At 56.7% G+C, this 139,446-nt stretch overlaps 1 protein-coding gene across 1 annotated transcript; it reads left to right on the forward strand.

The window, feature by feature from the left end:
• The first annotated feature begins 21,173 nt into the window (after window positions 1–21,173).
• CACNA1I (calcium voltage-gated channel subunit alpha1 I) lies at window positions 21,174–104,434 on the forward strand. Its single transcript, XM_039236135.1, has 35 exons — window positions 21,174–21,311; window positions 22,979–23,112; window positions 39,451–39,548; window positions 54,124–54,283; window positions 60,956–61,271; window positions 62,852–62,944; window positions 66,141–66,453; window positions 68,921–69,342; window positions 76,497–76,648; window positions 77,326–77,511; window positions 77,777–77,894; window positions 78,616–78,771; window positions 79,242–79,335; window positions 80,331–80,533; window positions 81,471–81,941; window positions 82,287–82,387; window positions 83,123–83,246; window positions 83,536–83,604; window positions 84,170–84,354; window positions 84,821–84,947; window positions 85,868–85,993; window positions 88,370–88,459; window positions 88,942–89,134; window positions 89,683–89,834; window positions 91,517–91,626; window positions 92,259–92,392; window positions 93,235–93,305; window positions 96,413–96,491; window positions 97,089–97,210; window positions 97,705–98,043; window positions 98,314–98,460; window positions 98,821–98,943; window positions 100,553–100,718; window positions 102,475–102,674; window positions 103,567–104,434. The coding sequence occupies exons 1-35, from the start codon at window positions 21,219–21,221 to the stop codon at window positions 104,188–104,190; spliced, it is 6,291 nt and encodes a 2,096-aa protein (XP_039092066.1). The 5' UTR covers window positions 21,174–21,218; the 3' UTR covers window positions 104,191–104,434.
• Window positions 104,435–139,446: the final 35,012 nt, after the last annotated feature.

A 139,446-nucleotide genomic window follows, 5' to 3' on the forward strand; every position in this document is an offset into this window, starting at 1 on the left:
CATTGGGGAGCAGGTCAGAGGGTGGAGGCTGGGTGGGCATTGGGGAGTGGCTTGGGGGTGGTGGCCTTGGCAGCAGCGGTCTCTAGGAGTCCCACAGTGAGGTGTGAGAGGTGGGAGGAGAGAGGATTACTACCGTGTGACAGCCTTAAACAGGACCAAGTGAGGCAAAAAGCAAGTCAGGACAAAGTAGACAGAGCTGAGAGCGGGGGTGGGGTGGGTGTCATGTGTGGTTGCCGAGGCCCCGGCAGCTTTTTGCACCTACGTGCTTGTGGGAAGGGTTTTGGTGGTGGTGAGTAGGGTGGCATTGGGGCCAAAGCGCGGCCAGGCTTTTCTGCCTCTAAAATATGTCTCAGACCCACCCCTTTCTTCCCACCTATGCCAGTATCGCGGGCCAGGCCAGCCCACCCTTCCTGCCTCTTCTTGGCTCGCCCTGCCCCTCCCCTCTCCCTGCAGCCCTCAGAGGGATGGCTTAAAAACACAGACCTGAGCACCCCACTCCCTGCGTAAAACCCTCCCGTGGCTCCCTGTTGCACTTGGAATAAAACGCAAGCTCCTTGCAGGGCTCACAGTGGGCCCTGCCAAACATTCAAGTTCACTACCCTTCCCACCTCGACTGGGCCACACTGGCCTCATTTCTCTTCCTTAAACACACCGAGCGCATCCCAGCCTCCCAGCGTCTGCACATGCTGTTCCTCCTACCTGGACTGCTTGTCCTGTGCCTTCTGGTTCTTGTTTTTATCTTTGGGGTCTCTTCCCTTAGGCAAAGTGCTTTCCCCGCTCCCGCCTTTCTCCCTGGTTTGCTTACCTCCCAGCACATTCTATTCATTTATTCAACAGATATTTATTGAGCACCTAGTATGTTCCAGGCACTGTTCTAGGCACTGGGGCGTGTGTGTGTGTGTGTGTGTGTGTGTGTGTGTGTGTGTGTGGGTACAGCAGTGAACGAAACAGATCACGGTGCCGGGCGCTCTCACAGCCGTCTCTTAGGTTGGGCAGACAGGCACTAAATCATAAAGATATAAATTCATAAATTGTACGGTATGTTTGGTGGCGATAAGGGCTCTGGAACCCAGAGGGAGAGAAATTAATTGACTCGTGTGTCTCTCTCCATTACTGGAGCATCTGTGGCATGGAGGCTGATGCCAAATCTGGCTTACTTACTGGTGGGGCTGCAGTGCCTGTGCAGCGCCTGCACGTAGTAGGTGCTCAGGAAATAGTTATTGGACAGATTCATGAATTGTCAGGGCCTGGGAGGAGATGGAGGAGAGGGTGCCCCAGGGAGAGGGAAGGGTGTGAGTGGAGGCCTGGAGGAGGCAGCCAGTGCTGCAGGATTGAGGTGGGAGATCCGATGTGGCAGAAGCAAGGGGCCAGCAGAGGGGTGGTGGGCGCAGAGGCTGGCACTGTGGTGGGCAGACCTGGAGCCACCCCTAGGGAAGATGTTTTTCGGCCCAGTGGTTGACACGTGGCAGGCCGGGTTGCCGGAAAGCTTATGTAAGGCCCGTGGCTGTTTTTCTGGAACTAAGAGCAGAGCCTGGAGCTTGGGAGAAAACTGCCTCTCTGACCAGCCGGACAAAGTGGCAGGAGGTGCCAACTCCCGCCTGTTGCCCCTGGGAGCCAGAGAAATGTCCAAACGCATCAGCTGTGAGCAGCTCAGCGGCCGCGGCCAGGAGTCCGGTGAGCACCGGGAGCTCAGTTAGGCTCCAGCTCCCCACTGCCCAGCCTGGCACTGTCAGGGTCCTAGGGCCCAGGAGACCCCAGTGCATGAGGATTCGGGGACCGGTAGCCTCGCGGATGAGGTGGCCCGAGGAGTGGCCATTCTTCTTACTTTGCCATTGGCCAAGCAAGGCCACGGTCAGTCATCGCCGCAGCTGGAGCCCAGGTGCTGGGACTCTGGCGTCTAAGTGTGCCCTGCCTCTACACTTGGGTCTGTGTGCAGCCTTGTGTGCCCTTCCTTCTCTGGGTCTCAGTTTCTCCGTCTGCACGGTGGCACGCCTGGGTTGTCATAAGCGTCAGATGAGGCCACGAGGTGGAAGTACCCTGAGCCGAAGTCAGGAGTACTATGCAGTTTGCAGAACTCACTGCAGAATGAAAATGCGGGGACTCCCGATCAAAAATTATTAAGAATTTCAATTTGGTGACAGCAGAGTGTTAAACCAAGAGCCCTTCTGAGCGTGGAGCCTTGGGTGGCTGCACTGGTCACACTCCTGGGAAGCCCGCCCCGCTCCCCTTGGCTGTTACCAGGCTGTGTGCCCATCCTGTCCCTTCTCTGGGCCTCAGTGTCTCCAGCTGGACAGCCGAGAGGTTGGTGTGTGAGGTCTCTGAGTTCTCAGCTTGTGAGGTGGGTGGTGGGGTCCCTGGGCTCTGCTGTGGGTCTCAGCTGAGGTGTCACCGCCTCAGGGAAGCCTGCCCTGATTTCCTCCTGGCTTGCCCAGCTCCCTCGGTGTCTGGCCCCACAGCGTTCCAGCCTCTCCTTAGTTAACGCGCGTCATCTTGGCACTGATGTCTGACTTTACAACAATGTCTTTTTTTTCCTGCAAATTTTCTTTGGTTTCGATGATGCAATAAATATACTACTCTAGTCTCATAAAAACATACACACACACACAGACACACACAACCTAATTAGTATCACAACTACATTCTAGGAAGGTTTTATTCTTCTCACTCTTTGTCTCCCCAAACTGAGGCTGAGTGAAGGGGACCAGACTTGTCTCAGGACCACGTGTTGGGTGTGGCTTCTGGCTGGGGTACATCTGGGCCCTCAGCTCATTCCTGACCCTCTGGCCAGAGTGAGGACAAGGGCCCTATGGACCTGGGGCTGCTCTGTCTGGGCCGCGTCCCCTGTGGGGGAAGGCGGGTTGGGGAGTGGGTGCCAGCCCCTCCCTTACCCCCCGCCATGTGCCACGTCTCTTCCTCCCCCAGGGCTCCCGGCTCAGCACCGACATGGCCGAGCACTCCTCGCCGCCCTCTTCGTCTGCCGCTGCCGCAGCCCCAGCAGCCGAGCCGGGGGTCACGGAGCAGCCGGGGCCCCAGAGCCCCCCTCCCTCCCCTCCAGGCCTGGAGGAGCCCCTGGATGGAGCCGATCCTGAAGTCCCTCACCCGGACCTGGCGCCTGTTGCCTTCTTCTGCCTACGACAGACCACCAGCCCCCGGAACTGGTGCATCAAGATGGTGTGTAACCCATATCCTTTGTGTGACGGGCCGAGCTGTTCCCTGAGGGAGCCCTGCCTGCCGCAGCTGCTTCTGGCTGGGAGGCCGTGGTGGTGGGGAGTGCGCTCAGATGGTGAGTCTGGGGGGAACATCGGGGCATGGCAGGGGCGGACCTGGCATCCTGCGGATGCGAACGTTCTGGAAGTTGTTGTCGACTGCAAGGGTTGGTTCAGTGCCCAGCTGGCTCAGAGAGTCGTCAGGTGTGAGCCCAGGTCTGCGCTGGGACGGGGGACACGGTGTTAAGTCACTCCCCGACTGAGCCATTTGGTTGACGGAGGCCACATGATGTGAGTCTGATGGGGACCCTGTGGGCGTGGACCCAGAGGCAGCAGTAAGCACTTCCGCCTCCACGTGCTGCCCCCCGGTCCGCTCCTGTGGGCCCCTGTTTGAGACCCTTCGCTGTTTCCCACTGTCCGGGAGGAGAGCAAAGTCCTCACCCAGCCCGCCAGGCCCCGCCTGATGCTTCCCCTGCGTTCTTCTAGGCCCCAGGACCTTCCCACATGCTCTTCCTTGTGAAACGCTTTTCCTTTCCTTCTTCACCCAGCAGAATCCTTCATTGCCTCCTTCAGATGGTGGCCTAAGTGCCACCTGCTCAGGCCAGGGTGCCGTGATTGCCCCTTGGCCTCTCCATTTGTTGTCGCTCTCTACTTCCGGTGTTCTCCTCCTGAGAACCGTCAGGTGAGCAGCACGCAGACCGAGCCGTCTTGCTCGCTGCTGGACCTCGGCACCCAGCACGGTGCCTGGCCCACCACGGACACTCTCTCCTTTAGCGCTCGCTGGACGCGAATTGGCGGTGTCCGAGCAGCGTCTCCAGGAATGAGTGGTGTTAGGTGGTGGATGGGGGTTGGGGGGGGTGGGTTGGGGAGGGCGCCTCCTCACAGGGACCTTGTCTGTGTGGGACAGAGGTTGATTCTGGCTCTGCCCTGTGGCTGCTGTGTACCCTTGGGAAAGTTACTTTACCTTTCTGAGCCTCCTATGGCCCAGCAGAGGCCTGGAGAAGAGCGGAACAGGGCTATGTGTTGTGCTTGGAGTGGAGGAGGGAGGGACAGTGCGGAGAGAGAGGAGGCGGAGGGGGGAGGGGAGGCTTGCAGGCGGCTGAGTGAGGAGCTGGGCTGTGTTCTCAGGACAGCGGGGCCAGGCGAAGGTTACAGCAGACTGTGATGTGGGGAGATCGGGGGTTTAGAAGGACAGCTCAGTGCGGTGTGGACATGGATCGTGGGGTGGGCCCGTGAGGAGGAGGCTTTGGGATCCAGACGTGGTGGCCTCTGGGGGTTGGGGCCCACCAAGCAGAACAGTCTCTACCAGTACTTGAGGCCATCCAGGGTAGGGCCCGAGCTCAGCTCTGGTCACCTGGGATCCCCGGGATGCAGGCTGGGGTGACGAAGGGGACCCCAGAAAGGCTGGGGGGGAGGCAGCCATGCTGAGCCCAGAGCTGCTGGCCTCCCTGCTGTGTTGGGGGCTGGGTGATGACCTTGGAAACCAGAGGTGTCTGCTGGAGTGGGTGGAGTGTGGATCTGGGTGGCCCTAGCTGGGTGGAGGACCCAAAGCCTTGATGTTCCTTCCATGCGGCGGCTCAGGAGGTCTCAGGCACGGTTAGAGGGTCTGTGCAGTAACTCTGTTCCCACCCAGTCTCGCTGACACCAGCCCTGGAATCATGGAGGACAGAGAACCATAGCTGCTGTGCCCTGAGGAGCTCCCGGGAGCAGGGGACACAGGCGCCGTCCAGGGGAACAATTTTAGTACAGCACGTCAGGGAAGCTTTAGGCGCCTGTGGCATGGAAGCTGGGGGTGGCCAGGCCAGGAGAAGCGGGACCACAGAAGCTTTGGGCCTTTTGGGGGAGACAAAGCTCACCGGAAGGCCGGAGACAGCGGAATCATGTCACAGGAACCTTGTCTGTGTGGGACAGAGGTTGATTCTGGCTCTGGCCTTCGGCTGCTATGTACCCTTGGGGAAGTTACTTTACCTTTCTTAGCCTCCTATGGCCCAGACAGTCAAGACCTGGGCTGCGCTGGGGGCAGAGGCATGGCTCAGATGACCTTGGCCTGGGAGCGTGCCCCAGCTCACTCTGTGACAGGCTCCGGCAGGTCTAGCAGCACAATGCCGGCCCAAGTGTCACAGAGGCCCCTGGGCAGAGAGCATGTCTGAGTCCTGCCTGCCCTAAACTACATGTGGGACTCTGGGCAGTTCCTTCTCTCTGAGCCTTGGTGCTTCTACCTAAGAAGAAGGGTCTGGATGAGATGGCCTCCTCTAGCCCTGGGAGCCTGGGGTGCCAGCCATAGTGGCCCACACCCTTGACCTCAGGCACTCTGGGCCCTGATCAGCCCACAGAGCAGCCCACAGAGACCCTTCCAGGTTGCCACATTTCTGGCCTCTTGGGCAGACAGGGTCCCCGGGGCCCTCTGGCCCTCGTCCTCACCGTCCCTCTGGGCCCCATGCTCGGTGCACGTGGGAGGCTGGGCTTGGAGGCAGCAGCAGGGCTGCCTTGGGAGGGGAGGGAAGGAGGCCTGCCCTTGTGCAGGGCTGGGCTCGGTCTACCTCTGTCTCAGGGAGAGCCCCGGGTCCCAGTGTGTGGAAGCCGCACCGGGGAGGGGGGACTTCCCAATCCTGGGAGCTGCTCAGAGCACATAGGGCTGCCCAGTCCCCATGACAGGGGCCACTGAGGCTGCGGTGAAGGACGAAAGTGATTTGGGTGTCCGCCTGAACTGGCTGCCTCGCTTCTGGGCACCCGCCTGGACCAAAGATCTGAAGACTCAGGAGCAGAGCAGCTTCATAAGTGTCAGGCTCTGGGACTCTCAGCCTCGAAGCTTCTGTGATGAAGTCTGAAAGTTCGGAGTTCAGATTTAATGCTCAGGGACATTAACATTCTAAGCCTCTGTGATTCAAAGCCTCGGAAGTTCTGTGTTTCAAAGAGGGTGTGCGTCTAAGGTCTGGTGGCTGCCCATCGCATGTGTTTGGAAGTCTGAGGGCCCGAGATCCTAGGCTCTGCAGATACGATGGTTCAGCGCTAAGATTTCACAGCCTGAGTCGGATCGGAGGGAGGGAGGCTGGGGCAGGCTTCTGCGAATGGAGGCCCACGTGACCTTGGTGTCAGCAGGGCGCTGGAGCGGAGACTTGACAGTGGGCGTGCTCAGGCTGGGCTTTCGGGTCTTGGTGTGTATGTGTGTGGGTGTATCTTTGATCAGTGGCTGCAGGCTCTTGGAGCTTTCCCTGGCCGGAAGCCTCCCTTTCCCTCCTCTTCCTTGGGAGAGAGCTCAGGGAGGGGGCAGTGCTTAACCACGTGCTCCTCAATGGGGACACTGTTGGCATTTTGAGTGTAACAGCATTTTGTGGTCCAGGCTGTCTTGTATATTGCAGGACATTTTGGTGGTTTTGTCCCTAAATATTAGTAGGGAGTGGCCCTCACTCATTGTGACAACTATTAGTGATCTTCCAGACTTCCAGACTCTGCACGACTCCGCTTCCCATCAAGAATCCGAAGGAATGATGGACGTGTAGGCCTCAGGGTCAGGCCGGCGGGAGCAGCTATCAGGACCAGCAAGCCGGGGTTGGGGCAAGGCAGGGTGGCCGGGTCTGCCCAGAAAGAGTGTCCTGAGTGCCCCTGATGCGTGAGGGGCCCTGGCTCAGAGCCAGCTGCCCTTTGAAACCCGGTGCTCCCTGACTCAGCCCCTCACCCAGCCCAGAGCTGGGCCCTGAGTCACCACCCGACTCACTGGAGAGCAGGAGGGTGGCTGGGACCCTCCCTGAGCGGGCGGGCTGGGGTGGGAAAGGGCCGCTCAGCCAGATGTCAGCACCATGGCCCTGCCTGGCCTGGGCCTTGAACGTGCATTGCCAGGCAGGGCCGCAGCCGGGAGGTCTCTGCGTCTGAAATGTCAGGGGATTGATTGCACCGCTTGACTCACAGGGAGTTGGCATGTGGTGCGTGGAAAGGGCTGGGGGCCTGAGTCAGACAGACCCAGGGGCTCACACCACCTCTGATTTGCTGTGTGACCCTGGGCCGGTGTTTCCACCTCTCTGAGCCCCGTTTTCCCGCTGTCAGATGAGGGGGGTAGTGTCCCCTTCACCGCAGTGCACGGCCACCTATGTGAAAACGGAGTTCTGCAGGCTACAAAAGCCTCCACACAGGTGGTTATTGCACTTCCTCCCTGTGCTCAAAGGCGAACGCTCTGCTCGCGGTAGATTCAATAAGACGTTAGGCATCGAGCGCTTAGATGGAACATACGCCTCTGGGGGACATTGTTTCCAGAGAAAGTAGATTCGAGCTCTGTCATTTAGGTAAGTTTGTGTCAGTCACGTTGCTGGCAGTCATGCCCTTGTCCAGGCGGACATTGCCAGGCGCCTCTGGCGAAAACCACCGATTTCTACCCCGGGTTAGACTGCGAGAGCCCTTCGGAGCATATCTGGCTGCACGTGGGTAGTACTCGTTCCAGTTTTCCCTCCCCGGGCCTTAGTTTTCACATCTGTATAATGGGTGACTGAAGATGATTAGAGCTGATGGTATTAAGCACCCGGCAGTGTGTCTGGCACAGAGGAGGGCTCGGGGAGGTAATAAGGGCTGGCACTCCCTGTGCCGAACGCTTTGCTGCATTATCACCTTTAGCCGTACCCCCACCCCCCCCCCCGAGGTGCTGTGATAGCCCCATTTTAAATGTTTTATTTTTGTTTTTGAGAGAGAGACAGAACATGAGTGGGGGAGGGGCAGAAAGAGAAGGAGACACAGAATCGGCAACAGGCTCCAGGCTCTGAGCTGCCAGCACAGAGCCCGACGCAGGACTCGAACTCAGAAATGGCGGGATTATGACCTGAGTCGTAGTTGGGCGCCCCACTGGCTGAGCCACCCAGGCGCCCCTGAGATAGCCCCATTTGACACACGCGGAAGGTAAGGCTCAGAGAGGGTGAGGCTCAGAGCCTTGCACGGCAGGGTGGAGTAGAGCTGGGATGAAGAGCTCGGTTCCCTCTGAATCCCCAGCCTCAGCTTTTATTCAGGACGCCGCGGCCACCTGCCGAGTCTGGAGAAGTGCACTGCTCCTCCCAGGGCAGGGAGGTTTGCTTCGCAGCGGGGAGGGTCTCCCTGGGTTTCAGCGTCTACGTTGGGCAGCCGCGTCTGTGGCCTGCCTGGGGCCATCCCCTGGAGGGGTGTGCAGCCCCCTTCCCTCTGGACGCAGTCCGGCCCCGCTGCCTCCCCCGCAGCAGCGCTGAGCCAGCGCGCAGCCAAGCGGCCACGCATGGTGCGAAGCCAGTCGGCTGTGAAGGCGGCCTCTCTGCTGGGGAGGGGGGTTGGGCGCCAGCCTGGGCTGGGAGAACAGGGATGCCAGCTGCCAGTGACCTTGGATACGTCACCCTCCCACCCCCATGCCGCACTGGCCCTCAGTCTCCCTGTCCGCAGGATGGGACAGCTGGGCCGTGAGGTTGGGAAGGGGCTGGGGGGGGAACCCACTTCTGGCCATGCTCAGGAAGCCCCTCAATGGTGTCTACACCCGGGGCCGTGTTCCTTATGAGCGGGTTCCCTCGCTCTGTGCTTGTGGCCATGGTCCTGGCTCTCATCTGTCCCTCCAGCCCCTTTCTGTCTGCTTCTGTTCCCCTGCCTGGCTCCGGCCTTCTGCTTGCTTTTGCTTGGAAGTCCACCTGGCTGAGACCCTGGCCGTGCAGACCCTCTGACCTTGCCTGTCACTGGGAGGAAGAGGTCAGGGCCCACGGTCTCATCAGAGCTGTTCCTTGTGGGGGTTCGACGTGTTTGTTGGAGGTGCACGGGCTCTCGTTCGTGTCTCACCCATTCGTGAGATCATTCGACAAACCCCTACCGAGAGCGTGCCACGCGCAGAGGACAGCGATGGCCATTTTGTGCGGGGGAGGGTGACTCTGGCTCCCTGGGAGAGGCGCCAGTCCGGAGCCCATCCCGTCGCCTTGCTCTGCCTGATCCAGTCATTTGGGCCATCCCCTGTCTCTGAGCATGCTACCTCTCTGTCCTGCTGGACCAGACAGGGCCTCTGGCCACTGGATGATGGCCTCTAGGAACCTTCTGGAGGGCTTAAACTATCAGGAAAGCCTCCCTTAATCTAAGCTCCATCTCTTCTGTCCTGACCCCTTTCCTTATTGGCTGTGCTGTTGGGAACATCTGGGGTTGAGTTTTTCCATCTCCTTCTGTCTAAACAGACGGCTCCTGGGATCTTACCCCTCCTGCCCCCCGACAAGGTGGCCTGCCCTCCCTCCCCTCCCCTGCACAGAGAAGAGAGTCCAAGCCAGGAGTTGTACAACCATGGACAATCACCTCTGCCCTGGACCCAGACCCCCCGCCCCCACCTAAACGTCTCCTCAGGGGTTCCTGGGGCTCCCTTGTGTGGAAGGGGTTTGTCATCCGCGGAGGGCTGCACGCCCAGGAGGGGCTGTTGTCTCCCTCCCTGCCTGCCTCCTTTTATTTGTTTACTCATTCTTTCCTCACTCAGGAACCTTCCATGGCTCCCTATCACCCCCAGACTAGTCTCACTTAGCCTGGATTTGGGTCCTTCCCCGTCCACCTGGACCGCCCTCCAGCTGCCCTTCTGCTGCTTCCCTTCCTGCTTTCTGTTCTGGAGCCCAAACAAGTGCTGATGTTTCCTGATACCCCGCTGCGTCCCTGCCTTTGCTTGTGCTGGGTCTGCCCCCTGAGATGCCCTCTCCGTGCCTCGGTGGCTCCAAATCCCACCAGCCCCTCCAGACCCAGCTTCCTGGCCGCCACCTGCAGGAAGTGTTCCTGGATCTCCAGCATCTTCCTCTCTTGACCTTCCAGCTCTTTTTTTTTTTTTTTTTTAAATTTTTAATGTTTATTTTTGAAAGAGAGACAGAGCGCGGGTGGAGGAGGGGCAGAGAGAGAGGGAGACACAGAATCTGAAGCAGGTTCCAAGCCCGATGAGAGGCTCGAACTCACAAACTGTGAGACGGTTAACCATCCAGACACCCCGACCCTCCAGCTCTCTATCTTCTTGGTCCTACAACTTCCTTTCTGTGGATGCTCTGTGACTTGCTTTGTCTCCTCCATCTTGCCCAGCACGGGCCTGGCACTGATGGGCTTGTGCTTCCCCTTATAGTTCACACAGTACTTTCCCACCCGCCATGGCCTCTCAGATTCTCTTGCCGCTTCCCGGGAGGTGCCAGGGCCAGGAGTTTGCTAACCCCATTCTACAGCTGCGGAGACTGAGGCCCAAGGAAAAAAAAAGGGAACCTGACTTGCCCAAGGGCACACGTTGAGTGATCAGAAAACCCGGGGCAGACTGGAGCCCAGCACTCTAGGCTCCGAGGCCAGTGCTGCACCTGCATGGCCTGCTTATGGCTGGGAAAGGGGTTCTCTACAGGAGGGTATCCCCTCCTCCTCCTGCCCTGGGCTCATGGGAATGCCCCGGCGGGTGGCCAGCGTTGCTGGAAGGAGTCTGGGAAGTCGCCTGTTGCCCTCCATCTGGTGTGGAGAGGGTTTGCTTTCCTCAGAAGTAAAAGTCAGCATCAAGCTGTGCCCCTATAGACGCCTCTGGTGCCAGACTGGATGTGGTCCTCTCTGTTGGCCAGCAGGGTGGGCTGGACTCTGGTTCTGTCACATGGTCGTTTCTGTGCAACCGGAGCTGCAGGTGAAGAAGCTGCCCCTGATCCAACCTGGGGGACGCTGGTGAAGCCTGCCTGGAGGAGGGGGCATTTGGCCTGGGGTCTTGTGGCACGAGTAGGAGTTTTCCCGAAGAACAGTTGAGGGATGGTGTTCCAGGCAGAGAGAAGAGTATAAACAACAGTGAGGGGTTTCATGTGGCAGGAACGGGGTGAGGCAGGTGCTGGAAAGCAGGTGTCGAATGCCAGTCCAGAGCTTGTCCTTGATCTTGTGGGTCCCGGGGAGCCACTGATGGGTGTCCAGCAGGGATGGGCCAGGGGTTAATTCATGTGTTGGAATGGACACTTCTGGAGTGACACGGAGGATGCTTGAGGGAGAGAGAGGCCTGGGGACCAGGCAGAGGCTCGTGAAACATATTGAGGAGACCACGGCCGGTGGGCAAGGCAGAGCCAGACCGAAATCAGACTCCTATGAAGCAAAGTGGGGTAAAGGCGGGGCAGAGGGACCCTCAGGGGGGCCATGGCCGCCGGAGGAGGATGGAGTGGCCGGTCTGGCCTGACGGGGGATGCCGCAGGAACTGTTTGGCGAAGAAGGAGGCCCCCGAGCCAGGGCAGGAGAGTCTTTGAGGGGTGAGAGGTGGCGGCAGCGGGGATGGCATCCCAGCCGAGGAAGGTGCCTCGTCAAGTGCCTGAGCTGAGCTGGCACTTCATCTTCCCCGGCAGCTCGGGTGGCTCTAGAGAGGCCCATTTGTCGGCCGGGGCCCAGAGAGGTGGAGCGCTTGTCTGGGGCGGCGGAGGCCCCGTGGGGCTTGGGCGGGAGGCCAGGGCAAGAGCGGCGCTGTGAGACCTGACTGCAAGGCTAGTCGTAATTGATAGCGAGCGGGAGAGTTAGCAAGAGGGCTGGTTGGCTAATGAAGCGTCAGCCCCCTCCTGGGGCATTTGAAACATGATTGGGTTTTTATTCGTCCATCTTGCCTGGGCGTCTGTGTCGGGAGCCAGCTTTGACCTGCTACCTCCCTCAGACTGCCCTGTTGGGAGATAAACGGCCCCGTTTGTTTCTCTCCGAGAGAAATCGATCCGTCTTTTTAATCAGCCAGAATGTCTCCTTGCTAATCTCTCTCCGGCTCTCCCGTGGGGTTGCCTTCTACCTTTCTGGCCCCGTCTGCCCTGGGGAGCTGTGCTCTGGTCTTCCTCTTCTCTCCCCAAGTTCAGATCCTAACACTGGTGGTTCCTGCTGTGTGACGCTGAGCAAACAGCTCGACTTCTCTGGGTGACGGTTTCTCTCTATATCAGAAAGCAGGAGAAGGAGGTGCTGTCTAGGAAAGTGAGGGCTTGGAGTGCTGGGTGGGTGGGCAGGGTGGAGGTGGGGAGAGCTGGGTGTTCAGGGTCTGCACCTGGCTTCCCCCAGAGAGTTGGGGGTGGGGAGAGGCTCTCAGCTGCACCCCTATGTCAAGTGAGGAGATGACTGAGGATTGACTGTCCCCCAAGGTCCAGTCTGGGGTCTGGTAAGTGCAGGCTCCGTGACAGGCAGGTCACTCCCCCTGTGGGGGTCTCAGTTTCCTTGTCTGTCAAACAGTGGTTCTGGGGGAGGTTAGGCTGTATCGGTGACTGTCAGTCAGGGATGATTTTGTCCCCAGAGGACATCTGGCAATGTCTGGAGCCATTTTGGTTGTCACAGCTTGGGGAGGGTGTGCTCCTGGTTTCTAGTGGGTGGAGGCCAAATATCCTACGATGCACAGGACAGCCGCCCACGACAAAGAACGATCAGGCCCTACATGTCAATAGTGCCGAGGCTGAGAAACCCTGGCCTGGGGATCCCTGGGGTCTCGGGAAGCTCTGAAAGTGGGGGCACAGCGTGGAAGGGGGTGGAGACTGAGAGAGGGCATCTCTGAAGGAGGAAGAGCGGACAGTGTTGAGTCCCAGCCTGAAGGGTTTCCTGTGGTCACATAAACCTGGGGTCGAACTCTGGAGCTGCCATTTATTGGAACGTCCCATTTCCAACTGGCTTCCCGTACACCCACCTGTTCATGTCCCCACTCATCGTTCTTTACTCCATCCATCCATCCATCCATGCATGCATGCATCCATCCATCCATCCATCCATCCATCCATCCATCCATCTTTCCATCTCTTCATCCATTCATCTGCCCATTGACCCATCCATCTACCCTAACCTTTACATTCATGCATACACTGCCTTCCCCCACCCTGCCACCTTCGCAACCATCTACCCATTCAATCATCCATTGACCCAAAGAGCTACCCCACCATCCTGTCTATCCATCTATCAGCCCATTTACTCATTGATCTATTCACTTCTTTGGCAGATACGTGTCGATCAACACACTTCCCCCAATCTCCCATCCACCTGTTACCTGCTCAATGCCTAGTCAAGCCTTCTTCTTGTACTGCATATAAGGCCCTTTGTATCTGACTTATTCTCCTCACCTACTGCTAGACTGTGAGTAACTTGAGGACAGGCTCCATGATCCATTAATACGTGTCTCTTTTATAGGCCTTGGTTGTCAGCCCTGCACATAGTAGCTGTGCAACAACGCTTTCAATGAAGTGCATCCTAGCAAGCAAGGTTGGAGGCGGAGGTTGTGTGGGCAGAGAGGAGGCTGGCCAAGAGCATTTACACAAAGGGCCTTGAATGCCAAGCCAAGGAGTTTGGAAACTCTCTGGAAGGGCATTGGGGAGCCATGGAAGGCTGGAGGAAGCCACTGGCTGCGTGTGGAGGATTTGCAGAAGAGGCAAGGCTGAAGGAGGAGACTGTTCAGAGTCGGGAGTAGGGAGTGAAGCCTGCCTGGGGCAGTAGGGGTATAGATTTGTGGGTGGAGGAGAGAGATTTAGGTGAGATGGACAGGTCTCTAGAGGGACAATGGGATGAGGGGGAGGGAGCCTCTGGAGGTTCCTCACCTGCACAACTTCCAGCACTGGCGGTGGTTGGGGGACATCATTCATTGGGGATGGGAAGTGCAGAGAACTTGGCGGTCCGGGGAGAATATGACCTAGCCTTACTCCCTTATGATGGACTTGAGGTTCCCAGAGACATCCCAGGGCACGTCTGGGAGGTCTGTTGCTCAGCAGTGAGTGAGCCTGGGACAGATTCCGGACCTGGTCAGCTGGCTCACCATCAGAGTTGAGGCCTTGGGAGTGGGTGTGGGGTCAAGGAGAGGAGAGGGGAGACCAGAGGGTGGGGGGCCTGAGAAAAGCTAACATTTGAGGGTCAGAGCCCATGAAGTCGGAGAAGACCCAGGTGTGCCCAGGGCCCAAGGGGGAGAGAGTTTCTAGAACAAGGATTTTAGCCGGGCGTTCTTTTCTTTTCTTTTTTCATTTTAGAAAAGAGGGGGGGCGGGGCACCTGGGTGGGCTTAGTCGGTTAAGCGTCTGACTTTCGGTTAGGTCATGATCTCGCGGTTCGTGGGTTCGAGCCCCGCGTCGGGCTCTGTGCTGACTGCCAGCTCAGAGCCTGGAGCCTGTTTCAGAGTCTGTGACTCCCTCTCTCTCTGACCCTCCCCTGCTCACGCTGTCTCTCTCTCTCTCTCTCCTAGAAATAAATAAAACATTAAAAAAAAAAAAGAAAAAAAGAAAAGAGGGGGGCATGAATTGGGGAGAGGGGCAGAAGGAGAGAGGGAGAAAATCTTAAGCAGACTCCACACTTAGCATGGAGCCTGTCTGAAGGCTCGATCCCACGACTTTGGGATCATGACCTGAGCCGAAATCAAGAGTCAGATGCTCACCAACGGAGACACCCAGGCGCCTCTGGGGTTTTTGAACTCGATGGGGACAAGTTGTGCATTTGTTTTCACTGATGTCTGACTGAAAGGGCGCCTTTCTTTCTATTATGAGCGGAGGTAGCAAAGCCCCGGGTGATTGCTGGCAGTTGCTGTGACTCGCTACTAGCAATCGCTGATGTCTCCCTGTCACATTGTGGTGCTTGTGGACTTCATCACTGCCTTACAGTCACACAGTATCGGACCTGCCACTGGCCCGTTGTGTTGATAATGAATCTCGTGTGGTTCTCCATCCGAGTTTGTTTTTTTTTTTTAAAACAATGTTTTGACAACTCTTTTAACATAACTGGCTTCCTTCCTTTCTCAGTCTAGGCATTAAAAAACGTATGCATCAAAGACATTTTTCTGAGAAGGGGCTCATGAACTTCCCCAGGGGGTACGGAGAAGCGGAGCGCTGTGTTTGCAAGAGAGCGCGTCGGCCGTGCCCAGGGCTGCCGGCCAGATGGGGGAGGAGGAGGGTGTGCACGCGTGTTAGTGTGTGCGGGTGCCGCAAGGGCTGTGGGGTCCGGGCGAGTGCACACACGAACGTGTGCGCGTGTGTGGTCACTGGCAGGCAGGAGAGACGTGTGGTGGAGGACTCTTCCCCGGGAGGCCGAGGGAGAGTGTCCAGCCCTCTGTCCAGCCCTCAGCCTCTGTCTGTGTCTCCACCGAGTGTCTGCTTGTGGTTCCTAAGGGGGCACAGACGGCATCTTCTTCATTTGGGGTTCCCAGAGCCACTGTGGGCCGACGGAGGGGGTCTCAGTGAGGGGGGCGGCGAATAACAGAATAGTGGGTGATGGACGTTAAAAAGGAGAAGAGGGGGTGGTTCAGGGTGGGAAGGGAGGCTACAAAATCCTCCAGCACAGACATGCCTCTTTAGCCTCCTTGATGCCTCTGAGTGATGGGGACCTCACTCCTTTCTGCGGCTGCAGATGCTCTGAGCAGTGTTCTGGGTCGGGTTCCGGGCACAGAGAGGGATGGATGCCCTCTGCCTTTTAGAGAGCACAGCCTGGTTGGCGGTGAGAAGCCAGAACTGACCACACTCAGTTCGATAGCTGATATAAGTGGGGGACATTCAGGACGTTGTGAGGGCTTGGGGGAGGCATCTGGACCGCCTCTCTAGGACTCCAGAAGGCTTCTCCACAGGCACCTCCTCTGTGGGGACAGTGGGACCCTGGGCCTGCTCTGCCCTCCCCTTTTCTTCGGCAGTGGCTGGAGCCTCCTTGGCTGGCCTTTCTATCCCATGGACCATCCGCCCTGGGGTTTTCTTCCAGGCTGGCAGCCCCCGTTCCCTCACGTATTCTCCTGGTGATGCACACTTGGGTTGTTCCCAGGTTGGGGCCATCGTGAATAACACGGCTCTGAGCATGCTGGATTTTGTGGACCTCTGTCAGAATGTCTCTGGTGTGTGCACCCAGGCGTGGCACTGCTGGGCCCTAACACGGGCCTCCGTTGTGCTTTAATAGATGCCAAGCAGCTTTCCAGAGTGGTTTTTGCTCAAAAAGACACGTCAGATGAATAAACTGATAAAGTAGTGAAGGGATATCCTCTTTGAAGCCCAAGGGTCTAGAGCATAGTTGACATTCAAAATGGTAGCCACACATCACAGCCGCTTCCAGCGCAGGGACACGGCCTGGGTACTTCCGGGGCAGGGGTTAGCCTCGTTCATTTCAGGGCACTGCTGCCCAGGCCGGGTATACAACAGGTGCTCTGTGGATGCATGTGGACCCGGCCTTGTAGAAGCTGGCCTGAGAACCGGGATCTGCAACCTTGGGCCCCAGCCTTTGGAGAGCAGAGTCCTGAGCCTTTATCCTGGGACTCGCTGAGGACAGGGGAAGGACCCCCCACATAGAGGCTGGTCCATCTTTGCTGCTTCTCTGGCCCAGGAGGAGGCAGTTTCCAGCTTCTGCCTCCACTTGATTTATTTAGACAACGGAGGTGCACCCTGGGAAATGGATCCGATTTCAGATTTGACAAAAATAAAAACAAATTTGGCTGGTTCGGCCAAACCCAGCACTCCTGCCCCCAGCCACTCTCCCAGAAGCCCTCCGGATTACAAAACCTAAGACTGTCATCTGGGCCTACTGGATGGAGGGTGGTGGTCACCATGGTAACCGTGCTGGCCTCTGGCTCCGGCTCCCAGAGAGGAGGCTGCCCTGAGGGGCCTGCTGGGGGCGTCAGGCACTGCCCCTCCATCCGGTTCCTCTTCTCTCTGGGAAGTGGCAGGTTTGAGGAGGCCCCCGGGCCTGGTGGCTTCCCAGTTACACTGTCCCTCCAGCTTTCAAGACAGCAGTTGGGACTTGTGGTGGAGTTACAACTCTGGTCTAGCTTGATTTCTTACTGACGGGAGGCTTTTGAGACCGCCAGCCTCCCCTTGCCAGCTCCTCGTCCACCCCCTGCCCCCCCTCCAATAGTTTCTCTTACTAGGATGGTCCTTCCCAGCCATGTAAGGGCGGAATATCATCCTTCCTGACTCGATGACCCAGGCCCAGACTGGAGGAGCCGATGTAGGCAAGAAGGAAAAAGCACATAATTCCGCTAAGCACCTGCCAGTCAAGGGTCTCTCACATTGCACGCTCTGTACCTGGGAGCAGAGGAACACGTGGCTGAGAACATGGTGGAGGGGGCAGGTAGGAGTCAGTGGGGATGCGGGGGGCAGATTCAAATCCTGCCGTAACAGCTGCAGGACGCTCGATGGCTGTGGCTGGGGCCCTTGGAGCCAGCGCTCTGTGCTTCTGTTTCCTTATCTCTAAAATGGGCATGACAGCAGTACCTGCCAGTTTCCGGGACTTGGTCCCAAGTCCACAGTGACACAGGCTGTGTTCTGCAGCATCTGGGCTCCCTGCCTCAGGTGCTTGCTGTAGGGTTTAAATGAGATAGTACATGCTGCTGGTACACAAATGCTCAAGAGCACTTGAGAAATGTTGGCCATTTTTACTGTCGTCGCCACTGTTAACCTGGGGCCTGGCACACAGCAGACGCTCAGTATGTGCTCATCAATTCACTGCTGGGCTGTTGAGGCCTGGTTCTGAGGACCCTGGGAGGTACTGTCAGCAGAGCAGGGGGGACGGGATGGGGGCCAGGCCACAGAGTGGGCAGTGGCCAGAGGTGGGGGTGGGGGTGGCCTCAACAGCTCCCAAGGTCCTTTTGTTTTCTTCTCCCAGAGCTAGGTGGGTGTTTGGGAAGGTTTCGTCTGCCAGGAAACTTGGCTGGGTCCCCCATCCCTGTTCCTCAAAGGTGCCCCTGGCTGCCGGGATCGAATCAGGTGGCTGTGCTGAGCAGGTGCTACGCGTGCAGAACCTGGCCGTTTGGGGAAACTCGGGGTTTTGGCGTTTGTTTGAATTTCAGCCATGGCTCAGGGACCCCGGTGGGTGGGGGGTCTTCTGTCTAAGGGTCCCTTCTGCTCTTGGCTTGCTGGGTTGCTAGGATGGCTCTCTGTCCCTCTGTTTCCTGCCTGCACAATGGCGGCTTGGGTTCATTGCTTTTTGAGGGCCTCGGTGGAGTTGTTCTGTGACAGAGGTTACCCTGATAGGAGTGAGGGTGTGGGCGATGAAGCTGGCAAGGTGACAGGGTCCCCACTGCACAATCTCAGGTGCCAGGCAGGTGGCTTTGAGTTGGCTGTGAGGGGCCATGGGAGCCATTGAAGATTCCTTTGTGGAGCCAGCACTCAAGTCCTGGCCTGCCCTATTACCTAGAAATCCTCACCACCCTCTTGGGGCCTCTGTCCTGCCTGGAATTGTCCCTGAACCCCAGAGTCATGTGCCCTCAGAGCTCCTCACTGCTTGTGACTAATGGTGGAAACATTAGGCATCGGGCCAGGTAGCCTGGAGACCTTGACTCCCTCTGACAGTCTCCTTCCCCACGCTGCGTGGTCTGGTTCAGCTTCAAGGAGGGCTGGTGCCTTTGATCCCTGAGCCAGTGGGGAGCATGTCAGCAACCATGAGCAGCAGTGCCAGCTCTGGCCTGACTTCTGAGCCTCACGGGCTCTTGGAAAGGACCCAGACTCTGCCATCTGGGATTTCCCCGAGTGCCTTGGGGGCAGGGCTGAGACTGTCCACCTCTGAATGTCTGAAGCTGAGCAATGTAGAGGTGAAAGCCACTCCATCTGCCTCACCGAGGCGCTCAGTACAGTGGGTAACAACAGAAGCACCCCCACGCGGGGGCTCTGGGTGCCACTGAGTCAGGGCGCTTGGGCTACTTACTGGCTGTGTGACCTTGGACAAGTCACTCCAGCTCTCCAGGCCTGTTTTCCCATCTGACACCCCCCCCCCCCCCCCCCCCCGCTTTCCCCGACCGTGAGCTGTGTTGAGAGCCAGGGCCATGTCCCTTGGGACTTGACATGTAGTAGTCATGGTTACTGCCAAGTTCATACCTGTGGTGCAAGCTAGACCAGGTGGACAGGGAGCATTTCCGGAGAGGAGGCTGAGCCACCACCTTGTGAATGGGGAAAGGTGCTTCAAAGGAAGTTTTAAGAAGAAGGGACAGACGAACTGGGCTGTGAAGGATGAGCAGGAGTTTGGCCTGGTGGAGACAGTAGGAGGTGCGTGCAAAGGGTATGCCTGGGGACAGCAAGAAGTTCAGTGGATGCCAAGGCTAATAGGAGATAAAGCCAGAATTCACAGGGTCCACTGTGTAGGCAGCCTTGGGTGTGAGGCTAAGGAGGATGACAGAGCTGTGAAGGGTTTTGAATAGGGGAAAGGCATCATCGGAGCCGTGTTTCAGGCAGATGAACCTGGCAGTGGCAAAATGGCTTGGAGGCAAAGCACAGCTCGCTCTGGTTTTGTATCTCAGCTCTTCTTCCAGCTGGTGACCTTGGGCAAATCACGTTCTCCTCTGTGTCTCAGCTTCCTCGTCTGTCAATGGAACGTTCAAATAGCACTCGGAGAATTAAATGAGGTAAGGCTCAAAGTGCTTAGATGGCACACAGAGCTTGCCGATGACCGTGTGGGGCAGACTGGAGGGGCAGAGCCCGGCACTGGAGGCTAACAGGGAGGCTGTGTAAGGGCCCAGGTGAGAGACAGTGGGCGTGGTCTGAGGCCTCAGGGGAGGGAGGAGGAAGTGACGGGCAGAGATAGGCCATGAGTCCCAGAGGAGAACAGTGCCCTTGGCATCCGGCAGGCTTGGTGTGAACCTCAGCTCTGGTACCTCCCAGCGGCGTGACCTGGGCGAGACCCCTCGTTTCTCCGAGCCTCATTTTCCTCATCTGGAAAATGGGCCTGCTGACCTCTGTCGCTCAGGGCTCTGGTGAGGAAGTGGTGGGGGTTCCAGGCTCCCGGGAGATACCTGTTAAGTGCACTTTAAACTTGAAGCAGGCAGGGAGGGCAGAGGGAACAGAGGAGGCAGCTGGAAGGAAAGAAAGCATGGCAGGAAAGGGGGAAAAAACAAGGAGGGGGTGAGGGATGTTCACTGGTAATTAGAACGCTTGAACTTCAAAAAAGTTAATTAATGATGAAGCTGGTGCCCGAGCAGTGCTCAGGCTAGAAGGGGGCCCTAGCAGTGACTGCAATTAATTACAGGCTGTGGCGGGAGAGTGGCAGCGCGCTGGGGGAGGGGCGGGAGGAGGAGGAGGAAGGAGCGAGGCTGGGCGAGGAGGGTCTGAAGGAGAGGTGGGAAGGCAAGCAGCATCCCAAGGTGAGTGGGGATGAGAGGGAGGCCGTTGCCAGGGAAACCAGGTCAGTCTCCCATCAGGCAAGAGGTGTTCACCCCCCGCTGGGTGAGGCCTGGCCAGTGTGGCTACATCCCAGCTTAGAGCAAGGGGCCAGGGTTTTGTTTGAAGACACTCAAGAATCACTGGATGTCAGAGCGGGCAAGGCCCATAGAGATTTACTTATTCGTGCAACGGAGCTCCTACTGGATGCCTGTCACTGTTAGAGGTATGAATGCAAAGCCCCTGTCCCTCGGAATGGAGGTTCCCGCTGTGAATGAAGACAGCAAGCACGCCCACAAGACAACTTCGGAGGCCCTGCCCGAAGCTGCTGGCTGCAGATCTCCTGCCTCAGCAGGCCTGTGAAGGCTGAGCTCCACCCTCCTTGATGCAGAGGCTGGGGAGGGCCTAGGCTCAGATATTGCAGAATCTGGTGATGAGTTCTAACCCCGCCCATGGAAGAGGAGAGAAGGACGGAGTGTCCAGCCCATCTCAGCCACACTGGACAGGCCCTTTGGTTCCTCCAGCTCCAGGCCTGGGGCAGGCATGGAGGAGGCCTAGGTCAGGGGAGGGGAGAGGCGGTCAGAGAAGGGAGTCCATGACAGTCAGAGGAAGGTGGTTAGAGGTGGAGAGGCAGGGATAACCCAGAGATGGCCTGCCAGCTGGGTCGTTGGGGACTTCTCCTTTCCTGGTCCCGAGGGGGACTCTCAGGCTGGGGCAAGGAGGTCGGGGAGGGGTCCTCTCAAGCAGTAGGGTTGGTGGGGTTTGGGTTCTTTGATGGGTTTGACACTGGCAGCCAAGTCTGTTGTGAGATGGACAGGCTGGTCTTCGGTCTCCAAGGTCTTTCAAAACTTGGGCATTGGTCCACTCAGAGGAGGCATCTGGAGGGGAACGGGGTGTACGCCTGTGTTCGTGGTCGATGGGGGGGTATTTATATTCCAGGGTGCATTCAGCCTTCCCATGGCTACCGTCTTCCCGACTGTTTGTTCCTTGACTCGGTGTGTACATGGTTTGAATGTGTCAGCATGCTGGTGATCCTGCTGAACTGTGTGACACTTGGCATGTACCAGCCCTGCGACGACATGGACTGCCTGTCCGATCGCTGCAAGATCCTGCAGGTGAGGCCCGCCAGCCCTGCCTGGCTTGCTCTGCCCCGCCCCGCCTCCGCGGCCCCGCCCCCAGGAGCAATGCCCCGCCCTCTGCCGTGCCCCGCCCACCCAGCATGCCCCCGCCCACCGGCCATACTTCCCCCCTTGCCTGCCATACTCATGGCTTTCCCTCGCTCAGCTGGCTGTCTTCTCCATGACTCCCAAATGGTCTTACCGGTGCCCCTTCTTGATCCTCTCTCCCCTCCGTCCCTTCCTCTACATTTTGGAGCCTCTGCCCTAGTCTAGGCTCCCATCTTCCCCCATCTAAGTGCCTCCCCAAGCCTTCTCCTGCTCTCCCCAACCCCAGACTGACCATACTGCCCCGTGCCAGTAGGGCACAAGTGACCCTGACACTCCTCTGCGCACAGCCTGCCCTTAGCTCCCTGGTGCTCTTGCAATAAAGGCCAAGTTTCATAACTGTCTCTCAGTGCCCATCAGGAGCCGGCCTCCAGTATCTGTCCTGTTTTCATCTCCGAGGCCCCAGGTGGGGGGCCTCATCTTTGGTCCCTGCCATGACCCCATGCAGAACTTGTCTATCTGAAGTGCAGGATGTTAGGGTCGTACCCTTTTGACAGATGGGTATAAACATCTGTAATCATTTGTAATCCTCATCTCATGTCCTCTCCCTGGGAAAGCCAGATTCCTCCTGGGAGGAATTCCTCCTGTGTTTCCACAGGGCTCAGCATTTCTGGAGCAGCCCAGGGTTTCAGAATGCCTTGGGGGCACTTGTTAAGAATCCAGACCTGGCCCATCCCAAATCTGTAGAGTCAGTCTCTGGGGTGGATCTTGGGTCTGGGTGGTTGACAAGCTCCTCATACAGCCTCGGGCCCCTGGGTGGAGTTAGAACTGATGAACCTCAGTGGGTACTAGGCTGGCTTCCTAGCCAGGGCTGGGTTCACCAAAGACTCCTTTCTACGTCGGCGACCCCTAGCCTCCGCCCCAGCACACAGCAAGTGGGCTCATTTATTGAACTGAATTGACGACAGCCCTCACTGATCCTGGAAAGAGGAATTCTACCCAGACCCTGTCCTCAGGAAATACATACTCACTCACCTGAGCCCATGCTTAGGGACACATTCGGGGCCTCCTTTCTGAACAGAGGAAGCAGCGCTGAAAGCTTCCTGGAGGGGTGTCCAGTCGGTTTTGAGAAAGTTCCTTCCACGTGGCCTTTGGAGTCAAATAGATCTGAATGTCAGTGCTGGTTCTACCACTTAACCTTCCACGTGACACGGGGCAAGTCGCTTCACCGCCCTGAGTCTGTTTCCTCATTATCCGTCGGGTTGCTGTGAGAATTAGAAAAGAGAATGAAAGTCGGACGTCTAGCCCAGGGCTTGTCAGTTATTATTAGGGGAGCCCTTTGCCCCGCCCTCCTCTGGTTTCTTTTCAGTATGCCTGACTTGAGGGAAAAAGAGTGGTTGTGTGACCTTGGGCAAGTTTATTCCGCTCTCTGGGCCTTTGTCTCCTCATTGTGAAATGACTCCACTGGGCCAGGATCTCTGAGGTTCTCTTCCTGCCCGAGAGGAGACGTGTCCAGGTCTCTTCCAGGCCACTCGTGTCCGTGCCTGTGTCCCTACCTCATACTGTGTCCCCAACCCTCATACTGTCCCTTGCTTCTTGCCTTCCTCCTGCCCTTGCAGGTCTTTGATGACTTCATCTTCGTCTTCTTTGCCATGGAGATGGTGCTGAAGATGGTGGCCCTGGGCATTTTTGGCAAGAAGTGCTACCTTGGGGACACATGGAACCGACTGGATTTCTTCATTGTCATGGCAGGGTAGGTTGTGTGCATCAGACAGGTCTTAGCCTCTGGTGCACACCAGGCAGAACTGAAATGCTCTGTGGGGCTTCTTGGTGAGAATAATGACGCTGCATTGCGTAGGGCCCTCCTGGACCCCTGGGGTGGGAGGGATGATGGCCCTTCGCTGAACGCCTGGACAGACAGACGCTCCTTCCTCCCCTCTCTGGTAAGTCATGTGTCCTCCTGCGCTGTCAGCTCATACTGGGTCTGTTTTAACACTAACTGTATGAACCCGAGAAAGCGACTTAACCTCTCTAAGCCTCAGTTTCCTCATCTGTAAAATGGAGGTAACAATTATAGCTACATCAAAATGAGCACCCGCTCAACGTTAGCTAGAATTTTTATTACCTTAGATCACTCAGTAGGTTGGAGATAGAGCACAGACCCGGGAAATATGTGACTCCAAACCGCGGTTGCTTCTGACACAAGCCACGGTCGTGGAGAAGCCGGGTTGCAACTTAGCCCATTTGGAGCATCTTGGAGCCTGCTTTGTGCCTTGTTCCTTCTTTCTTGGGTCAAATGGGGCTGGTGGCTATTTGTGCACTCACCCAGCAGCCACAGGTTGGTTGAGCTCCTACTAAGTGTCAGCACTGTCCTAGGAACGGGGTATGAAGGACAGCTAATGCAGAATAGGCCTGGTCCTTCCCAGCTACTGACTGGGGAGAGGCACCCAACAGCTATGGTGGTGAACGTGTCACACCCGCGGGGGATATGGGCTCTGGGAAGAGCACTGTGTTTTCTGAGAGCATCTCTGAGCCAGGCTGGGAGCTTGGGGACTTCAGGACTTCCCTGAGCAGGCGACACACAAGAGCTAAAGGGTGAGCAGGTGTTAACCATGCCCAGTAATGGGTCGTAGAGCCCAAGTGAGAAGGAGGAGAGACAGAGGAGGAGAGGAAAAGGCTGGAGGCCCGTGCGCGTGTGTCAGTGTACGCGACAGTGCATGTATTCATCTATGTGTGTGTGTGTGTGTGTGTGTGTCAGTGTGCGTGCATGCGCCTGTGTGAGATGCCATTGAGACGGGGCCGGGGAGGGGCGGGGCACATGGCCGAGATGGAAAGTCAGTGCCACCAAGAAATGCTGAACTCCACAGGGATGCTCTGAAATGAAATGATTTGTCCACTAATGTTTTAAAAAATGTTATATGTCGTCTCAGCACCCTTCCCTGAGAACAGAATTCAATGTCACAGCCGTTCTGTCACTTGTTTAGACCTCGCTGGAAGTTATATGGGCTTCATAATGGTTTCTTGTGAGCCATGCCATCCTTCTGTCAAGAACTTCATTCTCCTCACTTTGGTCTGGCTGGAGGACATACTTAAGAAGGTGTTTTTGAAAGACAAGGTGTTTGGATAGCATCATTTTTTCAGTCTTGCCTGTCCAAACATATGTCCCTTTGATCTTTCTGTGTGTGTCCTTCCTGTGTGAAGGACGGTTTTTGTCTGCTCTGGAGTCCTAATTTGTCTCCCCAGAGCCCTGCATGTGGTCCCATTCAAATCCACAAACTCGTATTGCAGGGAGTCTCATTCAAGTCTATTTCTTTTTCCTGGCTCTTCCCTGCCAGAAACTGATAGGGTTTCTCCTTACCTTCAGAATTCAGAGAGTTCACTAGGGCAAGTCTAGGTGCAGAACTGCTCCCTGTGGGGCCTTCTAGAACTGACATTTTCCTTTCAGTCAGAAAACATTTCTTTTTTTTTTTTTTTTTTTTTAAATGTTTTATTTATTTCTAGGAGAGAGAGACAGCGTGAGCAGGGGAGGGTCAGAGAGAGAGGGAGTCACAGACTGAAACAGGCTCCAGGCTCTGAGCTGGCAGCCAGCACAAAGCCCGACGCGGGGCTCGAACCCACGAACCGCGAGATCATGACCTAAGCGAAAGTCGGACGCTTAACCGACTAAGCCACCCAGGTGCCCCCGAAAACATTTCTTTTATGGGCACTTGGGTGGCTCAGTCAGCTGAGTGTCTGACTTCGGCCGAGGTCATGATCTCATGGTTCGTGAGTTAGAGCCCCACATTGGGCTCTGTGCTGACAGCTCAGAGCCTGGAGCCTGCTTTGGATTCTGTGTCTCCCGCTCTCTCTGTCCCTCCCCTGCTTTCACTCTGTCTCTCTCTCTCTCAAAGTAAATAAACGTTAAAAAAAATAAAAAAAAAAAAGAAAAAATTCCTTTTATTGCTTCTTCTTTGGTTATTGCCCATTCTTCTCTGCAGCCTCCTGGAATTCCCAGTAAGTGGATATTTCCCCACTCTATCTGTTCTCTGCATTCTCCCTCCTTTCTCTCGAAAATTCCCTCTGCACTGGAAGAGAATTCCTTGACTTGTCTTCTGAATCACTAACGGTGGTCCTTTCCTCCAGTTACTGCCCCTTCTGGAATCGTTCCTCTCCTCTTTGTCTTGTTCATTCCCAAGACCGCTTCTCCTTCCCGGGTTTCTTATTTTTCACGGCAGCTTGGATCTGCTCTTGTTTTATGGATGCCATAGTCTCTCCGCTCTTACGGATATTAATTAGGCTTCTTAACAGTCCTTTCCTGCTCATGAAATCAAAGTGTAATTTCCAAAGACTTAAACAAAAAAAAATGACCCGCACACAAATCTTAAAAGGCACGTGATTTATTCACCTCGTTAATGAGGAGCCAGCAGGGTGGTAATCAGCAGAATTAGGAAAATGGGCACTGGAGAGAGAATGTGGGGGGATAAGAGAATTAGGTCGGAAGCAAAGCTGGTTAGTGGCCTACAGGGTCATAAAGCCATAACTTTAGGGGTTATTCTTTCTAATGCACAGAAATCACTTATGAGAATCTGCAGGTTAACATGTAATTTCACAGCAGCAAGACCTTTAGTTAATAGTAAATAGTGAATCAAAGGCATATTTCCCTGGATCGTGAAACAATCCTTAGATGGGTCTGTTAAATAATGCTCCAAAATGACATTGTGAGAAATAGTGCCCTCCCTCTGCCTTATCTCCAAGTTTTAGGACAATTTTTTTCTATTAAATTTTTTTTTCAATCTTTATTTATTTTTGAGAGAAAGAGACAGAGAGACAGAGCATGAGCAGGGGAGGGGCAGAGGGCGGGAGGCACAGAATCCGAAGCAGGCCCTAGGCTCTGAGTTGTCAGCACAGAGCCCAACGTGGGGCTTGAACTCACGAACCACGAGATCATGACCTGAGCTGCCATCGGATGCTTAAGGGACTGAGCCACCCAGGCCCCAAGGACAATTTTTCTTGACTCATGTTTCGAGGAAGTCGTTTGCTTTGCCGGTTCCACTCACGGCCTCCTCTGAGCATCCCCACCTTGCCCTTTTGACTTGAAGAGTCTTTTTCGCCTCATGCGGCCCCCCCGCTCCCCGCTATCTGCTCATATTTATAAATGAAGACAATGGAGATCTAAGCTGAGCACAGTGAGGAGTGCCAAGGTCTGTTTGGTATCTTCTCATGGCCCTTGGGTGGGGTTCACAGGCCAGCACCCTCCTGGGGGTGAGGGACAGCTGTGTGCATGTGCACACAGTGCCCCATGCCTGGTTTAATGCTCTGTTCTCATCGTTTTGAAATTCTTAGCAAGTTTCGAATGAGGGCCCTGCATTTACGTTTAGTACTGGGACCCACACATTATGTGGCTGGTCCTGGCTCGGGGGCAGGTTCAGTGGGAGACTTCTTTGCTGCAGTCCTGAACACATTCAGGTGACTCAGACCTGTCTTATTCTCAAGGTCCTCCCTGTCCTTTGTGCCTAGGGACAGTGTAGATGCCGAGGGCAGGAGAGAAGCCATGACCTGAGGCTCCAGAGCCCAGCCCCCCAGCCCCAGCCCAGCTTGGTGCTATAAATGTTCTGTTTCCCAAGTAACAGGCCTGACATCCCAAAGACGTTTTCTTCCTTCCTGCTCCTCCCCTTCCCCAAATTACTGTCTCCTTTTTCAAGCTGTGGAGGAGACAGGAGCTCCACGCTGGAAGGTTCCTTGGAAGTCAGAGCCTTCATCTCCATATCCAGTCCGCCTCTGCTTGCCTGCTGCCACCGTGGGGAACTCACATGGCAGCCAGTCCCAGACGGGGACAGCCTGACATGCTAGAAAATTCTTTCACTGAGCCGAATTTGTCTTCTTGTAGCTCCCATCTGATGAGAACATTCGTTCACTTACTCCTTTATGAAAATTAGCATTTATTGAGCACCTACTATATGCCAGGCCTTGTGCTGGGCAACGGGGGCCACGAGATGAACAAGACAGATGCCATTGTGATCTCATGGTTTAGGAAACATACAAAACCGAGAATACATTTCTAAATGAATCCTAGATTGGGATCCATGTAGTTGCAAACGAGCATACAGGACCATGAGGTCGTGGAGCAGGGACCTGATTTGCACAGGGGGTCAGCGTCAGAGGGTCAGCGTATGCCTCCCCGAAGAAGAGAGGCCTGGGCAGTGAGTGAGAGCTGAACAGACGGAGGATGGGGGAAGGGAATCTTGGGTCGAGCGAACAGCATGCAGAGGGCCTCAGGGGCTGTTGGGGAAGGGGCGTGAGGGGGGACGTTGGAGCCTAGGGGTCCTGGGGGGGGTGCCGAAAGATGAGGGCAGGGAGGGGAGCAAGGGCCCCATCATGCAGGGGTCCCAGAGCCTGCGGGCAGGAGCATCTCTGTCATGACAGACTTATGACAGTCCTTCAGAATTTGGAAGGTGGCTCCTTCCCTCCATGTGAAATGTCCCCAACACCTCCCACCATTTGTTAAAGGAGAGGTGAGGCAGCTTCATCTGCCGGCATTGTTCAGGCTGTCGTAGTGCTTGGCGGGGGTGGGGAGACAGGTCCCCAACCTCCCAGTGATGACTCATGGGGCTGAGAGAACGGGCTGCCCTTATCCCAGTGCCCTGTGATGACCTGCTGAGCGGCTGTGCTCCCTGCTGCCCCCTGGTTGTGTTCAGTTTCCAAGCCAGGTCTCTCTCTCCCTGGAATGAAAAACAGGTGGTCTTTTTTTTTTTTAAGTTTATTTATTTATTTGTTGAGAGAGAATGTGTGCAAGAGTGGGGGAGGGGCAGAGAGACAGAGAGAGAAATCCCAAGCAGACTCTGCACCATCAGCACAGAGCCCGACGTGGGGCTCAATCCTACACCCGCGAGATCATGACCTGAGCTGAAATCAAGAGTCGGACGCTCAACCGATTCACCCACCCAGGCGCCCCACGGTTGATCTTTTTTTTAACCTGAGTACCAAACTTTGCATTCATTGCTATTCATTTTATCTTACCATGATCTCTTGGAGTTTTGATTTAGTCACTCAAGGTATTTACTTCCTGTGCTTAATCAGCCCTGGACAGTGGGCCCTGTGGCATCTCACGAGAGACTCCCTTTCAGTGAGTGCAAACCTCCAGTAATCATTGGATAATAGTTTAAGCCACCTCACTGTCTTATTTAAACTATACTTTTCTGCTTCTGTCCATTAGGAGGTCATGAAATATTCAATGGCATTTTGTTGAACTTGAAATAGTCTTTATCTATATGTCTCCCTTGGTGCATTATGCTGGTAATTTTACCTCCTCCCCTAACCAAAAACGTGAATGGCCATGGCCCCGCTGTGGGGAAGGGCCTGAGCACTTCTGTTAAAAGCTTCCCCAAGAGTTCCAATGATGATTCTCTTAAGTGAAGCAGGACTGGGCCGCAGCGACCTCTCCACGAAGAGGCTGAGCCAGAGCCGTGCCAAGGTCACGGCTGGTGTGGTCCTGCCTTGGATGAGTGTAAGGAACAGGAGCTGCCTTGAGCCTGAAAGCCTTTGAAAGCTTCTAACTGTGACGGCATCCCAGAGAGAGCCTCGGTGTGGAAAATGGAGCAGCTAAGGGATGCGCACCAGCACACAGGAATGGGCGACTTCCCTGCTCCTCCAACATGTGCACAGCCTTACACGCCATCTCAGTGCTCCTCAAAATTCAAGGGGCAACAGGATCTCTGGAAGTACATGTTAATATGCAGTTTCCTGAGGGGCGCCTGGGTGGCTCAGCTGGTTAAGTGTCCAACTTCGGCTCAGGTCATGATCTCATGAGTTTGGGCCCCGTGTTGGGCTTTGTGCTGACAGCTCAGAGCCTGGAGCCTGCTTCAGATTCTGTGTCTCCCCCTCTCTCTCTGCCCCTCCTCTGCTCATGCTCTCTCTGTCTCTCTCTCAAATAAATAAACATTTAAAAATGCAGATTCCTGAGCCTCACCCCAGGGATCCAGACCCGGGAAATATGGAGGGTCTAGGAATTTGCATTTTAACCAAATGCCCAGGTGGCCCTGATGCTGTTCTTCTGACCCTCAGGATGCTCTCGCCCTTCAAGTGGAGATGATGGCTCCCAGTTCTGGGAGCCACAGGAAGGGGAAGAAGCATGAGAGGGCCAGGATCTGAATTAATTCTCACGACAAGTAGACATACTGCATGAACAGAACCGCGAGGCCTCCCCATGAGAATTTCTATCATCATTAAAAATCCTAACACAAGTAGCAATGACGTCAGTCATTCAGCACCTCGGCCAGGGACTGGGGAGCGGCTGGGTCAGAGTTTATCATACCCTGGAAACCTTCTCTTGAGTGAGTGAGCCTGCATGGGGAACTGCTTTCCCTTCCCTCCTCCCCCCGACTTTTACAGGCTCTTGGGAAACAAAATGTCAATAAGAATTGTTCCTCAACCCTGGACTAGAGCTTTCTAAAAAGAGCAGGCAGGCACGTCCCCTCTGCAGTTGCTTGCTGAGAGTTCCTTTTGTCCAAAGTGCCTGTCGGTGGTTCTTTAGAAAGCAAAGGGAATGGAGTCCTCCCAGGCTTCATCCAGGGGTGTGATAAAAAAAAAAAAATAAGAGCATCTGCTCTTTGCTGAGTACTCACTGTGGGCCCAAGCTGTGCATTATCTGGTTTAATCTTCACGCTAGCTCTCTGAGGGACACACCGTGGTCAGTTCCATTTCACAGATGAGGCACGGTAACAAGGAGGGACCTCCTCAAGGTCACAAGCTGGTAAGGGGAAGAGCCAGGCCGGGAACCCAGGGAGCTTGGCTCCATGGGCTGAGATTGAGTCCTTGTTCCGCATGGCTTGCCGGGATGCACTTGACTGCAAGTAGCAGAAAAGTCAACCAGCCATGGCTTGAGCAAGTCCTGGGGTGTTTTTTTCTGACGTGACATGAAGTTTTGAGGTGGATGGGTACTGATGGTGGCTCTGGGACATGGAGGCTAACGGCTGTGATTTTCTGGGCCTTTCTTTCATGGTCACAAGGCAGCTGCTGAGGCTGAGCCTAGTGTCTGCACTGAAGGAGGGCAGGATGGGAGGGGAGACGGGGCTATGCCAGCCGCACCTGTCCACTTGGATCAGAAAGACCACCTTTTCTTTCCTAGATCTTTACCCCCTGCCGGCATATTTGACCAGAACTGGGTCTTGTGGCCGTCCTCAGCTGCGGGGGAAGCTCGGAAAATAGAAAACATCGTTGGATTTGGCTCAATAGACCAAGAATTGTTCCCTGGGGCTGGGCAGGATTGCAAGAAGAGAGAATGCACATTATGTGGGCAACTTTCAGAGTGTGCCACATTCCTCAACTAGGGCCTGAGTTTCTTTGTTTGCTCTTGGCTCTAAAGTCAAATACCAAGTCAGGCAAGCTGTGCCGAGGCCTGTCCCTGCTAGCAGACCGGGCTGTGGTTATGGGTGTCAGAATGTCATCATTGTGGCTGTTTCCAGAAGCCTTTGGAGCTGGCCTCCCTCCTGCATGACTCTCTGTGCATCATCTGTGAGTCAGGGAAGCACTCCGTGTGTCAGCAGGGCCAGGACCCCCTCCTGGTCTTCACATCTTTACATCCTGATTTCTCCTGGGCTCTACAGGTCTGTCTGCTCCCGGCCTGAGTGCTCTGAGAGCAAGGCTGAGGCTGACTCATCATCGTGGAGTCCCCAGGGCTTGGCTCTGGGCCAGCATGGAGGGGGAGTCTCTATGACATATATGTTTGGAATCTGTTGTGCCCAGGCACTGCGGGGCTGGGGGCGAGGGCATCTGGGGCCGCTTTCTTTAAGCTGAACTGGCTGAACTGGGTGGGTGTAGATCTGAGAAGATTCCAGTGGGAACCTTGGGGTGGATGGTTTTCTTTATTTGCTTGTGGAATCGAGTGGATGAGAGCCATGATAACCACTCGGGTTCGTTTCCATGGAAACAGGATGCTACATGCTACGAGGGGTGAGGGGTACAGAGATTCTCTGGCTCCAGGCTGACAAGCCAGACACCAGTCAGTCATGAATCAGGAAGGGTCTTCTCAGTTACACGGGGCAGGAACCTGTTGACCCTGGTTTATGGGAGTTTCTCATTTCCTTTACTCAAGGCCGAGGGGTCTCTGGCTTCAGGGCCCGTTTGATCCAGAATCTCACTAGACAGTGTGTCCTCCCATCCTATAGTCCTGCTCGTTATTCTGTGCCGACACACATCCGGGTAGTTTTCCTCCCGGGTTGCGGGTGACAGGGGGCAGCCCAGGGCTCACAGGAAAGATACTGGCCCTTTCACAGCCACTCCCCATGAGCGCAGATCGTAGCTTCCTTGGCTTCGATTGGCTGGCGTCGGTCATGTGCTCATCCCTGAACCAATTACTGCGGCCAGGATGGTGCTGTGCTCTGATTGGCCAGACCTAGGTCAGGGCCCGCCCCTGGCGTGGGTGCGAGTTTAGGGCCTTCCACCGCATGTAGCCTGAGAACGGAGTTGTTAGACGTGCACGATGCGGGGACTGTGACCGTAAGAGCAGAGGAGGGAGCTTGGGGGTAGGAGCAGAAGTCGGCACGGCTCGCGAGGTTACCAGGGCTAATATTTACCGACTGCGCTGTGCTCTCTTACATCCTCACAATGCTGAGAAATTGGTGGGGGTGGGGGTGGGGGGTTAACCCCCTGTTGCAGATACGGACATGGAGGTTCAGAGAGATTAGCAGCCTGTCCCACGTAGCACAGCTTGTATGAGCCAGATCTGGCGTGTGCAAGCATACGGCCCGTGCCGACTCAGAGCATGAGGGGTTTTACCTTTTCAGAGGCCAAAATATTCCAGCTGCTCTGCCCCTGAGGACCTGGGCGACTTCGCCAGTCCTCAGAAGGCTGCCGGGTGAGTCCTCTGTGAGGCACACGTACCCCCAAACTCTGGTAGAGCCCAGCGTCTCTTCCCAGCGGCTGTGCCCATCTGTCATGGCACCCAGACTACTCTGGTGTAACTGTAGAAGTAGACACCCTGAGGCGTATTTGGGACCTATACTTAAAAATGATGTATTATTGTTTCTCTGACGTTCAAACTCAACTGAGAGCCCTGTATTTATCCGGCAACTCCAGCCAGAGATAAAGTCACTGGAGTGTTGTCACCTGAGAGGAAGCCTTGTCTGGAGAAGATCTGGGGTCTCCTGCTGCTGCGGTCCCCAGAGCTGCCCTGGATCCCACCCTCCTGGGGTCCATCTATGCAGCCTTTCCTTTGACTTCGTGGTCCCACATCTTTCCGTTGTTCTGAACTTGGCGTGAGTTAGTTTCAGAGCATCGGTTTCTGTAACCATCAAATGGGCTTAATGACCCCTGCTTCTGGTTTCAGAGGATTTATGTGAGGATGGTGGGTGAAAGTGACCCATAAATCAGAAAGTTCCGGTCAAGGTCAAGGGTTCATGTTACTGCTCCTTAAATTCTCTCTTTACATGATTTCCTCCCTTCCGCTCCCCACTGAACACCTACTATGTGCTAGGTGGTGGGTAGCGGCGTAGGCTGGTGGTCTAGCCACTAGTGCAAGGCTGAGTCATCACAGAGCTGCTTCCTGACAGATAAGCTGCCATTTCCAGCATCTCAGTTTCCTTCCCATTAGCTACATCCTACATTACATTTTAAGAAAGCCCCCGTGGGCCCCTTGCGAAGATTGAGGAAACACCCTATTTTTATCAGCGACACACAGAAATCATCTTCTGGGAGGAGCATTTCCTGGAAAGATGTTAACTCTCAGTCATTTTATGTTGCTTCTTGTCAGCTTGTTTTTCTCCTCTGATCTTGTCCCTCAAGTTACTTGTTTGACAAGCTGGCCTGGAGGGCCCGTCTCTAAGCCAGGCCCTGGGCTGGACCATGGGGACCCAGCTAGGACTCTGAGCCAGCCCCTGCCCCGAGGAGGGACACGTCAGAGCACACCTCAGAGCCAGAGGTGCCCTGACCACAGTGGGACGTACGCAAGGCACGTGAGCCCAGTTCTGCCCCGGGATGGGGTCTGGAAGGCACAGAAAGGCGCACCAGGTAGAAAGATTGGCGAGTGCAAAGGTATGTGGCCTGGAGAGAGCACGGTGCACTCTGGGAACACATGATGTTGGGGTGGAACATTCCTGGAATGCAGGGCGCGTGGCAGACAGCGCCGCGGTCATGCCAGAGTTCTGGAAACCCTTACTGCCCAGGCTTTCTCAGGCAGGAGGTGGGCACATGTTTGAGGTGGGGGGGGTTGAGTAGGCACATGTGATTCGTGGGCAAGCATGAGCTGAGGCAGCAAATGAGGCTATGATATAATTAATAGTGGCTGACTCTTCTTTGGCTCCTACGTGGGCCAGGCCCTGTTCTAAGCACTGAATCCACGTAGGAACCCATTTCCTTTTCCCTGCACCCCTGGGAGGTCAATTCAGGGACTTGCCCGGACTTGCCCAGGGTCACACAGTGCGCTGGCGGCAGAGCTAGGGTTGGGATCCAGGCTCCATGCTTTAATCACTGGGTAAGTCTGCCCACTGGGATGCTGGCCCTATTCCATGTACTGCCATGTGTGGTGTGCTTACTGGCCACCTGACCAGCTGTGGGGGGCGGGGGGTGTTGTTGTGAGCCAGAAGGCAGCTGACCTGATGCCTGGTGGGCAGGGCGGGGGTAGGCTGGGGAGGGCTTCCGGATCCCCTGCTGTCTGGCTGTGTGACCTGGGTTCTCGGTGAGCCTCAGCTCCCAAATCTGCAGTGGGGGCCATAATCCCACCACGGGAAGGTATGCAAAGTGCTCAGCACATGTGAGTGTTTGGGAAAACCTTGTGAGTCAGCCAGGACGCCGAGTTCCTAGTGGCAAATGGGGCCCAAGCCCCACGGGGAATGTACTGGCCGCCAGAACTGGAAAAAGCAGAGGGCAGATCTGGGATTTGGATAAAGGGAGTGCTCGAACCATATGGTCGGGTTCCTGCCTCTCTCCGTCCTTGGACTCAGACTTTCTTTGTGTTGGCAGAATTCTGAGGCCACCACGGAGGCAAGATGGCCAGTAGTGTCTTAGGGTTTAGGCAGTGGCTTAGCCAGGGAGAGCCCTCTTCCCTGTAGTCCCATTCAGGGCTGGCCTGCTGCTCGTCGCCCACCTGGGGTCACATGCCCATCCCCAACTAATCACAGTGGCTCAGGGTCGGGGTGGGGGGTCTTGTCTGCTGGTTGAGGGTCTTGGGGCCTCTCTTGGGAGCCGGGGGATGTGGGAGTGAGGGAGGGAGGCTCCTTAGCAGGAACACGTAGGGGTGTGCCCTGCAGAGCGGCTGTCTGCTCTCCCAGGCTGCCCTGATGTGGCCACCCCAGGGCCCCTCTCCTGGACAGCCCCAGGACCCGGTCCAGCCACTCTCCTCCTGGGGTGATGTCAGGATGAAAGTGTTTGCTTTAAACAACATTATGGACCTAATTAGGCGCTTGGGAGCTGGCAGGAGGTAGTGGGGGGTTTTGTTGATTTTTTTAAAGGCTTTTAGCACTGAGGCTGCGGGATAAAGTAACTGTGTAATTAGGGAGTAATTTCTCACTCCCATGAGTGATGTCTTACTTGGGGACCAAGGGAAGTTAGCCTAGTGGGTACTCACCTAGAGGGAGACCCCTCTTCACCTTCTGTTTTTTGGAGGGGGGGTCTCCCACAGCTGTCATGCAGGGTGGGAGGAGGTAGCTCTTCTGTTCGCAGGTGTTACTCATGCTAAGTAGATCCCAGAGTGCCTGCTGGGTGCTGTGTGGGGCTGGTGCGGGGGTGTGTCTGGGAGGGGGGGTACGTGGCCAACATTCAGCCAGTCTGTGGGAATGCTGCAGTGCCCCCCTCTCCACCCCTCCCCCCGCCTCCCTTCTATCTCTGGTCCCTCCTGAGGCCCGCTCCGCAGTCTCAAGGGGTCCCGATCATGCCCCCATTGTCCACAGCAGTAGCCCGCTCATGAACAGCCCCTCACTGGCTTTTCTCGGGTTCCTCTCCCTCAACATGTACCCTGGGATCACCTCCTGAGTTCTTGGCTCAGGATCTGCTTTGGGAGAACCTCTGTTAGACAGAAGATGTGAACAGTATGGAGGAAGCCAGAGCAGAGGGGGGTGAATTCAGCCTTTGGTGCAGGGAGGGGCTGAGCAGGGGCTTCATGGAGGAGGTGGGCTTGAAGGGAGCCTGAGATCACGGGAAGGGGGTACTGAGTAAAGGAAAGGGGGCCAAGAATGGCGTGTATTTGGGGAGCCTGATAAGCCTCAGGTGTGTGGAGGAGGAGCAGGAGTTGGGGGAGGAGAGGGCCAGGCTAGTGGGCCCTGTAGGCCATGGTCAGGGGCTTAGACTATTCTGAGGGCAGTGGGGAGCCACTGAGGGTTTGAGTTGGGGAGGGACACAGCTAGATTTGAATTTTAGGAAGTTTTGGCTGACTGAAGAAGGAGCGTGGGAGGAGGAAGCAGGAGACAGGAGAACAGTCAGAAGGCTGCTGATGCTGTCAGGAGGAAGGGATGGTGACGGGACCGGGGCGGGGGTCACGGAGCTGTGAACAGACTGTCCCAAGTTGGTGCACAGTGTCACTGTCAGGACAGCCCAGTTCCCAGGGCCTAGAATTAAATCCACAGTTCCACCCTCCCAGCTCTGTCCATCTCTCCCCATCCTTCTCCAGTGTCCTTGCTAGAGCCTCTTTTCCTCAGAGAAGAATGAGAACTACTGGATTCTTCACTGTGCACCTACTATGTGTTCTTTATCGCTGAATGCGTTTATGCCCTGTCTTGTTTCCCAGATGGGGGATGTAGGTGCAGTATCACACCCCCAAGTAGAAATATAGAAGAGAGAGTTAGAACCTGAGAGAAATGCTTAGGCAAATAGATTTCCTGGAAGGATCCACAGTACCCAGATCTTTCCTGCTGCTGAGAACTCAGTAACTCATCACCTTTCCCCTTTTGACTTGACTGCCAGGAAGCTCCGAGCCACAATCCTCACACTAAATTCTCTAAGAAATTTCTCATGGGAGCTTTTCAATGGAGACCCTAAGGGTTGCCAAGGGTGAGGTCTCTGGGGAATTTTTGCAGTAGACCGCAGAAGGTGTGGTGTGCTCCCCCACTGAAGGCCTGGAGCGCCAGGTCAGTGGCGAAGGGGAGGGGCTGGGCCGGTGCGTCTCTCTGGGCCTGCCAGGCAGCGGCGGCTTCTGTCCACCTCGGAGCTGGGCAGGGTCTCATCAGCTTCCCATGAGCGGGTTGGGGTCTGAGAGGTGCTCGGACCCCAAAGCTTACCAATCCGGGTAATCATGGGTCTTGGAAACATTCAGTGACGTCCTGCCTTTGGCTGGCTCAGAACCCAGGGGCCAGTCCCCTCCTTGTTTTAGAGAAACATAAAGGGGAAGCGAACCTGATTTCTCACCATGGGGCCTATTCATCTATTAGGTGTAGATGTTTCCCATTCTGTCCCTCCCCCCCACCCCCCACCGCCAAGGTGAGGGCAGGGCCACCGTGGAGCTGCCTCACTTACTCAAGTACCAGTAGTTCCGGTCTGTGGACCATAGGCTCTGCCTGGGGGGGGACGGTGAGGGGCAAGGCCAGGGAACAGGCAGCGACAGCCTGAGGGCTCCCATAGTGTGGAGTCCCCGTCCAGGGGACTCTGAGGAAGGGTGCAGTGGGATCCAGGTAAAGGGGGGGCTCAAATGGGTTAATGCAGGTAAGGAATGAGAACTTCTTGGCAAGCAGTCGGCCCTCGAAAACCACGTGTTTTCTCTGTCTAGCCACCCAGCTATGAGGCATCTATTTATTTTTATTGCGAGACTTCGTGGGGATGGGAACTCATTCTGGGCTGTCACCTGCCGGAGCTCAGCAGGTGTGCCCTGGGGCCCCCAAAACAAAGGATCCCGAGTGGGTTCAATCTGGCAGAGGCTGGGGTCCCCCCCAGCACCCCCCCAGCAAAGCATAAACTGAGCTTTGGGGGTCCAGCTCTCCCCAGGGCCTGGTGCTGCCCCCATTGGCAGGATGGAGGGAACGAGGGCGAGGGCGGGTGGTGGTGGGGCATGGGGGAGGGGCTGGCTGCAGCTGGTGGGGGGGCCTCTCCTAGGCCTGGGGTGTGCGTGTGTGTGCGTGTGCACCCGTGCCAGTGTGAGCGCCTGTTTGTGTGCCTGCGTGTGCCGCCCCCACAGAGCCTCCATCACACGCGTCTCCCTGGCTGCCTGGAGAGCTCTTTCTACAAAATATGAAAATGACAGGTGGCTCATCCCACGCACGGAATCCTCATGCAGCTCCCCTTCTCACATCACCCTCGCTCCTCATCCGCGGCCCCTGGGCCGCCCTCAGCCTGCAGCCCCCTCTCTGCTAGGCTGCTGCTCCTGGTGGCCCCTCTTCCCCTCCCCCCTTCATCTCCTCCTCCCACTTCTGCCTCTTTCCCTCCCCCTCCTCCCCCTCCTCCTCCCCTCCCTGGGTACCCCAGGTGGCCCCTAGTTCTAGCTCTCTGTCACTTTTTTGTGACACCCCCTCTTCTGAAATGGGGCTCTGGCGGGAGTGTGTGTGGATCAGGGTGTCCAAGGAGTGAGTGTGCGTGCGTTCCGATGGTTGTGTGCAGGTGTGTGCGACTCTGCGTGAGAGAAAGAGGGAGAGAGAGACAGCACAAGAGCGAGCATGGGAGCCGGAGCCTGTGCCCCAGAAAGCTGGGGGCTGGATGGAGGCATTTCAGGCAAAGAAGCTTTCACTCACTTATTCTTTAAGCAGCGGGAGGGGGCGGCGGCTCCACAATTGGATAGGTTTGCACGGCGGCGGCGTGTAGGAAAAGGCTTCATTTCCCGCTGACGGCAGTGACAGGTGGAGCCACGGCGGTGCTGGAGCCCCGGGGTGGATGATGGGGGTGGGGAGGAAGGGTCTGGGGAGCCGGGCACCCAGGGTCAGGCTGTAGGCCCCAGGGGCCTGTCTTTCACTGAGGAGAGCAGGGACAGGTAGCAACTGAACAGGTGGGATCCGGTGGAAGCCAGAAGACCCCAGAGCAGACCCCAGAGATCTGCCTTCTGTGGAATCTGGGAAGACTCCCTGGAGGAGGCAGACTGTCTCCAAGGAGCTTCAGGGCTGGATGAGTGTGGAGAGGGAGGGCGGGGCTGTCTGATGAGGTTCTGGAGGAGGGAACTCAGGCCGCGGCGAGGGCTCCCGTGTCATCTGTGCCTTTGAGTCTCTCTCCCTGGCGCGAGTGGCTACTCCTGACAGTTGGGGCCGGGTGTGAGTCACTTGTGTCTGTGGTGTCTTGACTGGCTTGGCTCATCGTGGACTTGAGTGTGGAAAAACTTCCAGGACTCCAGGGGCACCTGCCCGGAACCTTAGAGCAGGAATACAGTTTCAGTGGACGGAGAAGAGAGAGGTAGCATTCCAGGCAGAAGGGACAGCGGCTGGCACCTAGGCCTGGAGTAGGGCTGGAGGCCGGGCGCCTCGCAGGGAGCATGCCCAGGAGAGAGTGAACTTTGCCTGCAAGCGGAGTACAGTGCGCCTGTCACATCCCCGGCAATGTGGCCTGTGACGCCCGGCCCGGTGTGAGCCTGCAGTTGTGCTCAGAGGCTGGAAAAACAGGGAAGGAGGGGCAGGTGTGGTGTGAGCCCGGCTTGAGCCTCTGCCCAGATGCTGGGTGATGTGGGGCGTGTGATGTCACCTCCCTCCAGCTCCCCTCCTCATCTGTAAATCTGGGCATCTGACCCGGGGGCTCGGGGAGATACAAGGCAGGATATAAGCTCTAGGTCTGTGCCCACAGTGAGGGTTTCGGTCACCACGTGGGGTCACCTGGGGTCTCCCAGCTCCTAGGTTCTCCTCTGCTGACCTTCCCTGCTTCAGATCAGAGGCTGCTGGGAAAGGAAGGGCAAGAGCCACCTGGCACAGTGCGGGGCCCTCCGTGGGGACCCAAGTTCTCTGCACCTCCATTCCCTCCGCCCTCCACTGCACACTGCATCTCCGGGATCCCCAGGACAGGAGGGGGCAGATACCATCGGTTCCACTTACAGAGGAGGAAACAGCCCGGGCCACGCAGCCGATGGGACGTAGCCAGGATTCTGACTCCCTTCCATACATCTCCCTTCCAGGCAGCCGTGGCCACGGATGGGTGTGCATGGGTGGCTAGAGGGCCGTGGGCTGGTCCGCGGCCCTGAGTGTCCCTCCTGCTTCAGCCCTCACTCTCCCCCCTTTCTCTGCAGGATGGTCGAGTACTCTCTGGACCTTCAGAACATCAACCTGTCGGCCATCCGCACCGTACGCGTCCTGAGGCCTCTCAAAGCCATCAACCGTGTGCCCAGTGAGTCGGTCCCCCCTCCCTGCCGCCCCTCTCCAGCCACTCCTGCACCAAGAAAACACTGACTTGCACCTTCCAGGGCCTGTGCTGGGTACGGGGGTCCTCCAGCGACTGGAGAGATGGGGGGCCAGCTCCCACCAGGCTCATGGGCCTGTGTTTGGGCCTGGAGATGCTGGAGGGCGGTCCTGACACCTCTGAGTCCCACATGAACTTGGGCTGCAGCATATTCTGGGGAGTCTGGCTTTACAGGGACAAGATTCCTCGTGGGGGGCGGGTGGCTATCAAGGTGGACACATGTGTGAAAAGACGCTGCTTAGGTTGAGGGACAGCGCCTAGTGGCATTTCCCTGGGGAGGGGATCCTGGCTGTGCTGACTTAGAACTCAAGCTCCATCACCCACCCGCATGTCTGCCGACCGACGCAGGGACCTGGCCATGCGTCCGTCTGTCTGCCTGCCCGGCGCTGAAAGGTTATGTTATAACCACAAGCTCTGACATCTGTCCGGGTTCATAGTTTTCAAAGCTTTTCATCCCCACGAATTCTCACAAGCCTTATAATCCGTCGGTGAGGGAGGTGGGCTGTTCTCAGGGAAAATAGAGGTGGAAAGACTGAGACTTGGAGACACGAAGTAACTTGCTCAGGAGGCTTCCTCACTCCCTGAACCGGGTTCTTTCCACTACCCTGAGTTAGGAATTGGATGGGGGACGGGGAAGGAGTGGAGGAGGGGAGCGCCTGGCCTGCGTGGGGTTTCAGCCCGGTTAGGGGAGGACAGGAACTTTCACGAGCACCTGCCTACTTTCTGTGCGGTATTTGACGTGCCGATGGCTGACCTGATCCTCTCAACTTCCTGTGTAAGGCTCAGAGAGGTGAAGTGGCTTGCATGGTGTCACAGAAGTTTGGTGGCAGGACAGGGTTCTGCACGGAGTTCTGTCGGTCCTGAGCCCACCCCTTCCCCTGGCTCTATATGAAACCTTGCTTCTCTTCCCTGCCTGAGCCTCAGTCTCCCCATCTGCAGAGGAGGGGAGGTCCCCTAGCACCACTTCCTCCTGCACGGTCAGAGCGGTCCTTACTCCCCAGTTCTCAGCCCTGGGGCCTTGGGGCTTTGTCACCTGCCCTGTCCGGCCAACCTTTCCCCAACCCATTTGCCCCGTGAGTGCCCTGTGGGGCTGGCTTGACTCTGCCATGCTGGTGGGGCAGTGGACGCCATGCTTCAGGGTATTTGTGGAGCAAGGTGGCCAGGAGGGTGGCCAGACCATAGCTTCATCCTGAGATGGGCAGCCTGGCTCTGCTTGGGCAAAGTATGGAGAGGGTCCTGGGGGCTCTTGGGGTCTCAAGGTCGCACATACAGGGTCACCTCCCCAATATGAATGTTGACATGATGGGAAACCCCCAGGCTACCATGAAGGGCCTGAAGGAGGGGTTGGAGGGGGAGTGGGGGTAGGGGTGAGTGATGAGAACCAAAGCTATAGGCGAGGGGGGAGGAGCGGTTCAGTGATACCACATTGGTCGCTTCCCACTGCCCTGGGGAGACTCTTGAGGGCAGGGAAGGGGCATCCAGAGAGGTGCCAGCCTCTCTCTATCCCTTCTACCCCCACCAATCCTCCGAGACTCCTAGTCCAGAACCATCTTTAGCCTATTTAACAAAGGAGGAAAAGGGGGTCCAGAGAGGGCCATGACCAGTCCAAGGTCACACGGCAGGAAGCTTGGAGCCCAAGTTTCTGCCCCGCACACCTGCAGTGTGTGTTCCTCTCCCTCATGTCCTGCCACTGTTTACGGGGAAGCTGGCCGCGAGGCGGACCTTATTCACAGAGCGCCCACAACGATGCCTGGTGCACAAGTGGCTCAGTAGACATGTATGAAGTGGACACACTGGGCCAGGGTATTGGGCAGCTGTCCTGTGCCAGGGCCGCAGTGCTGTCGGTGCTCAGAGAGGTGCCCAGGCGTTGTGGAGCGTGTGGGGCATGACTAGCAGAAGGAGGAGGGCAGGTGGTCAAAGACGGAATCTGAGCTGAGGCCCAACGCAGCTGGGGATTAAGCAGGCAAGTGTGGGTTCTATTTATATTTTTATCAAAAATTTTTAACGTTTACTTATTTATTTTGAGAGAGAAAGAGAGCATGAGCAGGGGAAGGGCAGAGAGAAGGAGAGAGAGAATCCCAAGCAGGCTCCCAGCTGCCAGCGCGGAGCCCGACGCGGGGCTTGAATTCACGAACCGTGTGACCATGACCTGAGCTGAAATCAAGAGTTGGATGCTTAACTAACTGAGCCACCTGGGCGCCCCAGGGGCGTGTTTTAAAGACGCCTGGCAGGAGTGAGGGCATGGGTGGGGGCGAGCCGGGCATAGGACTGCTCCGGCGGTGTGGGCAGGTGATGCCGGGACCCAGTGGGGCGGAGAGAACAGATGGACAGACGGCCCAGGCCTCACCATGGGGAGTGATAGAGGAAGCCCAGCGTGTGGCCTGGCCAAGCTCTGGAGAGGGGGATGGGCAGGCCACATCTCTCCTGCCCCGCGTCCCCCATTTCTGTCCCAGGGGAAGCAGGGGCTGCTCTCAGGAGGCAGCCACCATGTGGCCACTGTCGCATCCCTGGCCACGGAGCCCATGGGCCAGGACCCCTTTCCCGAGATTCATGTGCACATGCTGGGGGTCACACACACGCGTTTGTACATGACCCTGCACTCCGAACGCCCAGGTCTTGGGATCTGACAGTCAGCACCTCCTGAACAGTGATGTGAAGGGCATTTGAGAAGAGGAGGGGACAGGGTGTGGGACTCTTTTGGGGGGTGTTTCTGTACGTCCACGTGTGGGTGCATGTGGGTGCGAGGCTCTCTGAGACCACAGGAGACCATGCGTGTGTATGTGCGCCCGCACATGTGGGGCGTGTGTCGCCTGCTCTCTCCATGGCCCCCCTTCCTCCCTCTCCCGCGGCTCTGAGTGAGGAGCTCATTAGGCAGCTCCTGGCTGTGGAGGTCACCTCCGGGTCCCCAGCACCAGCCTGCCTGGCTCTCTGGAGAAGGGCGCCGATGGGCCCCTTGTTCCCAGAGGCTCCAATTTTAGAGGCTGCGTGGCCTAGAGCACCCAGAGAGGAGTTGGGGCCCTTCCTCTGGGGCCTCCTGCCTGCTCATAGGTGCTACTGGGAATGTGTTTCCTGCTCAGAGCTGACTGTACCTCGCAGAGGGCAACGGATCTGTCTCAGACCCCGGGGGTTGTGGGGAGCACAGACCCTCTGGATCCAGACTACACCCAACGCATCCTCTCCCCCAGCTTAGAAACCACCCTGCGCTCCCCTTGGAAAGAGACCTTAAGATAAATTCACACTGAGGAGGAATTTGATTAACAGGAGCCTCAGGCTGTTAGAGCCGCTTGGTTGGTTGGTTCATCCCTTCCTTTACGGATGGGACAGCTTTGTCCTCTGCCCAGAGTCGCCAGGGAATGGGTGGCATGGGGAGGGTGGCACAGTTTCTTAGAAGTGCCTCCTGGAGAGATTTGGTTGCTTTTTCTCCTCTTTTTTCTCTAGATGTTTCCCTGAAACGTTCCAAGGCCTCCTGTTTGTCTTTATGGAGTTTCTTCTGCCCACGGACTCCCTCTTCAACAATAGCCTGTAGCTTTCAGTTTGGCCACTAGGTGGCAGGCTAGAGAGTTGGGAATAGTGAAATTACGGGCTATTAATTGCAAAACCGTGGAGAGCAGGGTGGCTACTTGTGATTTAAAAAGTACGGCACCGGCTGCAAAGCCTCAGCATGGTCAGCCAGGAGGACTTAGTTGGGATGTCAGGGAATGCGAGTCCTGGTTGTTGGTTCTGCCGGGAGCCTGCTGTGTGACCTGGGAAGTCCCTTGGTGTCTCTGGACCTTGGTTTCCCTACTCGCACAAAGCAAGAGGAGGGGCTGGGTTAATGTGTAGTTCTTGACTTTGCCCAAGATGGGTGGGGCACCTGGGAGTCATGGTGCTCTTTACAAACCTTGTGAAATAGGCCCCTCCATCCCACCCCACAGGTCTCTGGGCTGCTGCTCTGCCTTTGATGGAGAGAGGGAAGCAGGGCTTGGAGGAGAAGGTTGGGGTGGGAGGGAGGGAGGAAGGGAGAGAGGAAGCGCCAGATTGCGAGGCAGGAGGTTGGGCCCTGGTTCCTTGGTGTGGCCTTCATCAATCACTTTCCTTTTCAGGGCCTTGGCAAGATGGGGCTGGATTATCTCTAAAAGGGACCCATCCGGGCATCGGGCAACTCTAGGCCTCACTCTCACTCAGCCTGCACCCCCCTTAAGCTTGTTGTGGTGCGTCCCAAGGCCCACTGGCCATGCAATGCCATTTAAATATGAAACGTGCCTTTTTTTTCTCCAGTAAGAAACCAGGGTAGTCAGTGCCAGGCCCCCAGCTGCCTGAGTCTGAGTTGCTGGCCCACATCTAGAACGGGTGCCTCAGCCCAGGCTGTGGAGAGTGGTGCAAGGGAGGCAGGGAGGCAGGAAGGCTCAGGGAGGCTCAGGGAGGCTGCTGGGGACGCCGAGCCCGGCCTGGGCCACTGGCCACCCACTTGTCCAGCTCACAGTCCATGGCTCAGCAATAACCCACCCCTGTGCAGGGGTCTCTGGGCTGGGCCTGGGGTGGGGGACCTGCTCCCAGGGCAGGGCCCAGGGACAGGGGGCCAAAGCTGGCAGAGCTCTGGGGGAAGCCACCGCCAGGTCCCAGCTGTGGGATGAGGAACTGAAGCTTTGCTCTACACACGCAGGCCTGGGTTCTGGTCCCAGGCCTTCCATTTGGCCCATTGTGGGGCCGTGGGCCTCCATGCTCCTCTCCCAGCCTCTGTTTTTCCAACAGTGAGATGGGGTTAATAATACCAGTTTCTATACGGCTTCGTAAGAATGAAATGCCATCATGTGTGCAAAGAGCTTAGCACAGGACTTTGGGTGCAGTAAGTGGTCCTTAGGCATCACTCTTATGAGAAGGTACCAGAACACTGAGGACAGAGGGCGGGAGCATCAGGGCATCTTTGCAGAGGCTGATTAGGGGAGACAATCACCAAGCACACAGAGGCTTGGAGAGGGCAGTTTTGGCAGACAGACCTGCATGTGCAAAGGTGGAAGTGTTGGGTGGGCTGCGCATGGTGGGGAGGCGGGAGGTGAGCTTTCCACATCGTCTAGGGACTTACTAATAATGACAAATGGCTGGACTTGGCAAGCTCATCACGGGGCTTTACATGGCTGTATCATTTTGTCTTACAACAGCTCTAGGATGTTGGTACCATTATGACGCCCACTTTACAGATGGGAAAACTGAGGCAGAGAGAGATTGAGTAAACTGCCCAAGGCCACATAGCGGGTGGAGGCAGGGGGAGGTGGGATTTGAACCTGTGTTCTCACGACCCCAGAGTATTTTGCCCCTTGCTCTTCTCCCTGTGACTTGTGGGCTCCCCCGGCAGCCACACTATCAGCAGGACAGCAGGAGAATCCCTGCCCACATCCAGGGTCAAAGCAGAAGTGATGCCCTCAGGGCCCTTTCCCAACCCCTTTCACTGTCAAGAGCCCAGGGCTCCTGTGGCACTGGGCTCTGTGCGACCTGATGGGGACAAGTCAGGGCAGGAGGCAGGGATGCACAGTAGTTCATACAGAACGTTCTTGCCAGTCTTCAAAGCTTGGTCCTGCGTTAATTAGCTTCGGGACCTGGGGAAGGGTCCCTTCTTGCTCCCGTCCCCTGTCTGCATGTAGCACTCCCACATGAGTTCACCTGAACCCCAGGGGCACAACAGGCGCCCAGCGAGCCGCCCCATCCCAGCTTCTCGCACAGAAGGAGGAGGGCCCCAGTGTTGGGGCTACAGATCACAGCAGCCAGAGCTAGTACACTAGGGTTTGCCTCTGGGATCTTGGAGCAGTGGCTCCACCTCTCAGGCCTCAGTTTCCCCATCCATGAAATGGGGTCCCAGTCCTTCCTGGCTAGACCACAGGGCAGCAAAATGTTCCCACAACACTGGCTCCTGGTAAGGTGCCCGTACCACACATTGATTGTGGGGGATCCTGGTGGAATTAACCTTGCTGAGAGTCACAGAGAATCTTAGACTCCTCAAGCCTCAGAATCCTAGACTCAGAGACCTTCAGAGCCCTGGTTTCAGAATGAGAAGCATTTGGATGATTGGGTCTTGCAGGCACGTGTTCGACTGCCCGTCGGGCCGAGGGGCCCTGGACTCACCTTGCCCCTCACCCCAGGCCTGCTCTGGCCCTTGCTGCCCAGGTTCATGCCCAGCTGGGCTGTGGCTGGGCCGGCCGTTCTGAGGATGGATGTCAAAGCCCCCAGGATTCCTTCTTCGATTCTGCCTTGTGGGGCGGCTGTCAGAAAGGACGCTGGGAGACTCACTTTGAAACAGAGTTTGCATGAAAATCCGGGCGGTTTCACTTAAAGTGTGTGTTTCCTTGGGTCCCGGGGGCAGCTGAAGGAAAATTCCACTCCAGGCCACACCTTGGACTTCAGGGCTGTCTGTCCTTGGCACCCACAGGGGCTCCCGAGCCACCCTGCAGAGAAGGGTCTGGCCGCCCCCATGGGGAAAGTAGGGAGGGGTGGAGCGGGGAAGATGGGTGCAGGGGTTCGATTTCCCCAGGCCTGCTGACTTCTCGGAAGAGATGGAGGTCGGTGGGAAAACATTTGGCCAGAACACCTGGTGAGACCCTGACTTGGGAACAGGAACAGACACCAGGTGTGTGAAAGGGGAAATGCTTGGGGGGGGAGGGGGAGGGGGTGGAGTGAGAGCTGTTCTGCCCCTCCCCTGCAATCAAGTTCAAGTTGTAGCCTACAAATTGGGAGGGAGCAATTCCTGGACAGGATACCAGGTCAAGGGAGTGGCCACCATGTATTCATTCATTCATTCATTCATTCATCCGAAGTAGCATTCACTAAGGGGCCACGGAGATTAGACACAGCCCTGTCTCCGCAGGCGGATACCCTGTCCGGGATCCGTGGGCCAGTGGGACCCATGCTGTAGTGCAGGCAGCAGGGGCTGCGTGCAAGGATCACTAATGATGTGTACTTTGAGGAGGTTTTACAGAGGAGGGAGGACAGGGCATTTGAAGATTGAGTGGGAGTTCTCTGATCCACAGTGGGTTCGGGGACCTTCTGGGGACGGGCTAGGACCACCCCGTAGGGCATGAGCACTTTCCTGGGGGAGAGGGTCAGGGGTGCACACTCCTCCGCTGGCATTTGTTTCTGACTCAGGAGAGGGCACTGAGGCCCCCTCATCAGCCCGCAGGCCCCTTCCCTGCGGGGCCGGGGCCAGCAGCTGTGTTCTCGCAGCACACGGCCGTATGCTGCCTGGCTGGGCCTCCCCGGCGCCCACTGTGCCTCTGATTAGTTGGCCTTGGCAGTGGCAGGAACAGCAGACGGCCTCTCCTGGTGGCTCAGCACCCTCCCCTGACCTAGCAGGCCCCTGGGCCAGCCGCAGCCTCGGCCCCTCTTGCCCTCAGCCTGGCACCCTTTCTCCTGGCGGTGGGCTGTGCCCCTGGCAGAGGCTGGCACAGGTCTGGCTCTTTCTGCTTGAGCTGGCAGAGTGGCTGCGCTAATCTGGGCTGACAGCTCTTGTCTGCAGACAGCACCCTGGACCTCCAGGGGAGATGCCTGTCAGGAAGCACCCCCCCCCACCAGGTCCCCCACTGCCACCCCCTCTTGGCCGACTGCTGCCCAGCTTTCCCTGGAACAGAGGGTCTGGTCTGGGGGTGTCCACTGAAGAGGGGTGAAAACATTGAGCAGCACCGTCAGTTTGCCCACCTGCCATCCGTCTCCTTCCAGCCTCCAACTCTAAGTGCCTTCTAGAGAATTCCCCTACCCTGATGCCACCCACATGATAGTCCTAGGCTGCACTCCTTGCCCCTGAATCCCAGACCCTGCGAGCTTATGAGATGGCTTCACGTGGATCTGTACCAGGCACCCCGACGGAGTCCACGTGTCCAAAACGGAGTCCCGGCCCCGTGATGGCCGCTCCATGGCTCTGTTCTCAGGCCGCAGACCTTGGAGATGCCCCATCTCCCCTCTTCCTCCACCCCGTGCATCCCATCAATCGCTCCGCCTTCAAAACAGCTCAAGAATTTAGCCACGTCCCCCACCTCTGCTGTCATGGTCATCTGGACACAGCCAGATGTGGATTATCGGAGGAGCAGGTGAGCGATGGCCAGGCGAGGCCGGGCGGAGTGGGGAGGGACAGATGGACTGGAGGCTCGGTAGCCCCGAGAGTCGCGCAGGAAGCCTGGCAGGGAGGGCCCGGGCAGGGCCACCTCTCTCTTGCCGTCCCCCTCCCCCACGCCAGCACTCCCCATTTCTGTCCCAGGGGAAGGCTGGGCTGTCCTCAGGATGCACAGGCCATATGGTCACTGAGCCCACAGGCCTGGCCCCCCTTCCCGAGCCGCATGTGCGTGGGTCACATGTGGGTGACTAGACACCATCTTGCAGGCTGTCTGCTTATGGGTCATCCTCTCCCACCCCGGCCCGCCATAGTCCATCTGCCCCCGCGGCTGGGGTGATCTTCAAACTGTCCTCAGACCACGTCTGTCTTGTGCCCACGACCCGCAGTGGACTAGCGGCCAGGGCTCTCACATCTGCGGGCAGCCCACTTCGTTAGCCCCTGGTTTGCTCCCCTGCAGCCTCACTGGCCCCCTGGCTGTTCCTTGATTGAGCCGCACCTCTGGGTCTCTGCCAGGGCTGTTCCACCTGCCTAGAGAGCTCTTCCTAGAGGTGCACGCAGCTGGCTCCCTCACCTCCTGTGAGTCTGCGCCCTGTCCCGTCTTGCGAGGGAGGCCTTTCGGGGCCCCCAGGTCATCCCTGGCCCTGCCTGGCGCGACCACCCCTTTCTCTTCCACTTGCTGTTTCCATAACACCACCCAACAGATGAGGCGATGTACTTATTTGTTATGTAGGTGGTTTCGTCTCTTCCTCCCGTATCTAGAACGTCCTCCTCCTGAGGGCAGGAGACTTGATGTGGGTATTCATTTGTTTTCGTCGATGCACCCCTAGAGCCCAGAACAGCGCCTGGCACGTATAGATCCTCACTAAGTATTAGTCAAATGGATCCATCCACCCCTCCATCGCTCCTTCGTGGCCATCCTTGGGGGCCGCTCTGCCAGGCCCTGGGCTGGATTGGAGGATGCGGGACACCCCGTCTGGGCCTCCGGCTCAGGATGCTGTCAGTTTTGGGGGAGGGGGTAGAGCCATGCACCAATGAAGGCCAACAGTGTAATAAGTGCCGTGGAGGAAGGGCAGGGCGGTGGCAGCTTGTTGCAGGGGTACCAGCCCAGCCCGGGGGCCAGAAAAAAGGACCACTCAACTGACGTCTAAGAAAGGAGGAGAGATGGTCTTGTGGGTGTGTGTGAGCGCTTTCCGGGAGCTGGAAGCAGGTCATCCCAGCTCGGTTGCACCGGCTACCCTGGGGAGTGGACCCGGCACTGCACCCCCCTCCCCCCACCCTGGGCAGGGTGACAGTAACGGGAGCCCTGGAGGCGGAGATGGGGGAGGGTGCTTAGGCGGGGGCAGAGTGTGTGTGAGGGGGAGGAGTGGGGGTGCTGGGGGCGTCCGCCAGTCTGGCTGCGGCAGCAGGTTTAAGTGTGGCATGGTGCACAGGGGGAGGTGTGGCTGGGGAGACAGGCTGGGGCCCGTGCGCAGGGGCTTGGGGGGGCTAAGAATTTGTACCTTCCCCATGGGGGTGGGTGGACTGCTGGAAGCTTCTGGCTCTAGGGGCTCCCCCTCTGAGGTCCGATCTTCTGTAGATGAGGCTACTGGGACCTCAGGGCTGCCCCGCCAGGCGTTGCACCCCGGTATCCTATCCTGGGCTGGCGCTCTGGGCACTGCAAGTCCTGGGGACTCTGGGGTCCTCTTTCCCTTCTCGGCTGGGAAAGCAGGGCCTCAGCCACGATCGTGCTGGCCTCTACCCCAGGCCGAAGGCCTGAAACATCACACTAAGAAAGCAAAAGCAGGGGCGCCTGGGTGGCTCAGTCGGTTGGGCCTCGGACTTCGGCTCAGGTCATGATCTCACGGTTCGTGGGTTCGAGCCCCGTGTCGGGCTTTGTGCTGACAGCTCGGAGCCTGGAGCCTGCTTCGAATTCTGTGTTTCCCTCTCTCTCTGACCCTCCCCTGCTCGTGCTGTCTCTCTCTCTCTCTCTCTCAGAAATTAAAAAAAATTAAAATCAGGAAAGCATTTAAAAAAAAAAAAAGAAAGCAAAAGCAGAGAAGTTCATTTTGAGCAATGGTGAGCCGGAGCCTGGGGGAACTGGAGGCAGGAAGGCTTTGTTGTGACTACCTGGAGGTGGAAATCAGAGACTGCCTGGAGGAGGAGGGCTGGCCTGGGGATAGGTGTGCAGGGACACGAGCAGGAAGGATGGTCTGAGTCAGACGTCTCTGTCTTTGTCTTTCTCGGTCTTTCTCTCCATCTCTGTCCTATATCTCCATTTCCTTCTCTCCCTCCCCTCTCTGCCTCTACCTCCCGAGCCCAGTGCCAGGGGAACTGAGGGCGGAGAGGAACCATCCGACGACGTGCCTTAGCTAATTACTTGACTGCAGGCATAAAAGAAGGATTAGCTGGGGTCTCTCGGGGTCTTCCTGACTCCCTAATCCTGTGGCCCTTTTCCCTGGCACGGAAAGATGGATTCGTTCTGAGTCCCTAATTAGCTAATTATGCCTTGGCTCAGTGGCCCTGGGACTCCCTGGGCCCAGGGGAGGGCTGTGGAGTGAGCTGGGACCTGGCTAGGCAGAGGGGAGGAGGGGAGGGGGGAATGGGCTGCCATTCAAGGAAGCCGGCCGGCTGGGTAGGTTTTGAGGAGCCTTTCAGAATTTCAATATCCTGGAGAACAAGGGAAATGTAATTAATTGAGCAACAAAGGCTGGGCCCGGGGGAGCAGCGTCGGAGCAGAGCAGCAAGGCTGGGATTGCTCAGAACCACCTGCTCCCTCAAGGTCCTTCTGACCCAGCCTCGTCTCACGTGGTTGCTGGCTGCCACCGCTTGCCTCCTGCCTCTGTCCCATCCTCTAGGACTGTCCAGTCCAAGGGCTCGGCCTGCTTAGAACCTGCTCATGGTCCTCCCTGACCAGCCGCCTAGCACAGAGCCCCCCACTCCTTCAACCCTGCTTTGCGGCCACCCACCCCTGGCACGGCCTCGATGCGCCCTCTGAACAGTCATACCTTTGTGCCTTTGCCACAAGGTCCTGCTATCCTGCAGGGCCCCGCTCAAGTCCGTCCCTCCAGGAAGGTGCCCCGAGCTGCCCTCACTCCCCTGGCCTGGTTGTGTTTCCCGACACTGTGGTCCCCTGTCCCCCGCTGCTAGACTGAGAGCTCTGAGGGGCTGAGATGCGGAAATATTCATGTTTGGACGCTCCCCCGAGAACCCCATGCCCAGCGCTGTGCCAGGCATGCAACAGCGTTTGTAAATGTTTGACGGACGGATGAAGGAGGGGGCACCAGAAAGGCCTGAAAGTGGCTAGCGTCGCATTTGGATGGATTTGGGTGGATGGTAAGGGTGCTGGGTCTATTTCCTTGCTTCCCTTCCCAGCATGCCCTTGGCTCTCCCATTGGGAGTGAGGGTGGGGGTGGGGGATTTAGCCCTCGCTCACCCTGGCCTGCTCTCAACCGGAGGCAGCAGCCTGCCAGGGAGGCCCACTGCCTTTTCCGGGAGGAGGCTGACCTAGTTTTGTGGGGAGGGAGGATGGGGTAGGCATTAATTATTGATTGGAAATCACTCCACACAGAGCTCGTGATGCAAATCCCAAATAATTACCCTCATTAACAACCACCGTAGCATCACCCCTGGAATAAATAAAATTCTGGACAGGGCCACTGTTCTCTTTGTCACCATCTTTTCATCCTCCCCTCTCCAATCTTCCATTCTTTCCTCACGACTTATCATGTATTCAGCAAATGTTGGCTGAGCCTTTGTTCTGCTAGGACCTGCTGGGTCCTGAGAATGCTGTCTGGACACAGGCCCTGCTCTCAGGAGCTTACAGCCCAATGGAAGAAGCAGGGGGAAACAAATCATTATATCCTAGGGCTAGAAGACTACATAGTGAATGGGGCCTCCAAGGTTGTGCAGTATACAACTTGCACAACTATACAAATCAGCCTAGGCTAGGTCAGAGATGCTGAGAAGACCCACAGCAGAAGAGAAAGAGATGAACTCGACCTGGGGTGGAATGTGAAAGGGTAGGGGAAGTCTGTACAGAGAGAAAGTAGAGCTTCAGCTGAATAGGGGTTCGCCAGGCATAAGAGAGATGAAGGGTGTTCCAAAAAGCATGAGTAAAAGCACGGAGGTGTGAAATCCCATGATATGTTTAGGAACTTCAAATAATTTGGTAATTGCTAAGGATAGGATGCAAATTGGTGAGAGAGAGAGAGATCTGAAGCTAGAGAGGTAGGTAGAGTCAGATCTCATAGGAGCTTGGAAGGTGTGTACTCAAGAGTGATCCATCACTCCCGACCCTCTTTGGGGCCGCAGACACTGGTGTGGATCTTTTCCCAAGAAAAAGTCATGGTGGTGTAGCTGCAATTTCTTTTTTATTTTTATTTTTTTATTTTTTAAATTTTTATTTATTTCTAGGAGAGAGAGAGCGTGAGCAGGGGAGGGTCAGAGAGAGAGGGAGATACAGACTCCGAAATAGGCTCCAGGCTCTGAGCTGGCTGTCAGCACAGAGCCCGACGCAGGGCTCGAACCCACGAACCGCGAGATCATGACCTAAGCGAAAGTCGGACGCTTAACCGACGAAGCCACCCAGGCGCCCCATGTAGCTGCAATTTCATAAGGCTCACGGACCTCCTGCAGTCCTTCTAGACTCTTGTCGGGATTGTCCCTGTTCTGTCCTGGGCTGTGTTTTTCCCGGGCTGGCTTCAATGGTAGGCAGGTGCTGCCCTGCTGAGGCAAGATGGGCCCAGTAGCCCGGGCTTAGTCTTCCCAGCTTCCGGCCTCTGCACAAAGAGAGCATTTCCCCTGTAGTTCCAGCTGAAGTCTCAGGGTTGACCCTTATTGGTCCTGGCTGGGGTCACATGCCTATTCTGGACCAATCACTGGGGCTAGAGGAATGGGATGTGCTGATTGGCCAGGCCCAGGTCATGTGATCTCCATGGCGGCCCAACCAAACCATGGGGACTGGAGTAGGGGAGTGGGGATGTTTTCATAGGGCTGGGAAAGGTGGCTGGGCCAAACCAGAGACGTGCCCATCTGCCCGGGGTTTGTGCCCCTGTGGATTCTGCATTTACGTGGGTGTCTGGAGCTCTGTTCATGGAGTCAAGGGGGTAGGCGGAGGGGGGGGGGTGCGGGGGCTTGGGACGGAGCCTGTGGAAAGGGAAAGGGCATGGAGGATGTGGATGGGTCGGCCCAGGACAGGAGGGGCTGAAGGGAAGGATAGGGCGGTAGATATGAAAGGTGGTAAGTGTGGGGTGGGGCTGGAAGTGGGGTGCGTTCCCCCATTTGCTCTGTGGGGTAGGAGCCCCAGGAGAGTTGGGTGCGGCCTTTGAGCTGGGGAACCTTTGCAGGGTGGCTGCTGTCTTCTTGGACCCCTTTGCTGAGGACCTTATCTTCCAAGAGGGGAAGGGACTGGCTCAGGGTCTCATGGCAAATAGGCATGAAAATGGGCAGGGCTTGAACCCAGATCTCTCTCGATCAGAGGCTAAGTCATTTCCACAGGCTTTCTTTCCCTCTGCCAGGTTTTAGGATGTCAGGCCCCTTCGGGATGTAACTGGTGCATTCTTTTCCCCTTCCCATGCCTGCCCAAAGCCCCCTCCCCAGGGACTTCTTTCTCCATTCTCTTTCCTTGTTTTCTCCTTTTTTTTTTTTTTTGTCTCTGGCTTGGCTGGTTCTTTGCAGCTATTTCTCTGGAAGGAAAAGGCCTCTTTCTGCTGCAATCAGGCCAGATCTGAGTCCACTGCTGGTCGTGGCTCTTCTGTGGGTTGCTCCAAGAGCCCTCTCTGGTTCTGTCATGCAGTGGGGTGGGTCAGCGGGATAGTACTGGCTGGGTGATGCTCGTGTATCCTGGCACACTTAGGGGACCAGAGATTAAGGGCATTTGGGACACATCCATTGGGCACCGACTGTGCTCACCTGGGTAGGTTCTGTACATAGTGAGATGAGCCAGCCTCGGTCCCAGGCCGCCAGGTGATTGGAGGGCTATGGAAAGAATGCCAGACTTGGTGTCAGGACGGTCCAGACCCTGTGGTTTCGAACTGTGTGACTTTAGGCAAGTTGCTTTAGTCCTGAGAACCTCCGGCTCATAGATAATATCACCCGCCTCACAGAGTTATAAAGACTGAAGGACATCATATTTGTGCATTACTCAGAAGAGAGTTTGGCACATAAACATTGCTCCATAAATACCTGCTTATTTATCCAGAGTCTGGTGGAAGAGTGGTGGGGCCTCGAGCCATTTCTGTGGCCTCTTGGCAGAGAGGGGCAGATATCAAGGGGAAGGTCCGTTTAATGGCCACTGGGCAGGCTGGGAGCGGCAAGGAGCCCCTGCCCGCGTGTCCCCACCTCTCCTCTCAGTGCTCTTCTTTCTGTTTCTCTCACCCTGAGCTCTCTCTCTGTTCTCCTGGGATTCCTGCTCCCAAGGCTGACGATCTCTGCACCCTCCCCCACTCGCAGGTATGCGGATCCTGGTGAACCTGCTCCTGGACACCCTGCCCATGCTGGGGAATGTGCTCCTGCTCTGCTTCTTCGTCTTCTTCATCTTCGGCATCATCGGCGTGCAGCTCTGGGCAGGCCTGCTGCGTAACCGCTGCTTCCTGGAGGAGAACTTCACCATGTGAGTGCAGCCCCACCACCCAGGGGGCTGCCAGCCAGCTTTGCCCGGGGTGGCGGTGGCGCTGGAGGTCTTAGGACTAAGAGCGTCTCCCCGTTGAGCACCTGGTCCCAACCCTTATTCCCAGGGGTGGAGAGAAGCCAAGGAATGTGCTCAGGGGAGTTGGGGGTGGGTCTCCCATGAGGGACTGGACACTAAAAGGAGGACAAAAGTCCACTGAGCTCTCAAAATGGGTATCACAAAGTCCCGATCTAAAATAGGCCCTTGGGTGCTAATTCAGCTCCTAGTGACTCTTACTTAATACACAGTTTTTTTTTTTTTTTTTAAAAATTTTTTTTTAAATGTTTTACTTATTTCTAGGAGAGAGAGAGAGAGAGAGAGATAGCTTGAGCAGGGGAGGGTCAGAGAGAGAGGGAGAGACAAACTCTGAAACAGGCTCCAGGCTCTGAGCTGGCAGTCAGCACAGAGCCCGACGCGGGGCCCGAACCCACGAACCGCGAGATCATGACCTAAGCGAAAGTCGGACGCTTAACCGACTAAGCCACCCAGGCGCCCCTTAATACACAGTTTTAACTCACTTGGTAATTGGGAATGGAGCCCACAGAGTGGAAGCGGCAAACTGGGAGGTCAAATAGGAGGGAGAAGGACAGCTGAGACACAAGCAGACGTGATGGCATCAGGGAGGGAATAAGGTGATGGAAACCCTCGAAGGCAGACACTGAACCTGGCCCGGTTCCAGCACAGACATTCCTCTTGGTGACTCTGAGTCATCCAGGAAAGGTCAACTCACAATCGGCCCGTTTGTGTCGATAAGCGGGTGGGTGGGCTCCCCCCCCCAGAGAGGTGATTGTCAAAAGCCGTCTCAACAGAAGTCCATTTTTGGCTCTTGGAGGAGTTGGGTTGAGTTGTCTGAGAGATTTGACATCTGGAATTCCCGCCGTGAGGGAGGCGCATGCATCCCTGCACCCATGCGTCTGGACAGGAGGATACTGCCTGTTGCTGCCCCTTGGCGGGCCCCTGCCCCATGCCAGGCCCCGGGAGGCCCCACGGGGACCGAACCAGGGGAGTGCATTCATTCAGCCTCTCACTCGAGAGCCACACTCAAGTGTCAGCTCTTGCCAAACCGGTGCTTAGTGCTGAGAATACAGCAGAAGACGGAGTTCCTGCCCTTGGGGAACTGGTCACAGATGCCTCCACTGAGTGGCTCTCGGGGACCCAGGACGACTGCAAGAGGCGTGGGGACACCGCCCAGGGTGGGCTGAGTTTTCTCCCTCATGTCCTGTCCATTGTGGAGAGCAAGCTAAACCAGAGAGCCAGGGTGAGGACTGGGGAGGCGATCGCTTCACCCGCCCATTGCCGTGGGGACCAGAGAAGGGGCTCCCTTGTAGGAAAGGTCCTGTGGGCATGGGGGGGCGGGGAGGGGGCGGCCTATTCTTGTGTCAATCACTTGGAAGAGGCGGGCCCTGCGGCAGCAGGAAAGCGGGGGCACCCACTTCTCCCTGGCTGGTCTTCAAAGATGGAGATGTGCAGGTGTGAGCTCTCAGCTCTGGGGGTTCCGGACACCTCCAGACCCCTCCGTTCCCACATGGGTCTTTCCCTGGGTGATTTGTGGCTGCCTCCTCATTGTCCAGCCTCGGCCCTGGGGTCACCACCCGCTGGAGGCCTTTCCTCACTCCCGGACACTCTAGTGCATTCTCCTGTTTGATTTCCTCCTGAAATTACACTGTGAGTTTATTTACTTGGTTGCTGGGTGTCTCCAGACTGGCTTATTTACCTGGTCAACACCGATCAAGTGCTCCAGCCTAGCGGGTGTGATGGATTAGTGCTTAAATCTGACCCCCCGTGGCGACCAGGAGACCGAGGCCAGGAGAGGGGTGTCTTGCTCCAGTGCAAGGTTGGCAAGGTCAGAGCTGGAATTAGAACCCAGGTTCTGCTGCCTGCAGCGCCTGCCCCCAGTGAGTGTGCTCAGAGCATCCCTCCAGGCTCATAACCCCCCGGGGAGACCCCGCATAGTCAGTTTGGGAGCTCTTGAGCACAGAATCGGGACAGCGCCGCCCAACGGGGAAGTGGCTCTGGAGCCCAAGACTGGTGTCCACTGCAGAGCGCCTGGTCCCTTCTTCCAGAGTCCGTCTATGTGTTAACATGCACACACGGGACTGTTCTCATCCCAGACAGGTTTTAAATATTGCGAATTGCTTTGACAATGTGTCTTGAGGGTGTTTTCACACCAGGGCTTCTTATTCCACGGATAAAAGATAGCTCATCTGGCCAGCCCCAGTTGATGGACCTTGTGTGGTTTCCAAGTTTTTGCTCTGGCACATGGGGCTGTAGGATGCATCCTGTACGCGTGTGATCCTTGTCTACATATGGGATCAATGGTGAGACTCATCATTGCTGCTCCAAGTGTATGTACACACACACACACACACACACACACACACACACACACAGATTTTAATTTTTTTAATGTTTATTTCTGAGAGAAAGAGAGAGAGAGACAGAGTGTGAGCGGGGGAGGAGCAGAGAGAGAGGGAGACACAGAATCTGAAGCAGGCTCCAGGCTCTGAGCTCTCAGCACAGAGCCCTATGTCGGGCTTGAACCCATGGACCTCGAGATCATGACCTGAGCCAAAGTCAGATGCCCAACTGACTGAGCCACCCAGGCACCCCACATATTTTAAAGTTTATTTATTTATTTTGAGAGAGAGAGAGAGCGTGTGTGCAAGTGCACGTGTGAGTGGGGGAGGGACAGAAAGAGAGGGTGAGAGAATCCCAAGCAGGCTCTGTGCTGCCAGCGCAGAGCCCAGTTTGAGGCTTGATCCCATGAACCATGAGATCATGACTCAAGCCTAAACCAAGAGTCAGACGCTTACCTGAGAGCCTCCCAGGCACCCCAAAGTGTATGTGTATTTTTATGCTTTTTTTAAAGGTACAAATTGCACTTAGCGGTAGATGCAACTGTTAAGTGTGCAGCCTAATGAAGTTTTACATGGGTCTACACCAGTGTAAGGCTGCTCAGAGAAACTTATGGGGCCCAAGGAGACTCCCTCCTGCACCTTGTGGGTTCCTATTCCCCTCACCCCAAAGTAGCCCTACTCTGACCTCTATCACCATAGATTTGTTTTGCCTGTTTTGGAGGTTTCTTTAAATGGAGTCCTACAAGATGATACCTTTTGTGTCTGCCTCTTTGGCTCAGTGTAATGTGTCTTTGAGATTCACCCACGTTCTTGTGGCTGACACTAGTTTTATTTCGTTTTTGTTGCTGTGGTATATATTGAGCAAATATACGACTACTTATTTTTTTTTTTTCATTCTACTGTTGATTTGGGTTGTTCCTGTTTTTCTTTTTTCTTTTTTTTTTTTTTTTTTTGGTGGCTATAGCCATCCTTTCTTTTGGGTAAATACCCAGGAGTGGAATTGTTAAGGGTGCACGTATGTTTAGCTTTAGTAGATTTTTGTCAAATGGTTTTCCAAGGTGGTCTCAATGTCTGCTGGCACAGGCTGAGAGTTCCGGTGGCCCTGCGTCCTCAGCAACATTTGGTGATGTCGCTTTTCACCTTCACTATTCCGGGGAGAGTGCAGTGGTACCTTACCGTGGTTTAAATTTGTATTGCCCGGATGACTAGTGATGATTAGCCCTTTTCACGTGGTTATGGGCCGTTTGTGTATTCTCTTAGGAAGTGTCTGTTACCGTCATTTACTCTTTTTAGATTCGGTGGTCCTTTTTTTTTTATTATAAAGTTGCAGTGGTTCTTAGTACTGCATTTAAGTCCTCTGGTGGATAGATATGTTGCAGATATCTAATCCCAGCCTGTTCTGTTTTCACTCTCTTAATGATGCTATTGGATGATGAAGCCCTTAGTTGTAGTGGTCCAGATGACCAATTGTGTTTTTTTAGTATTGCTTTTTGTGTCCAGTTTAACCTTTTCTTTTGTGTATTTTTAAACAAATTTTTAATGTTTATTTGTTTTTGAGAGAGAAAGACACAGAGGGTGAGCAGGGGAGGGGCAGAGAGAGAGAGAGACACAGAATCTGAAGCAAGCTCCAGGCTCTGAGCTGTCCGCACAGAGCCCGATGCGGGGCTCGAACCCACAAACCACGAGATCATGACCTGAGCTGAAGTCGGACGCATCCCCAACTTAACCTTTTCTTAACCCAAGATGATGAAAATATCCTTCAGTGTTTTCCTTTAGAAGCTTTCCTGTTTTGTCTTTCACATTTAGGTCTGTATTCTGTCTCTTAGAATGGTACGTGGTTGGGGTCAAGATTCCCTTTTTATACAGATATTCCGTTCTCCCAGCACCGCTGATTGAGAAGTCCACCCTTTGTCTCCTGAATTGCAGTGATGTCTTTATCACTGTCAGGTGGCCATTTGTATTTGGGTTGGATGCGTACATGTTAATTGTTGACGCATGCTGCCAAATTGCCCTCCAAAAAGTTTATATCAGTTTACACTCCTGCCAACAGTGGATGCACATGTCTATTTGTACTCACTCTTTTCTGCACTCAGTACCATCGGCCCTGAAATATTTGCCATTTGGATGGGTGTAAAATGATCTTGATGTTATTTTTGTTTGCATTTTCCTGTTATTAGTTAAGTAAGCATCTCTTCCTATACATTGGTATATTGGCTCCTCCTCCCCCTCCCCCAAGTATATTGGCCATTTTATTCTTCTGTGAAATTTTTCTTTGCTTTTCTTTGCTTTTTTCCCCCCCTTTCCTTTCCTTTCCTTTCCTCTTCTTTTCTTTTGTCCTTTTTGCCTCGAGTGGTTCTTTTTCTTTTTCTTATCGAGTGACAGGTGGTTTTAACATAGTCTAGATGTCTTCTATTTGTTTGGTATGTTGCCAATACTCATCCCAGGGCACTGACAATCTCTGGCCTGTTTTTGTAAATAAAACTTTATTGGAACACAGCCATGCCCACTTGTTTACCTATTTCCTGTGACTGTTTCACGTTATAGGGGTGCAGTCGAGTAACTGGCACAGAGACCATATGGCTCTATCTGGCCAGAAAAAGTTTGTCTACCTCTGCTTGCTTGCTTGCTTTATTTATTTATGTATTTATGTATTTATGTATTTATTTGCTTGCTTGTCTTTTTACTTAGTATGCTCTCTTTTGTCTCCTAGAAATTTTACATTTGCATATAGCCAATCTTTAGTGGTTGCTTTGTAGAATTTGGATTTGTATCTTTTATCCAGGAAGGCCTTAGACATATATCTTTTTTTTGTCAGTGATTTCTTTTAGGTGTATTTATTTAGTTTGAGAGAGAGAGAGAAAGAGAAAGGGGCAGGGAGAGAGGGAAAGAGAATCCCAAGCAGGCTCTGTACAGGCCACGCAGAGCCCGACACGGGACTCAAACTCACGAACTGTGAGATCATGATCTGAGCCCGAAACCAAGAGTCAGACACTTAACCGACTGAGCCACCCAGGTATCCCAGGGCTTATATACCTTGAATTATCAAAAGTATTCCCTGTTCTCTTGTACTATTTTTGTGATTATGTTTGTTGCATTTATGACGTTTAATCCACCATAAGTTTATTATTTTAAATTTTGTAATGTATTTTGCTTAACCTAATATATCCTAAAGATTATTTCCTATGTGTAATCAATATAAATAATTGATAATGAGATTATTTACATTATTATTATTGTTTCTTTTGATACCAAGCCTTCAAGAGGTTTATTTCCATACATGGTGTGAGGTAGGGATCTAACTTTATTATTTTTTCCAGACAGCAGGTGTCTGAACACCACTTATTGTTTGGTTCTTCTATTCCCCAGGGATCTGAAAAGGTGTCTTGGCAATAGACTAAGTTCTGTTTTATGTGTGGGTTTGTCCCTGTGCTCTGTCGTAGTCCATGAATCTTTCTGTTCCTGGTGCGATACTATATGCTCTGGTAATAACTATAGTTGCATTTTGCTCTCTTGTAAGGCTGGACTCCACTCATCTTTCTCCTTTAAAAAAAATCGACTTGCCTGGTCTTCCATCCAGATAAACCCTAGAACCAGCCGGCCAGTTTCCACAGACACAGACAAGTTGGGATTTTGATTGGGTTGCATTGAAACTCATTGTTTCACCTCGCAGGGTGGGTAGGGCACAGATGGTCTGCCTTACAGATGAGGAAACTGAGGTCTGGAGAGCAGAAGTGAACAGCCGGAGGTCACATAGATGGGGAGGGGTGGGGCAGGCTGAGGATCAGATCCTCACTTGTTGGGTCAGTAGAATTCAGCATTTGTTGATTAAACATGTGCTCTGTGCTGACCCGGCAGTGTGTGGGGACTGGCGAGGCCGAGAGTCTGTCCTTGTCCCAAAAGAGAGTCAGCCTCCCGGAGGTGTTGGGTGCCTGTGCCCTGGGAGCAATACGGGTGTGTGCAGGGCATAGTCTGGCCTCAACGGGTCAAGGACTAGCCCTGCTCCGTCCTGGGAGGCCCTCTTAGGGAAGGTTCCCCAAAGGGGGACCCTAGAACTGACCACACTGGGTCCGTGGGAGATTTTTCGACCATGGGGAAGGGTGTCCCAGGTGGAGGGAACAACTGAGGCAGAGGTCTGGAGGCAGTGAGGGGACCTGCTGGGACAGTTCTGCTACACTGCACGGCCTCCCCCCTTCCTGCTCCTCCTGGTGGTGACCCCTGCCCTTCTCTTCTTTTACAAACCACCGTCACCTGTGCACAGACAAGGGGATGTGGCCCTGCCCCCCTACTACCAGCCGGAGGAGGACGACGAGATGCCCTTCATCTGCTCCCTTTCGGGGGACAATGGCATCATGGGCTGCCACGAGATCCCCCCGCTCAAGGAGCAGGGCCGCGAGTGCTGCCTGTCCAAGGATGATGTCTACGACTTCGGGGCCGGGCGCCAGGACCTCAACGCCAGCGGGCTCTGTGTCAACTGGAACCGCTACTACAATGTGTGCCGCACCGGCAGCGCCAACCCCCACAAGGGGGCCATCAATTTTGACAACATCGGCTACGCCTGGATCGTCATCTTCCAGGTGAGGCCACTCAGGCCGGGCGCCGGCCCTCATGCCAGGGCCTGGGAGACTGGAGTGGGGTGGGGGAGGGGCGGAGGGGCCCGCTTCTTCTGGAAGGTAGGGCTCCGTGTTTGCCGCCTGTGTCACTGAAATCTGCCCAGTTGGTTGGCACAGTGGGCATTATCGTGCCCATATTGAAGACAGAGTCAGGATTCTAACCCAGGCCCGGGTGCCCCCAAAGCCTGTGCTCTCTGTGGAACCCCGGGTTGCCTGGGGGCAGACAGATCCCAGCAGCGAGGTCCATTCCCAGAGGGCGGAGGCCAGACTCACGTCTCCTTAGAGGGGCTGGCCAGGCAAGGCGTGCATGTGGGACGGGGTGGGGGGAAAGACAGTGCTGGAGGAGGCGACCGCCTGAGTGAAGGCCTGGGTGCAGGGAAGGTTCAAGGTGAGCACCAAGGAGCTGTCCGTCTGTCTGGGCAGAATCTCTCGAACCTTTTTTGTTGACCAGTCCGTAAGAAATACAGTTTACTCAGTGCGCATGTATGCGAACACTCCCGGTGTTTACTGTGTGCCTTCCCGGCCCCGCTGCACGGCAGAGGATGGGGGAGGGGAGGGAACTAGGGCTGTGAGACCTTGGGTCCCGCTTCACATCTTATGCCTCAGTTGCTCACCTTTAATGCGGGGGTGATCACAGCCCCCTCTCGCCTCGAGTGGCTGAGAAGAAGAAACTAGATGATGTGAGCTGAACAGTCAGCCGAGTGCGGAGTGAGTGCTTGGGAAAGGTCACCTTCCCGCTGCCCTGGGAAGGAAGAAAACGGCTAGAGCAGGGGATGGGGGCTAGGAGCCCCGAGGAGCCGGGAGGGCCTCACCAAGGCGGCTGCTCTGGGGAGCAGCGAGATCACAGAATTCAGAGCTGCAAGGCGTGATGTGATGTGACCACAGCCACAGCCGTGTTTTGAGACCCTCAGCCCCCAGGGCGGGCGTGTGTGTGTGAGTGGGCTGCCCGGGGCTCTTTCTCCGGAAGCAAGCAAGAGGGTAGTGCGGGGGAGGGCCCAGCATTTGCTTTGCGCAAGGCTGCTCTGCCTCTCTCTCTGGGAAGGAGAATGGGAGCAACAGTCACACCAGCCTCCATCGTAGCCTCACTCCTGGGCTCAGCTGAGCTGCACCCTAGTCCTGCCAGGTAGGCTGGTAGCCCTGTGTACTAGAAGAAGAAACTGAGGTTCAGAGTGGCCCAGCTGGTGAGCTGGAGTTAGAGTCTAGGGCCCCCTGCTTCCAGCCCTCCTGCCTTAGTGAGGGAGACTAGAAAGGGGAGGGCTCTGGAGCAAGAGGGATGAGGCTCAAGTCTGGCTCCCCGCCTTCCTGGCTCTGTGACCGTGGGCAAATACTGTAACCTCTCTGAACCGCAGTTGCCTCACCTGTGCATGGGAGATGAGGAGGGGTGGCCCGTGGAGCCTTGTGAGAAGTTCAAGAGAGAATGTGCGCCAAGCAGACTGGCACACAGTAGGGCCTCTGTCTGGAGCGCTGCGTTTGTTGCTGCCTTTCCTAAGGGTGCTGCCTTTCTGTCTCAGGCTCACTGGTCCTCTGCTCTGTTCTGGCTGCAGGTGATTACTCTGGAAGGCTGGGTGGAGATCATGTACTATGTGATGGATGCTCACTCCTTCTACAACTTCATCTATTTTATCCTGCTTATCATAGTACGTGTCAGGGCAGCCGGGGCTTTCTGGGCAGGCTCGAAGACCCGTGGGCCAGGGATGGGGTTGGGGGGTTCCCAGGGAGCCCCTCAGAGCCAAGAAAGCTGAGTGGGAGGGTACAGGAGGGGCAGTTTTTCTTTTTAAATTTTATTTTAAGTAATCTGTACACCCAACATGGGGCTCGAACTCACAACCCTGAGATCAAGCGTCGCGTGCTTCACCGACTGAGCCAGCCAAGCAATTTTTAAAATGCCTCCCAGCAGTGGGTGATTGAAGGGACTCATCAGCGCGGCTGCGGGAAGCATCCATCACTTTCGATTGCCTTCATTTCTCAAATCTGGGCATTTAGGACCATCTAGTCACTCCTGCTCGTGTTTCTCTGCCTCGTAGTCTCTGGGAATACATTCTTCTCATGACTGTAGCTAGGTGCAGCCCCAGGATGGAAGCTTCTCTAGGGCTCCAGCTTGTTCCTCATTTTTCCAGGGTGAGAAGGGGAGAGGCTCTGAAACAGAAGCTGGGGCTGCTTCCCTACAGGGCCCCCTGAAATTCTCCTCGGAGGGATTCCCACCTCTCTGGCCCCTCTGCCTTGGGGGGCCTGGCTTGGGGTGGAGGCGGGGCTCTGTCTGCCTCACAGAGCAGGGCCCTTCCCTGCCAGCCCCCCCTTGCCCTCCCCCACAGTCTGCCCAGAGCGAGCTCATCCACCTTGTCATGCCTGACTGTGGCTTCAGCCACAGCATAACCCCCCAAACGCCAAGGTGATTCACTCCTGGGAGAGTCAGTGCTGGCTGGCTTCCTGCTGCTGTGAGGCTGGAATCTCCGGTGTCCAGGCGGTGGGAGAGGCCATGCTTGGCTCTCCGGGGCAGCACCATTTTCTGAGCTGGTGGGACCTTGACCTGAGGGTTCAGGGCAAGCTGGCGAGTGACCTGAGACCTACCTGCTGTTGGCTTTGCTCTGATGCCTTCCTGGGGGAGGATGGGGCCTTGGACCTGTAAAGAGACGAAAGGAGCATTGCCCTTTATCCACTGGTTTGTTCATTCCCCAGCACCATCAGAGAAACCCGCCCTGCTCCAGGCCCTGAGCGGAGCACTGGGAACCCCACCCTGCCCTGGAGGAGCTCACAGTCTCGGGGTGGGGGTGGGGGGCGGAAGATGGGCTACGCTTGACATTGACCAGATAGTGTATTAAGAATCATGGCAGAAGGAAGCCTGAGAGGTTGAGGGAGCACAAAGGAGTTCTCTAATCTAGCTTGGAGGAGGGAGAGGGGCACGGGAGGCTTCCTGGAGGAGGTGATACCAGAACTGAACCTTAGAGCAGGCAGCCCGAGGCAGGGGGCAACTCGCAGAGACCTTGAAACGGACAGAGTCCTGACTGGGGGCACCTCGAACCACTGGGGTTGCTAGAGGAGGCTCGAATTTCAGAGAAACGCTGGGGAATGTGGCCCGCCCCTCCTGTTAGAGTCCTCCTGTTAGAGTCGGGTTGGTACTACCAGCATGACCCGAGGCAGTGACGCCACCTGGGTTTATGGGTTCTCAGAAAGATTAGATGAGACAGTCTGAGGCCTGCATGGCCACCGGGCATACAGCAAGTGCTCAATAATTGTGCCCTGCCGCTATTAATGCTGCTATTACTGGGGCCCAGGTGGCCCTGTCACAAGAGAAAGACTACTGGTGGGTGGGGGGGTTTGAGGATGTCGAGCTTTTCCGGGTACCAGGAAGGGTCCAGAGAGCAAGGCCTGAACTACCAGGCTTCCATTTTGCCTGCACAATCCTGGCCATGCAGGCCCGCCTACTCATTCTGTTCCTCAGGTGAGGACCCTGAGCCCCAGAGAGGTGACAGGTCCTCAGCTCTCAGACTCTGGTCCCCGCTGGGCCCTCTGATTGGAAACGTGTTAAGCTTGTCTTGCCTGAGACTTTGGTTTTACAGGCAGGGAAATGGAGGCCCAGAAGGGATGGGGGAGGTGCCCGGGTCACAGGGGCAGCAGCTGTAGAGGCAGGCTGATGGGTGTGAGCCCTCAGAGGGAAAGGTTCTGTGCCCTGCTTGGTGACCCCTCACACAGGCCTGATGCCAGCAGGTCTCCAGGAGATGCTTGTGGAAGATGGAACTGAGAAAGCCAGTAAGGGGCATCTTACCTGGGAATTTTCCCAGAGTCCTCCAGCCAGGAAGCCCTCCCCTGACCCCTCGAAAACCCGAGAAGCCCAGCTCCCTATTTGTGGCATGGGGACAGGCGGGAAGGGTGAATCAGTGGCTGGGACCGTGGCCTGCGTGAACCTCCTGGCAGGTGGCCTGGGGGAGGATGAGAAGCTACCCTCCGTGCTGGTGGGGCCACTGATCCCTTTCAAGGGCTTAGCAAATGCCAGAGGAGGGGCTGTCGTCTGGAAACCAGGGCAGGAAGGGTTCTGCGGCCTGTGAGGGCCCCTGGAGCTGGGCCCTGCGTCATGAGGTGGTGGGATTCTTAGCACCGACTGGGCAGCCCGCCCCCCCCCCCCCCGCCCCTAATCCAAGCACAGATACAGCCACACAAGTAAACCCTTTCTGAAGGAAGCTTCTCTTTTTTCTGGATGCCTAACTGAGGCCCAAGTGAAGGCCAGAGAGAGGGCAGGGCTGGGGTAGGGACTCAAGGCCTGGGTGGCCTGAGAGCAGCTCAGCACTGATGTCCCAGGCGGGAGGATGGCCCTGGCCGGGTCCCAGGGCCTGGGGGATCGGGCTTCGAAGTGGGTCCCAGTGGGGCCTGGGGAGCTGCTTGGGCCACCGCTGTCCTGGGGCCCTGGCCTCCTCTCGGAGCAAGGCCTCAGCAGTCTTTTCCTGTCCCTATCTGTGCCCGTGCCTCTCCGTCTCTCTGGGCCCTCCACCCTCTGCCCCTCTCTCTCCCCGCGTCCTGGCACCCATCACCCCGTGTCCCCCACGCCCTCCACTCCTGCACTCTCTGAGCCTCTGTCCCTCCCTCTCGGTGTTTCTCCGCCTCGTCTCTCTGTCCTTCCTGCTGGCTCTGGCTGTCCGCCTCCCGGCTCCGTCCCGGCCCTCCTCTTCCGGTCTTCCTTTCTGCCTCTGTACCCCTCTGCTCCCCACCCCGTCACCCTGTCCCACCTCTGCCCCCTGGTTTCTCTTCCTCCATCCCTTCATCCCCCTCTCCCCCGTGTCTGCCTTCTGCCAATCTGTCCCCTCTGTTCCTGTCCCTGTCCTCTCCTCCCGTTGGTCACAGGTGGGCTCCTTCTTCATGATCAACCTGTGCCTCGTTGTCATAGCGACCCAGTTCTCGGAGACCAAGCAGCGGGAGCACCGGCTGATGCTGGAGCAGCGGCAGCGCTACCTGTCCTCCAGCACGGTGGCCAGCTACGCAGAGCCCGGCGACTGCTACGAGGAGATCTTCCAGTACGTCTGTCACATCCTGCGCAAGGCCAGGCGCCGGGCCCTGGGCCTCTACCAGGCCCTGCAGCGCCGGCGCCAGGCCCCGGGCCCGGGGGCGCCCCCCTCCGCCAAGCCCGGGCCCCACGCCAAGGACCCCCGGCATTACAGTAAGTGCTCCCGTCTGCGCCGCTTCCAGGGTGCCCCGCCCAGGCCTCGTGTGCCTCCCAGGGGGGTTTCCGGGGACTCCGTGCCGCTTGTGAGCCTCCCCAGCCCCGGCGGAGCCGTCCAGTGGGTTGAGAACCCAGGTCTCCCCCCGGGAGCTCCTGTCCATGCCCCTCGATCCTTCCCTGCTTTCCTGACCACCTGCCGGTGCCTGGTCGGGCTGGCCTCTGGCCGGGGGCACTCAGCACCCCGCGCCCTGGGGGAATTCCCTGCCGACCCCAGGGGGTGGTCATGTGGACTCAGGCTCCACCCGGGATTCACGCTCAAAGGAGACGGACAGTTGTCTCTGCTGTCTGGGCAAACTCTAACTGCTCCCCACTCAGCCCGTCTCAGGCCCCGCATGCCTTCCTGCTGCCCACGTGCTCGCACACCAGAGCGGTGACAACCAGCCACCTGGAATAAAGGGGCTGTGGCCCACCGTGCCAAGGCATGGTGTGTTGGGGACCCCTGTGCCATTTTGTGATCTTCTGTCTCTCGGCTGTTAGGCTCAGAAAAGGCTCACCATTCATTTTCTCGTCTCTTCTAGAAAACAGCCCTGAGAAGGGGGCAGAGTGAGTTATGTTATTCCTCTTTCAGATGGGAAAACAGGTCCAGATAGGTGAAGGGAGTCACTTAGGGTCACACAGTGTGTCAGTGACAGAAACAGCATCAGGGACATCAGAGTTGGGGTTGCTGAGCCCGCCTCCAGAGGGAAATGAACGCTTGGGCTCCCGCAGAAGGCAAATGCGCCATAGGAGATGGGCCCTGCTCCCAGCTGGCGCCAAGACGGGAGTCAGCAGGGACCCAACCCAGAGCAGGTGCACAGCGTTGACCTTGGACAGCCTGGGCCTCTCTGTGGGCCTCAGTCTCCTGCTCTGTAAAGTCCAGGACGGGGCTCATGCGCAGTGGGAATCAGCCATCCCCCAGGCCCTGCCCCTGCCGCTCTCAAGCCCTGAGCATCTTGGGAGGGAGGCCGGAGAACTGCTGCTGGGAGCTGCCGCCCACCCACCCTCAGGCACCAGCCGTCCAGGCGTGGTCTTGGAGGAGGCTCCAGGTGGCCCGTGGGCCGGCCCAGCACGTGGATGGGGGGCTGGGGTCTGCGCGCAGGGTTCCTGGATGACGCAGGGAGGGGCTTCCTGCTGCCACCCCCACGCTCTCCAGAGAAGCCATGTGCAAAGAAGTCCCGGAGGGGGAACTTGCCCCTTGGCCCTGGGCCTCCGTACCTTCCCCCTTCCCTGGGAAACAAGTTTCAGGGGGCCCAGCCCTAGGTACAAGCAGGGCCGAGATGGGCTTTACTGAGGTGCAACTGACTCCCGGCTTCCGCCTGCCCCACCCCCGCTCCAGGGGATGCATGAGTCAGAAGGCCTTGTCCAGAGAGACGTTGGGAGGCAAATCTGGATGAGGAGGGCGGGCATTGCATGTTTTTCATTCCCTTTAATTATTATTATTATCTTTGGATGTTTATTTAGTTATTTTGAGAAAGCGCACATGTGGGAGGGAAGGGGGTGGTGGTGGGGAGACAGAGAGAATCCCAAGCAGGCTCTGCACTGTCCCCACGTGGGGTTCGATCCCATGAACCCTGAGCCCGCAGCCTGGGCAGAAACTGGGACTGAGATGCTAGACGACTGAGCCACCCAGGCACCCCTCCCTTAAATGTCACTAATGTATTTTTTTGTTCACACAAGGAAAACATGTTTATTCCAAGACAGCCTGGGTAAACATAAAGGAGAGACCAAACCACCCAGAAAGAACCTCTCTGACACCTCTTTGAAATGGTTAAAGGTCGCAGAACTCAGGTCCAAGACTGGTCTGGGCTCCTTAATCTCTCCCCACTCCCTGCTGTGCCTCCTGCGGCCCGTGCAGCCAGCCCCAAATCCCAGGGGCTTCTAGGGCAAGGGTTTGCCTCCTGCCCGGGGCTCCGGCCCCCTTCCCTCCCTGCGACACAAGCCCCACGTGCAGGTGGGAGTATTGAAGATGGAAGGTCACCTTGGCTCTCTCTGAGGGGCGTCCACCCTCCACATCAGGCTGGCTCTTTTCGAAGCCCTTTCTCGGCATTTCCCCAAGTCCGATGTCAGCAGGCAGGACGGTGGGAGGGCTGGGCCTCGGGCCAGGAAGTGATGTAGCAAGGACAGGTGACAAGCACATGTGCCCCAGGCACTGTTCTGGGCACACCACACACATCCCCAGGAGGACCCTCCCCCCACAGCCAACAAAGCCCAGAGAGGTAAAGCCGATCCCGATCCCGCAGGAACCACAAGCCACCTGACCTCCTGCTGGGGCCCAGACAGAACTTGAACCAGAGGACCTTGAAGCACACGTGGGGCTGTGTCCCAGGGTTAGGTTGGCGCCTGGTGTGGGCAGGGTCTGCCCCCTTAGAGCCCCTCAAGCCTGTGTGACCTGAGGCACCCACCTTGCTTTGTGTTTGCTTCACAGAGCTGTGCCCTCAACACAGTCCCCTGGACCCGATGCCCCACGCACTGGCGCAGCCCATCTCTGCCATGCTGGCCTCCGACCCGGCCAGCTGCCCGCGCTGCCTGCACGAGGGGAGCCGGCGGCCCTCCGGCCCGGGCAGCACTGACTCGGGCCAGGAGGGCTCGGGCTCTGGTGGCTCAGGCGGTGACTCGGAGGAGGAGGAGGGGGATGGGGCCCGGAGCAGCGAGGATGGGGCGTCCTCAGGCCTGGAGAAGGAGGACGAGGAGGAGCCGGCGGACGGGCCGGCCCGGCTGTGCGGGGATGTGTGGCGGGAGACCCGAGCCAAGCTCCGAGGCATCGTGGACAGCAAGTACTTCAACCGGGGCATCATGATGGCCATCTTGGTCAACACCGTCAGCATGGGCATCGAACACCACGAGCAGGCCAGTGGGGGCGGGTGCTGGGGGCGGGGCCGGGCACAGGCCTGGAGGGAGGGCTGGGTGCCGAGGCCCATCCATGCGGCCTGGGGTATTGAGCGTCCCCTGTGTGTCTGTCTCCCACCTGCCCGGGGCTGGGTCTGATTCTCCCCTGGGGCCTTGGTCCAGAGGAGAGGGAGCCTCCGGGTGCCTGGCCAGCGGGTGAGTGAGCGAGGGAGGCCAAGCTAGGCTGGGACCTGCTGGGTTGAGATCCGGCTCCTTTCTCCCAAGCAGCGAGCAGTGCAGCCTGGACTCCAGGCAGCTACAGCCCTTTCCCCTCACTCCTGCCAAACCTGCCTTCCAGCCGTCAGCTTTCCCCACGAGCCCTCTGACAGCCAAGGCCCCCCTGTGGCAGTGCCTTCAGCAGCCTGGGCATCCTGCTGTCCCTGATGTCCCCATACAGCCCACCCTCCACGCGGCCCAGAGGCACTGAGGGTGGCCCCAAGGCCCCAGAGACTGTCCCCGGTCTCCCTTCTCGGCCAGCCCTGCGGTTTCCTCTGTCCTCAGCACTGGGTGCGGGCAGTGCCGTGTGGCTGTTGGCTGAGTTGAATGGCGCGTCCCAGCCCCCTGGGACATCAGGGTTCAGAGACATCGTCCCAGGGGAGATATAGGGTGTGTAAGAGATAAGAGGCTATTTGTAGGGACTCAGGAAGGAGGGCTCGGTGGGGGGGTTAGCACACATGTCCCCAGCAAATTGGTCATACTCTGGGTGACAGCCTGCGTGACACGTCCTTTTCCTGGATCCACTTGAAAAACACCGTTTTCTGACTCCCCCAGCCCCTGGGTGGGTTCCCTCCCTTGACCTGCACCCCTACCCTGTGAGGGCACCCCACTTGGCAGCTAGTGGCCCTGAGGCCTAGGGAGAGGATGTCACTGACCCAAGGTCCCACAGACAATCAGGGGTCAGATTTGAACTGACATCTTTCTTTAATGTTTATTTATTTTTGAGTGAGTGAGAGAAAGAGAGAGAGCAAGCATGAGCAGGGGAGGGGCAGAGAGAGAGGGAGACACAGAATCCGAAGCAGGCTCCAGGCTCCGAGCTGTCAGCACAGAGCCCGAAGCGGGCCTTGAACCCATGGAACTGTGAGATCACGACCAGAAGTGAAGCGGCACGTTCAACCGACTGAGCCACCCAGGCGCCCCTGAACCCACATCATCCTGTGGCAGGACTGACACCCTCCCCCAGGGTTCAGAATGTGGCGCCCCCTTTGCGTCCCTGCCGCCCTCTTTCTGCGGAGGCACTCCACCCGCCCACTGCGCCGCCCCGTGGTGGGCCACACTCTCATTTCCCTCTTCATTAGCTCTCCAAGCACTGGCTCCATTCAATTTCCTTAAATGCGGCCCCTGGGGCTGCAGCGACACTGGAGTTGCTGGTTTGCCAGCCATTCCAGCTTAATTAAAAAGGTCTCTGGGGACGAATGGGGGGGAGGGCTCTCTGCAAGGTAAAGCTGGTGACACAGGCAGCCCAGACCTCCTCGCCTAGGGCTCAGCCTTCTGGCCTCTCCCGGCCTAGGCTTGGGGGTGGAGTGGGGCAGAAGCCTGGCTGGGCCAGTGGCCCCAGAGGGCGTCTCATGGGGAAACAGACATGTTGGGGTCCTGGCTCTAATTTCTGACAGCTTGTCACAGAGCTGCTGTAATAGAGCCTGGGCCCGGTTCCTGCCAGGGGCTTGTGGGAACTGGCTGTGAGAGCCAATTTTCTAACACTTGGGAACTTCGAAAGCCTGATCTTGAACAGTTGGGAGCTTGGGACTGGCCATGGCGGGAGTCTTTACACCATGGAAATTGGCATATGCTGCAGATCAGGGCCACTTTTCAGAGTGGCCTGTTTGCCAGGGTTCTCTGGGTGGTGGCCTCCCCCCCGTCTCCGCCAGCCCCATCTCGGGGCCTCCCTGCTTGACCTGTACTGCGCGCCGTCTGCTGCCCCTGCCCGGGCTCCTCCCTGGTTCTGAGGCTGCCAGCAGGCGGTCTTGGGCAAGTCACTTGGCCTCCCTCGGCTGGCAGCTCCACCTGTAAACGGGCTGCACAGAGGGGCTGGAGGGTGAAACGTGTTAAGAAGCCCAGCGCGTAGTAGGTACTCACTAATTTGCAATTATTTATGAGTCTTCTGTTTGAACCTCACATCACCACCCTTGGGGCGAATTTACCTTCCGCTGTCTGGAGCCTCAAAAAATTAATGAATTTTTTTAAACAAGTGAGGGGGAGGGAGAATTTTTAAAAATGTTCTTTTTAAAGAAGCCTGGAGTGGCAGCCATTGTTCTGCTGAGCTCCACGCGGGGCCTGCTGGGGGCCCGCTGGTATTTTTGCTCCACTCCCCGCCCCCCCCCGCCCCCCTCCCCAGGCTCCCAGACATGGCTTGGCGGGAAACGATCCACCCCCGTGTTTATTTTGAGCAGCCCTGTCTGAGGTGGTGCCTGCAGAGAGAGGTGGCCCAGGGCCACTGGGAGGCAGGGAGAGTGGGGAGGAGCAGGAGAAGATGGGAGCACGTGCACAGCTCCTTTCCTGCAGGGGTGGAGACCCAGGAGGGGAGGCTTTGCAGGGGCCTGGCAGGGAGCTGGGCACACGACCATGGGGGTGGTAGGTAGTGACAATGGGCAAAGCCTGGGCGTTGCTCTCTTACTCCACCCTTGCCTCTGTGGTCTCGGGTGCTCAAATGAGAGGTGAGGTTGCAGGTGCCCATGGCCAAAGTGGCCATTGCTACCCAAATCATAAGGGATTCCAGTGTCCCCACGTTCCTCAAGGTCAAAGATGCTGTTCCTTGCAGGGACTGGCCTGGGAGGAGGTGACAGGTAAAAGGCGGGGGAGGGTCATCCAGGCAGGGGCCTGCTTGTGACCCATGAGGTGGCCAGATGGCGCTGAGGTCTGCTCTTTGCCCGAGACTGCGTGACACGCAGGTGGGTGGGGTCACGTCCCTCCATCATCACCCACCGTCCCCTGTTGCCACATTTCTTCCCCAATGGGGCGGGCAAGGCGAGTGTCTCATATCCCCCGAGCAGATGGGGAAACCGGGGCTGGCCCAGGTGACATGGTGGGGCTCCAAGATGCTGAGGTGGAGATGGAGGTTCCACAAAGCATGTGAGAGGCAGTAGGGGGCGCCTGGGCAGGGGAGCTTCGCTCGGGAGCAGTCCCTGTTGCCCCTCCTCCCTCCCCCGCACTCACCTGTCCAGGAGTGTGACGCCTCCCCAGCCGGGCAAGACTGCTCTCAGTCCCATCCCGTCCAGGAACTGAAGGATGCTCACCGAGTTGGACAAGACACAGAGGGTTGGGCTGAATGGGCAGCAGGGGTGAGGCGCAGGAAGCCTCCTGGGGCTGCCTGGGGCTTGGCCACTGGCCCCTGCGCGTGGGGGAGTGCATTCAATGCCTCCGGACCAGTGGATGGGTCAAAGCAGTCTTTATTTTCCCTTCTGCAGCCCCCATGTCATTGCTGACCCAGGTCTGGCTTAGTGCCCAACATTCTAGCTCTGTGGGCACTTAAGGGAGAGAGCAACGTGGGCTGCAGTCAGGGAAGGCTTCCCAAAGGCAGTGGCATTGAGATGGCTCCTGAAGGTTGACTATGAGTTCATCAGTGAGACTGAGGAGGGACAGGTACAGGGACCAGGAGCTCAGGCATTCCCCCAAAGGACCCTGAGCCCTCAAGGATGCTGTGCACAAAGGGCAGGAGACAGCCCCGGAGGCTGGGGAGGGGGCTGTCCATCCACAAAGTGCCTTAAGGCAGTGGGGAGCCACAGAAGACTTATAAACAGGGCAGCGACATGTCTGTACTGAACTGGAGCCTCAAGTCAGAGAAGTGGGGCAAGTGATGCTGTCAGGGCCATGGAGACGGGGACAGGCCAGAGGGAGAACACCTCTGATTCATGTTGAGGTCTGATTCTGCCACTGCCTGGCTCTGGCCCTGGGCAGTCACTTCCCTCTGAGCCTCAGTTTCTCCATCTATAAAATGAGGATAATATAGGGTAACGTTTGAGGCTTAGATGAGATAATTCATGGAAGGTGCTTGGCACCGACTGGCATGTGGGAGACACTTGACCCAGTGGCCATTGTCATTACGGGATGGCACTGGTCTCCAGAGATTCCAGTGGACAGCTTAGGGCCCTTATTTACCCCTGCAGAAACGGCCAGCCTGGTGCCTCCAAGCCTGGCACGGGAGCAAAGGAGGTGGCCCTTGCCCTTCTCCCTTCACTTTGGATGTAGTCCCTCCTTACATGTCCTCTCTCTTGCCTTCAGCTCAACGTGGTTTTCTGCCCTTTGTCACCTCCTGTCACTGGGTGGGTCTTTGCCACCTCCGGATGCCTCTCGGCAGCCTCTGCCTGGCAGTCTGTCTGCCTGCCGTCTCTCACTTTCCTGGCTCCGGCACTGACTCCCACAATATCATGATCTTGGTCTTTTATTATGTTTTTATCTGTGTTTTTCTTTCTGTCTCCTGTCTCCACACCCCGCCTTTGCCTCTCAGTCCCCGTATCTTTATTTGTCTGTCTGTCCGTCTCCCTTATGGCTGCCCCTCCACCGCCCCCTCCCCCCATTCCTCTTCACATACCCGTCCACCTTGGTCCCACAACACAGAAAAGCCTGTGTTCATCTGTCTGTCTCCTGCTCGCTGTCTCTCTCCCAGAAAAATGCTTGCGGGAGTGATGGATGGTCCATTAGAGAAAGATTAACAGGTGTGCGCTTGACTAGAGAAACAGCTGCTGCAAGTGTGGGGGAGGCGGGTGAGGGGGTGACCTTTCCGGAGAGTGGTGGCTCTCCAGCACTGGCGGGCGGGGGTGTGTGTGCGGCGCGTGTGGCCCCGAGCTGAGTGATCGCCATTAGGGACTGTCAGCGGCCACATTTTTCATCTCCGCTGATCTCGTTTTGGCGGATAGGGGAAATTGGTGGCTCTGCGTCGCATCTGGGCCCTGGCTCAGCCAGGGACACCAGGGCCCAGCCCCTCCCTAACCAAGGGCCCCCTCCCAGGGTCCCACTTCCCTTTCAAGGACCGTTTTGTGAGTCAAATGTAATTGCAGATGGAAATGGGGCCTTCACCTTTTATCTGGGCTTGAGAGGAGCTGGCAGTTTTATTAGGTTTCCTGGGCACTCTTTCTTTTTCTTTTTCTTTTTCTTTTTTCTCTTCTCCTTTTAACCCAAATGGAATCAAAGTCAGGCCCCGGAGGCGCTCGGTCGCCTGGTAGAGGGGCTGGGCTGGAGCTGGGGGTGCCGATGGATGGCAGCTCGCCCACCTCCCCACTCTTGCTCTGGCCCGTCCCTCTGCCTAGACACCTTCTCTTCTCCTCCCTGTCACTGGGCTCCCACTCCCAGCTTTGAGGGCTCTGCTGAGATGTCACTTCCTCCAGGAAGGTGCCCCTGACTGCAGGATCACTGTTCCCTCAAAACTCCCTCACCTTCCTCTGTTTTTAGCACCTGTGGCTGTTTGTCATTGGCAGCTCGGGTGCGCCCAGCACACAGTGCCCCGCGGACGTGTAGAATACATGCAACAAGGACTGAGCCAAGGAAAGGACCATGAGTTCAGGCAGAGTTTCTGTGTGTGTAACGGACAGCAGTTTGGAGTCTGATTTCGTGGCTTGGCTCCATCCTGGCTCCATCCTGGCTCAGAGCAAGTCAGTTTGCTTCCCCGGGCCTCAGTGTCCTTATCTGTAAAATGGAGACACCAGCCGATTGTTGGAGGTGTCAGTAATTGTGTTCGACGTCAAGTTCAGTGCGAGCGCGTGCTGGGGCCTAAGAAATGGCCCTTCCCTTCTCTGTGATTTGGTGTGAGCTACATGGCTCATTGGTGAGCAGAAACCGGACACTTTCACAGTCCTAGAGAGGGAAGAGAGGGGCTGAACCCTGTATGGCGCTTTGCGGAGAGGTCTGGAATGAATATCATCCTATTCCACCCCCTCGTTTTATGGATGAGAACACGAAGGTTAGGGGGAGTGTCCGTAGAACCCTGTCGCCTAGTCCTGGCCCGCAATGTGGTCTGTTTTGTGTTCCAGGGGTGCTCAGATAGTCTCATTTATCGGGGTGTCACCTGCTGCTAAAAACCAGGAGGGAAACAGCTCCAGGGTCAGAAGGTGCTCGTTTCTTTCTGATCAGCTGGTGACTTTAACCCTTCTCCCCTGTGGGTTCTAGTGTCTTCCCCTGAGAAGTGTGTGAAGCCAGCCCCATCGGCCAGGGTGCCCCGCGTACATTAAAGAGCTGTCTTCCCTTCACAGGGCACAGTGGTCTCCAGCCGCCCACAATCCTGAGAGCCATTGCTGGGGAAAGGGGGAGTGGGGCGGGCTCCGTAGGGAGGTCTGCACAGGCAGAGGTTAATGGGGGGAGCCTTGGAACCAAGCTGTCTTGATTCAGATCCTGGCTCTGCCCCTTACCAGCTCCACAGCCGAAGGCACAGGCCTGGCCTTCTCCGAGCCTGCTTCCTCATCTGCAAAATGGGCTCTTGTGTGGGGTTAAGTGACATGATGCCTGTAAAGTTAAAAAAACAAAAAGGTCCTGCATGTGGTAAGTGCTTCCTAAGTGGAATAAGGTCATGGGCAAATAGGGAGTGTCTGGCATCGACAGGCCTGTTTTGTCTTGTTCTGCAGCAGCCTGAGCTTGTTTCTGTTTTCTTTCTTTCATGTTTATTTACTTTTGAGAGAGAGAGAGAGAGAGAGAGTGCAGATGAGGGGCAGAGAGAGGAGACATAGAATCTGAAGCAGCCTCCATGCTCTGAGCTGTCAGCACAGAGCTCGACACGGGGCTTGAACTCATGCATCACGAGATCATGATCTTAGCCGAAGTTGGATGCTCAACCGACTGAGCCACCCAGGCGCCCCTACCGAGCCTGCTTTCTGATCTGTAAAAGGGGCATCATGATAGATCCCCTCAGTGTGCAGTACCAGCATCGTTTCCGAGGGTGTGGAAGGTCAGTCCTGTGGGGTCCCCCCATCTCAGTGGACTCTTACAACAGCAGAGGTGCAGCAGAGCTGTAAGGCTCCCAAGGCCATGGCGGTCCAGTGAGGACACTGACCTGCCAGTTCACTCAGCCAAGAGGGCGGAGCCAGGCTTCCCCAACTCCCTGGGGGCCTGGAGCCAATGAGCATCTGGAGAGGATTCATGGCTGTGCTCTGGCCTGACCCAGGTCCCCATCCCCTGTCCCCACGGCCCCGCAGCCCGAGGAACTGACCAACATCCTGGAGATCTGTAATGTGGTCTTCACCAGCATGTTCGCCCTGGAGATGCTCCTGAAGCTGGCCGCCTTCGGGCTCTTCGACTACCTACGCAACCCCTACAACATCTTCGACAGCATCATTGTCATCATCAGGTGCTGCCTCTGCTGCCAGTGGGCTGTGGGCCCGGAAGCAGTTGGGGGGGGGGCAGGGAGGGGACGAGGGATCTAGTGCACTGTCCCCAGCTGGCAAACGCATGCCAGGGCACAAAGGAAATCAATTGTGCTGAAACCCAGTTCTTGAATATTTAAATATCTGTCATCCGGTAAAACACATGCTTCTAGATCGATGCAGTAACTAGCACGATCTGGCTGCAGGTCTTGGGCCTACCATCATTCCGAAGAAAGGATGGGTATAAAGAGTATTTGGGTATTAATATGTCCATCAGCTGTTGTAAGATATAAAAACAACAGTGATTTTGACCAGTCAAAAAGCCACAGAGATGGCTCATTCTCTGCGGCTGGTTTTCATTCATGGTCTAAAGAATGGGAAGTCTCACAAAGAGGTCAGTGGCCTTCGTAGACCTCCTGAATTCTAGCCAGAGACTTCTCCTGGGGAGTGTCCATGGACTCAAGGTCAAGAGCCCCGGGTTTAGAGCATGCCCTGGAGCAGCGATGGCCTGCGAAACTTGTGACTTGCAGGATGAATGGATGGATGGATGGATGTTCTCCATCTCTCTGGCCCCCGCCCCCAAACCCCCTTCGCCCTCCTCTCTCTCTGCTCTGCCCTCTGCTGAACCTCCTGTTACTTTCCCCTGCTCACCTCCCCCCAGCATCTGGGAGATCGTGGGGCAGGCGGACGGTGGCCTGTCGGTGCTGCGGACTTTCCGGCTGCTGCGGGTGCTGAAGCTGGTGCGGTTCATGCCCGCGCTGCGGCGCCAGCTCGTGGTGCTCATGAAGACCATGGACAACGTGGCCACCTTCTGCATGCTGCTCATGCTCTTCATCTTCATCTTCAGGTGAGCCCTGCCCACCCCAGGGACCGCTTGTGCAGACCTGCTAGCCGGGGGGTGGGGTGGGCATGGCTGCCGGGGCTTCTGCAGGCATTGCCCTGGACCCCGGTGTGAATCCTGGCACCGTCACTTAATACCCTGAGGCTCTGAGCCAGTGCTTGCCCTCTGAGCTTCAGTGTTGCCTTCTGTAAAATGGAGCCATCTCACCAGTCTGTTCTGAGAGTGCGGTGGGGCGGGCGGCCCCCTTGAGCCACCTCCGTTCCTCCCCCAGCATCCTCGGGATGCACATCTTTGGCTGCAAATTCAGCCTCCGCACAGACACAGGAGACACAGTCCCCGACAGGAAGAACTTTGACTCCCTGCTGTGGGCCATCGTCACAGTGTTCCAGGTGAGCAGCTGCACGCATTCCTGTGTGTCAAGGGAAGGGGTTCCTCCCAGGAAGGACCCTGCTCACCTTGCTTTTCAGAGGTGCCTCTTCGGAGAATCCAGAGGAGGGAGGGGGGCTGCCAGGGAGGCCCCTCAGCTCCGGGCTCCGGCGGGTGCGGGGTCAGGCTGGCACTGCATTGGCTCTGGGAGCTCACTGACCCAGCTGGTGCCCATCTCTGCCCCTCCACTCCCGCTCCAAGACTAGGGTGCACTGGGGTGCTTCTCTGAGACTATTTTCTCACATATAAACCCGCCATGGTTCAATGAGTGTGTGTGGGCCTGGGGGTCAGAGGGAGGAAGGGTGGGCTCATGGAGGGGCCAGGTGGGGGGAGCGAGCAGATATGTGTGGAGAGGAAGGGGCTGTGGGGGCAGTGGGGAAGGAGCGCCCATCAGCTGGGAGTGAGAATCAGGGCAGGGGTGTGGTTCACAGGCAGGCTGGGGGGCAGTGGGCCGAGCAGCGTGTGGGTGAGGGGCAGAAGCTCTGCCAGGGAGACACAGTGCCGGCTGGGGCCCTGTCACGCGAGGCCCCTGGGTGTGCTCGAGCGTGTGTGAGAGGATGCTGTGGTGTCCACGGGCTGCAGGGGTGCCTGTGGCTCCGCCACCGGGTGGATGCTCTCTGCCCTCGGGCTGGGCCGGGGCCTGGGGGTGCCCCAGGGCTGAGTGTGTTCCCCCGTCCCCCACAGATCCTCACCCAGGAGGACTGGAACGTCGTCCTCTACAACGGCATGGCTTCCACCTCCCCCTGGGCCTCTCTCTACTTTGTCGCCCTCATGACCTTTGGCAACTACGTGCTCTTCAACCTCCTGGTGGCCATCCTGGTGGAGGGCTTCCAGGCGGAGGTGAGTGCAGCCCTGGCAGAGGAAGTGGGGTGGGGGTGCTGGACCAGGCTGGATGGGGTAGGGGCTTGAATGGGGGAGGGGCTGCAAGTCAGACACCTAGCAGGGAACACGGTCCGAAGGAGGGGGGTTGCCAATTAGGTGGTGAGCTTCCTGTCACAGGAAGCGTGCAAGTGGAGGCTGCAAAGGGACCCTTGCCTCTCCCTGGAGGTGTTGGCTGAGGTCTCCCCATCCCTGAAATTCTAAAGCCCCCGAGATCTGGATCCTGCCTCCTCCATTCTCTGAGGTTTCAGGGTTACTTGCAGTCCAGCAGGTGTGGGTTTATGGCCTCGGTCCTTGTTAGCTTCTCACTTTCCTTTTCTGAGGCTCTGTTTCCCCATCTGTAAAATGGGCATGAAACACCCCTTGAAAAATTCAGGAGGGAGGGAAGGGCTGAGCCACTGTGCAGTCCAACACGAGGGATGGTCTCCCAGGGTGACGCCAATCGCTCCTACTCGGACGAGGACCAGAGCTCATCCAACATGGAGGAGTTCGACAAGCTTCCGGAGGGCCTGGATAGTGGCGGAGGTAAACAGGTCTCCACTGCCACCTGGGGGGCCAGGACCCTTCCCCAGAGATCCGGGGGGGCTCAGGGTACAGCAGCAGGTTTCTCCTTAAGCCCAGGCTCCACGACTGCTGATTCTCTGGTTTGCATACATTCATAATGGAAAGAAACAGGCAAATCCCCCAAAAGAAGTCAGTGACATTCATAGCTCTCCTGAATTCTAGCCACAGAGGTAGGTGCACTTCACCCTCACCCCTCCGTGGTGTGGCCTGTTGGGAAGAGAGAGCCTCGGCCATCAGGACACCTTGGTTCTGGTTCTCTTTGACACCACTGGGCAGCTTGGAATAACCGTCCCCATCCCATGGCCAGTGTCCTTCTTGATAACTGGGCTGGACCGTGTTTGCCTTGCTTCCTAAAGTGGGCCCAGGAGTGAGGTTTCCATGATGGGTGAACACAGGCTGGCCCCGAATACAGGAGCAGGGGATCCACTCATCCAAACAGAAAGCTGGCATGATGAATGCTGAGTAGCGTGTAGAAATGTTGAATCACTGGGGCGCCTGGGCGGCTCAGTCGGTTGAGTGTCCGACTTCGGCTCAGGTCATGATCTCACGGTTCGTGAGTTCGAGCCCCGCGTTGGGCTCTGTGCTGACAGCCCAGAGCCTGGAGGTGCTTCAGATTCTGTGTCTCCCTTTCTCTCTGTCCCTCCCTCACTCGTGTTCTGTCTCGCAAAAATGAATAAACATTTAAAAAATGAAAAAAAATGTTGAATCACTACCAAGTATATCTGGAACTAATATTACACTGTATGTTAACTATAGTAAATTAAAATTTAAAACGTAATAATAAAAAAGAAAGCTGAAGGCTCTGCAGGGAGGGTGAAAGAGAGAGGCGCATGGGGTCCAACGGGGAAGGTGGTGGAGGTCTCCCCGGAAAAACTCTGTTCCCATCCACGTGTTCTCATGAATTCTTTTGCTCTTGTTCTGTTTGCCCTTCTTTCTGTCTCCATCTCACCCTCCAGATCCCAAGATCTGCCCAATCCCCATGACCCCCAATGGGCACCTGGACCCCAACCTCCCACTGGGTGGACATCTGGGCCCTGTGGGGGCTGCAGCACCCGCCCCCCGCCTCTCACTGCAGCCGGACCCCGTCCTGGTGGCCCTGGGCTCCCGCAAGAGCAGTGTCATGTCACTGGGGAGGGTGAGCTATGACCAGCGCTCCCTGGTGAGTCCCTGAGGGGTGCTCTGGGTGGGTGTTCCCTGCTGGGGTGTATGGTGGGGGGCCTGGGGGAGAAGTGCCTGTCAGTCCAGCCTTAGGCTGGTGCCCAGGTTTAGGGGACCAGACTCCAGCTAGAACCAGGCAGGGACCATGTCTGTTGCATTCCTATGTGCCCAGTGCCAGAGTAGGGCCTGGCGACAATGAAAGAAAGAAAGGAAAGAAAGGGAAGGAAGGAAGGAAGGAAGGAAGGAAGGAAGGAAGGAAGGAAGGAAGGAAGAAAAGAAAGAAAGAAGAAAGAAAGAAAGAAAGAAAGAAAGAAAGAAAGAAAGAAAAAGGAAGAAAGAAAGAAAAAGAAAGAAGAAAGAAAAAGAAAGAGGAAGGGAGGGAAGGAGGGGGAAAGAAAGAAAGAAAGAAGGAAAGAAAGGAAGAAAGGAAGAAAGGAAGAAAGGAAGAAAGGAAGAAAGAAAGAAAGAAAGAAAGAAAGAAAGAAAGAAAGAAAGAAAGAAAGAAAAGTGCCAGTAGGTTTGGTGTGGAGAATTGGGTTTTTATCTTGACTGTACTGCATAGGGTAAAGAGCCGGGGCTTTGGAGTCAGACATACCAGAATTCAAATCTAGCCTGTACCACTTTCAACTGTGTGACCATGAGCAAGTTATAGCCCTCTCTGAACCTGTTTCTTTACCTGTAAAAGGGGAAGACTCCTCTAACCTGCTGTAGCTTCCTCAAGGGAAGAGGTGGCAGGAGGGGATGTAACCACACCCTAAGGACGCCCACACGTGCACGGATGTGGATGGAGTGAGAGCGGGGCAGGGAGAGGACCCTGGGGTCTAGTCTGTTCTGTCACCCACCAGCCAGGCCTCAGCGGGTTTGCAGGCTGACTTCAGCCCCTACAGTGGGGCGTGTGTGTGGTGGGTGCGCCGACCCAAGCCCCGGCTTCCTTCCAGTCCAGCTCCCGGAGCTCCTACTACGGGCCGTGGGGCCGCAGCGGGGCCTGGGCCAGCCGCCGCTCCAGCTGGAACAGCCTCAAGCACAAGCCGCTGTCGGCCGAGCACGAGTCCCTGCTCTCGGCCGAGCGCGGGGGCGGCCCCCGGGCCTGCGAGGGCTCCCGGGACGACGGCCCGCCGCGGGCGGCGCCGCTGCACGCTCCGCACGCCCACCACGTGCACCACGGTCCCCACCCGGCGCACCGGCACCGCCACCACCGCCGGACGCTGTCCCTCGACACCAGAGACTCGATGGACCTGGCCGAGCTGGTGCCCGCCGTGGGCGCGCACCCCCGGGCGACGTGGAGGGCGGTGGGCCCGGCCCCCGGGCACGAGGACTGCAATGGCAGGATGCCCAGCATCGCCAAGGACGTCTTTACCAAAATGGACGACCGCCGGGATCGCGGGGAGGACGAGGAAGAGATCGACTACGTGAGCGGGCGAGGGGCCTAGGGGCGGGGCCTGGTGCCCGGGGGCGGGGCCTAGTGCCCAGGGGTGGGGCCTGGTGTCCGGGGGGCGGGGCTGGAGTGGGACGGAACTTAAGGAGAGCGAGCAGGGGGCGGGGCCGGAACTGCCCCCGCCCCCCAGCGACCCCGCCCCTGCCCGGCTGGTGGAGGAGACCTCCTTGCCTAACCTGGGGCAGGCGAGGGTTCTGGTCTCTCTGGGAGGGCTCGCAGGTCAGCCGGTGGGCCCAGGTTGGTATGTGGCTGGGGTGGGCAGAGGTGGCGCAGCTCTGTGCCTCGCCGACCCGTATGCACCCCATCTTCGCCTTGCCAGACCCTGTGCTTCCGCGTCCGCAAGATGATCGACGTCTACAAGCCTGACTGGTGCGAGGTCCGTGAGGACTGGTCTGTCTACCTCTTCTCCCCTGAGAACAGGTGGGCGAGGCCAGGCTTGGTGTGAGGTTAGAGTAGGGGGTTGGCATGTCTGGGAGGGAGAGACGCCTGCCAAGCCAGGCAAGGCTACTGGTGCGGGAATTCCCTACTCCTGAGGACCTTCCCAGCCCAGTGGTGGAGGGTCTGCAGGGCTGGGGGAGGGTCTACGTGTTCATGCAGGGGTGGGGGCTGGGGGCTTCCTGGACATCCCTAGTCTAGGCCATTCCTGTGCTGGTACCAGGTCTGACAAACCCTCAAGTAGCCTGGGGTGCCCACACTCTGGAGGGGGCGCCAGTAGGCCTCCTGGAGGAGGAGGCCTTTGTGCTGGGTTTTGGAGGCTACATAGGTAGCATTTCTCGAGGTGTAGCAGGGGTTGTGGAGAGGTGGAGACTGGTCTAGGCGGAGGGAGCAGTCTGCGGGAAGGCCTGAGGGGCGGAAGCTGAGGGTATCAGGCAATGTGTGTCCAAATGGCTGGAGGTCCAGGCTCAGAGCTTTGGCGCAGTGTTGGAAGGCCTTGAGTGCCAGGGCAAAAGGGATGCCCTTTATCCTGTGGTGCCGTGTGCTCGGGGGAGGCAGCTCCGAGGGGGCACCTGAGCAGATACGAAGTTACCACCTGTCGTGTGGCCCCAGAAGAGACATGTCAGCCCCTCTAGGCCACCCTAGTCCCCACCTGCGTCTGGGCCTTCTGGGCCAAGGGGCAAACTGACACTCCTGCGGCACCCTGCCCACCCTGGTCAGGTTCCGAGTCCTGTGTCAGACCATCATCGCCCACAAGCTCTTCGACTATGTTGTCCTGGCCTTCATCTTTCTCAACTGCATCACCATCGCCCTGGAGAGGCCCCAGATCGAGGCCGGCAGCACCGTGAGTGGCCGCAGCCTTCGGGCAGCGAGGGACAAAGTGGAGGGCAGACCACCAGCGCCTGCTGTGGGACACAGTGCGGGGCCCAAGGGGCTAGGAGAGCTCAGCCAGGCCCCACAGCAGGTGCCGCGGAGGGAGGTGTGGTGGGAGAGTGCCGCTGGAGAGGGGGCCGCCTCCTGAGACAGAAGTAGCAGCAGCAGGGTGCCCCGTGGCTGACAGCCTGGCAAGAGGGCGTCCAGGTGGCTGGGCAGTTCTGGGAGCCCCTGGGCCCACGATACCTCCCTTCTTTCAGGAACGTATCTTCCTCACTGTGTCGAACTACATTTTCACAGCCATCTTCGTGGGCGAGATGACACTGAAGGTAGCTCCCAGCTTCACCTGGGACCCTCTCCCACCCCCAGCTTGGGGGAGGGGCCTGGCTCTGGGCAAGCCCCTCCAAAAACTTGTCACTCACCTGCCCCTCAGCCATAGTCCACAGAGGGCCTCGGAAGCCTCCCCCCCTTCCCCTCCTGCTAGGTGCCAGCTCCCAGGTTGGGCTCCAGGGACCCAGAGGGGGTCACTTTCCAGGAGCTCACATCCTGCCGGAAAGGTGAACACAGGGAAACATTTGCAGTGTAATGGAGGTACTTGCTGGAGGGGTGAGGTACAGGGGAAGGATCCCTTTCCGGATGCTTCCCAGAGCGCTTGGCTTTGAATTCTGTTTGCCGAATATGCGGGGAGTAGGGAATGGGGTGGTCCGGCAGGCATGTATTTCAGGGAGACAGTGGGGTACCTGACCGCTGCCAGAGAACCCGCCCAGCCCTCTGCCTGACTGCCACCCGCTCCAGCCCCACCTGATTTCGCCCCGCCCCCTCACGGAGGCTGGCTGCACCGCTCCGCCCCCAATCACGAAGTCGGGCTGACTCCGCCCGTCGTCCCCCCCCCAGGTTGTCTCGCTGGGCCTGTACTTTGGCGAGCAGGCGTACTTGCGTAGTAGCTGGAACGTGCTGGATGGCTTTCTCGTCTTCGTGTCGATCATTGACATAGTGGTGTCTGTGGCCTCAGCCGGGGGAGCCAAGATCCTAGGGGTCCTTCGAGTCCTGCGGCTCCTGCGCACCCTGCGGCCCCTGCGGTGAGGACTCTGTGCCCCCCGATGGGGGAATCCCTGCTCGTTCTAGTGAAGTTCCCGGGGTCTAAGTGGACCTCTCACGCTGGCTGGCTGTCCTTACTCACTCATTCCTTCGAAAGCACATGCCAGATTAGCAGGGACAGGGACCAGGCTGTTGATGCTGCCCCTGGGGGTGGAGTCGGCAGACCCTAGCGGGAGAGGGGTGCTAGAAAGACAGGGCTGAAAGTGGCCTTCACCACCGCTACCCACTTTCCGTGTGTCCCTGGGTGGCTTGCTGCCATTTCTGGCCCTCAGTCTCCAGATGAATGACGTGGCGTGGACCCCAGGGGGATGTTAGGTTAGGGCATAGTGCCCTGCTGTGCATATAGATCCCGGGTCCGAGGTTCTCTGCCTTGGGGACTCTGGGCAGAGTGGGTGCTGTTCCCAGAGTGGCTGCAGGCTCATGTCGCCTCTGCCCCTTCTGCTCTAGTGTCATCAGCCGAGCGCCTGGTCTGAAGCTGGTGGTGGAGACCCTCATCTCGTCCCTCAAGCCCATTGGCAACATCGTCCTCATCTGCTGTGCCTTCTTCATCATCTTTGGCATCCTGGGGGTGCAGGTGAGGGGTGCTCAGTCCGGGCAGGCACTGGGGTGAGCTCCATGGTCGGGGACGAGGCTCCATATTTCCTGCTCAACTCGCCCGACCTCGCGTTGACCAACCTGGGGGCTCAGGTAGCCCTGGCTGAGTGCCCACATCCCTGCCAGTGGTGAGCTCCCAGTCCAGGGAGGGGGGCAGACACAGACCTCAATATCTGAGTGCAGAGGAGCCTGGGTAAATGGTACCACAGGAGTCTAAGCTACCCAGAGACACAGGGCTGCTGAGGGCCAGAGGAAAAGCACCCAGAAAGCAGTGGCCTCGGTGCTGGGCCTTGAGGAAGTGATGCCGCAGGTCATGGTCGGCAGAAGGTGTTTCGGGAGAGGGTGGGGACGTGTGTGGTGCTGCCAAGGGGCTCTGGGCACGGGTGTCCTTCGGGGCCGCTAAGAGGTCTGTAATAGCTGCCTGGGCAGGAGGGGTATGGTGTGGCCTCCATGTGGACAGTGACGCTGCCCCCTCCAGGCAGAGTGCCTGGGTCCCTAGAGAGGGCTCCCTTTCTCCCTCTCACCCTTGGGGAAAGACAGCTTTCTCCTGTTGAGTCCCTGCCCACATCCCCAGGACTGAGGGGAGGTCTGAGGAAGAGCCCAGAAATCAGACAGACCACAGGCATGAACCTTGGCTCAGCTACTTTCTAAACCTCCTATGGCTTTGGCGAAATTACCTAACACCACTGGGCCGCGGTCTGCTCATCTGGGAGATGGGCTGAGAATAGCCTTACCTCATGTGGGGGGACTCTGTGAGACGGTGCAGTCGAGTGCTTGGTCCAGGTTATGCACAGAGGGAGTGACCACGCGGGGCGGGTCCCTCTTCTGATGTGCACCGCCTTCACCCCCACCCCTTCTACAGACGTGTCACTAACTGTGCGTTCCTTCCCCACCCCCCAGCTCTTCAAGGGCAAGTTCTACCACTGTCTGGGCGTGGACACCCGCAACATCACCAACCGCTCTGACTGCATGGCTGCCAACTACCGCTGGGTCCACCACAAGTACAACTTTGACAATCTGGGCCAGGTGAGGGCCACCCACATACCCCCTGACCTGACCCATCCCCCAGTGGGTTGGGGGTGCCAGCTCTTCAGTGCCCACAGCCTGGGATCACAGATCAAGGTCCTGATTTGCTAGGACTGATTCCTGTGACTTCTTTCTGGGCCTCGGTTTTCTCTTCTGCAAAATGGGTAGAGGTGGCACTCACCTCACAGGTAGCATGAGGCTTTGAGATCCTGAGTGCAGAATGTCCCAGGAGTACCTGGCGCTTAGTAGGTGCTTCAGTGAACATTGGTTCCTGGCCCCCAGCCCCCACCCAGGGGACCCAGACAATAGTTTTAGAGACAGCCAGATCTGGATATAAATCTTGGCTCTGTGCCACTTATTGTGGGTGTGGGCTCTCTGAGCTTCAGTTTCCTCATCTGTAAAATGGGAATGTGACAGTCTACCAGGCAGGCAGTGGTGACAAAGTGTAGCAAAGCCCTGGCCCGGGGGGTGGTGGTGGTGGTTTCCATTTCCAGCACCCATCTGCTTGGCTCTCCATCTCAGTGGGTGGGCAGGCCCCCTGACCAATTCCTGCCTTGCCCTTGGTCTCCTCTCCTGGGGGCCTGCCAGGCTTGACCCACTGAATAGTGCCCCAGATGAGAGCCCCCGCCTGGCTGCCTCCAAAGAGCCTCATGCTCACCCTCCCTCCACGATTACTGTTTGTTCAGGGCCCACCAAGGCGGCTAGGAGCTAGGGGTGATCAGATGGGGTGCGCCTTCCCCAGGTCACCCCAGGGAGGGAGCAGGGTCCAGGTGCATGTGACCCAGGGAACTCTCTGCTGGAGGCCTTTGAAACTCTCCTCTCACGTGAAGAGGGATCCCACTCCTCCTGCCCCCGGGGAGGGGCCGTGGGGCCGCTGAGGAGCAGTGAGTGGGCAGGGAAAGAGAGTCAGGAACTGGGACACGGGAGCTCCCCCATCCCCTCCAGATTTCCCAGAAGCCATGCCTTTCAGGTTTGGAACTCAATGGTTGACAAAACAGAAGTTTTAAACAAGATGTCCCAGGAAGCCAAGGGAAAGCCTGGGGGGGCATTTGATGAGGTTGTTCTTGACTCCCTGACCTCAGTGCCAGGCCCGGGGTCCTGCTCCCATGGAACATCCCTAGTCCTTTCCCCCTCTGGGCATGCTTGATGCCAGGCTGAAGCTCCTGGACCCGGAAGTAAGGTGTTCTCAGTGTGCAGAGCCATCGGGGGAGTTACCGCATGACCCAGAGCCTTCCTTGCTGGCCCGTCACCAGCTGTGTGCCCTCAGGCAGCTTCCAGCATCTTGGGTCAGGGTCCTCATCTATGATTGGGGAAGTGATAGCCAGCATGTGATTCTCAGTCCAGGCTCTGCACTTCAAGCCCCTGTGATCCAAGAGCTCACAGGGACATTTGCCCCTTGGCATGTAAGGGCTCCATGCCTCTCTCGGGCAAAGAGGGCTCCCTGTGTCTCCCTTGCTCTGACTTCTTCCTGGGCCTGAGCCCTTTCCAGGCAGTCCTCAGCACCATTCCCACCTGGAAGGGAAGCTGATGAGTCTGTGCCCTAGATGGATGGGAAGGGGCCAGTGCAGGGCGGGAGACCCACTTCCCAGCCCGAGGCCTGGGCTGCAACAAATGAATAAGTGTTCTGGAAGCACGGGGGCGGGGTGGAGGGGCTTCTAGAGCAGGAGGTATGACCTCTGGGCAAGCCCCGGTGGTCTGGTGTCAGCGCACTGGGGCTTTGCAAGAATGGCACTGGGTCCATCCAGCTCAGAAAACCTTTATGGAGCCCCTATGGCGTGTGAGGCTCTGTGCTGTTGCTCTGGGACCAGCCCGCAGTCCTGTGGAGGGGACACGAGCCTGCTTTGGCCTGCCATCTGTGTAGGAGCCTTGGCTGGCATCTCCTGGGCATCACTTCCATGTAAAGTTTCACACGAGGGAGGGCAATCATTGCCATTTATAGACAAGGAAGCTGGGGCCCAGAGAAGTTGAGGAACTTGCCCCAAGTCCCCCAGCCAGTGAGTGGCAGAGCTTGGGCTATGCCCAGGCCTCCCGTTTTCCAAGCTTGGGGGATGGTGGTGGGGCCTCTCACGTTTGTGAGGAACCTCGACTCTCCCAGCGGACCTGGCAGGCAGGCACTTAAGTATTAGTGACAGTCCGTGGGTGAAGGGAAAGAGCGCATGAAATTTCTTGAATTAATTTCAGAGCTGAACCCAGGACTCCTCGTCTAGCCCTCATTCACCTGCAGCAGTGCCTGCTGGGTATATAGCAGGCACACAGTAGGTCCTCAAGAAGAGTTTCTTGTCCTCAGGGAAGGCCTCTTTGTCGGGGAAGGATGGGACAGGATGCCAGCGTTGCCTGCACCCACTTCCCGTGCCCTCCCCTCCCTGTGTCTTCCAGGCCTTGATGTCCCTCTTTGTCCTGGCCTCCAAGGATGGCTGGGTGAACATCATGTACAACGGACTGGACGCTGTTGCTGTGGACCAGCAGGTGCGGGTGGGCTGGGGCCAGGCCAGGGGCAGCGGGGGAGGGGCACGGTGTCTCCGCGGCCCAGCTGTCTGAAACTGGCGTCGGCAGGACCCACAGCCCCGGTGTCTCCTGCCGCCCGCCGGGGCCCACCCCTCACCATCCTTGTCCGGATCTTCCACCGTCGGCCTGTTCTTGGGCAGCGGAAGTCGTTGCTCCATTTGCTTTGGCAAACCCCCCTGCTGGGCAGGGATAGCGCTCCAAGCCGGCTTCTGCGGAGGGGGAGGGGCGGAGGGGCGGATCCTTGTGGGGGGGCGGGAGGAGGAGGGGGCAGCTGGACGGCAAGGCAGGCCCGAGGCGAGAGGGTGCTGTGTGGGGAGCCCGGGCAAGGGCCGGACCAGCGGACGGGTGTCCGGGAGGGACTTAGAGCCAGGGCCCGCCTGTGGGAGCTTCCTGCCCCCCCCCGCCGCCCCGTGGCCGGCCTCAGCCCCGTCTGCCCCCCGCAGCCGGTGCCCAACCACAACCCCTGGATGCTGCTCTACTTCATCTCCTTCCTGCTCATCGTCAGCTTCTTCGTGCTCAACATGTTCGTGGGCGTCGTGGTGGAGAACTTCCACAAGTGCCGGCAGCACCAGGAGGCCGAGGAGGCTCGGCGGCGCGAGGAGAAGCGGCTGCGGCGCCTGGAGAAGAAGCGCCGGAGTGAGTGGGTGACCGCAGGGGGTGGGCCGCCCCCCCCCCAGGCCTCCTCTGCCTGTGCCCGTGGCCCTCCTGGTGCGGTGGCCGAGGCCTAGGTCTCGCCAAAGCCCCTGGGCCTTGGGAGCAGGGAGGGAACAGAGGGTGGGCTCGGTGCCCCTGGCCCTGCCCCTTCTCTCAGCATCTGCCTGCCCAGGGGACCCCATCCCCTGTTGGTGTCCACCCGGAGTCCATTGGCGACTCCCCAGTGGGTCAGCCCAGCAGAGGGCAAGGGCCTGGTTGCCTAGCCCTGGGCTGTGGGACCCCTGCAGCAGCAGCAGGAGCCCGGGAGCCCCAGCGTGCCCCGTGGGCATGTTTGGGGTAGATGGGGACAGTCACGTCCTGCCTTCTCCCACCTCTACCCCTTTTCCTTGTGGCCCCCTGGCTGGGCGGAGGAGACCCGAGTCTGACTCTCAAGGCCTGGGGTGTTCTGACATCTCTCCCCTTGCTTCCTCCCTCCCCTTTGCTGTCCCTTCCCTGCTGCCTGGGCCCCAACCCCCTGCGTCCCCCTGCAGAGGCCCAGCGTCTGCCCTACTATGCCACCTACTGTCCCACCCGGCTGCTCATCCACTCCATGTGTACCAGCCACTACCTGGACATCTTCATCACCTTCATCATCTGCCTCAATGTGGTCACTATGTCCCTGGAGCACTACAATCAGCCCACGGTGAGCCCCAGCCCCAGCCCCAGCCTGAGGTCACATGGGAGGGTTGGGTCCTCAGCAGGACCCAGGGCCAGGGTGAGGCAGGAGGGGCTGAGCAGCACCCCCATTCGGGGCCCTGTGCCCAGGAAGCTCATGGCTTGGTGCGACAAATGAGAGAAAGGGAAACGTCACTTGTTCCTCGGGAGCGGGGAGGTGACATTTGGGCCCAGCCTTGAACATGAGTAGCAGTGGCAGCTGTGTATTCAGTGTGTCAGACACACTACACATGTTGACTTTAATGCTCACAGCAGCCCAAGATGGGGGAGGGGCCTTTCTCTGTATTTTATAGATGAAGAGCCCTGAGGCTCAGAAGAAACGTGCTACCCAAATAACTCAGCCTGTAAGTAGCAGAGCCAGGATTGGAACTTAGGTTTGCATTCAAGGCCTGCTCCATGGCCTCCGCTACTACATGGGCATGTGGAGCCTGGGGGAGGGGCATTGCAGGTGGCAGGGAGGCAAACACTGGCATGGGAGAGGATGACCCATTCCCAGCTGGTTCCCAGCCGTGTTTGTGAGGGACATGTGAGTACCACGTAAGGGCAAGGGCATTCTCAAAGCCTCAACTTATTTGGAGCTGGGGGGTAGGGAATGAAGGGTGAAGCAGAGCCTCTGTGTGAGGAATTCATATCTTACTTTAAATGACAGGAAAGGAATATTATAAATGCAGGAAAAAGGAAGGCATCCATTGGCAGAATGAAGAGTACTTGTAGGACTTGCAAATTAACATGAAGAAGTAGAATGATAATACCAAGTATTTGTTATGGGCCCAGCCCTGGGCTATTACCTCATTTAATGTGTGCAGTAACTTTTTGAGGTGGGTACTATTATCATCCCTCATTTAGGGATTTGGAAACTAAATCCCAGAAGGATCCAGTGACTTGCCCAAGGTCACATAGTAAATAGGTAATGTGTGCCAGGCCAGGATTCATCCGTAAGCAGTTTGGTTCTTAACCATGACCCTTAACCGTTATGTCATACTGCCTCCAAAGAGGGTAACTGGACCAGACCAGCAGAAATAAAGAAGAAATAACAGTATAAAACAAATAGTGCATATTAATTAAACTGGAGGGAATAAAAGGAGATATATAAACCATTTCAGTAAATGTGAATGGACTAAATTCTCTCCTTAATAGGCACAGACTTTATTTTTTTTTTTTTTATTTCAAGGAGAGAGAGAGACAACGTGAGCAGGGGAGGGTCAGAGAGAGAGGGAGTCACAGACTGAAACAGGCTCCAGGCTCTGAGCTGGCAGTCAGCACAGAGCCCGACGCAGGGCTCGAACCCACGAACCGTGAGATCATGACCTAAGCGAAAGTCAGACGCTTAACCGACTAAGCCACCCAGGCGCCCCGAGACTTTATTTTTAAGTTAATTTGTTTATTTTGAGAGAGCAGCATGAGTTGGGGGGGAGGGGTTGCAGAGAGAGAGAGGGAGTCAGAATCCCAAGCACGTTCCGAGCTGTCCGCACACGGCGCCTGGCTCGGGGCTCCCTCTCACAAACGGCGAGATTATGACCCGAGCTGAAATCAGGAGTCAGATGTTTAACCAACTGAGCCGCCCAGGTGCCCCAAGGCAGACACTTTCTAAGTGGAAGAAGGTGGCAGCAGGCCATGGGGTCTGGATCACACTCTTCTTTGCCCCCATAGTCCCTGGAGACAGCCCTCAAGTATTGCAACTACATGTTCACCACTGTGTTTGTGCTGGAGGCTGTGCTGAAGCTGGTGGCGTTTGGGCTGAGGCGCTTCTTTAAGGACCGGTGAGCAGCTCGGCTGGGCTGGGGCTGCAGGATGGGGAAGCAGTCCTGACCCCTGGGGAGCAGCCAGAGGAGGGGAACCAGTAAGTGTCTGAGCACTGATGGCCGACGGCCCCCAGGTGCGCCTGCAGCCCTGAACAGGAAGCAATTTTGGCCCCACCTGCTGGATGGGGGGCATTCTCCCAAGTCTCTTCAGCTCATCTCTCATGGGTTCTCCACAACCCACAGTCAGAGCGGGGCATACCTCACCGTACTGCTTCTTTCCGGAGGGAACAAATGAGGTTCATAGAAGTTGATGGATTAGCCCAAGGCCACTCGGAGGAAGCATCTGGCTCAAGATTCAGATCTAGAAGTCATAGCTCATTCCTCCTTCCCGGCAGGAGGCCAGAGATGTTTATTTAGCCTGGTCATCCTCTTGCTTGAGGGATTAGAGGCTGTGGTGGGCAGAGAGGGAGCCAGACCCAGTGGGGTCTGGTGGGGCTGGTACACATCCCCCCGCCCCTCCCCCACTTCCGCGGGGGCCGCAGCAGGAGGGTGGAGAGCTGGGGAGCTCCTCCTCCCAACCCAGGCGTATCTAAACCAGAGTGCCCCTCACCCTGCCTCCCACTCCCGCCCTTCTCCGCCCGGCTGAGCAGGTGGAACCAGCTGGACCTGGCCATTGTGCTGCTGTCGGTCATGGGCATCACGCTGGAGGAGATTGAGATCAACGCGGCCCTGCCCATCAACCCCACCATCATCCGCATCATGCGGGTTTTGCGCATCGCTCGGGGTGAGGGGCGGGGGAGACGGGGTCGGGACAGGCCAGGGCAGGGTGGGACTCCCAGGACGGGGTTGGGGACGGGCGGGGGGGGGGGGCGTGCGGGCTGAGCACACACCAGACACACACTTGCCCCCTGTGTGTACACACGCATCCTTGTCCACAGACAGCTCACTGCACCCCCACCTGCTCACAACACCGTGACCCATGCAGACCAGCCTCAGGCTGGGATGAAAGGAGCCCAGGGCAGCTGGGAAGATACCAGGATGCAGTTCTAGCTCCTCGCGGGCGTGTGTCCCGCACTGGCTGGGACACCCAGTCCTCACTGCTTCTTGAAACCCTCGCTTCCGCCAGCAGCCCCCGCACCTCACCCCTACACGTCTTTCAAAAACCTCCTGCCTCAGCACTGGCCCGGGTGCCTCTTGCTCTTCTACCTGCGACAGCTCGTTGCCTCCAGGGTCCGAGGTGGGGGAGGGGTGCAGAGAAATTGGGAGCGTCACCCACACTGGAGCCCTCTTTAGCCAGAGGGCAGGGAGAAATGCGGGGTCCCCTTGGTCACGTTTGCCTCATCTCGGTGAATTAAGTGCTCGTTGCCACACTTTGTTCCCACTGTGCGTGCCCTCCTTCTCCTGGACGTTTTCACGCCGACGTCCACTCCTTGTGCACGCGTATGTGTGTGCACACCCTCATTCAGCGGGACCCACGTTCTTCCGGCGTGGCATCGCAGAGCTGTCCCCTTTGCTCACGTGCTCCTCTGCTTTTCGCCCTGCCTCCTCATTTACACACGTGCACACATGCACACGCACATCGCCACTGGCCCGGGCTGAGTGGGCCGGCCTGGGTCTCGCCCGCAGTGCTGAAGCTGTTGAAGATGGCCACGGGGATGCGGGCCCTGCTGGACACGGTGGTGCAAGCTCTGCCCCAGGTAAGAGCCACTCCTCCCGGCAGCCCGCCTGGCTCTCACTGGTGTCACCCGGTCTCTACTTCCTTCTCCTCCAGCCTGCCCAGAGCCAGGGCAGAATCCTGTCTCCCGAGAAGCAGTTTGAGGGAGAGGCTGTGAGAGATGGAAAGGGCCCCTTCTGCCTCTGTCTTCCTGACTTCGGGTGCTTGCCAAGGCCTGCTCTGTTCCTGGCCCTGAGCTGGGCTCTCAGGGCCCATAGTTTGCCCTCAGGAGTGGGAAGGACAGACTTTGTGAGAAGGACAGATTCCTCAGGACAATGTAGGGAGGCCTACAGTGTGGTGGGAGAGAGGGGTCGGGTCCTGATGCTCCTTGGGGAAATCAGGGAAGGTGTCAGGGGACTTAGAGCTTGACCTTGTAGGGTGGCTTGGCAGAAGGAGGTGGCGATGTGAATGGGGGAGGTTCAGATGTGACATTTTTGGAGGGGACATCATGAGACCCTGACCTGGGTGGAAACCCTAGGACGTAGGCAAGCTCCCCCACCCCCATCCCACTGGTCAGTGGAAGGGAGATAAGATCAGGGCCACACAGGGTATCTTTCATCCTCCGGGGAATTCTGCAGTCCCAGCCCTGCCCCCATCCCCCGCTGTCCCTCCCCTCAGGGTGACCTCTGCTCTGAGGTGAGCCTTGTGCACATTTATTTATTCATTGTGACTCATCTAGTCTTCAGGAATTTTAGGTGTTTTAAAGGGCATGAATACTGCACAATAAAAATGAGGGTGAAAGATTAACCACCCTGGAAAGGTGGAAGGAAAGCTAATTCTCTCAAGGACCTGGGCTAAGGATGCTAGCGAGTTCCATTCTCATTTGGTGTGAGCATCCCAGCAGCCTGCTTACAAAGGGAAAGCCACCCGGTCTCATTCCGGGTCTGGATGGAAAGCAAAAAGTGGCTGGGTGTGCACTCAAAAAGACGTAGTTTTTCTTAACAGGAAATGCCTTCAGAGGAGTTTGGCACATGGGAGATGAGGCTGAGCTGAGCTGGGGAAGGGGCGCAGATGGGAGGTGGGTTGGTGCCCTGACTCAAGCCACCTTGCCTGATGTCAAGGCCCAGTGATCTGTGAGCCCCGGGGCATGTGACTTAACTTCTCATGTCTCAGTTTCCTTGCCTGTGAAATGGGAATAATAAGGTGCTTATCTTGAGGCATGGCATGAGGTTTAAAACGATTAAAGCTGACAAAGCAATACTCAGGATTTGTGCTATAGGGGGTGCCCTGTAAGCGTTTGCTAGGGATGGGGGTGGAGAGTGTGCGCCCCCAACCTCCCTGGCTTCCTTCTGCCTTCCTCCTGCCCCTTTCCCGTGCCCTGACCCCTAGACAACCCTGAGCTTGCACGGGGCGCACAGAGGTGCCCAGGAGGTCCCAGCTTCAAGGAGGAAACACGACAGTAATCAGAATTACATCAGCACCTTATGAGATATGCATGCCAAGTACCACGGAGCACGGGGGACTTACCCCTCATAATCTATGAGCTGTCATATGGACGTGGTGCCTTTCCTCCTCCATTCTATATAAAATGGTATGAAAATGACACTTCCCACCAAACCCTGCCCAAGGCAGAGGGAGGAGGCAGTAAGGAAGGCTTCTCAGAGGAGATGCCTTGTGACCTGGGCTTTGAGGGGTAGGCCAGAGGCATTTCCCCGGCAAAGACAGAGGGAGGGTTCTCTCAGCAGAGGGAACAGACTCTGCAAATGGAGTCTGATTTCTATGCGGCTGGAGGCTGGGGTTGGAAGGTTAGTCTGGGAAGGAGTCCAGGGGGCTAGGTCACAAAGGGCTTTGATGCCAAGACAGCAAACTTGGGCTTTATCCTGTGGGCAGTGGGCATCTTGAGAGGTTCTGGACAAGGGAGGCCTCGAGCAGAGCTGCCTCTTAGAAGGTTGCTCTGCTGACCGTGAGGTGAGTGGGTTGCAGGAGAGGCTGGAGGCAGGGAGGCCAGTAAGGAGGCTGCCGCTCAGGGAGCTCAGGGAGGTGCTGGGGGTGGGGGGGGGGATTGATGGGGAAGGTGAGGTCTGCCCTGGTTCGGAAGCGCTGCTCACCTGGGTCTGTGTAGGGAGGGAGGCTGACCTGAGGACCAGGACCATGCCCAGGCCCTTGCTTCGCAGCTGCTAAGAGGTGCTTGTACTATTAATGAACAGAGCATCTTTTAATTAGCCAGACACAATTGGTGGGATTGTAGAACAGCTAAGAAGGAAATCCTCCTCTGGGGCGGTTTGTGGCTGACATGGTTTAACCTTTAGCAATTAATGCAAACCCCCTTCTGATTCTGTTCACGCAGGCCTTCTGAGGGCTCTAGGAAGTATTTCATTTTTAGGGCAAGAATATGTCCGAGCCTTATCTTAACCATTGCATGAGTTAAAGGCGGTCTCCAGCATATGGATAGATTTGACATAGGTTTGCAACCTGGGACGTTTTGTTCCCACAGGAGCTGTGGGATAGGGGTGGCTGGGTTTGCAGGAAGCTTCTGGGGCTCACAATCCTGCATGAAACTCCCGTGTTCGCTTCTCTCCACGGCCAGGCCCCGTGCTGGCCTGAGGAGGCAGCTCTGACATAATGCAGCCATGTCCCTGCTCTGAAGGACTTCTCAGACCAGCAGAGGACAGTGACAGGGGTACCCCGGTTACACTCACGCTGTCAGACTGCGTCCTGGTGGAGGGATCCAGGCCGGCTTCGTGGAGGAGGCAGCACTGTTGCTGAGACTTCCCTCCCTCCCTCTCTGCATTCAGGCAGGGGATGTTACCTACCACACACCAGTGTGTGGAGGAGCAGTTGTGAGCCGGCGATAAGCCCGCCGGGTTTGAATCCCAGGCCTACCACTTACTAGCTGGGTGACCTTGGGCAAGTTACTTCACCACTCAGTACGTCTCTTTCTCAAGAATGGTGTAAAACGTAGCTCACAGATGGGTGTTGGAGTAAGTGAGCTGACAGACACGAAGGCCACAGGAAAGGCTGCATGAGCATTTTGTCACTATTCTGTGCCCCACGAGGGCCCTGGCCTCCCCCGGGGGAGGTCACGGCGGGGTGGCAGACATGGGCACCCTGACCCTCAGGCTGGCCCCGCCCTGCCTGCTCTCCCCACAGGTAGGCAATCTGGGCCTTCTCTTCATGCTGCTTTTCTTTATCTACGCCGCCCTGGGGGTGGAGCTCTTTGGGAAGCTGGGTGAGTGAGGCTGGAAGCCGACCTGCGCTGGGGGTGGGGGGGTGGCGGGGAGTGGCTGGAGGAGGGCTCTCGCAGGGCCCGGAGGCTTGAGACACCCGCAGAGTGTCATATCAGGGTCTGTGTTGGGGAGATGCCCCCACGGCAGGCCTGTGGGCGGACAGGTGACCCTCGGCCGTCTACACCCTGCCTTGGGGGTGGGTAGTGGCTTTGGAGAGCTGCTAGCCAGGATCCACCTGCACTCTCTAGGCCTCTGCAGCACAGAGAGCAGAGTGGGCAGGGCGCAGGCCGAGGGACACATAGTCCTTGCCGACCCAGCCCTGCACAGGGTTGGTTTCAGAAAGCGAGCCTTCCTTGGAGGCTGGCCCTCACCCCTGTGTCCTCTCTCTGAGGACCTGATACATGAGTGAGGGGAGGAGCCAGGCTTACCGGAGTGAGCGCCTTCCCTGAGCCTCAGTTTCTCCATCTGCGAGCTGGGCATGGTCCACATGCATTTCCAAGGACTGGGGATTCTGGGACTGGGCTGGGAGGCCCCGGCTCAGGCTGGGCCGGGCAGGGGACTCTGCAGTGACACAGGGCTGACCTCCTCTCTCCTCTTAGTCTGCAATGATGAGAACCCATGCGAAGGCATGAGCCGGCATGCCACCTTCGAGAACTTCGGCATGGCCTTCCTCACACTCTTCCAGGTCTCCACTGGCGATAACTGGAATGGGATCATGAAGGTACCCGTGGGGAAGGAGACGTCAGTATGGGTTCTGGGAGCAGGCCTCCTGACGGCGCTGGCTCCTGGGGCCCTTGCCTGCCCCGTGCCCCACTGCACACGGGAGCGGGCGGCCAGGCACAGCAAATCAGGGGTCCTGCTCGGGGTTCCCAAGCCCAGCGAGGTGGCGACGAGCCCAGACGTGTTCTGTCAGCTCCTAACTGCTGCTCCGGGATTAGTTCTCCGAGTTTAAGGGACACGACTCTGCCCAAGGCCAGGACGTGGTGCCCGTTGCCCAGGGCGGGGGGCTGCAGGCACGGCTCCTCCTGGGTCCAGGCCTGCGGCTGCTCCTCACCCAGTGGAGGCTCCCTGGCTGTGGCCCACAGTCCGGCCTGGGCTGAGCGGGGAGGGGCTCGTGAAAGGGTGGGAATGAGGTCCCGGGTCCTCACTGGCCCTCACCGGGTGCAGGGCGGAGGGGATGAGGTCTCGGGTCCTCACTGGCCCTCACTGGTGCAGGACACGCTGAGGGACTGCACCCACGACGAGCGCAGCTGCCTGAGCAGCCTGCAGTTTGTGTCGCCGCTGTACTTCGTCAGCTTCGTGCTCACGGCCCAGTTTGTGCTCATCAACGTGGTGGTGGCCGTGCTCATGAAGCACCTGGACGACAGCAACAAGGAGGCCCAGGAGGACGCCGAGATGGACGCTGAGCTGGAGCTGGAGATGGCCCACGGCCTGGGTCCCAGCCCGAGGCCGCCCACCAGCTCCCCAGGGGCGCCTGGCCGAGGCCCCGGTGGGCCGGGCGGCGGGGGTGACGCCGAGGGCCGCCTGTGCCGGCGCTGCTACTCTCCGGCCCAGGTGCGCAGGGATGGAGAGGGAGCGAGGGTCGACGAGGGCGGCACCGTGGGGCCGGAGGGGCAGCTGGGCCTCCGAGGCCTCAGGCAGAGACCTCTGTCGTTTTGGGCCCCGGCCTGCTCCACGCCGCCGAAGGGGTGGCCCTGTGACAAGGGGGTCGGACCCAGGCCACGGGCACAGAGAACCGGGAGGGCGGCCGTGCCTCGCCCACCCCGCAGTCCCCGGACCCGGCCGATAATCCCGCCTGTCCCCACCCCGTCCCCGTCCGCCTAGGAGAACCTGTGGCTGGACAGCGTCTCTTTAATCATCAAGGACTCCTTGGAGGGGGAGCTGACCATCATCGACAACCTGTCCGGCTCCATCTTCCATCACTACTCCTCGCCAGCTGGCTGTGAGAAGTGTCACCACGACAAGCAAGAGGTGATGGAAGCCTCAGAGGGAGCCGGCGCCCGCCTGGTGGTGGGGGCAACCCGAGGGGGGAGCTTGGGCCGACCTGGCGGACGCTGGCCGGCTTCAAGGGGCGCTGGGCCTGGGGGCAAGTGGCCGGGCGTCGGCGTTCACAGCCCACGGCAACAAGCCTGCCCTTGGGCTCAGCCTAAGCCTGACGATCGTGTTGACCCCCTGCCCCCTGCCCAGCCTGGCCCCCCTGAGCCTGGTGGCATAGCATCCGTGCTCGGCAGATCTCTGTGCCCCTAACCACCTGCCTGCATCTTTCTGGAAGACTGCTCCTGCCCCGTGCCAGCCCCAGGGACACACTGAGGCTGCCACCTCTCCCTGCAGGTGCAGCTGGCCGAGACCGAGGCCTTCTCCTTGAACTCAGACAAGTCCTCCTCCATCCTGCTGGGTGACGACCTGAGTCTGGAGGGTCCCACAGCCTGCCCGCTCGGCCCCAAAGATGGCAGGGTGAGCGGCCCCAGGGGCATCGTGGGCTAGAGGGGCCTCTGCCTGGCCAGCCAGCATGCCACTTCTTCCCAGCACCCCATTTACACCACGCCTGCTGTATGCTGGGCCCCCATCTCTTGTTGGTCAGATGGGAGCAGTGGGACTCAGAGAGGTGGAGTGGTTTATCTGAAGTCACACAGCAACGGGCCCAGCTAGGACCCCAGTCACGGCATTCAGTGGCCTCAGCCACTGCTTGTTTCTTTGGATATTTTTTATTCATTTAATGGGAGTTGCTCCAAGCAACTCCCATGAGGACAAACTCATGGGGTGGAGGGGTTCCAGGCCGAAGAGAACAGCAGGGAGTTGTACCAGATGTGAGCACCTACTGTATGCCAGACGCTTACACTCAGTTCTTGTTTCCCGGGTCCTTGGTATTGGGGATTGGCCCCGTTTAGCACTGGCATAAATGGGGCCTCTGAGGAGTGAGGCGGCTTGCCCGGGTCACACAGCTGGAGCGGCAGAACAGGGAGGCCAGCCCTGGGGCCGGTCCCCAGCTTCTGCCCCTGAGGTCGGCAGTCTGAGGAGACCTGGAGAGCCGGAAGTTTGTTCGACTCACAAACTCGGGCAGGAGAGGTCTACTGCTGGGCTTGTGACCTCAAGGCAGAGATGCAAGAGGAGCCGCAGAGGGGGAGGGACACTGCCTGGCGTGAGGTAGGGATGCAGTGGCCCTGTCTGTGAGAGCCTCTTTCCCCTAGACTCTCAGGGCAGCCCGGGTTTGGCACCACTGCCCCCAGGGCCGTCATCTGTCAGCTCCACCTTCTAGCTCCCTCCCTGCCCCCTCCAACCCCTCCCTAACAGGGGATTAACTCCTGTAACCCCCTCTCCACCCAGCCCCTTCCTGCCTCTCTGTGCACCTCTGTGTTTCTCTCCCACACAGGATCTTGGGGTCACCATTTTGGGGGCCTGGTTGGGCTTTGGCGAGTGTAGTCTGGTTTTATTCTGGACTCAGGAAGTCATAGGGGGTCCATCGGCCTTGGAAGGGGGCTGAGGCAGCTCCAGAAGAGCTTTCTGGGCCGGGTCACCTTGGCCGCAGGGCTGAGGAAAGGCTGGGGCCTGGGGAGTGCCAGAAGGACTGCGGGGCAGTTTCTGGGTGCCCGAGCCAGGAAGGAGGCGTTACTCTGTCATTTGTGGGTGTGGAAGCGGAGGCTCCGCAAAGGGAAGGGACCTACCCAAGACCAGGCTCACAGGGAGGCCCCTGGAGTGGTCCACCTGTCTTCTGATCCCTTCCCCAACCTGGACTTGACTTCTGCCCTGGGCCCAGGTCTGTACCAGGCACTTGGGTACAGAGACAAAGAAGACCCTTGGGAGCTCAAGGTCAAGAGAGGAATGAGCAGGAAACCATATCCTGCTTGCAACACCAAAGAGGACTTCCTGGAGGTGGGGCCCTTTCATCTGGTTTTTGGAAGATGAAGGTTGTTGGCCAGGTGAAGAGGCGTGGAGAAGGCCATCTCGCTTAGTGAGAGTGGCCCGAGCATAGGGTCATGAAGCAGGGGCGTAAAGGCAGTGGGGGCAGGCTTGGCTTCTGTCCCCTTCTCCACCATCCTGACCCATCTCCCTCCCTTTCCTGCAGGCTGAGCCGGATGCCCCTGAGCCCATGCGTGTGGGAGAGGTGGGCGAATGCTTCTTCCCCTTGTCCAACACGGCTGTCTCATCGGATTCTGAGAACTTCCTCTGGGAGAGGGAGACTGCCCCATCCAACCCCGTCCGGTCCTGGCTGAAACATGAGAGCAGCCGAGGTGAGGGGGGGACGTGGGTCCCCCCAGCTCCCTGCAGCCCCAGTCACCCCCAGCTCCCCGCAGCCTCCCAGTCCCCCCCAGCTCCCCACAGCCTCCCAGTCCCCCCCAGCTCCCCACAGCCCCCCAGTCTCCCCCAGCTTCCCGCAGCCCCCCAGTCCCCCCCAGCTCCCTGCAGCCCTGCAGACCCCCTGAGCTCCCCGCAGACCCCAGTCTCTCCCAGCTCCCCGCAGCCCCCCAGTCCCCCCCAGCTCCCCACAGCCCCAGTCTCCGGCAGCTGCTTCAGAGGGGCCTGGCTGAGTGTTTTCCTCAGTGTCTTTGGCCAGACTAGTATATCGAGTCCAGGAAGAACCAGGTGGGTAACTGACAATAAAAGATAGGACTCTCGGGTCTGATACAACCATGATAAAAGATCAAGAGCCAAATAATACAGCGAGGTGAGTTAGGAATTCTACCAGAAGCCCGGGAGATTCATGCTGAGCTCCTAGGAGCTGTGGTGAAAATGGAAACAGGTCGCACAACGCTCTCATTAAGCGGAAGGAAAGCCACCAAATTATCGCGCTGTTTTTCTAGAGCTGAATTTGAGAGGTGTTTATCCCACAGGCCTTCACAGAAGATGTGGAACAACAGAAGGCCCCATGTCCTCAGTGTCTCTTTTGTAAAATGTCCTGAAATATGTCTTCGGCCCTACCTTCAGCATCCCGTGTATGTGCTTTGGGCTTCTGGCCGGGCTGTGGGCACAAGGCCGGGACTAAGTCCACCTGTTCATTGTTCAGGTTCACCTTCCCCTCCAGTCCCCTTGGAGGGTGATGGGAATCTGGCTCCCCGGCACTGGCTGGAGAGGAGGGCTGAGAGGGACCCCCAAGACCCTGGGCCCACCCCAAGCACTTTTCTGGAAGGCCTGGCATGGACCGCCTTCCAGAAGCTGGGGGTGGAGTGACTTTTCCAAGGACTCTCCCTAAAGCCCAATGGCCTTGATGGTTGAGGTGCCAAGACCCCAGACCCCAGACTTCCAGGCCCAGAAGTCAGGGCACAGGACCCAAGAGCCATTCTGATTGAATGAAACCCCATCCCCTTTAGTTAGCCATTCATTTGTGTATTCCTTAAATAATAAGATGATCTAGAATAGGAACCCCTCCTCCCCACTGCTGGGAGCACTCAAGCTGTCTAGGCACCTTGGCTCGGTCCCGAACTCTGCCTCAGCCCTCCTTTCTCCTCCCCCTCTCCTTCCCCCTCCCCCTCCCCACCCCCAACAGAGCAGACCAGACAGGCGCAGCGTTCTGTCTGCTCTGCCCATCCAGTGCCCACGCTGCCCACGCTGCCTGTCCTTCCAGAGGGGCCCCCAAGTTTGGCTGGACCCCGGGGGTGTCTGGACCCTCGGAGGGCGGCTGATCATAGCAGGCATCTGCTGTGCGCCTGGTGCTGGGCTGGAGCCCCAGAGCTGCCTCTTGTTCTTACAGCCTTCTCTCTAGCCCTTGAAGTAGGCCTATGGTCCCTGTTGCGCAGAGGAAGCAAAGCAGGGGTCCTTGAGCCTGGGTCCATTGGCTTCAAAAGCTTGCCTTTGCCCAGTGCCCAGGAATCACAGGGGCTGGCTCAGTATTTCTTTCTGGCCTTCGCCATGGGGACACCTACTCTCAGAGAGGGAGACTTACTCACCGTTTCACAGTCAGTTTGTTAGGAAGCCCTCTGCCTGTCGGCCTCGAACCCAGCCTCCCAGGACCCACCAGCCTCTCTCCAGCCTCCTCTCCTCCTTCCCCAGTTGCACCCCCGAGTCCCTTCTCCCCGGACGCCTCCAGCCCGCTCCTGCCCATGCCTGCGGAGTTCTTCCACCCTGCTGTGTCTGCCAGCCAGAAGGGCCAGGACAAGGTGGCTGGCACTGGGACCCTCCCCAAGATTGCCCTGCAGGGCTCCTGGGCGTCCTTGAGGTCGCCGAGTGTCAACTGCACCCTCCTCCGGCAGGTACGGGCACCTCCCTCGCTCCCGGACCTCCCAGAGCTCTCCTGCCAGGGAACGTCTGAGTGTGACCTTGACGTTCAGATGGAGATGGAGGGGCAAATCTGGGGGATGGGAGGTCTGGCCTGTACAGTATTAGCCAGAGCCACCCCCTGGGCAGGTAGAGGGCACAGAGCAGAAAGGCTGTGTGGGTACCAGGGCTCAGGGTACCGGCTGGCACAGCACGCTGGCAGCAGAGCTGGGCCCGCTGCTGACCCCAGCTGTGTGCCAGGCTCTGGGCTAGGCTGGGAGGCTGCAGCAGGCAACAGAATACGAAGCCCCTGTCCCGTGGCTCCCGGTGTACCGCTCAGTGCATGTCACAGGGGCCTGAGAGGGGAGGCGGTAAGCCAAAATAAATGCATAAAAAGCAGCCGATTTGAGAGTGATACATGCTAGAGAATGTTGCATCGGAAGGGGCTCTGGGCGGGGGTGGGGTGGGGGGAGCATTTCAAGGCTCTGGGGAGGCAGTGAGGGGTGAGCGATGTGGGGGGAAGAGATTTCCAGGCAGCAGTGGCTGGGGGTGGGGGTTGGGGGCGGAGGGAGGGCAAGGGGGAGATTGGTGGGAAGAAAGGTCCCAGAGGGGTGGGGTGTGACTGATGTGACTGCATTTGAGTAAAGTGACACTGGTTCCCAGCTGCGTGCGAACCGGGGAGCCCTGTGGGGCAGGAGCCCAGTCAGAGGCCTCATGAAGCACAGAGACTGTGGGGTCCCGGGTGGGGGAGGGGTTACTCAGAAGGGGGTTCCTGAGGGTTGGGAGGAGCTGAAAGTGCCTGTCAATGGGATGTGCAGGCTGCCAGGGGGCAGGGCTGGGGGGACACCGCGCCCTCCCCCCCCCCCAGCCCCTGTTGCTTCCCTGCAGGCCACGGGGAGTGACACGTCGCTGGAGGCCAGCCGCAGCAGCTCGGCCGGCAGCCTGCAGACCACGCTGGAGGACAGCCTGACCCTGAGCGACAGTCCCCGGCGCGCCCTCGGGCCGCCCGCCCCCGCGCTGGGCCCGCGGGCCGGCCTGTCGCCCGCCGCCCGCCGCCGCCTCAGCCTGCGGGGCCGGGGCCTGTTCTCCCTGCGCGGGCTGCGGGCGCACCAGCGCAGCCACAGCAGCGGCGGCTCCACCAGCCCCGGCTGCACCCACCACGACTCCATGGACCCCTCGGACGAGGAGGGCGCGGGCGGCCGGGGCGGCGCGGGCGGCGGGGGCGCGGGCAGCGAGCACTCGGAGACCCTCAGCAGCCTGTCGCTCACGTCCCTCTTCGGGCCGCCGCCCCCGCCCCCTGGGCTCACGCCCGCCCGCAGGTTCAGCAGCACCAGCAGCCTGGCCGCCGGCCCCGGCCGCCCGCGCGCCGCCTCCCGGGCCCGCGGCCTGGCCCGGAGCCCCTCCTGGGCCGCGGACCGCAGCAAGGACGCGCCGGGCCCCGCGGGGCCCGGGCCGCAGCCGTCCCCGGGAGAGCTGCAGCCGGGGGACGCCGCGAGCAAGAGGAAGAGATGAAGGCTGCAGGGGCCCCGCCGGACGCCCCGTCTCACCTTCTTTTACCTCAGGAGCCAGGGGCCAGGCAGCAATACTTCGGCCACAACCTGGGGGTCGCGCAGGGGCCGGCCAGCGCCAGGCGGCCAAGAGGGTGGGCTTGAGCAGGGTCTGGGTTAGCCGAGGCCCGGCCGTGGCCCCAGCCGTGGCCCAGCTGTGGTCCTTCCCGTGCATATACATAATATATATATGCATATATATAGAGAGAGACAGACATATATATTTATTTATTTTTTTTACCGAGAGCTTATGATTTCCAGAAAGTGCTAAAGTTGGGGGTGGGGGGGTGAGGTGCGGGCCGGCGCCCAGACAGGGCTTTTGCCTGATGCTTAGGACCCAGGCCAAACCTACCCCAGGGAGATGGTCGGGCTGTTGGGTTCGCCAAGCCTTTTGGTATTTCCCCTGGGTTGGGAGTAGCTTGAGAGACGCTCTCAGGCCTCTGAAGTTCCCCTGTCCGGGGAGACGGCCTGGAAGAAGAGGTGAAATTCAGGGTGCATTGTTTTTTCCCTTTAAAGAAGAGACGCCGCTAAGATCCTCCCCCCACATATGGGGGTGTCCGTCTTGTTCTTGACCGTCTAGTTGTTGTGAACAGTCTTTTGTAGATGCCCCAGAGCACACTCTTAGTCAACCTGTTAGACGTCTTTCTTTAGGAAAATCAGGGGTGACTAGTCGTAATTTCTTAGGGCAGGGGTGGGGGTGGAGGGCAGCTCCAAGGTTGGGCAGGGGGCTCAGCCAGTGGGCATTTCCAGGGGTGGGGGTCTGCCATGGCTTTACCCCCAGGAAGGCCGGGGGCGGGCGTGGAGGCTGCAGGAGAGAGGAAGGCGAATGGGTATGACGCAGGCCACGAGGTGCTTGGAGGTCAAGAATATGTGCCTGGTCTGTGCTGGTCAGGGTGCCCTGCGGGCCCCCTGGGCTCAGTCAGTGGCAGTTACTCACTACCTTTTACCCTCCAGGTGGGCCCTGGGGCATGGTCATTCTGAGAGGTCCTGCTTCCCGCTGACCCCCTGAGCAGCTCTGCCCCCCTCCTGTGGAGTTCAGGGAGAAGCAGACCAGATAGGACTCTCAGCAGGGTGGGGGCACCTGCCTAGCCTTGGGACGAGCCCCATCCCTGTCCCCACCACTTTCCCAGGCTGCAGATCAGGTTTCACCTAGCAGAGCTTCCCAAATGGGTTCGCAGATGGGTATTCTTTTTATTTGAATAGTTATGCATTTATTTCAGTATTTACTAGGAAATAAACAGTACCCGGGACCCACGATTTCCCAGACCTTGCTTAGGTCAAGGGTAAGTTTCCAAAAGCAAGTGGATTTAAGGTGACTTTGAAGAACAAGATTGGGAACGTGGTGGAGGAGGTGGTCTGCAAACAGGCAGAGTCCTGGGCGGGGGGGGGAAGGAATGCTGCAAGTTTGGAAGACACTACACTTCAGCAATAACCAGGCCCTTTGCCTTCGCGAGATCTCCTCGGATGGCTTCGGCTGGGCCCTGCTGAGGGGGCCTTGTTCCCAAACCCTGACCTTAAAGAACTTGCCTTCGGGCCAGGCTGGCAAGTGGTACTGGGAGCTTGGCTTGCTTGGATGGGCTCTGGGTGGCTCCTGGGCGCTTGGGGCCTGACGCTGCAGCAAAGGGAGGTAACGGGTGGCTCACGCTTTGTGATCTGTAAAGCATTTCCCTTAGGAGATGGTGTGAGGGGTGGAGCAGAGTGGGCAGGCCCATTTCCCATACGTGGAAACTGAGTCCCGGAGATGTTGAAGTGGCCAGTTCAGGCTCTCTGAGCGCTGTGGCAGCAGAGAGTCTGGAGTTCTGCAGGTGGCCAGAACCTGAGTGTGTGGACTATGAAAAAGTGCACCCAGTGATCAAAAGGGGTGGATTCAGAAGCCAGAACCTGGCCCCAGGTCTCTGCCGGTGGTCAGACCTGTGTTAGCCCTGGAGCTTCGCTCTCCTCACCCAGAAGTGCGGATGCTGGGCCACCGTGACGATGTCAAGGTCATGACCAAGCAATGAACCCCCTCCCAGGGTGGCGGCCTCCAGGCTGAAGGGCCCCTGGGCCCTCCCTCTTATGCATCTGCTCCCGGCAGCAACCCCTGCTCCAGGGGCCTTGTGCTGCCTCCCTTGCCGTGCTGATTGTTTTGTTCTGGGGTGCTCCTCCAGGGCGGGAGAGGTCACAGGCGGCTCTGCTTCACCCTCCCTCCCAGCGCTGCTCTGGCCCTGAGCGATCGCGGCTGTCGGGGAGACAGCGTGCATGTCAGTGCACGTGTCTGCGTGTTCCTGTGTGCTAGAATCTGGAAGAGGGACATGGGACCCGGGAAGATCGAGGGGAGGACAGATTGGGGTTCGGGGGTTGGCTTCTGACGCTGGCCAGCAACGTCCACTTTCTGGGGCCCAGATGTCATCTTCTTTAATCCGCACGGCGGCCCTGAGTAGCGTGCACTGCAGTTCCATGCACAGACCAGGGAAGTGACTTCCCTAGTGTCGCCACGTTAAAAGTGGCTGGGCATGGAACACGTCCCGGTGTGTCTGACACGGAGCCATCCCTTTATCCTGAACCTTGTGGCCCCAGAACTAGCAGACACGCATGGAGGGTGGTCTGAGCGAAGCAGGGTGTGTCTAGAGGTGGGACTAGCTGAAGGCGGAGAGAAGCTTGCCCGGGGGTGGAGGGGTGGGTCATGGGAGACGGCGTTTATTCCTGGAGGGCTCCAGATGCTATTCCCAGGCGCTTGGCTTTGTTCCTGGAGCTCCCGTGTCTAGGAGTTAGGGGATTGGCCGCGATGGCCTGGCCAGGACAAGCCAACAGCGTTAAGGGTTGGGTGAACGGTCCCTCTGCCCTCCTGATCCTGTGACCTGTTCATCACAAAAGCACAAACTTACACTAACTCGCACAGATCTGGCCCCGGGGAGAGTGGGGAACTTGGTGCCGGGCACCCCAGGCCATCTGCTTGAAGGGCTCTGTGGACTAGTGGCTGGCAGGCCCCTTGGCATCCACACAGATGGACCCAAGACCTGATGGGGCCATGGCCTACAGCTGGCCAAACCCTCTCCCTGTCCCCTGCCTGACTGCCTTTGCACCTGGCAGCCCCCTAAAGGATGAAGCGTGCACAGTTTCAGCCCGTTGGCCCGTCTTCCCGCCAGATCCTTCCCTCGAGCCTTCTGTTTCCAGGGCCACCTCGGGCCCTCTTTGCTGCGCTGTGTAAGGGCTTGGGGGCTTAGAAGCTGCTCTTTAGCCCAGATACACATACTTTTTTTGTCTTTGTGCAATAATCAGTGTTCCTGGTGGAGCCTCGGCTTAGCTGGGGCCTGGGGAGGAGGCAGAGGCCGCCTCCTCCAGGAAGCCCTCAGCCTGGCCCTGCCGCTGTGACTCTCGCACTCTCAGTTGCTGTACAGTTTCTACGGTGTGAATGAACTTCCCTCCTAGTTGCTGACGGCGCTGGTCCCTGCTGGCCCAGATGGCCCGGGCATAGAGAAACCAAGTGGCAGCTGCCACCATGTTGTTTTGAATAAAAACCCAGAAGCCTATTTCAGAAACTTTCTGTGTCTGTGCTGTTTTCTTTCTGTAGCAGGTTGGGTGTGGAGCTGGGGGCGGGGGTGTCCCAGGGGTGGGGTGGTGATAGGTTCTCCATCACGCTCAAGCTGTGGGGCTTAGGGTGTCTGGGACCTAGAAAAGTGCCCCATGGAAAGGTCCTCCTGTGGGCGGGGTCTGCTGGGCCAGGAGGAGGCGGAGCCTGGTGCGCATGCTCTGATTCTGTAGCTAAGATGCTGAACCTCTTGGGGAGTAATAATCTCATCACCCTCAGCACTGTTAACTGAATTCATAGTCTGCGTCTTATTAGGACTCTCTTGGCTGCAAAGGACAAAAACCCAATTCGAGTGAGCTTAAGAATAAAAGGAAGAGGGGCGCCTGGGTGGCTTAGTCGGTTAAGCGTCCGACTTTCGCTTAGGTCATGATCTCGCGGTTCGTGGGTTCGAGCCCCGCGTCGAGCTCTGTGCTGACTGCCAGCTCAGAGCCTGAAGCCTGTTTCAGTCTGTCACTCCCTCTCTCTCTGACCCTCCCCTGCTCACGCTGTCTCTCTCTCTCTCTATCTCCTAGAAATAAATAAAACATTAAAAAAAAAAAAAGAATAAAAGGAAGAGCCAGAGAGAAAAGGAAAAGAGAGAGGAAACCAATAAAACATAAGAAGAAAACAACTTAGTGGCTCAAATAGCTAAAAAGCCCAGAGATGGCGTCAGCTTCAGACACAGTTGGATCAAGGGCTCCACCTCTGTTAATAGGGCACAGCCTCTCCTCACCTCTTGGATCAGTTTCCTTCTGTGTTTGCTGCCCTCCTCCCCTAGTGGTGGCCAGTAGCCCAGGCTGTCTACCCAGCCCCCGATGAATGAGAGTTTCTCTCCCTGACAGTCGTGCAAAGCCCATGGAATCTCATCAGCTGACCTGGGTATGTGCTATGGAGATGCCATGCTCTGATTGGCCAAGCCTGAACTCTGGGATCCAGGAGTGGGGTGACCCACTTGCTTAGGAGCAGGAAAGGGACAGACTGCTGTGTACTTGCCAGGAGGACGGAACACGCCAGGCCTGGGGCGTGGTCCCTGGGAAGGTCAACCGTCACAGCTGCCCTCTAAGATGAGGCAACAGGCCCAGCGAAGTCCAGAGACTGGGCATCCACAGGCTGTGAGAGCAGAACAGCCGAGCTGGTGGCGAGAGGGGCTGCCCGTCCCCACCAGCCTCATCTGGGCCTCCTGTCCCCCGCATGTATCCTTTCTCTCTCTCCCTGGGGGCATGGCCGGGTCAGGGACATGGGGGCGTCAGCTATGACCTCCAGGGCATCACCTCCATCTCTGAGGCCCTGCCCACTCTGAAAAACGGGGTGAGCTAAGGCTACCTTTTGTTCTCTTACCCCTGTCTCCCGTTTTTGTCTTCTGATCCCTTTCTGGTGGCCGCTGCTGTTCTTGGAGACAATAGCAAAATTATTGCCACCATCCAGGTTCCTCCGAGGGACCCGGACATGGTGCTCCAGGCTGACTGCCAATGGGCTCAGAGGGCTAAGCTTTCCTTGCTCTGGGTGTCTCAGGTTGGGGGAGGGGCGCCTTAAAGGCCTTTGTACCTCTCCATCTGCCTCCCTGCAGACAGAGCAGTGGTGCAGGGAGCTCAGGTGAACCTGAGGCGTATGCACACGTGCAGCGGGGGTACCTGAGTGCAGGTCCCCCCACACCTGCTGCGGAGCCCGCACCTGCGAGAGCAGGCTGCCTGCCGTCATCCAGAGAGGGATCCTACCCCCGTTTCTAGCCTGTCTGAACCCTGGGGCCCTTGGCCAGCTGGCTGTCCCTCCGGAGCCTCATCCCTCACCTGTGAGGCCTGGGTTAGCTGCCCAGCTGTGGCCTCGGGCCGAGAGGTCCCCAGGGAGCCCTGGCTCTTGGGGAGACATCTGGTTCCAGCCCTTCCTCTCCCAGCCTCGTTGAGACAGAGCTGCTGGATCCCCCCACCTGGCCCCTCAGACCCCATGTATCCCAAACCCTGAGATGGCCATCCCCAACCACCCAGCCCCTCCTGAAAACCAGGATGCTGGCCTTGACTCCTCCCTCCACCCCTGCCTCCATCGACCCAAGCCTGCCCTTCCGCCTGCCGTGAGCCTCTCCGGATCACCCTTTCCCCTTCTCCCCACTCTGCTGCCTGCTAAGGCCTCGTCACCTGGGGTGACCCCGCATGGTCACAGAGCTCCCAGAGCCAGCACCGGGTTCCCACCAGACCCAGTGGCCCCCTCCTTCCGGGCTCTGGGCTGCCGGCAAGGTGAAGTCCTGACCCCTCGGCTGGCACGTCCCCGATCGCTGCCTTGTTTGCTCCTGCGGTCTCTGTCCCCACCCAGCCACTGCCTCCTTGTTCTCGGAACCCTTGCGGCCAGGTCTGTTCTCGGCTGTCCTTTCCCAGGTCTTTCCTTCTGGGGGTCACTTATGCGCTGCCCACCCCACGCCGCTACCCCCAGCCCAGGCCCCTCTCTGGCCATCACCTTGCCCTGCTGCCTGCCAGAAGGCAAGAGAGGCAGGTGTGCAGGGCCCCCAGAATGACAGACCTTAGCTGACAGACCGGAGGCCTCAGGCAGGCTCTGGCTTCATTCCCTCCGCTAACACTTGCGAGGATGATAAGGTGACTAACGGCAGCTAGTGGGTCCCGAGCCAGCTGGATGCTGGGGCCACAGAGAAGATCCCAGTGAGGCCCTGCCTGGGGCTCCTCGCACATGGGCCCCAGCCACTGTGCTCAGGCCCCGCTGCAGGGTGACCGGTGCTGGGGAATGCGGGCCTTGTGGCAGTAGCCCCTTGGCTGAGCTGGGCACCTGGTTTACTCTTTCTGTCCCCAGTCTGTCTAAACATGGCCTTGGCCCTGACCACCTGAGTCTGCCCTCAGTGTCCTGAAGGATGAGATCCACCCTCCCATGCCTCACCTCTTCTCTTTCTCCCTTTTCCCTGGCGAACTCTTACTTAACCTGCTCCTGTCTCATCTCAAATGTCGCTTCTTCCAGGAAGCCTCCCAAGCTGCTCTGTGGCTTTGTCTGCTGCCTGAGTTCTAGCCCAAAGACAATGACCATAGTCCCTCCTCCCAGCCCAGAGCTTGGTGCCAGCCTGAGCCTCAGCAAATGTCAGCTACGTGCCTGTGTTTTGGAAGCAGAAGAGATCTAGAAGACCCGCTACACCCGTCTCTCATTTCTCTACCGGAGGAAACTGAGGCCCAGAGAGACAGAATAGTGTACTCTGGGTCACACAGGAAGGCAGCGCCAGGGGTGACTGTCACCTGCACGGCCACGGCCCCCTCTACAGCTGCTTTGGTTCCCCAGGGAGAGGGCCCTGCTTTGTTTTCCTCTCCCTTACCCATTAATAAGGCGATTGAAAGCAAGTTGCTGCCAAGGAGAGAGATTGACTTTAAAAAAAACAACCCAAGAACACTTTAAGAGAATGAAAAACTTCAGTCATCAGCACTTTTTATTTAGACCTGAATTCATGCATTTTAACCAAATAGGCACTGGCACGTTAGGTATTAATATATGTGCAATTATGCAAAACCACTATTATGGCTGTAATGAAAATTAGATTCTGACTAGGCGGTGGCATGCCAGGAGGGATGCGTCCTCTGGATTCCAGCGCTGTGACCTCGGATCGCTGTTGCCATGGTAACGTTGCTGCCTTGGGACTGTGTGGACAGGAGGCTGGTCCTGTGGGGAAGGGCAGCCGACAAGGCTGGCCTGGGCTAGTTTGGACCTGCGGACCCCATATCTGGGCCAGGCCACGGGCAGCTCTGTTCTCCTGGACAGAGGCAGTCCCGATCACCAGTGGGAGGTGGTGCAGTGGGCAAACACAGCAAACCCTCAGTGCCCCCAGGCCACCCACATCCTCTGGTTCTCCTCCTTGACCGCCCTTCCAGGGAGGCATCCCTTCCATCTTTCCAAAGATATTTGTTGAGCACATACTATGTGCTAGGCCTATGCCAGGTACTAGGATGCAGTTACAGGGCCCTAAACTTGTGAGCCTGCATCTCAGAGTGGGGGACATATAATAAGGAGCAGACACATGAGCAAGGTCGTTTCAGAGCCTGCCAGTGCCAGGAAGCCTATGGAGCAGGTGACATTTGTGACAGGGAGTGACCAGGGCAGGGGAGGGGTGGTCCTCCCTCCTTCCATCGGGGTGGTCAGGGACGACCCCCTGGGAAGCCAGTCGTTTGAGCCAAGGCTTGAAAGAGGAGAGCGAGACAGCCATGCAAATGCATCAGCGACCCTTCAAAGACAGGGTGGCCGGATAAAATAGGACACACAGTTAAATCTGACTTTTACAGTTAAATTTTAAACTGCAAATAATTTTTTAGTGAAAGAGTGCAATACTGGGGACATTCTTACACTAAAAAAATAATCTGTTGTTTATCTGATATTCGAATTTTTATTTACTAACTCTGGTGAGCCTATCAGAGAGGGGAAGGGGTGGTCGGAGCAGAGGGTGGTAGAGGTGGTCTGCACCCTGCCCATAAGCCTGCCCTGGGCGCCCTGGAAGGCTGTTCATGTTTTCTTTCTTTCTTTCCTTTTTTTTTTTTTTTAGAAACCTTTCTTTTTTTATTTTTAAATGTTCATTTCTTTATTTTGAGGGAGAGAGAGCAGGGAGGGCAGAAAGGGAGAGAGAGAGAGAGAGAGAGAGAGAGAGAGAATCCCAAGCAGGCTCCACGCTGTGAGCACAGAGCCTGATGTGGGGCTCAATCTCACGAATGGTGCGATCATGACCTGAGCCAAGATCAAGAGCAACTGCTTAACTTACTGAGCCCCCCAGGCACACCTCTCTGCCAGTTTTGACCCTATGTCCCTTCTGACCCTGAGCCGGGACACCCTCTGACCCCGTCTCTGCCTGCCCCACCTGTGCAAGGCCCCTGGGTGCTCAGGTCTTCACCCACCACCAGCTCAGTGTCCCATTAGGACCTCCCACTGCTGCCTCCTTCACCAGGCTTCTTGATCCTCAGCCGACCACAGCCTCTACGTGGGCACTGCCACCTTGGAAAACCTCCTATGACTCCAGGCTGTCCCCACACTCTGCTGATTCCCACTCAGCAACTCACTGTTTTTTTTTTTTTTGATTAGCCATGTATATTTTTGCATCGTGGTAGCATACATATAAAATTCACCATTGTAACCATTTTTCAGTTTCTGCGTAAGTGGCATTACCACTCATGATGTTGTGTGACTATCACCATCATCCATCTCCAAAACTGTTCATTTTCCCAAACTGCAATTGCCCCCATGAAACAGCAACTCCCCCTTCCCCTCCTCCATCCTGCTTTCTGTCTGCATGAACTTGACGCCTCCAGGGACCTCATGTAAATGAAATCATATGGGGTTCATCTTAAAAAAATTTTTTTAATGATTATTTTTAAGAGAGAGAGAGAACGTACAAGTAGGGTAAGGGCAGAAAGGGAGACTGAGGATCTGAAGCAGGCTCCAGGCTCTGAGCTGTCAGCACAGAACCCGATGTGGGGCTCGAAGTCACGAACTGCGAGATCATGACCTGAGCCAGAGTCAGGTGTTCAACTGACTGAGCCACCTGGGCGTCCCTGGGGTTTCTCATTTTGTGACTGACTTACTTGACTGAACAATGTCCACAAGGTTCATCCACATCCGCAGTGTGTCAGAATTTCCCTCTGTTTTACAGCGGAATGATACTCTGCTGTGTGGTTGGACTACGTTTTGTTTCTTGAGGGACCCCGGGGTGGTTTCCGCCTTGGGCTGCAGGGAGTTAGGCTGTACACGGGTGTGCGAATGTCTGGGCAGGTCCCTGCCTTCGGAGTTTTGGGTGCATCGCTGGGGTGGAATTGCTGATGCTAATTGCAAGCTCATGGATTTGAGGAGCTGCCCCTCTGTTTTCCGCAGCAGCTGCACCATTTTATGCCGCACGTAGCTCCTTGCTCAGAGGTGAAGTCTGGCTAATACTTGGAAAGCTCATCGATGTTTGTCTTTCTTTTTTTTTTTTTTTTGCCCCCTTCCTCCCTTTCCATTCCCCTCCCTCCCTTTTTGGCAGGCTCCTTGCCTCAGGGGAGATGTGTGGCTTTCCCTGATGGTGCTCAAGACTTCCTGGTTTTATTTCCAGAAGCCCAAAGTGGAGGTTGGTGAGTTTTCAGGGAAGGAGGAAGAGAGAGGGGAAGGGTGAGGCATGCCTTGTCCCTCCAGCGATGGGGCCTGAGCTCCACTCGGGTGGGGACTGGGGCTATGGTCTCACCCAGAGAGGAGGGGCCGTGGGGAGCACCCCCCTGGCCAAGAACCACCATCTATAAGCCTTGAGCCTCCAGGGCCCACAGGCTCAAGGGACAGAGGACCCACCTGAGGCAAGCCCTGGGGGGTTTGGGGGGAAGCCCCAGAAATGACTGCGTTGATTCTTGGAGAACAGACAGGTTGTATTTCATGCCTCTGAGCTCCCGGGCGAGACACCTCTCTCCACAGCTGTTGTACTGACACATTCATCCCGAGGTGGGTGGCAGTGCCTGCTGGGCTGTGCCCTCTTCCCTGGGGTCGGGTCTGATCTCCCCCTGCACAGCTGCCCGGGGACCCTGAGCCCGCTTCTGTGGCCTGGCGCCGGGCAGAGTCAGGCTGGCAGCTTTGGGGATGCCCTATCTTCAAGCCAAGATGTAAGCACCTGGGGGATGTGGCTTTGAGCTTTCCTGAAAGCAGATGCTGGGTCCTGGAGGGAGGTCTCCCCGGTGCTGGAGCTGATGTTCTCTGTCTGCTTCATTTCGATCTCTTCCTGCCCTGGTCTCGTTCAGTCTTCTCTGACATTCGCTCCTCCCTCTCTGTCTCTCTTCGTCTGTGTCTCTCTGTCTCTTCCTCCATCTCTGGTTCTCTGCTGCTTTCCCTGGCCATTTCCCTCAGGTTTACAATGAAAGCAAGCACACAGGGACCCAGCCCCCAGTCCGGGCTCACGGCCCCGCGGAGTGAGGCTCTGCTCGTCTCCGGGCAGACCAGGGACGAGTCACATCCTGGGCCTGGGTCTGTGCTCTCTGTCCTTGCATGGTGAGTTTGTGTTTTGCCCGCACTCTTGTCTCCTGTGTCTCCTACGAAGGTAAAAGTTCCTTCCTGCCATCAGCCCAGTGCGTGACCATGGCCCAGGGTCACCCTTCCTGGGCAAATGAGGGGACAGCCAGCTGTGCAGGTGTTGAAAGTGAGAGCAGTCTTCTGGTCACACAGAACCATCAGGACCTGCCAGCTAAACGTAGAACCCGGTAAGCTACTCACCCCCCCCCCCCGGGGCATCCTGATTGCGGGGTTTCCCCCAAGCACTTCTTCCTGGGAGGATGGTGGAGGCCAAGGTCAGGACCCCAGGGCCCTGGTCAGCTTTGGGTAGGGAGGAGCATCTTCCTACCCAGGAGGCGATGCTGGGGGACACAGACCAGGGTCTGGCACCATGATCATCTCCCAGAGTCAGATGAGCATCTGGAGAACAAGGAAGGCCGATCTGGCTGGTGACAGGCATGTCCCACCTGAGAGGGCAGCTTCCCAGGTGCTTCACAACGATCCTGCCTCCCAGTCCCCAGGTCCCCTCCTTGCTGTGGGCTGGACCTAGTGACTTCTTTCTAGTGAATAGCAAATGTAACACGAGGTCACTTCTTCAGCCTAATGCTCTCCCATCTGAGCTATTTCAGCCAGATGTCAGGGGTCACTCCAGGGAAGTCACTTCATTTCTTTTTAATGTTTATTTATCTATTTATTTTGGGACGAGGAGGGGCAGAGAGAGAGAGGGAGAAGGAGAGAGAGAATCCCAAGCAGTCTCCACAATCAGCGTGGAGCCCGGCGCAAGCCTCGATCTCACGAACCGCAAGATCTTGAACCTGAGCTGAAATCAAGAGTCAGACGCTTAACCGACTGAGCCAGCCAGGCGCCCCCAGGAACATCACTCCTGGAAGTCGGCCCCAAAGAGCTCTAGCTTCCGCCTTGCAGGTCGTCCCTCCCCCACCTCACTCACTTCCTCTGATGAGAACTGGCTGCTGTGCGGGGATCCGCCCTGTGGGGAGGCCACCTGACAAGGAATTGAAAGGTTCCTCCCTCCAGCCAACATCCGGAGGTGGGGGGGGGGGGAAGAGGCCCCCCTCCCTTCATTTGACAACCCCCCAGGAAGTGATCCTGCCAACACCCCCCTGGGTGAGCTCAGAAGCAAGTCTCCCTCAGTAGAGCCCGGAAATGAGCCAACAAGTCAGTTGCAGCCGTGGGGACCGGAGGACCGAGTGAAGCCTTCAGAAACTGCGAAATCATAAATGTGTTTTAAGCTGCTGAACATTGCAGTAATTTGTTATGTAGCCATCGGCAGCCGATACAAGTACATACTGCACTGCATCACGAAATCATGTCTTCTATTATGTGAAATTCTACTCCAGGCAAATTGCTCTCATCGGAAAGAAGTCAGAACAGTGGTTGCCTCCTGGGAGGAGAGGCAGGACTGACAGCCCTTCAGGATGATGGCAAGGTCCTCTGTTCTGACAGGGGCATTTGTGCTATGTGGGTATATGCCTTTATCAAAATTCAGCAAGTGACTTTCAAGATCTGTGCATTTCAGTGTATGTAAATTTCACGTCCAAAACAGTAACTGCCAATGTATTTAGGGGGAACTGGACCGATGTATTCAGTTTACTTTGAAATGCATCAAAAAATGAGATGAGGGGCGCCTGGGTGGCTTAGTCTGTTAAGCGTCCGACTTTCACTTGGGTCATGATCTCGCGGTTCGTGGGTTCGAGCCCCGCGTCGGGCTCTGTGCTGACTGCCAGCTCAGAGCCTGGAGCCTGTTTCAGAGTCTGTGACTCCCTCTCTCTCTGACCCTCCCCTGCTCACGCTGTCTCTCTCTCTCCTAGAAATAAATAAAACATTAAAAAAAATTAAAAAAAAAACCGATGGGCTGATGGATGGATATTGATAAAGCCAGTATGATTAAATGTAAATGGTAGAATTCTACCAGTATAGTATATGGGTGTTCACTAAAAATTCCTTCACCTTTGCTGTGTGTTTGAAATCTTCATAGCAAAATGTTGGAAACAATCACTTGCTTAGCAAATACGGAATGCTTAATGGTAGAAAATTAGAATAATAGCATTGTGGCATGGATAGTAATTCTAATCGAGGTTTGTTCTGCGCTAGGCATCTGATGAGCCTTTTTCATGTGCATGATCTCATTTCATTTTTACAGCCAGTGCACAAGAAAGCATGATGAGTCTGAATTTACGGATGAGGAAACTGAGGCATGGGGGAGTCACTCCCTCAAGGTCGTGCAGTGAACAAGCAGCAGAGCTGGGATTTCCACAGGTCTGAGTGCTCAGAAGGGTTGAACTGTGTCAGCCTGGGCCAGGGTGGTGTGTGTGGGGTTGGTCATTCTTCTCTGTGCCTCAGCTTCCCAGTCTCTGAAGTGGAGATGCAAACTGCCTTGTGGGTGAAATCTGGTAACTGTGGCTACGTCTTTTGAGGTTCTATCCCTGCAGGCTCCGGGCGGTAGCCGAGAGAAGCTTGTGGACACCTGGGCACGTGGACTTCACCTCTGTGCCCCTACTACCCCCACCAGATAGGTGTTGCCACCGAGGCTAGGAAACAGTGTTCGGCTCAGCCTGCTGTCCCTGAGAGGCTGGACTCTTTAATTCCGGGTCAGTGGCTCGGACACCTGCCCAGGGCTCCTGGGTGCCTCAGTCCCACGTGGTCTGTCCCACGTGGAGAGGTGAAGATGCCTCATGACCCACTGGGCTTCATGGGGCCTCGCCTCCATCCTTTCTTTCACAAGGGAGGAGGCTGGTCAGTCCATCGGCAGCCCTGGCCTGAGAGGAAAGCCTTCTGGCCCTGCTCCTGAACGTATCAATGGGGCACAGGAAGAACTTCTCTGAGTGCACCAGCACCCACAAATATGCCTTTGCACAGGGGCTGGCCCCAGGGACCGGGTGCTGGCCGAGCACAACCAGTGCATCTGGGGCTTCTCGGCCCATCACCATCATGTCAACCTGGAGAAGTGGGTGTTACTGTCCCTGCTTCTGTGGTCAGGGACATGGAAGCTCAGAGAGGCAAAGCCACCTGACCAGCCAACTCTAGGGGCTGTGTTCTTTCTGGCAGGTTCCATGGGCCCTAAGGAGAATGTAAGTGAAAAATAAATGATCCTTGGGGCGCCTGGGTATGTCAGTCAGTTAAGCATCTGACTTCAGCTCAGGTCATGATCTCATAGCTTGTGGGTTTAAGCCCTGCGTCAGGCTCTGTGCTGACCGCTCAGAGCCTGGAGCCTACTTCAGATTCTGATTTCTCTCTCTTCTGCCCCTCCTCCACTCCCACTCTGTCTCTCTTTTCTTCGAAAATAAACATTAAAAAAATTAAAAAAAAAGAAAATAGACAATCCTTCTCAGTGTCTGTGGGCTTGTAAGTACAGTCAAAACTTTGGTTTGCAAGCATAACTCATTCCAGAAACATGCTTGTAATCCAAAGCATTTGTATATCACAGCGAATTTCAAGAACCATTGGCTCAGTTGTGACCATGTGACATTCGTTGTCACATAAGACTCGTATTGCAAGACGTCGCTCGTTTATCAAGTTAAATTTTATTAGAAACGTTTGCTCATCTTGCAGAACAAGTTACTCACAATCCAAGGTTTTACTGTATTCTTAACAGCTAATTAATGGACTAGCCAGTGTTCGCAGATTTCCCACTGCTCTTTAATCCCCAAAACCCAGAGGCTCTACGCCAAACCCTGGTCACCGGAGGAGCAATTTTTCTCTGGAGGGCAGTGCGGTGACCAAAGGTAAGTCCGCATGGAGGTCAGGGGGCTGGTCCAGGCTGTGGGACATCGAGTTGTGGCAAGGACTCTGTGGGCCGATGTGGTTCCCCAGGGGCCTCCCTCTGCGGCAATGGATGGAGCTGGTCCATGATTCCAGCCCCCAGCACAGGTCTCCTCCTCCGTCTGGGATTCATGTCCTGGGGATGGTGAGGCAGAACAGGAGGAGAGTAGGGGATGATGGGTTTTTAAACCCACGTTTAGACTCTGTTTCCCCAAAACCCCGCCTCCCAGGTGGGTAGCCATGGAGTGAGTGCCGATCAGGCGCAATCCACTAACTATCCCTCTCCTGCGGTGGATTTGCGGTGTGAGTGCAGGTATGCAAGGCCTGTCCGCTCTGCCCCTCTCAGCTAGCTCTTCCTGGGCAGAAGCCAGGGAGGCCGCCTCTGCCTCCCGCCACCTTCCATTCCTGCGGTTCCCATGGGCGTGGGGTCCACGCAGATATTTAATGGCAGGTGGGTGGGAGTCAGGCCCAGGAGGGATGTGGAGGCGGGCACAACGTTCCAGAACAAAGTGGAACAAAGTGCAGAATTCTCTTTTTCTTAATGTTTATTTATTTTTGAGAGAGAGAGAGAGAGAGGGCATGAGAGCTGAGGAGGGGCAGGGAGGTGGAGGAGGGGCAGAGAGAGAGGGAGACATAGACTCTGAAGCAGGCTCCAGGCTCTGAGCTGTCAGCACAGCCTGACGCGGGCTTGAACCCACAAACCTTGAGATCATGACCTGAGCAGAAGTCAGACGCTTAACTAAGCTGCCAGGCACCCCTCATAGTGCAGAATTCTCAGCCTCTGGCTTCTTTGTGCTCTCCTCCCTGCCTGAGCAGCCTCTCCCCCGACTCCTTTCTGTCGCAAGTGTGCGAATGCCCACAAGTGTGCAAGTGTGCCCAGCTGGCACGGCACTTTCCCTGCACCTGTCCATGGCATCAGCCACACCTGTCTCTGACTCCTGTGACTTTCCTTCTGTCCTCCTCTGGGACGCTCGGAGTTGGCGTCATGTATGAATCTAAGTCCCCTGAGAGACTGACCGTCAGACTGTCAGACTTTGGGGACCGAGAAGCTCTCAGGCTGTGGTCTGGTCGAGGAGGCTGGGCAGCCTGTGAGAGAGGAGAGAGCACCCGTCAGTTCCCAGCAGGCATCATTCCTTGTCCCTGCGGGCTGTGACCCATCAGCCATCAAGGGAAGGGGTCCAGATGGCGGGCCTCTGCCCTTGCCGGGTCGCCATAGACCCTGACCTGGGAATGTCGCCAGCTGCCAGTTGGCGTTCCTGGGAGAAGACTCGGCAGCGATGACAGGCTCGTGGCCTCTTGAGCACATGTGTGCACAGTGGGCGGCCCATGCATGCCGGCAGTTGCCAAGCAAGGTGCCCTCTGTGGAGCCGAGGTTTTCCAGCGTGGGGCAGGCCTCAGAGCGCTGCCTGCTGGGACCCCTTGCTGCCAGGTGGGCTGGGGGGTCCTAGAGTCCCACTCACTGCACCCAGAGCGGGAGGAGGGAGGGCCTTGTTCTCTGTCCCCAGCGTGCTGGTTGGTGCAGCTGGTACAGCCCAGCCCCTGCCCTCCACCATAGCTGTCACCTCCTTGTCCTGGGGTCACCTGTGTCTGCGTCTATGCCCTTGACACCCAGGACTTCCTGGAGAGCTGGGCCGCATCTAAGTGGTCCGGGGACTGCGGCAGCCAGCACAGTGCTTGGGTCCAAGTCCTGACAAGGCAGGGAAGGGAAGGAAGAGCTTTCTGAGGCCTTATCCCCTCTGCAATGCCAGCGAGCCCCTCAGCCTCTGTGACGGGTGGTCCTGCCTCCGGAGAGCCAGGCGGGATTAAAACGCTTCAAGTCCCTATGCCCTGGGCCAAAGCGTATGTGCATATGATGGTGAACTGCAGAACAGTTATAAGCGGGACTTTAATTCTGGCGCTAGGTGTGCTAGGGAACTAACACTAACGATTGCGGCAGGTGAACCCGAAGTCCCTGCTCCTATAGTGCCTGCAGCGGTAGACAGGTCTTCCAGCAGGGACCAGGGAGGCAGGCACATCCAGGGTGCGGCTCTGGGGTCCTCGCCCTCAGGATTGTGTGGGAGATTTTCATGCGCCTGACCTGAAACCATCGTATCGGGCAGAACCCAGTCACGTGAGCACTCTTAGCTGCAAGGAGGCGGGGGTGGAGGCAGGTGGAGGGTGGGGAGATGGTCTAGCTGCGAGCCCCAAAGGAAGAAGAAATGGTGCGGTGACTGGTTCTGCCACAGTCAGATGCTCTGGGGGTGAGCGGCTGGGGGAACAGGGCACTCTCCTCCTACAGATAACCCGAAAATGCAGGATCAGTCACCACAAACTTTATTCAGTGCCCAGCTTAGTTTGCAAGGAAGGAAGGGAAGTTCCCGAGAACCGGAATGACGAGGGAGCTGAGCCGGAAACAGAAGCACGTGCTGACCTTTGGGGGGTCCCAAAGCATCTGCCCATAACAGGAGCCTCGGAACTTGGGTTTTAACCGCAGCACAGGGGAGCGAAGGCATTTTAATCATGAGCTCATGGAAGATTGGGAGTCGGAAGGGAGACCTTCCCCTCAAGCTGGAAGCTTCAAAGTGGTACGCTGAGCGTATGGCTAACCTTTAAAGACCAAAATACCAGCCAAGACCGACAACAAGGACACTCATTTGTTCCCGCGTCTGCAACGTAGGAGATTTTAGACATTCTTTCCTGAGAATGTGCCAACTTAGATTGACCATTGCTGGGGATTGGGGCCCAAATTTGTAAACTGAGAGGTCCAGAAAACCCCAAGCCAATTAATGAACATAAAGTGGTGTTGGGTTGGCAGCACCGGGGCACATGGCTGGAGCATAACCCCCTTCTTCTGGGTCCCCGAAGCACAGTATCAGGCTCATGGTCTCAAATCGCAAAACACAGGAGCAGACAATCCACGGTGAGTCACAGTCAGCAGAAACCACGCATGCAAAACTAGATCAAAAGATTTCAGATGTTTGATCAGAACAGAATAAAAATAAGCAAGTTAAAAATGTTTAAAGAAAGAAGGATTGAGAACATGGACAAGGTGGGGAGTGGGGAAAGACTATAAAAGTTATCAGAGAGCGATGAGAAAGAGCCAAGTAGAACTTCTGGAAATGAAAAAATGGCATCATGGAGACATGAAACTCGATGGATGGATGGATGGATGGATGGATGGATGGATGGGGTAGCAGCATCCACAGAGGCAAATAGACCCAGTTGAGGGAAAATTAGGGACGACAAGATGGGGCAGAAGCAATGTCCAGGATGCGTAAAACAGGACAGATGAAAATGACACAGAAAATACAGAACAGAGGCCAGGAGGTGGGAGGGTTAGGGCAGAAAGAAATGGAGCCCATCTATTTGGAGTTCTGGAAGGAGAAGAGAATGGATGAGAGTCATTTTTCAAAGAGGTAATGGCTGAGAATCTCCTAGTATTTGATAAAAGATGTGAATTTCAGTCCGGGAAGCATAATAAATCCCAAGCAAGGGACAGAGAAAATTCCACACTTGGACCCATCATGAGGACGCGGGGCAACACTTGATGAGAAGCCGGAGGGAAGAGACAAAGCCACCCCCGAATGGCAAGCACCTGACAGCACAGAGACTAGTCCTGGAAAGTCCTGTCGCCAAATATGAACACAAATGGAGCAGATCCTAGATTTGGATCAAGTAAATATATCTTTCAAGAACGACAGGAAGACACCGTCAGACAAAGGCAAGTGAGTACAGCTCTCACAGACCCTCATGAGAATCCCTTCTAAAGCACAGTGATGGCTGGAGGAACAGGGGGGTCCCAGAGGCAAGAAGGGGGAGTGGGGTGGCCCAAGTGGGAGCGACTTTATAGAGCCATTCTGGTAATGTCCAGCCTGGAGGATAAAACGGGAACAATGTCCACAAGATCCTGGTACTTGCCACAATGATTCTTTGGATGCTCTTTGAAGAAATACCAAATAGTTCATCCTTTCACAAACATTTCTTGTCTGTCTGCTCCCCAGATGCACTCTTGTCGGGGCGATAGGGCACCTGGACAAGAGCCCAGAGTGCTCCCAGGCCCCAAACTCTTGGCCAAGGGGGGAGAATTCTATGACACTGGCTCCCTCGGTGTGGTCTCCTGTACCCCAGCCCGGTGGTTCTCACCGAATCACCTGGAGGACTTATAACCGCTGGGGGCGGTGGGGGGGGACAGGCCCGACCCCAGAGTGGCTGACGCAGCCTGAGAACCTGCATTTCCAACAAGTTCCCAGGCGCTGCTTGTCCCAGACCAAAGTCTGAAGACCTCTGCTCTAGCCTAAAGGTCCCCAAGTCTCTCCAGTCTGTGGCAGGGTTAACAATCCCTCCTCCTCCAGGAAGCCTTCCGGCATATGTATTTCATCAAGCAAGGACTGTGTTTTCATCCGTACCTGCTCCTAACAGAGCAGATACTAAACCAATTTTAGTTGAGTACTTAACTGGCTTTATGAATCTTAAAAAAGTCCCTCCACCGAAAAATCACTGACATACACACACCTTACACACACATACCTTTCTTTTCACCACATCTCCTGCACCTCTTAGGACGCCTTCCTGAGCACAGGCTGCGTGCCAGGCCTGGCCCTGGATTTTAGGTGGCTCCGCTGCCCCTTGAGTGGGATTAGCAGGCTCCCCAGGGCCTACAGCCCAGGTGCTGTTTTCTAAATATGGGATCTTTGGCCCTGGGATGCTTCTAACTTCCCCTCCCCCTCCTCAGACCCGCGGTGCACCCTGCTCCACTGTCTACACTGAAGGCCATGTCCCTGGGGGGTTGGTTGAGGGTCTTGAGATAGTCCTTCTTGCTCCCGCTCCTCCTTTCCACTAAAGCTGTCAGATGCTTGGCAGGGGGATTAAGTGGAACGCCACGGGCAATTGATCCCAACAAGCTTAAGATGTCCCCGTTCCAGGAGAAGGCCCTGGTGACAGGCGCGGCTGCCGGCTGGCGGGACTCCTGCCCAAGCAGCTGCGAGCCCCTCGCCCGCCAAGGGGGAGAGAGGACCATGCTGGGCACATTGGGGGAGCACGACGCACCTCCCACCCCGCCCCCGCGAGGGGCTGGGGTTTCTGGTGCTGTGCTGAGAAGTGCCCAGGGGATTCAGGGGCTGGGGGGCAGCGGGAAGCCTGGGGGTGTCCACGTTGCTGATTTATGAGGCCAGATTAAGAAGACGGATGGCTTGTCCCTTAGCTGAGAAATAAGTTCCTTTGCCAACCTCTGAAGGGCACAACTGTGGGGGAGGAGCATGCAGTGCACGGCAGGAGTGAGGAGTGATGGGTTGAAGCAGTTGAGTATCAGGAAAGATACCTTGGCTGTGAAATCTGTTTGAGGCTGGAAGCCAGCTCTGGCAGGAAGCGCCGGGCCCGCTTTCTTGGATGCAGGGAACTGACTGGCCCGGCTGTGGGAGGCACACGTGGGAGACGCGCTGGGCCCTGGGGAGGCTAATCGGATTCAGCCCGAGACCGTTTCTCTGAAGTCATACTTGGCAGTGCGATTGCCCTGCTCTCTCTGGGCCACCTCATCCCCATCGGAGCAGGGAGGGTTCAGGCTGGGGCATCAGTGGGCTGCCGGGGCCAGCAGCAGCCGGCAGGGTGGGCAGAGAGCGACACCGGTCAGCTGGAGGTGAGCCGCAGTGCAGCTCCGGCCTCACTGTCCCCTGAGGGCAGCGGTGTGTTCTCCTGAAGTCCAGGGGGGCGGCGGGGGGGGGGGGGGGAAGCAGGTGCACAGCAGGGTGAGCATCCAGCAAGCAGGTTGATTCCAGAGCCCAGCTGTTTAGGGTCCCTGGCAGTTTAGGAGACTGACTTGCGGGGGCAGGGCGGGGGCGGGGGTACACACTGGGAAGGCAGATCTCACCCACCGCACTCCTGAAAGCACTTCCGATCTCGGGGATGGGCCCCAGGGCCTGGGAAGCATGCCGCCCCTTGGAACTCACAGCTCTGCTGGGTAAGCAGCTTCCCTAAACGAATCCCCAGGCTTCCCAGCCACTTGGATCCCTGGGTGGCAGATGCTGTCCCCACGCAGGGTCACTTGCTGAGTAACTGGACTGTGTGTGCCAAGGAGAGCTTCCTCGCTGGAGGAAGCAGCCCATGACTCAGGCTCTGACTCAGTGCCCAGCCGGAGCGGGCACAGCCTGTGCTGGTTAGGGGGTGCCAGGGAGGAGGTGCGGGGGCTTGGGGACCACGGGCTGCAGAGCCCCCCTCCCACCTTTCAGCTTCCAGCGTGGCCTCCTGAGCCTTTGCTGTTTCACTTCGTCCTTGTGAAGCCCTGAGAGGCAGGGACTGGTTCTCTCCATTTGCCTCAAGAAGGCCGAGGGTTCAGGGAGCTAAAGTTATGTAAAGCACGTGGTCCACGTTAGCCCTTAGTAGGTGCTCCTATACGCCCCCTGCCTTCCAAGGACCAGCAGGGACTGTTTCCTTGGGTCCTACTGAGGCCACTGGGCTGTCCTCACGCAAAAGCGGCTCTCCGGGGAAAGACTTTATGGGCCTCTGGCACAGCCCGCTTTGACCGCTGTCTCCCCGGCCAGTCTGATCTGGCCTCCTGGACAGGGGTCTGGGATGTCCTGCCCACCTTCAGGCCCCTCCCCTCGCTGCCCTCCCCTCCCCTTCCTGGCCCATCTGCTTCAGAACAACCTTGCTATTGTCTTTGCAACTTTCTTGCTGGCTGAGAGCAGCTTTTGGAATGCGAACCATTCATTTGTGGGATTTTTATTCACCCGTGAAAATTTGCGTTCAAGGAACAGGAAGTAAGAAAGAAAGAACTGCAAGTGTCAAGTCTGCCCCCAGAGCGGGTCCCCCACGGGAGCAGCAGCCGTTCTCAGCCCCCGGCTCCCCAGAGTCCTGAGTGGATCTGGGGTTAAAGCCCCCAGCTGCATAGGGGATAGGGCAAGCTATGCAGCCCCCGTGCCCAGTAGATTTGTATTCAGACAAGGCTCTGGGGGAAAGTAATAAAAAATGGGAGGCGGGACAGCCTGACACGTCCAAACGAGATTTCTCATTAGCTTGAAAGATGGTCCAGGACCTAGGTCTATAATGAAAAGAATGGCTTGTGTCCTGATTAAGTTGGCCGGAACTAGGAAATAGCTCGCAGCTTCTGTCCTGACCTTCACCTTCACAGGGGTCCCCAAATACACCAGGCTCTGTCCATTGTGAGGTGGCTTTAAGATCCCCGATTAGCCTCACCCAGCCAGTGCTGGGCTCGCTGCTCTCAGCAGACGCCCCTTCCTCTCCTGGCCCTGTTGTGGAACAAGGTCGGCCGCCTGATGAGCAGGTGACCGCGGCCCGGACACCTCCCCCCTGCAGGCAGGGCATGGACGCCACCACCCCAGCCGGGCCCAGGCACCCAGGTGCCCTGCGTTTTTAATCGGAGCTGAGAGCATCTCCCCCTGGATCCCGTGGAGTCGGACCATGTTGAATAAGGAGTCATTTCTCAGCCCAGATGCGTCTTCCTCCTGGAGAAGTGTCTTGAAGCGCCTAATAAACAGTTCAAAGGCAGCTCAGCGTGGCTTTGCCAGTGATACCAGCTACATAAAAATGATAAGGGCCATTTATCTTCTGTCTTTAGAACCTGAGGACTGAGGCTCTATGTTAATAGAATCTCTGTTACCTGGAGCTGACTAGCAGCACCCTACCTTCCAGAAGCAAGGCCTCTGGGGACGGCCTGGAACCATCATTAGAGAAAGTTCGACAGGCTCTTCAATCGGTGACCAGGGTTAATAGCTGTGGGGGCCGCTCCCTCTGCCGGGCTCTCTGAGTGTGATGGCCTGCCCTGTTGCCTGCCTGCCCTGCCCCAGGCCTCCTGACCTTGGCTTTCATTACTATTCCACCTGCAGGCTGAAGCTCACCTCTGTTCTGGGACCTGCCCGGGCCTCCACTTCTCTGTGCTCAAGCCCTGAGCCAACGGGAACTGAGCTTTGAGCCCTGAGGACCTGGCTTCCTGTCTCCTGAATGTCTTAGGTGTCCTTCTTCCCTGACATCGGCCGCCCTCTGCCCACTCTTCCAGCCTTCTCTCAGCTCCCCATCTTGAAAATGCACGCTAGCGGCAGCACCCCATACACTCATGGTACTCCCCCCTTCCACTTTTGCCTATGTTGGTCCCTCGGCCTGGATACCCTCCCCTCCCCAACTCCCTGGGTTTTGCTGAATGAGTGCCTCCTGGCTTCACCAGTGTCTGTAGCATTTCCTCCTCCAGGAAGCCCTCATGAAACTGCAGAACCCTAGCTGCTCTCGGCACACTGTGTGTTGTCATTGCTTGTTTTCGATCTCTCCCCAGTGTCCCATCTCCCCAGGAAGCAAGCTGTGCCCAAATACCAGCCCACGAGGCTCTGTCACTCTGGGGGCCCCTGCCACAGAACAAATACTGACTTCCATCTGATGGAGCCTCCAAACCAGCGTGAGAGGTCTGGCCTGCACCAGCGTGGGCCCCGGGGGAAGGCAGACGGTCTGGAAGGCTCCAGGGAGTGCTCTGCGGCTTCCCTCCTCGGAGACCAGCTGCCCCGAGGGAAGGAGGGGCAGCGCTGGGCTCTCTGTTCCAAGGAAAGGAGTCTGAAGCCCACCTTGGTTAGCAGCCCTTCCTCCCAGATCCCACTTGGCTGTGGCTGCTCTCAGAGGCATCTTCTTACCCACTGAGGAGAGGACCACTCGGCTCCTAGAGTCGCCGTCCCCCAGTGAGCCCACCTGAGAGTCACATCATCTTGGTTTTAGTCCCAGGTTCTTAGGGGGCCTGGGAGAGGACCCAGGGGCACCAGGATGCGGGTCCATCTGGACCCAGAGCCTCAGAGCCCATGAAGGGTGAAGACAAGGACCCGGATGGAGTTCCTGGACACAGGGGTCACATAACGTGCCTTGAATGGAAGTCTCCCTTCCTTCCACTTGTCATGGTGATGGAGGCGGACGGGGCTGCGAAATACCCCATTGGGAGAAAACTTTTTTTATTTTCCGACTGATATAAGCCTCAGCCACAACGTGTCCCTTAAGACGCACTGTTCCCTGTTCCCACGTTGCAGAGCTCCAGAAGGGTAATAAACCACACGCATTCCCGAGCGAGGCTGGTCTATCGTCTCTTAGTCATTACCCCGTGGCCTCAAGCTCCCGGCAGAGAACGGCGGTGCAGCCGCAGAGGTTATCTCGGGAGTCAGGTGCTGCCGGCCCAGCAGCCCTGGGGGCGCCCAGAGCGACGCGGCATGTGCAGCCCGGTCCTTCCTTGGGCTCCTTCTGCTTTTCAGAAATGCTGCTGGAGCAACCCCAAACCCCCCCGCTGCAAAGACACAGAGGGATCCAGGGCACACACTCGCCCAGGGGGTTGGACTGGGGCTTCGGTGTAGCTTGATACAAATGGAGGGGAATGGGCTTTGAGTCAGTAACATCGGTGTTGGAAGCCTCCACGTGGACTCAGTCAGGACCCAACATGAAGCCTGAACCTGTCATCTCTTGGCAAGTGATGGACCCTCTTGGCCTTAGTGCCCTGATTGTCAAGGGAGAGTGGGCTTAGTGCTCCCTCACCGGGCCTGGGCGATGCTCCTGTAAGGGCATCAGTCAGCATTTGCTGGGTGAGCAGAAGGGGACAGCTGGGTCCCGGCCCGGGAGCCTACGGCTGATGAAGGAAGCATCATTGCCAGTGTGTTGGATCAGAAGGAGCAAACCTCTCTTGACCTCAGTTTAAATAAAATGAGTTTGTTGTCAGGATGAGGGAGCTATTCCGGGGACTTGACTGCAAAGCCGGGGGGCATCACTCCTGGCCTCTCCCTGGGGTGTGGGCCCTCTGCCCCTCTTGGCATGCCAGTTCCATGCCCACTTTCACATGACGTAGCCTTGTGGGTAGCTCTGATTCACAGCTGTACCTCCACACCCCCAGAACCAGAGGCATCTGCCTGACATCTGTCTCCAGATTCCCAGGACGGGAGTCCCATTGGCCCTGGTCTGATTGGGGTGGACAGGGCATGGTCTTCTGGGAGCCGGGGAGGACTCCTTTTACCACCGGGGACAGAACAAGATCTCTTTGGAAGGTATAAATGTGCATCTCAGGAGAGACAAAGAGATGTGCAGACAGTTCATCGTCTGCTGTGGGAGCTGACAAGGGGCAGAGGCCTTTCTGTGTGTGTGTGTGTGTGTGTGTGTGTGTGTGTCTGTGTGTCCTGGGGATTTCACAGAAGAGGAAGATTTAACCCAAGGCTACAAGCTTCCAAGGGCTGGACTAGGCCTCTGTGGGTCCCTAGCACCAATACAAGGTCCAAATGGGAGGAGATCATGAATGAATGAGTAAATGGACCACCATCAAAATATGGGTGGGTTTGGGGCATCTGGGTGGCTCAGCTGGTTGAGCATTTGAGTCTTGATCTGGGCTCAGGTCATGATCCCAGAGACACGGGATGGAGTGCTGAGCATGGAGCCTGCTTAAGACTCTCTCTCTCCCTCTGCCCCTCCCCCATTTGCGCTCAGGTGCATGTGCGCTCTCTCTCTCTCTCTCTCAAAAAAAATTAAAGAACAACAATATGGATGGGCTTGGTGGTGAGGCCTATATCAGAGCTCACAGGAAGAACTTATGGATAGGCCAGACAGGACCAGTGGGAATACCCAACAGGCTGTGGGCTGACCCCAAGGGGAGCAGAAAGCCCGTATGAACTTTGACCCAGCAATTCCACTTCCAGGACTTCATTCCAAGGAATTACTTGCACAAACACACAAAGATGTTTACTACAGCATGGAAGCAACCTAAATTTCCATCATAATGGGATTGAAACACTGCACACCATGGGGCGCTCCCACAATGGAATCCAGGCTCCTTGAGAGAGGATAAGGAGGGTCTACGTGCCCGGTGTGAAGAGGGCGGCCAGATGCATTGTGAAATGACAGCTTGTGTAAGGAAGATCAAGGGCAGGCGGGAGGTGTGACCTCACACGGGTGTGGAGAGGTTTCAGGGGAAGAGGCCGGGAAGCTGGGAAGGGATTCTTACTGTAAACCCTTTTGCTTTTCTCTTTTTTTAATTTCTGTTTCTGTTAAAAAAGCAGTTCTTAAAAATGGAATATAACAACAGACAAAACTTGTGTGGTGCCTTTCTGGCAGGAAGGAGCAGGTTATTGCCCTTGAACGTAGAGGTGGGTGATCTTGGTCTAGACTGGGGGCCCAGGCAGACTCCAGGGTGGGGCATAGGACTGGGGGGTGGGGGATGGGGGGAGGCTGGGGGAGGATGTGGGTGTGGGCAGGGGTTAGCCCCCACAGGTGGGTCCAGGAGCGGGTGGGGAGTGACAGCAGGCTCAGGGCAGGGGCTGAGGGAGGGCAGGAACCAGCCCGGGTCTGAGCCCAGGTGGTCTGGCTGGGTGGGGGGACGCACAGATCAGCACTGAAGCAGAAATAATTGCGTGAACGGGAGCAGTCAGAAAGGAATTCTGGGAAGTTGACCACTGCTGTGATGGGCGGCCACTCACCGTGGCCATGGGCGGTGCTAGGCCATTCTCACAGATGATCTCCCTGACTCCCCTGAAGAGAATGGGTCAGGGGACTGTTAGGATGCCCACTGTACCGACCAGGAAGCCGGGGCTCAAGGGAGTGGAGCATGGGGTCTAGGTGACACCACAGGTCGCCGCAGAAGAGGGGACTTGGAATGCAGGACTGTCTGGTCCCAGGCTGTGACAGTTTCTGGAGACACTGAGGGCCCCAGATACACAGCAGACCCCAGGACGAGCAGGTGCAGGCCGTATCTTGTCTCAGGTCACCCATGGGGGCTGGAGCCAGCTGCCGCCCGGTCTTTGGCTGGTCCTGGTTCTGGCCCTGTGGCTGGGTGGCCTGGAGTGTGCCAAAACCCGACGCTGGCTCTGGCTGGTGATGGGGATGGTGACTCCGTGTCAAGGCTGCTTGGTGGGATCTGGGTCTGGGCACCTGAGCCCCAAGGGCATGTCCTGACTGCATGTGGCCTGGGAGGTGGTGGCTTTGCAGAGAAGATTTGTTCTTTCCTCTAAAGGTGTCTTTACCAAGCAGAGGCAGGGGGGCACTGTGAACTTGACTGCTAGGTACCCTTGAGGAAGGAGGGGTCCAGAGGAAGCAAGGGAGGGGCCTGGGGAGAAGGCCCGGGAGTTCGCTCCCTATGAAACTCTAAGTCTCCGCCCCACCCTGGGCCACTGGGTGGCTGCGGACATTGGCCTATGTGTCCGGCAGGCATAATTGCAAAGGTGGGCTCGGGGACCGCAGGCCTGAGCTGGGCATTTGCTGGGGAATGGGGTCAGAGCATGAGCTGGCAGGGGTAGATTTATTTAGGAGAATTTGGTGAACCTGTGATGTTTAATAAAAGTAGCTGCAAAGCAGGAAAAACAAGAGCACACTCCGTCCTCACAGTTACTTGCACAGACGTGCAGGGCCGTCCCCCTGGCCCGTGGCCATCCCCTCCTCCCTGAGATACTGGGGCACGGTTCAGCAGGAATATGTAGTACTTATTTATTTTTGTTAAGTGGACTTGGTTGGATTTACCACATTCAACTAACACTTCTTAAGTACCTCCTGTGTTTTCATACATCCTAAAACTCTGCCAGGTGTATTGTATACATCACTTCATGTAATCCAAAGCAGCAGCTTGTGAGGTCATTATCCCCCTTTTACAGATGAGGCCACTGAGGCTCAGAGAGCCTGGGAGACTCACACGGCCCAGCTGCGAAGATGGACGCACATTTGGGCCTCACTCCCTGGTGCCACATCTCAAGTTCTTCCCAAGGCTTGAACACCTTCTCTCTTGTGAGTCCTGGGAGCTGACCCAGATGTCACCATGGCCTGGGAAGTCCTTTGGCTGGGGTCCTGCCACACCAGCCTCTCTGTGCCTCCCCTGTCCCCTAACACCCAGGGCCCATCTAGACCTTGGCTGCACACCCCAGGCCCCCTTACCCCTGGGCATCCAGCTCTGGGATGGAAGAAAGAAGCTCAGACCCTGAGCCTGGGACTTCCTAGTGAGGCTAACTCCCAGCCTCAGCCTCCTCATTTGTCAAATGAGGGTAAGAAGAGCCAATGAGGGTCATGAGGTCCTTGTCACTGTCATAAGTGATATGCGGGGAGCCAAGCAATCTGCAAGCCAAGGCTCCCAGAGGTAGGCAGCTCAACACGACAGCGGCCTCCAACGTGATTTCTGACGGAGACACAACCGCTGCCTCGTCCCCAGCCCTCTGCCACCATCCAGTCCTCCCCTTCCGTCCTCCCTCATCTTGTCAGGGGCCACGCCTGAGGAGACACCTCATGTCAGAGGACTGAGTTTCTACTGATGGCATTTCAGTCTCCCCTGCAGGCTGGTGGGGGGAGAGAATGGCTCTACACCCTTCAAAGGACCCCGAAGCTCTCCTGGAGGCTGGGCCCCACCAGCCAGCCCTTTCTGCTTCATTTAAAAGCCTCTCGATGCCCCCACTGAGCACCGTGGATGGTATTTTATGGGCAACAAAGAGCCAGCCCTCAATCATCTGGAGTGCGCAGAGCCCTTTCAGCCCAGGCACGCCGAGGCTGTTAACCAACACGGTGTGCTGAGGGCCGGAAGCTGCCACTGGGGACACATCTGTTCCCAAGAAGCACTCTGTGACAGCCTCCCATCTCCGAGCCCGCCCTCTCTCTTTCTGCCCAGCGGTGGAGGAGGTGGGGCTTGATGGAGTGTTCCCGTTCCTTCCGGTTCCTTCCCAACTGCTGCCCTAACTTCACCTCCCTCCCCAGCCCCCCATGGCTGGCCATCAGGTACTGCCCTGTTGCTTGACTCTCCCCTGTTCCAGATGCGTCCTGGCCCCCGCTGTCTGCAAGAGAAAGTCCCAGCTTCTGGGTGTGTCTTCTTAAAGGGTCTCGCAGCTGGTGGATGTGCCTGCTTTCCAGAACGTCTCCTGTCACTCACCACCTGGCCCTTTCCTGCCGACACTCTGCTCATTGATGCGCACCCAGTGCGCTCCCTCGAGTGTGCCGGCCCCGCGCCTCACCTGGTGGAGTTCTACCCTGAGGACTCAGCTCAAATGACATCTTCCGTTAAGTCTTCTGGGACTTGCGTGTCGTCTCCCTGTCTCTGACACTCCCTGTCTCTGTCACTCCACCCCAGCGTGACACAACTGCCTCTAGAACAGTCTGCTGTGTGGTGATGGGGAGGCCCCGTCTCCGGTCTGCCCTTCAAGGTCACAGGCAGGTCACCTTCGTCTTGGTGTCCCCCATGTGGAGCCTTGAGCCTGGCACTGAGCAGAACGGAACGTTCCTGGTTTATTACATCCAGTGTGTAACATCACTGTGCTCGGAATGGCCGTCAATACATTCCTACCTGAAAGTGGTCTGGGAGAGAGCACAGGGTGGGATGCCATTCAGCGCCTCGTCTCTGAGGAGGGGTCCCCAGGTACTCCCGTGGTGGCAGCAGTAAAAGGAGCCTGAGTCTGAGCTTTGCCCGTACCCCGAAGCTAGACTTCTAGAATGGCCTCATTTTTCTTTCTTGGTCCCACCTCCTCCAGTGCGGTGGCAGAGGTGCGGTGTGAAGAGTGATGAGGGAACATGGGGCAAGTGGAGGGCAAAGTACAGGCTAACAGCCCCACCCCTCCCCCCTCCCCTGTGGGATCTGTGTGACATTCCTCGGACACTCCTGGCTACCCAAGAACAAAGGGAAGGAGTTAAAGTGCTTGTCTTGGTGACACGGGAAACTAAGGCAAATGAAGAAGTAAATCCCCTTACTGCCTACAGCCCATTGCCACGTTCTTGAACTTTGGGAGTGATCTCCCTCTAGGAGCTCAGTTGCCTCAATGATGACACTTGCTGGGGGCAAAAGGGAATCTTGGTTTAACATTGTCCTGACCCTTCCCTGCCCAGGATCCTGTAAATCTACTTTAACATGTAAAAATTCCTTTGGAGGGGCGCCTGGGTGGCTCAGTCGGCTGAGCGCTTGACTTCAGCTTGGGTTGCGATCTTACAGTTCATGGGTTTGAGCCCCCCATCGGGTTCTCTGCTGTGAGCACAGAGCCTGCTTCGGATCTTCTGTCCCCCTCTGTCTCTGCCCCTCTCCTGCTTGTGCGCTCTCTCTCCTTCTCTCTCAAAAGCAAATAAATAAACAAAAAATTCCTTTGGAAATTTCCTTTATCTCAACTCCCCTGAGATATATGCTGACAATCCTACTCCAAGCGTATGGCCCCCTGATATACATCCGAAGGGTCTCGTGACTGAGGCTTTACCAAATGGTAATAAATGGCATTTTCTTAATAGCAGTGAGCCCTTCAAAGTCATGGGAACCTTGTTTCTAAAATACCTTAAAGACTTACCCTATCCCTAACCCCCCCTTCCCAACCTGAGGGTATATCATCAGTCACTCTTCACAGCCCCAGGGAGGCTCTTCCTGCCCACGGGTCCTGTCCCCGTGCTTTAATAAAACCACCTTTTTGCACCAAAGATGTCTTCAAGAATTCTTTCTTGGCCATCGGCTCCGGACCCCACCCCCCATCACCCCCAAATCCCACCAATGAGCAAGGAAAACAGGACCTTCGTAGCCACACTCATCCACATGGCTTCCTGCCTGTGTGGCTGCCTTTAAGATGGGGCACATACATTCCCTCCTGCGGGGACACTGGATGAAAGGCCCTGGGGAGGGCTTGACCCACCATGTTGTGCTTGGTCAACAAAGGCTATTGTCACTTCCCAGGCCCTCTTTGGCCCAGGCCTGGTGTCCTCTGCTCCAGCTTTGACAGCTTCACCTGGTTTTATATGTAAATGAGAGATTTCCTTCTGTCCCGTGGCCCAGGCGGTCATTCTGATCTCTGATAGAAAGGCCAGAAGGAGTCAGACTTCGTGGTTCAAAGTGGGGAGACTGGGACTGGGGTGCGTTTTATTCCCTTCCTCTGTCTCAAACTGGTTGCTTTTGAAATGAGACTCTGTCACTACCCTGATCTTGTCTGAGCACCTCCTAGAAGCTGGTGGATGCATACAGATGGGGGATGAAATAAAAAAGTGAACATCAGCCTCAACCAAGGATAAGTTCTGCTTTTAGCATTTGAGATCAGGGTGTCATGGGAGGCAGGAGGAAGCTGGGGCTCTGGGGGGTTTGAGTCCTGCTCCCCAACTTGGGCTGTCCCTCAGCTTCTCGGAGACTTGGCTTCTCACATGTAACACAGGGTGATCATGCATATTTCCAAACGATGCTGGAGGATCAAATGAAGTAACGTGTGGAAAAAAACACTCTCTAAACTGAAAAACTCGTGTGTCATTACTAGATACTGAGGGTCTTTTACTGTTTAAACATGTGTGAGATAGCCGTACGATAGCACATTTGTTCAGCCTGATGAAGGAGGAAATTCTGACACCTGCTAGGACCTGGGTGAACCCTAAGGACACTCTGCTCGGTGGAGTAAACCCTTTGGAAAAAGACAAATGTTGCACAGTGCCACTTATACGAGGTCCCTGGAGGAACCAAAGTCACGGACTCGGAAAGTAGAATGATAGTCGCCAGGGGCTGGGAGAAGTGGGTGGGGAGTTCGTGCTTAACGAGCAGAGTTTCATTTCGGGAAGCTGGAAAATCTCAGTAGGTGGACGACGGTGATGGTCGCACAACAATATCGAGACAGGAGAACTGAAGGGGCCGCACGGGGGACTGTGTCTCTGCCTCAACTCTTGCCGGGACCCACACCCTCGCCTTACACGTGACTTGCAGAACAGAGTGTATGTCCTCTGCGTCAGGGTCGAGGATTTAATGATTTCTTTGGAGTCGTCCAGCACAGTACATAATATCTAAAGAGTGATCGGGCAGGCTTGTCATGAATGTTTTCCAAGACCCTCGACTCACCCAGAACCCTGACTCCAGGACTTTGCTTCTGGATGCCCGAGAAGACATGTACACCAGGCAACTGTCCTGAATAAACACCCCAAGCCCCCAGCAAAGACAAGACTGCCTCTCCTTTCCTTTCTAAGTCTCCCAGACTCTCTGTCTGCATCTATACTCTCTACGTCTTCAGTCTCTGCTCTCACTTCCTCTCAGCCTGCATTTGATTTCTATCCTGTGCGAAGCCAAGGACCCTCTTGGCTGGTCCTGTGAGACCCCCGCTGGGTCCTCGGACCCAGCCAGCCTGCATCAACGTGAATACACTTAATGCCACTGAACTGTACACTGAAAAATGACTAAAATGGTAAGTTTTATGTTATCTACATTTTACCACAATACAAAAAAAAAAAAGTGTGACAGCTACTTTGGGAATAAAAAATTATGGGATGGAAATATACACTTTATTTCCAGAAGAAAAAAAAAGGGAGAGGGTATGTGTCTGTGGGTTTCCTTTAAATAGATGACAAGTAAAATAAAAGGAAGGGAGAGAAAACTTTAAAAGGAAGGTTGCCGGTGTACGAAGTTACGGTTTTTATAGCCTCTAGGTCAATGTCCTTCATTTCGGAGAAAAGCTGATACTGCATGTAACATTTTTCTTTTTCTTTTTTTTTTTAAATGTTCTATCCATTTCTAGGAGAGAGAGAGAGACAGTGTGAGCAGGGGAGGGTCAGAGAGAGAGGGAGTCACAGACTCCGAAACAGGCCCCAGGCTCCGAACCGGCAGTCAGCACAGAGCCCGACGCGGGGCTCGAACCCACGAACCGCGAGATCATGACCCAAGCGAAAGTCGGACGCTCAACCAACTAAGCCACCCAGGCGCCCCTGCTTGTAACATTTTTAAAGGTCAGAACCAAGCGGAACATCAACCCACTGCCTAAACGCATGATAATAGCAAATTTAAAAATTAATTACAGGGTCTGTCCTGCTGACACCCGGTGCTGGCTCAGGCGGTGCGGGGCCCAGAGGGGCCACCGTGTACAGGAAGCCTTTCACCGGCTGCTTCTATTCTCAGGAGCAGCTCGGCTCCGCTTCATGCCATTGTCCCTGGACAACAATACGTTTTGAAATGAAAAATGTTCTAATTGGACACAAAGGAGACACCTTCCAGATTCCGAGCCCAGACGGGGAATAAAAACGCTACTTAGCTGAGGGCAGAAGGCAAAGCAATTCAGGGAGGGAGTCTGGGGAACCCTGAATCATCTTCAAACTTCCGAAGCTGCACAGGCACCTTTGAAACGCAGCGTTGGTGAAGCAGGTAGAGCCCAGGGCTGGGGAAAATGCATTGCGGGGCACCCACGAGGATCATCGGCCTACACCAACCAACACACCCAACCTCCACATCTCTCGTGGGCTAGTTGGGGACTCTGCTCCATGTCCGTCCTCTGGGACTGGGGCCACTCCCTGGAAGGGAACATGGGACTTGTAACAGAGTCTTCAGCCATGTTTTAAGTGACGGGGCCACACCTAACCTCGGGGGGGGGAGGTGGTGGTGGTGCAGTTTTGCTTTGTGCTGGGAAGGTGGGGAACCAAACATATTTGGTTATCACGCTTATTACAAGTTTGCTTCACTAGGTTGTTGTCGGGATGGAGAGAAGGAATGGCAGACGATGCGCTTTTGAAACATCAAGTTCTCTACAGATGCAAATTACACATGTGAAATACTAATGCCTTGTTATTCCTGTTGTTATTTGATACTAAAATCCTTTCTGTCTTTCATACCGTCCAAGAATCGGCCAGGACCGTCAGCCCGAAGTGAAGTCGTGGGAGCCATTATCTCCCCATTAGGATAGACGGCGCTGAGCAGCAGCGCCGGCGGCTGTGACCATTCTCCCTGCATTCTACTTCTGCTGTGCTGACTGTCTGTCATTAGATTTTTTTCCTCCTCCGCTGAGGTTTCTATCATTATCCAATCCCACAGCCACAGAAGCATCAGAATTTTAATAGACTTGGGCCCCAGAGCCTGATAGCAAAACATTATGATACACATCTACAGATGGAAAGTGCTGGGCCTTTACATTTCAACAGGAGCACTGTGGATTTCACACCGACCAGGTCTCCTCCTTCCCATGGCTCTCCCCTGCCTACCCCCGCCGAGGTTCTTTCTTTGGGCCCCAGGTCTGATAGCAAGCGCCTGTAATATAGTTGCAAGCACACTCCCTTGGCTTCAGGCCGACCCACATGCAATTCTTGCCTCTCTCTCTTACCAGCCTTCTGCCTTTGGGCAATTCCTTAACCTCTCCCAGCCTAATTTCCACAGCACAGTGAGGAGGAAGTGATGCTTAGGTCACAGAGCTTGGTGTGACTGCCAAGAAGATCTGCCTTTCGGCCCATGGCCCTTGGCCCACACCTGCCCTCCCCCCCATCACCCATCATGCTCAGCCCCTCACTCCTCGGAGTCTTTCTCCATCCAGCCTCAAGAGGCAGGAAGAAGGAATGAGCTAGAACCTGCAGTTGGGGTGGAGCATGGGCAGTTGAGGGCGCCGTGGCTTCAGGAAGGGAGCAGCCGGGAGCAGCATTGGGTCCTCGGAAGAAAGAAGACCCAAAGAATCCAGCTCAGGACACAGGCTGCATCAGCTTTAAGAGCACTAAGATAAAAATGATGGGGCGCTTGGGTGGCTCAGTCGATTGAGTGTCCGACTTTGGCTCAGGTCATATCTTGTGGTTTGTGAGTTTGAGCCCCGCATCGGGCTCTGTGCTGACAGCTCAGAGCCTGGAGCCTGCTTTGGATTCTGTGTCTCCCTCTCTCTCTGCCCCTCCCCCACTTACGTGCGCGCTCTCTCTCTCTCTCCTCTCTCTCAAAATAAACAAACATTAAAAAAAAAGAATATAAAGGTAAAAATGAGAATTCCTTTCTATTACTTTGGCTGCTTGGAATGGGCTTCTTGCCTGTGACTCAATTCAGAGGTGGCCCCATGACTCAAAGAATTATCCTCAAGTAGATGTTTAGTTCACTGTCCCTGTACAGCCCCGATCGCCCTCTGAGCTTTTTATTTAGTTATTTACCGTCTGTGCCTTACTACTTGGAATATATGGTCCATAAAACCAGGAAATTTGTTCGTCTTATTCTCTGCTAGACCCTAAAAGCTATCCTAGAATAACCTCTTTGAGTGCACAGTAGGGGATCAGTAAATATTCACTGATGAATAAAATGCCACCAATATCTCTTGAGCATCTACTCTATCCCAGGCACTGTGCTAAGCACTACAAAGCTGTAAGGAAATTGACAACTTACTGTGTTGCCAGACATACCGTATTTCATTTAATCTTTACAAGTGCCTCATTAAGAGGGAACTGATATTATTTCCATATTGTAAACTTAGAGAATGGAGACCGTATACACAGATAGCCTGCCTTACTAGATTATTGTTGCCAATTATTTGCTGCCTTGACTTGAAAGAGTTGCTACTTTTCTGCCCCAACCATAGCAGGCTTGGCCAGGTGGCTTACGAGGGAAGTAACTCTTGCCTGAAGTTTCAAAAGTCATCCCGTGTTTCCACCGTTGTTCTTTCCCTCTGCCACAGAGCATGTCCTGTTCTTTCAGCCTAGATGTCAGAAAGAGGAGGGCTTGAATCAGCCTTGGCAGACTGGCAGCTGGTGTTTGACCTGAGTGATATATAAACCGTGGCAGTTGTGAGCTATTGGGAATCAGGCTTGTTTGTTACCATGGCATAACTGAGCAAGCATAACTGATCGTTACACTGGCTGTAAAAGTTTTGAGAAGGGAAAGCTTCTTTTCTTTTTTAACTTTAATGTTTTTTAAAATTTATTTCTGAGAGAGAGAGAGAGAGAGAGCATGAGCAAGGGAGGGTCAGAGAGAGAGGGAGGTACAGAATCTGAAGCAGGCTCCAGGCTCTGAGCTGTTGGCACAGAGCCTGATGCAGGGCTCGAACCCACGAACTTCGAGATCATGACCTGAGCCGAAGTCGGATGCTTAACCAACTGAGCCACCCAGGTGCCCCTCTTTTCCTTTCTTTTTTTTTTTTTTATGTTGATTTATTTATTTTGAGAGAGAAAGAGAGTACACGATGAGTGGTGGAGGATCAGAGAGAGAGTGAGAATCCCAAGCAGTCTTTGCACTGTCAGCGCAGAGCCCGGCGTGGAGTTTGAACTCACGAACTGTGAGGTCATGACCTGAGCTGAAACCAAGAGTCAGAC

This window comes from Hyaena hyaena, unplaced genomic scaffold, assembly GCF_003009895.1.
Source record: "Hyaena hyaena isolate Hyena2069 unplaced genomic scaffold, ASM300989v1 scaffold_4, whole genome shotgun sequence".
NCBI lineage: Eukaryota > Metazoa > Chordata > Mammalia > Carnivora > Hyaenidae > Hyaena > Hyaena hyaena.

What these genes read in the sequence shown, in the direction of transcription:
- CACNA1I (XM_039236135.1), top strand. Translation starts at nt 21,219, where the DNA reads ATGCTGGTGATCCTGCTGAACTGTGTGACACTTGGCATGTACCAGCCC. An exon ending in AGATCGAGGCCGGCAGCACC is followed by an intron (nt 83,247 to 83,535) that starts GTGAGTGGCCGC and finishes CCCTTCTTTCAG; the next exon opens with GAACGTATCTTCCTCACTGT. An exon ending in GTCACCACGACAAGCAAGAG is followed by an intron (nt 98,461 to 98,820) that starts GTGATGGAAGCC and finishes CTCTCCCTGCAG; the next exon opens with GTGCAGCTGGCCGAGACCGA.